General features: G+C 32.7%; 12 protein-coding genes, 1 long non-coding RNA gene and 1 pseudogene across 13 annotated transcripts; 8 read left to right on the top strand and 6 right to left on the bottom strand.

The window, feature by feature from the left end:
* Positions 1-14,003: 14,003 nt before the first annotated feature.
* LOC123924149 (scarecrow-like protein 27) lies at positions 14,004-17,178 on the bottom strand. The gene is made up of 2 exons (XM_045976929.1): positions 16,894-17,178; positions 14,004-16,496 (listed from the first exon to the last, which is right to left on the bottom strand). Exon 2 carries the CDS (start codon positions 16,494-16,496, stop codon positions 14,286-14,288), a length of 2,211 nt encoding a protein of 736 aa, XP_045832885.1. The 5' UTR covers positions 16,894-17,178; the 3' UTR covers positions 14,004-14,285.
* Positions 17,179-40,940: 23,762 nt separating this feature from the next.
* LOC123922083 (F-box/FBD/LRR-repeat protein At2g26030-like) lies at positions 40,941-41,393 on the top strand. Its single transcript, XM_045974825.1, has one exon. It carries the CDS (start codon positions 40,941-40,943, stop codon positions 41,391-41,393), a length of 453 nt encoding a protein of 150 aa, XP_045830781.1.
* A 3,814-nt stretch (positions 41,394-45,207) lies between these two features.
* LOC123924148 (protein ACTIVITY OF BC1 COMPLEX KINASE 3, chloroplastic-like) lies at positions 45,208-50,766 on the top strand. Its single transcript, XM_045976928.1, has 8 exons — positions 45,208-45,780; positions 46,108-46,335; positions 47,208-47,543; positions 47,726-48,281; positions 48,601-48,787; positions 49,369-49,735; positions 49,856-50,048; positions 50,539-50,766. Exons 1-7 carry the CDS (start codon positions 45,442-45,444, stop codon positions 49,973-49,975), a joined length of 2,133 nt encoding a protein of 710 aa, XP_045832884.1. The 5' UTR covers positions 45,208-45,441; the 3' UTR covers positions 49,976-50,048; positions 50,539-50,766.
* Positions 50,767-58,889: 8,123 nt separating this feature from the next.
* LOC123924147 (root meristem growth factor 10) lies at positions 58,890-60,060 on the top strand. Its single transcript, XM_045976927.1, has 2 exons — positions 58,890-59,214; positions 59,693-60,060. Exons 1-2 carry the CDS (start codon positions 59,095-59,097, stop codon positions 59,972-59,974), a joined length of 402 nt encoding a protein of 133 aa, XP_045832883.1. The 5' UTR covers positions 58,890-59,094; the 3' UTR covers positions 59,975-60,060.
* A 3,898-nt stretch (positions 60,061-63,958) lies between these two features.
* On the top strand, positions 63,959-69,537 carry LOC123924145 (spindle and kinetochore-associated protein 1 homolog). Its single transcript, XM_045976926.1, has 9 exons — positions 63,959-65,274; positions 65,367-65,491; positions 66,694-66,815; positions 66,906-66,987; positions 67,550-67,617; positions 68,298-68,403; positions 68,489-68,518; positions 68,649-68,762; positions 69,283-69,537. Exons 1-9 carry the CDS (start codon positions 65,172-65,174, stop codon positions 69,358-69,360), a joined length of 828 nt encoding a protein of 275 aa, XP_045832882.1. The 5' UTR covers positions 63,959-65,171; the 3' UTR covers positions 69,361-69,537.
* A 12-nt stretch (positions 69,538-69,549) lies between these two features.
* LOC123924144 lies at positions 69,550-71,811 on the bottom strand (annotated as a pseudogene).
* On the bottom strand, positions 69,550-74,546 carry LOC123924143 (cytochrome P450 83B1-like). Its single transcript, XM_045976924.1, has 2 exons — positions 73,631-74,546; positions 69,550-72,817 (listed from the first exon to the last, which is right to left on the bottom strand). Exons 1-2 carry the CDS (start codon positions 74,513-74,515, stop codon positions 72,209-72,211), a joined length of 1,494 nt encoding a protein of 497 aa, XP_045832880.1. The 5' UTR covers positions 74,516-74,546; the 3' UTR covers positions 69,550-72,208.
* A 21,000-nt stretch (positions 74,547-95,546) lies between these two features.
* On the bottom strand, positions 95,547-96,630 carry LOC123924146. The gene is made up of 2 exons (XR_006814627.1): positions 96,476-96,630; positions 95,547-96,117 (listed from the first exon to the last, which is right to left on the bottom strand). It is a non-coding gene; the product is annotated as an uncharacterized LOC123924146 (long non-coding RNA).
* A 2,613-nt stretch (positions 96,631-99,243) lies between these two features.
* On the top strand, positions 99,244-103,530 carry LOC123924710 (DNA damage-binding protein 1-like). The gene is made up of 8 exons (XM_045977673.1): positions 99,244-99,298; positions 99,377-99,475; positions 99,672-99,776; positions 100,140-100,322; positions 100,428-100,646; positions 101,269-101,379; positions 101,756-102,049; positions 103,008-103,530. Exons 3-8 carry the CDS (start codon positions 99,684-99,686, stop codon positions 103,161-103,163), a joined length of 1,056 nt encoding a protein of 351 aa, XP_045833629.1. The 5' UTR covers positions 99,244-99,298; positions 99,377-99,475; positions 99,672-99,683; the 3' UTR covers positions 103,164-103,530.
* On the bottom strand, positions 103,310-103,849 carry LOC123922082 (DNA damage-binding protein 1a-like). Its single transcript, XM_045974824.1, has one exon. The coding sequence runs from the start codon at positions 103,847-103,849 to the stop codon at positions 103,310-103,312; it is 540 nt and encodes a 179-aa protein (XP_045830780.1).
* Positions 103,850-104,350: 501 nt separating this feature from the next.
* Positions 104,351-105,263, top strand: LOC123922081 (DNA damage-binding protein 1a-like). The gene is made up of 2 exons (XM_045974823.1): positions 104,351-104,500; positions 104,607-105,263. Exons 1-2 carry the CDS (start codon positions 104,351-104,353, stop codon positions 105,261-105,263), a joined length of 807 nt encoding a protein of 268 aa, XP_045830779.1.
* A 6,569-nt stretch (positions 105,264-111,832) lies between these two features.
* Positions 111,833-112,753, bottom strand: LOC123922080. The gene is made up of 2 exons (XM_045974822.1): positions 112,630-112,753; positions 111,833-112,509 (listed from the first exon to the last, which is right to left on the bottom strand). Exons 1-2 carry the CDS (start codon positions 112,751-112,753, stop codon positions 111,833-111,835), a joined length of 801 nt encoding a protein of 266 aa, XP_045830778.1.
* Positions 112,754-118,031: 5,278 nt separating this feature from the next.
* On the top strand, positions 118,032-122,495 carry LOC123920263 (cytochrome P450 83B1-like). Its single transcript, XM_045972485.1, has 2 exons — positions 118,032-119,043; positions 121,759-122,495. The coding sequence occupies exons 1-2, from the start codon at positions 118,156-118,158 to the stop codon at positions 122,368-122,370; spliced, it is 1,500 nt and encodes a 499-aa protein (XP_045828441.1). The 5' UTR covers positions 118,032-118,155; the 3' UTR covers positions 122,371-122,495.
* A 1,368-nt stretch (positions 122,496-123,863) lies between these two features.
* Positions 123,864-125,853, top strand: LOC123920261 (cytochrome P450 83B1-like). The gene is made up of 2 exons (XM_045972484.1): positions 123,864-124,800; positions 125,196-125,853. The coding sequence occupies exons 1-2, from the start codon at positions 123,910-123,912 to the stop codon at positions 125,802-125,804; spliced, it is 1,500 nt and encodes a 499-aa protein (XP_045828440.1). The 5' UTR covers positions 123,864-123,909; the 3' UTR covers positions 125,805-125,853.
* Positions 125,854-130,653: the final 4,800 nt, after the last annotated feature.

Genomic DNA, 130,653 nt, shown 5'->3' with positions numbered 1-130,653 from the left:
ATCTAAAATATTATAATAACTAAGTATTTATCAAAATTGTAAATATATATATATATATATATATATATATATATATATATATATATATATATATATATATATATATATATATATATATATATTTGAATTTTTTATCACTCATAATAGTCATTATTGAAATTTTTTTACAAAAAAATGTAAAAAAGTTAATATAATACTTATGAAACATTGAACTTGTATTTTTTCTTATGAAATTATCTTTTCGGAAATACAATAATCGACATATAGTTTTTTTATTTATAAAATAATCGTTAATTTATTAATCAATTGATATCTAATGTACGGGTACATTAAAAATTTTCATATTTACCATAGAAGCTCCCTTTATGCCCTTGAATAAAAATTCTGAAACGCATTTTCAGAATGTTAAAATAATATTTTGCACTAGGAAAACTTCAAAAAGGGGGCGGAGAGAATTTTTGTCGGACAAATGAGCCCAAATGCTCTCCGCGACAATATATAAGCAAAAGTCACATTTATAGGTTCATTACATATTTAATATATTTGATTTAATTATAACACAGATACATTAAATATGCAATGAACCTAAAAAGTTAATTTTTGCTTAGACTATTTTATTTTATAACATTTTAAGTCCAAATTCCTTTTTTGACAAAAAAAAAAGTAGTCCAAATTCTTTTCTCACAATTTTCATAAATTTCTTATTGCCCCTTTGGCCCTCTTTTTTTTTCTTTCCGTTTTATGTCATCCAGGAAGTGATTCCTTGCACATATGATGGTTCACATACTTAACTTTAGAAAGCATAGGAGGTAAGGAATCTATCTTCTTCTTCCTCAAGATTTTGAAGACATTAAAGTTGAATCACATCTATAGTACGTGTTAGTGCAAAGACTCTTTCAATGATAATTTGGGACTTGAGAGAAAGTAAGAAAGATTATAAGAAAATAACAAATATACATCAACTAATTGAAAATACAACAACTAATATACATTCATTCAAAAAAACAAAAAAAAAAACTAATATATGGCTATAAGAGTTAACCTGTTGACATTTAGTATGGACTCAAACTAGCCTATGTTGATGATTGAGAGAGTTTCTTTGAAGAGGGTTGTCTATCAAGCTAGATTTTTCAAACGAATTAATTTTGGAGATTTGTTTTATTTTTGGTCATTAAGTAGAGTGTCCGAGGTTCGAACTCCGACTCCTGCACATATAGTGAGATGTCCCTATCAACTGAGTTAAATTCACGGGAACTTTTGAAATTTTTTTTATCGTAACACATAGCACGCATCGGCTAGTACCACCAAAAAACTAACAAAAATAAATAAATGATTATGAGTTCAAATTTGAATAACCACATACAATGTTTAGCTTAACAGTATTACATTTGGGCTAGACCTTAATTATATTACTGTATATACTATTTTTTTTTCATTAATTTTGGTGCATTACATAGGTAAAACTCTACTACTACGAGTGATCTTTAGCTTAAAGGTTAATACTTAATAGCACTTTTATCCACCGTTATTTGGACGAGTTTTGCTTTTTCCTCCTATAACAAGGGACAAAAATGCTATTAACCCTTAGCTTAATTTATTCAAATAAAATATGTATGTATTGATATAATGTAAAGACATGGCAATGACATATTCTTTCTAATTTTTCACAGTTTTTGAACAAAAATATCATTTAAGGTGTAACGTTTATTGTCATTTAAAAATATTAGTTACATTTTTCCTATCAAAATGATAAATATATCTTTTATCTAAAAACATTAAAAGATCTTTTAAAATTTCAATTTTTTCACAATTTTTCCTCTGCGATGAATTTTTCACTAGAGACAGTCCAATATAAATCTCAACCATCCAATATTTTTTGTTGATATGAACAGTACACCATAAAAACGAAATTAGTGGCTATGATGTCACTGGAGAAAAACTACACCGGAGAATATCGGAAAAGGATTTGGTGCTGCAAAATAGCACACAGTAAACACACAGTTTTGATATAAACCATTGGATCAATTTATGATGATGTGACAGTTTCAATCTAAAGACTACAATATCAAACAGCACCAAACTGTGTTATTTTTCACCGCAGGAAATCTAGGTCCGAGAATATCTATACATAGAGTATACATAAGTCATAATATCATATATTATAGGCTTAATTAATAAAATGGTCCCTTAAAGACATTTTTGGTTTCAGATTGATCCCTTAAAGAAAAAAAGGTCCAAATAGGTCCCTTAAAGAAAAAAAAGTTTGAATAGGTCCCTTAAAGACATCTCCGTTATCAGTTTGGTCCCTAAAAAGAGGTCTAAATAGGACCAAACTAATTAACGGAGATGTCTTTAAGGGACCTATTCGGACTTTTTTTTCTTTAAGGGACCTATTTGGACCTTTTTTTCTTTAAGGGACCAATCTGAAACCAAAAATGTCTTTAAGGGACCATTTTACTAATTAAGCCTATATTATAATATGATAAATAAATTGAACATTGTACTGTAATAATACACCCACCCATGTCTTTAAAATCTATAAAAGTATAATGTTTACGTCAGTAGTAGTAGTAGTACTCCAATCATTCACAACCAACTTTTCTTCTTCATTGTACCTCATATGTAATCATGTAGTAAAAGGGAAAGAAAAAATAATTATTAAACACATGCAAACCATAGGGTCAGTTCAATCTTTTTGTCGATTTATTGGAAGCATTTGGATGAAATATCACTTTCCTCCAAACAAATTTATGTAAGATTAAAAAAATGTGTACTTACAAGACAAACTAGGAAGCTTTTCATACTTAAATTGAATAATTTGCTCATTTTACGTCACTTCAAATTTCCTTGCTAGACTAGAATAAATCAAATATTTCTTAGGAGTATAACATACAATAACAAATATAAAAAGGTTTGGTTCAAAAAAATAAATATATAAAATGTCAAAGTAATGATGCAAATAAATAGTCACGTAAATATAATTTAGTTGGGTTTTTTCTGCGCGTCTATCGCACCCATCGTGACAACGATAGCGTGTAATTTCGCTTCACGTGGCCACGATGGATCATATCGTGGTACGATGGAAGATCTTCTCCAGATTTTTTGCTTTCTTCAACTGTCTTTCATCGTGTCACGCTGGATCTCATCGTAGGTACGATGGATTGCATTGTTTATTACGTTTTTGCCCTTTTTTGTTGTTTTTTTTCACTTTTCTTGCTTCTGGGCCAAGTAACTTCACTTTTCCAGGTATTTGCTTGCTTTTGGGCTTCAGTTGCTATTAAAACTACCCTAATTACTACTAAAAATATCATATAATTGACTGTCATCACAGGCCAATTTTCTTTTTGGTACATAGACGAAATGACAAAGTCATTATAAACTCACACACTTAAATGAAAGAGCTGGAGTTCGAATCCCAATAATGGCGTTCGACCTAACAATTTCGGCATTTGGCATTTTTTATCAATTGAAGTTATTGAACTAACCAAAATGTAGTAATCCAGTTGATAAAAAAATGAGAAATATTTACTGTCAAAAAAAAAAAAAAGAGAAATACTGTTTAGACTTATGGACCAAATTTATCGTCAAATGTTTGTGTATATTTTTTGAAGTATATAAATTGTATAAAATAAAAAGTAGTTGATTAAATATACATGTTGTCAAATACATTTTCAATGTTTTTATGTTAAAATAACTTTAATCATGAAATAAGAATATACATTGCATTTGGAATTGTACTTAGACAAGACCCCAATAAACAAAAGTACTACATTGGTTTTCATCTGTCAACATTTCGAACATTAGAAAAAACTTCACCAATCATTACCTAGTTTTATATTTAAGTCAAACCCTTAAATTAAAAAAATGTCCATTATGCATTAATTTTCTTTGGGTGTCTTAATGTAATGTTGACTAAAAGCACATTTGTTTTTGTACCCAAAAAAATAGAGAAATATGGTACCAAAAAAAAACACATTTGTTTTCTTATTTATTTCATCTCCCTTCAATTAAAACACAACAATTTAGGTAAAAAAAAAAAATTAGGAAAAATGCATTGGGAAAAGATATGGATTTATTTATGTCAAACAATCTATGCAGGCACAGCGACAGTAGCCGTAAAATCCAGATCAAACGGTTCAGATTTCAAACTCGATACTTCTGATTATTAAAAATCAAAATCCGTATTAAAATCTAGATTATCTGATCTCAATCTAACGACTACCGACATTATGGCTGTGAATGGATTTAAGATCCAACATTACCTACTAATCATTGCTCTATCAGAGCACACAATCACATCAAACTCAGTTGAATATCTATCAAAAATATCAAAGTTAAACAAGATTTAATACACAAATTTAAATGGCAGAAGATTTTCATGCTACCTACTAAAATCATGATGCCAAATTCAAATACTTACTCAACACAGTGTTATAGTAAGAGTAGCATTAATATATAGTAGAATTTAACTAAACACTTATTCAATAAGTGGTTATCATATAAGAGCTTATGCATTAACCATGTTGGGTTTTTGTGTGATTGGCTACATTTTGCAAAAACATATTTTAGCCAAGTGTTGAGACAAGTGTGCTGACCCCAAGTGTTGTGACAAATGTTGTGACACTTTGGAACAACACCTGACCCTGTTCTGCGCGCGCCAGCTGGATGTTATTATTTTCTACGCAATCTTTTGAAGATTTGATTGAAGAATTGTTTCAAGGTTTCTTACAGAGGAAGGCGCACGTGTTTAATGTGTTTCAGGAGGCAGCCGAAACCCTAGTTATATTTTCTAAAGGAATTATATTTTTGGAAAATATATTTTTGTGTTTCAAAAATAGAACTATTATTTTCAAAAATATATCTTGTGAAGATTGCTGCAGAAAATATAAAAGATTTATTTCAAATAAATCTTTGTGCTTCAAGAAGATTAGAAGATTTAATTTTAAAATATATTTACAACAAATATATTTATGGGAGGAATATTTGATGCAAAGAAAGATTTGGTAAAAATATATATTTTGCATCTAGAAGATTTCTTGGAGCTGAAGCATTGTGAAAAGCCCACGAGGCTGTGCTATATAAAGGGTGCTGCTAACCCTTATTATGTACCGAAACTTGAAGCTAAAATAGAATATCAAAGATGTAGTCTTTTAAGGGTTTCGTGTCTTTAAGCCACTCTCTAGGAGAGTTGGTGTAAAGTGAACCACTCGGGTTGTGAGATGGTCACTATGTCCTCACTCAGAAACCTATAGGTAATGAGTTGAGTATTGTCTTGGAGGAAGCTTTTAAGCAACTCCAAATTGTGAACTTAGTCGTTGGCTAGGTGGTGATGTTATTGAAGTGTGTCTTCATCTTTGTCAAGGAGAGTGTCTCCATTATGTTGTTATTGAAATCCTTACTGGTTGTAAGGTTGAGGGGAGTGAGACGGGGTCTCATATCTAGGAGTTCCTAGGTAGAAGTTGCATTGGGTAGGGATTAAGTGAGGAGTTGTAAACGAGGGAGTTTAGCTCCGAATTAATACTGCTGATAGTGAATTTCCTCCTGGATTGGTATCCCCCAGATTAGGCTGTTAGGCTGAACTGGGTTAACAATTATGTGTGTCGTTTATGCTTTTCAGTATATGTTTTTAATGCTCTGTTTTATTGTTCTTACTACTAAGACAAGTGTTGCGACAAGTGTCGGCACATCGTGGACAACACTTGTCTACTGTGTACCAGAATTTCAATTGGTATCAGAGCAGGCATCCTGTTCTGTATCTGGGTGAGATCCTAGGGAAGATACTTTCTGGTTATGAACAAGTAAGGAATACTGAAAAGTTGTTTGGACTTGAAGAAGTTCATATTTGTTTGAATGGTCCCTAGAAGTGGAGGATGGACTATTCATGGCACGGTGTATAGCTTTGATGTTTGAGCTTCTGTATGGTTTGATTTATCTTCAAACCTATGTTAACCTGTTGCACCTGAAGTGTGGAGTTTGTGCAAAGGTCATTATGGTGTGCCTGAAGTTTGTTGAGGAGTTTTCTGGTTTGAATTCCGCTGCATACATATATGATGGGAAAACTCCTGGTGGTTTTGAGTGTGCTACACTCTGTTCTCCTCTGGTGAGGTTCAACTAACTTGTTGGAGATGCCAACGATACTTGAGGGTGATCTCAAGTCCACTCATAAAGGCACTCATATATGAGTTTGTTGAAGAGAGATCTGAACTAAGTTGTGAGCAATTTATTTTTGCTTCTAACCCTAAAAGCCAACCTCCAGTGGCTTTGATAAAGGATCTCTTGGTGTGTTCCTTGAGAAGGGGACTGATGTCGTCCCAGATGTTGCTACATCTGACCAGCAGTATGTAGAATCTTGTTGGATTTATTTTGACACTAGAAACTTATGGTTGACTTCTTGGGTGAGTTTATTTCTGATCCAAGTAAGTGGTAGTGCAGATGTGTGTTTTGCTTTTCCTGTGTAAGCTTGATAAAGGATCTATTATTATGGTACCTGAGAAGGGGACTGATGTGCTCCCAGATGTTGGTACATCTGACCGGCAGATTATGCAGAATCGTGTTGGATGACAGTTGGGCATGTAAGGTGCTTGGAATTATGCATAGGAGTGCTCAAGTTGTATGGTCAGAAGAAGCTTATCTGCCTATGTGAATCAGAATGTGGAGGTTCTGATCTTTCTTTAATAGTATGCTCTAGCAATGCATGACTATTGATTCCACTAGTAGTGGATGTAAGGGCAGCAAAATATTGTCAGATACTGAGGTCTGATAATTGTCTTTGGTTATCTACTACAAGTCACTCGAGAAAAGGGCTGATAATCAGAATCTTAGTCAAGCTTTTAAGCAAACTAAGAAGTTTTGGAGTTTGTGAGTGACTTCACACCTATTAAGCATGACATCTTGCCTATTCAAAAGGTCATGATACAGAGTGTGGTTCTGCAAGGACAGTGATCAAGATGTGTCCTTGTTAAGTAAAAGGGTTAGAGTGTTTTTCAAACATGTGTGGATGATCTGGTATTAAAGGTTAATCAACTACTGATGGTTGATCCTCTTGTGTCCCCCTGCTGTTGTTAATTGTGACTTTGGTGCTTTCACTAAGGCCACAAATGATTGTGTTGGTGAAACTCTCAAGGAAACTATGCCTGAGACAAATGTTGTACCAAGTGTAGGTACATTTGTGGCACCTGCAACTGCCACATATTTTGATACATCTGCAGCACCTGAAACTATAATAGATCATAATGTTTCAGATATTTCTTACCAGATGAATACTACTAAGAAAGAGAATACTACAAAAGTAATTATGACTGCTCATGCTCTGATTAGTAGAGTGCTAGTCTTTGTCGTGATGTTTGTGGATGTGTTATGCTATGAATCTAGTCATCCCGATCTAATATGTTCTTTTGTGAGAATTTATATCTGTCTGTCAATGTGCTATGTGGGCTCGGTGAACCCAATTACGCTGCATGCCTCTGGTGTGTGTTTTTGTTGAAGTGAAAGAAGGTATGTCTTGTATCTCTCTCTCTCTCCATTGTCTGGTGCACGCTAATCAAGGGAAATATGATTTAAATTCTTCGGCAAATGTTAATTCTGCTGTTGATGCTTCTACTAAGGTCAATAGTTACTGTATTGATGAGTATATCAAGGAAACTGTTCTTGAGACTAATGTTGTGCCAGATGTTTATACATTCGTGGCACCTGATACTGGTGTAGGCAAGAATGATCAAGATAATCCTGACCAGGTGGATACTACTGAGCAAGAAAGAATTCCAGTAGTAGTAAGGACTGATAATAACTCTGGTAATAATGTTATGAGTTATTCTAAATCTGATGAGAGTATTAGGTCTTTGTTTGCTGATAAAGAACTTTCTGTTAACAAAAGTGTGGGTGATGATCCTGATGTTGTCATTGTGAATGATATAGTGGCTGGTAACAAGTCACTAGATAAGACACCTAGTGCTAATGTGGTAGGAAGAATCAGAAGTAGGGCTGGTAAAAATGTGACAACTGTCAATACACTTGTCCAGAAATCTAAATCATGAAAGGTAACAAGATTTGTTGGGAAGAAACCTTTTTATGGTCCACCAAGGACAAAGAGTAATAATGTATCTGTTACTGGGGAGAAGAAAAAGAGTCTAAAAAGAAAGAACCCCCTTCTAGTAAATCAGACTTTGAAAGGGAGACAAGTGTAGCTACATTTGGTGACACATTCAGAAGAAGTGTGAAAGGAATGAAGGTCTGATGAGAACAGTGTCTGATCTAGGTGACTGTTTTGATAAGCTGGTAAGGGGATTTGTAGTGAATGTTGGTGACAACTGTGATGATCCTTTGAGCAAAGAATTCATGAAGGTTTTTGACATGGGTAGATGTGTTGAATTTTCACCTGATGTGATTAATAAGTTTTTGGGCAGGAGTGAAGAACATGAAGCTGAGGTAGAGCTTTCTGACAGTGCTATAGGCTTGAGTAACCTTATCTACACTGTTGGTACCAAGACCAAATGGGATTTTGACTCTTATATTTTTCAAACTACTAAGCATGCTAAGCCTTTGGATGTGAAGATGCCAACAACATTTCCAATGTATTTTGTAGTATTATTCTTGATCAACATCCAAGAATTTTGATCAGCTCTGATGTTGTCTGTAAGAGGGAATCTCCTCTCACATTGCACTATAGACTAGTTGAAGGGACAAATGTCCTACATAATGTTGCAACATCTGGCAAGAAAATTCTAGCTTCATGACAAGAAAAGAGATGATTGCTGATTTGATGAACCTATGCAAGTTGACAACCTTGGTCAAAAGAAGTATGTCTTTGTAGTTGTTGATGATTCCTCCAGATTTACTTGGGTAAATTTTATTTTAATGTCTTCGAAGACCTTTGTCAACGCCTCCAAAGAGAGAATGAGGGTGTAATTGTCAGGATCAGAAGTGACCATCGGAAGGAATTTGAAAATGCTAAATTCTCTAACTTCTGCTCCTCTGAAGGAATTAGTCATGAGTTCTCATCTACCCTCTCTGAGCTTTGGAAGGGGAGAAAACCAAATGTTAATTATTTCTATGTCTTTGGGAGTAAATGCTACATCTTGGCTAATAGAGAACAAAGACGAAAAGATGAATCTCAAAAGTGATGATAGGAATGGTGATCCTTTTGTTGTTGTCAATAAATCTCATACTATGACATGTTTGTATCTTGAACCTATCAAAACCCCTAATGTCGAATCAAATGTTGTTACTCATGTTAAAGGTTTTGTCGGTTCAAATGTTGTGGGTAGTGTTGGAACATCTGTCAGATGTACCTCTGAAACTTTCAATCTAGTATGAATGTTGCTGTTGTTGATGACACTGTTGTTGAAAATGTGCATGTGTCATCTTCCAAGGTTGTTGGTTCTGACACTTTGTCATCCCTCACTAAAGTTGTGGTTGAGTCCCCCAAAGGAACCTCACATAAGTCTAATGTCATATCGGATGTTGAAACATCCTGGACCAACCCGTTAGTGTTGTTGAAACCTGTTCTGCAATCCCCCAAACTTATGCTGATATGGTTCTGAGAGTCCTCAATCTAATGAGGTAGAAGATCAACTAATGGTGGTTTGGAGTATTAAGGTTTTGAATGTGGTAGAAGAAACTAATCTTGATGATCTTCCACTTGACCAAAGTTGTTGCTCAAAGTGTGACTAAAAGAGAACTAGCATGGTACGATTGTTTGGATGTGCATTCTGCTGAGAAGTATTATATGTGTTCAAATGTGTTATGATCAGATGCGATAATGCTCAGATATGTGATGATCAAAGGTGATTACTACTATGGTAAGTGACTATTTCAGACCTGTTTCTGAAACCTCTAGTTTGATGTTCTTATGTGATGACAATATATATATTGTTGAAGATGCTTTTGGTATATGTCTCTTGAGATTGGAATTGAATAATACTCATCTGTGTTGAATAACTTGTCTGTTCTGGTACGAGATGTTGTAACATCTGTCTCAACATCATGTTATCTCAAGTGTTCCAACATTGTGTACAACATCTGCCACCAAAATGCTAGAATGTGGTTGACTATGAGCCAAATATTGAGGATGATGTTCTGGGCATCATTGTCACTTGACAGGAAGAGAGTTGACATCTCTTCTGTCCTCTTAGAGAATGTTTCATTCATTTTGAAGAAAATGTCTAGAAATAGAAATTTGTGTTTTGAAGAAGATAATGTTATGAGAAGCTGGATTTTTTTGTGAGTATGTTTTTAACTATGAAGCAAGCTACAACGTTTATGGTGAAGCTACCAATAACCTTTATGGGTGTAATCTCTAAGAGTATTATGAGACAACTCTTTGAGATTGAAAGATCAGAAGCACTCCAAAGCCAAAAAAAAAAAAAAAAAGGGGAGTGTCTTTGACTTCTGACTATAGATTTCTTTTGTCGGACCACATCTTCCTAACATTGTTTTCTCTGCCGGTACATGTTGGTTCCAAGAACAATGTTTTCTCATGCTCTTGTCATGTTGTGGAAACAAGGGGAAAATGTCTATTTTATGGGTGTTAACTATGGAGTTTGATGTGGTAGATATGATATGGTTCCTCCACTTCTGATATATATCTGATGAACTATGTATCCCATGGGGTTATATTTGGTTGTAGTAGCTCTGTGCACTATGTGGTTGATGTGATGAAGATAGTATAGGTTTATGCCTTGTTACTTATGATCTTCATGCTATACTGTTGGAGTTTGGTCATGGTATTGTGGATGAAAGCGCGCATGTTCTCTTTCCACTACTTTTGTTCTCCGTATCTTTTGTGGGCTAGGCCATGGATTTCTAGCACCTGTATGTGCCTATGGTCTGGAATATCTGCTCTCTGGATATTTCTGTTTTTGCTACTCTGTGTTCTGATATGTATGATGTTTGTCAAAATTATGACTAAAAAGGAGGAGTAGTGTGTGTGTGGACAAATGTGTGGACTGATGTTCTTACATTTGGTGAAGTTGCTGTTCTTATGCTTCTATGCTCGTATTGAGGGGGAGTGTGAGTTATATATATATATGCATGTGTTGAGGGGGAGAAATGCTATTCAGGAGGAGTAGTAGTGTGTAGCTAGCTTGATAATGTGTTCTGCTAGCTTATGCTCTGATAGTGTGTTTAATGGTTGTGGGAGTGTTATGTTCCTAATGTGTGATGTCATGTCTGATGTCTAGACATCCTGATCTGATGTGTGAGAATTTATTTTTCTCAGTATGTGGGAGTTTATTTCTCCCTATGTGGTTCTTTTGTGAGAGTTTAGTTCTCTCTGTTATGTAACTTGCACTTCTGATAATGCACACTGACTTTATTTGTCAGAATTTGTGGCTAAAAAAGGGGGAGTAGTGATCTGTGATATGTAAGATCTATCTGTATGGACAGATGTGCTGACATCTGGTATCTGCGTGATGTGTGGACAGATGTGCTGACATCTGGTGTGTATGTTGTTGCGGTTGACATCTGGTGTGTATGTTGTTGCGGTTCTTTCTGCGATGTGTTAATCTTCTAGGCCTAAGTCTGAGTGGAGTAAATGTTACCTTCAGCTCTGTGTGATGTGTTGCAAGAATTCCAAAAAGCATTTAAATTTGTAGCTAGGGCATGATCATAATCATAGTCATAGAAATATGGATGATTCATCGTGCTTAGTCATAATCATAGAAATATGGATGACTTTTATGCTTAGGATCACAGTCATAGAAATATGGATGATTCATCGTTCTTAGTCATAATCATAGAAATATGGATGACTTTTATGCTTAGGATCACAGTCATAGAAATATGGGTGATTTAGGTCACATTCATAGCAATATGGGTGACTTAGTTAGTTACATTCATAGAAATATGTGTAACTTGTACATGCTTATTTACGAATGCACACATGTGTGTCTACAACAACTATTAAGCGTTAATCACTCTGATTGAATGCTTCTGCTATTACAAGGATGTTGTAGTTCCTATGGTTGATTACATTGTATGCTTGTGCTCTGTCATGCATAAATTCAGGGGGAGTGGTAGTATGAATAAGTGACAAGTGTGATGCCAGATGCTGAGACATCTTGGCTTTATTCTCTGGTGGCTGGGAATTTATTTTTCCTAGTTCTATGTTTGTGGGAATTTATTTTTCCCTGTTGTTATTATGATGAATGGATGCGCTTTAACTATTGGGAGTTTATTTCTCCTACTTCTTAGCATCTACTATGGGAGTTTATTTCTCCCTAGTGTTGTTCCATGAGGCTAGTTGTGTTTTATTCCGCTGTTGCATTGCCTCTGATGCTACTTGACTGTCTGAAAGTAGTTTTTATTATGTGTTACTTTCTTTCCTAGTTGTGTGATCATGTTGACTCGAAGGAAAGGTAATACTGTATCTCTCTATATACTGGTCTAATATTGTTTTAGCCAAAATTTGCCAAAGGGGGAGATTGTTGGGTTTTTGTGTGATTGGCTACATTTTGCAAAAACATATTTTAGCCAAGTGTTGAGACAAGTGTGCTGACCCCAAGTGTTGTGACAAATGTTGTGACACTTTGGAACAACACCTGACCCTGTTCTGCGCGCGCCAGCTGGATGTTATTATTTTCTACGCAATCTTTTGAAGATTTGATTGAAGAATTGTTTCAAGGTTTCTTACAGAGGAAGGCGCACGTGTTTAATGTGTTTCAGGAGGCAGCCGAAACCCTAGTTATATTTTCTAAAGGAATTATATTTTTGGAAAATATATTTTTGTGTTTCAAAAATAGAACTATTATTTTCAAAAATATATCTTGTGAAGATTGCTGCAGAAAATATAAAAGATTTATTTCAAATAAATCTTTGTGCTTCAAGAAGATTAGAAGATTTAATTTTAAAATATATTTACAACAAATATATTTATGGGAGGAATATTTGATGCAAAGAAAGATTTGGTAAAAATATATATTTTGCATCTAGAAGATTTCTTGGAGCTGAAGCATTGTGAAAAGCCCACGAGGCTGTGCTATATAAAGGGTGCTGCTAACCCTTATTATGTACCGAAACTTGAAGCTAAAATAGAATATCAAAGATGTAGTCTTTTAAGGGTTTCGTGTCTTTAAGCCACTCTCTAGGAGAGTTGGTGTAAAGTGAACCACTCGGGTTGTGAGATGGTCACTATGTCCTCACTCAGAAACCTATAGGTAATGAGTTGAGTATTGTCTTGGAGGAAGCTTTTAAGCAACTCCAAATTGTGAACTTAGTCGTTGGCTAGGTGGTGATGTTATTGAAGTGTGTCTTCATCTTTGTCAAGGAGAGTGTCTCCATTATGTTGTTATTGAAATCCTTACTGGTTGTAAGGTTGAGGGGAGTGAGACGGGGTCTCATATCTAGGAGTTCCTAGGTAGAAGTTGCATTGGGTAGGGATTAAGTGAGGAGTTGTAAACGAGGGAGTTTAGCTCCGAATTAATACTGCTGATAGTGAATTTCCTCCTGGATTGGTATCCCCCAGATTAGGCTGTTAGGCTGAACTGGGTTAACAATTATGTGTGTCGTTTATGCTTTTCAGTATATGTTTTTAATGCTCTGTTTTATTGTTCTTACTACTAAGACAAGTGTTGCGACAAGTGTCGGCACATCGTGGACAACACTTGTCTACTGTGTACCAGAATTTCAAACCATTTCAACAATCAAAGAGCAAATGAAGGTAAATTCTGCATAAACTCAAAACAACTCACAACAATAAGCAATATGAAAGCACAAACTAATTTGGATCATCTGCAAAAGGCCTTATGGCCGACTGCAAACTGTTAGATTAAAGAGAGAAACTCGCAATCTTACGTTCTACAGCCAGCTGCATAGAATCCATTTTTGCTAATGGTCACACCAGAAGCTACTACTTCATAAGCTCTTCCAAACACAGCTATCTCATAAGCTCTTCCAAACACTCACTCAAATGCTTAAATATATCATAAGATAAGCTCAAATAAACTCATCCAAACACCCCCTTAAATCAAGAAAGACAAGATTAAACTATAAACATAAAGGAACCATTCTTGCCTGAATTGTTTGTTTCTTATTAAGCAATTCGCATTGTGTTCAAGATAACAAAGAAACGGTTACATAGGCATACATAATTACTACAACTACCGATGTTCAGAGAGACATAGTACTAATAATAGAGTTTTGAAATCATAGATACCAACCCATTTTGTTAACAAAACATTTGGGTATGGATCACATAAATAAGCCTAAAAATTACACAAACAATTACATAAACACTTCAACATAAAGTTACCAATCAATCATCACCTTTAAGCTTATAAATTAGTCATTCTTCAGCATCTCCAAGTTGAAATTGAGATGAGTTCTTTCCTCTGCCAGCATAGAACAAGAGATGAAGGCTTTCTTTCCACTTGAAATCCTCTCACAGGTGCCCTTTGAACCAAACACTCAGCTTGTGCTTCCGTGAAGTTGCTGAATGTGAAAGGAGAGAAACCGGATTGAAGAAACATGTTCCTCCACGGAGGTAATTTCTCGTGCGAACGGTGGTGGTGACCGAGGACGATTTTGTTGATGTTTGGTTGGATGAAATGCCTCTCAATCTTTTGGAGTACGTCGAGGTTCACGTTTACAGCATCAAGTGATTCGAGCAAGGATGAGTAACATTGAAGAACATGAACAACGTTGGTCGGAAGCGGAACATCGAGTCGGTCGCAAATTTTATCCAAAGTGACAACTACTTTGGGCCTTAATTGCTTGACAAAGTGAAGGGCCAAAGGGAAAGATGATGGATAACCTATAAAACTTGAAACAGGGAAGTTCACACCAATCGCCTCGTTACTATCAAAGAAATGAGCTGGTTGAGGAAACGACGGAGAGTTCAAGAATTCCATGTTCAAAATACGGAACTCAAACGGCATGTTGAGGTCTTTCGCATACTGACTCAGATTCTCTTGGGTGAAATTGAGCTCAATCTCATTGCAAGACGAGGGCGATACAACAGCAGTAATCTTAAGTGAAGGTATACCATTACCTCTTAACACAAGCTCTTGCATAAAAGAAGACCATTGTACTCCAAACCCTATATCGAAATCAACAATGTGAATTCGGTCGAACCTTTCCAAGGCTTCAATTAGGACTTGATTACAAGTAAAGTTGGCGAACTGAAGAACAGGCGATATCTCGGAAAAAGACTTGTAAGCTCCGATTTTGAATATGAAACTAATCGGTGAAAAAGCATTGAGATTGTTACCGTTCGAATGAAGCATTAACTGTAAGGCTTCCTTCGCATAGAAAGAAGCCCTTAGAAAAGGCTTACCAATTGGTGAGAGCTGGTGATTGAGCCGCGCCAATATCCCTTGCGCTTGAACCGGATTACCAGCTTCTATCAGCTCAGCAGTTTTGTATAGTTGATCAAATATACTCTGCTGAAGCTGGTTGCTTGCGTCGTCTCCGGCAATAGTAGAACTCACCTTCTGCTGCTTCGTAAACGGAACAACCGATGATTGCTGTTGTTGTTCATGCTGCTGCAGATGTTGATGAGGAAACAATGGAAGCTGTGTTTGTTGCTGATGCCTCCTAGCAAACATTTCTTGGCCAGAATCCAAAAGCGGTAACTTCGGTACAGAATAATTGTTCCCAACAGCGTCGAAAAGCGGTCGTTTCAACTGACTCTGAGAGAAAACCTGTTGCTCTTGCACATGAGGATATGGCAATGGAACAAAGAACGAAGGATTCTCCGAGAATTGAACTTGATTATGGTTCATCATAAAATTAGGGTTAATAACTTGAGGCTTATCATCAACAACACCAAACTCTTGATTCTGTTGCTGCTGAGAACAAAACACACCAGAAGTTGATGACGATGTCAGCATAGGATAGTTACCAAACATAGATTCAGGACCAGATTTAGCATTATGGCTATCTATGTTTTCAGACATGAAAGGAAAAACATTGTAATTCCCTTGTTGAACAGAACCTTCCATGTTGTTATTATTCAAACCTTGTTGATGTTCCAAAACACCAAAACCACCATGAAAATCAACATTCTGAGAACCAGCACCACTATTTTGCAAGATTTTGTTCAATCCAACAGAAGGGTCTTCAACATCTCCCATAATTAACCTTAAAAGTGACTGATCTTGTCCCTCCCAATCCTCCATTCTCATACCATCACATTTTTCACCACTATTCTCCAAACTTTCTTCATTTGAAAGATTAGGAGCAAGATTCTCAGAAACAACTACCATTGAAGTGTTGTTATTGTTTGAACTATTACCATTATTACTACCACTACCAAGAGAAGATGACATTGTTGAAGATGAAATTGGAGGACTAGGGCTTCTTCTTGAATCAAGAACAGAAGTGGGCTCCACATAGCAATAATCTTCTTTAACCAATGTCCAATTTTGTTGATTTTGTTGCTCTTGTGGTTGATTCAAAAGCAATGAAAATGAATCTGAAGCTGAATTTGAAGATGAAGAGAAATAATCTAACACTCCTCCCTTCACTTGAAATTCCTCAAAAGGTAAGGGCATGTCCTTCATCTAAAGAACAACAAAACAAAAGGTACCAATTTGAACAACAAGAACAAAGAACAAAAAATAGTGACCACAAAACCAATAACTCACCTAAAAGACTATAAAGTTTACACCTTTGTTCTCTTCTTACCCTCTCCCCCACAAAACCCACCACCCCAGAAAACAGATTTGATTTCAAACAAATAAAAAAGTGATTTTTATTTTTATTTTTTCACAAATGGGTTTTTCATTTTTTTTTTTTGACAAATCATGAAACTAAGCTTAGAAATTAAGCAAATTTAGATACTTAATGAAAACCCATATGAAAAAAAATGATTTTGAAAATTGTTGAAAAACATAACTAAAAACATATTAAAAAAATAAACAAAAATTAAAAAAGAAGTACAAGTTGAGGTAGCAGCACCTTAAAGTTTGTTGTTTTGTGTGATGTTGTGTGACATGTTGAGATTGTTGTTAATGGAGTTGAAGAAGTGAATAGAGAAAGACATGAATGAATGTGTGTGTGTGAGAGAGAGAGAGAGAGAGAGTTTCTAATGTTGTTGCTGGTTTGTGTTGAACAACAAACACAACACACTTTGTTTGTAGTTTGTGTTTTTGTTAAGATGGATGCGTGCTGCTTCTGCGTATAAAAGTGGTAAAGTGCTTCTCTCTCTCTCTCTCTCTCTCTCTCTCTCTGTTTCTTTCTTCTACTTTGTTTTTTTAATGTTTTTTTTTATTTTGAGTTTAATAATAAAAATGTATTTTTTGTGTAACTTGTCTGCATACGTAGTTTTCCTATCTCTGGTTGGCAGAGTTTGCAGTTTCTCAATTGCGTTTCACCTTTTCAAATGTAGCGCGTGGCTTTCAATTTTTCAATTTATATTACTCCCTCCTTCTCAATATATCAATATATAACGGTTATTTTGACTAAATGTAGTATTCATTCATTTTGTTTTGACCATATTTTCCTAATAGCATATAAATGTAAATATTAGTATATGAGATTTTGTTTGATTATTTTTTATGAGATTTTGTTTGATTATTTTTTATGAGTATTTTCAAAATATCAAATTTTTATAATTTTTACAAATAGACAATTAAAAATATTAGTGATCAAAGTTGTGCATTGACATACGTGTTGTGATCAACTAGGTCTTATATTTTGAGACGGAAGGAGCATGTTATATTGTACTCTCTTTTTTCTCAAAAAAATAAGTATAAATTTAGTTAAATAGAATTGATATATTTAAGTAAACCAAAAAAAACTAGTAGTAAAAAAAATCGATATATTTAATCTAAATTATATACTAGATACATCACATAATTATATATAAAATTGGAGTAGTAGAATTTCAATGAATGACAATGTTTTAAAATTTTGTCAATGAATTCTAAAAAAAATTATTAGTTATTAAAAGAATTTAATTTGAATTTCTAATTAATGTAAAATTATTTTGTACTTATAATCAATAGTACGTATGTTGTCATGTTATTTAGTTTGTTTAACAAAAATATATGAGTTATCTTATTTATAATTAATGTGAGAACTTTTTATTTGATATATTATATATGTATAAGGGTGTTCGCGGTTCGATTTGGATCGGTTATGAGATAAAAAGTCATCCGATCCAAAGAAAAAATAGCATGCGGTTTGGTTTGGTTTTTGGATGACTAAAAATATTATCCAATCCAAATCAGTCCAATTTTATACGGTTTACTTTGGTTCGGTTTTATTCGATTTTAAAATAAACAATACCTAAATACTTGTAATATAAAAAATATATTTTATCTAAAACTAATAGAAAAGAAAATTAAGCAAACAACTATATATATGATACTTGATGGACAGTCCATAAAGCCATGTTTTCTAGATTGCAAGAGAAAATCAAAGAGTATTATGCAAAAGGAAAAGAACTAAATTTAGGATTGTTGTCGTTTTGACATTCCAGTTCATATGCACCATGAGACTATGTATTTTGAGTAACTACAATACATCCAAAATAATTTAAAACCAACACATAATAGGTTAATTTAATATATCATACTAATAAACAGAAAAATAAGTATTAAAATATATGTATGTGGTTTGGTTCGGTTTGGATCGGTTTTAATAAATCAATCCAAAATTCGATCCGATCCAGCGGTTTTTACAAAAGGGCGTCCAAATGCATCCAAACTTATTCGGTTTTGTGTGATTTTCGGTTTTCTTGGATCGGTTTACAGTTTTTAATTGGATTGGTTTGGATTTGAGCACCCCCATATATATATATATATAGGTATAAAATAATTTTACATCGACTGTTTTTAAAAATTAAATTTTTATTGAAAATGTAAACTATTTCAATTTCCCATGTATTACATGCACATATTTCTATAAAAACTTACTACTATTAGTATATTAAATCTTTCAACAATAAGTTTAAATAAATGCTAAAGAGTGCCCCAGGGGCACTTGTTAAGAATTCAAATTTAGAAAATTTTACTTGGAAATAGTGTAGTCAATACAATAAAAGTTTATATTTTGATGTTTTCCATGCACAACTTTTATTTTATTTCTTTTTTTGGTTCCTTAACTAGTGCCCGGGGCACCAGTTAGCAAGACCCTAAGTTTAAACATTCATTTTCTTTTAATAATATAATATTTCCATATATAAATAAATATTATCAACAAACTTTCTGCTTCTTTTAGTTGAGAAAATCGACACAATATATCAATAGAACAATAAGTTTAATGAAATAAAAAAGAGTTGGGAATAATTTATGGTAAATGTAACATGTGCTTTAACCAGAAAAATAAAGTGGCATAAATATTGATTTTACAATTGATAATGAAGTGATTTGAACTCGTCTCTTAAAAATAGTTGTGTATTTAATTATTTAAAATTTATTTTTTCATTGTAAAATTTCTACTTGTTTTTTAACATGTATTTTTAAGATTTGTGTTAGGAAAACTCATACTAACACTTGACAACAAAAAAAAAACTCATACTAACACAAATATATTAGTCAACAAAAATTATATCTTGAAATTACAAACAAAATACTATAAAAAATATATATTAACAAACTAATTAATATATAAACACTAAGAAAAAAAAACTCACCCATGGTATTTAGAAACCAGCAAACGAAGCAAAAATACAGACGACTGAAACAAGAACAATGATGACCTGATAAAAGAATAGGGGGTGGTCCTAGGTACAAAGGTTATCAAAGGGATAAGGGTTTTCTGAGAAGCAGAGTGGAGAAGTTTGTTGCGGAAGAAACAGGAGAGTTGGGGAAATGAAAAAGGAAACGGAAGGATGGGAAAGTTAAAAGAAATAGAGAAAAAAGATAGAAAGGGGAAATTGCATATGACAGAGAGAATGTTGTCTGATCTATTTATAAACAATTTTTTGATAGGATAACCCTTGAAAATTTGAATTTCAAACAAAAAATTGCGCTCAATTACATTTGAGGGATTGTGATTTTGAAATTTGAATTTTAAATTCCCCCCACTCAAATTTCAAAAGTGTTTAATACATGAAAATTTTGAATTTAAAGGAAAATTCCACTCAAATTTTAGTGAAGTTAACCTTGACGTAAGCCTAGGAAATTTCAATTTCAAAAAAGAAAACTCCCACCCAAATTTCTAAGTGGCTAACCTGTCAAAATTAAATAAATATGACTGTTACACTTTTTGTGTGGTTAACCCATGTAAAAAAAGACAATTTATTTGGTGGAATCGGATCATTTGAAAGAAAATAACAAAAAATAAGTTTTTTTTTTCTTCTGCTTATGGTGTAATCTAATTGCAAAAAAATAGTTAATGAACAATTTAAAACTTAAATAGTTCATGAACAATAAAAAATTATCATAATTAATATTAAAAACTTTTAAAAAATAAGACAAATATTTGATTGTAAAATATCCACAAAATATTAGGCTGTAAGATCACAACTTTTCTATCTAATTTTAGGTATTGAAACATTATCTTTTAAAAAAATGCAAGTAATTATGACTATCTTATTTATTGGCTCAATTTATTGATGGTGTCCACCGACAAATTAACTTAAAGTAATTATATTTTATTATTTTATCTATATTAGTGTGTGTTTTCTGTGTCTTTTAATAATCGAGGACTAATTAACTCATAAGACATACAAACCGACATCCAATAAGTTGAAGCTCGAAGTGATCGGAAATGGACCAAAATTTTACACTCTCAGTTCTCAGATAAACCATTTTGAGCACGAATTCGATTGAACCGGGCCAATGATCTACCCTATCTTCTAGTATCAGGTATAAGATAAGGTGGAACACTATAAAAGAATCATGATTTCAAAATATATTTTCCCTATAAATTTACAAATCTAGAGATGATCATGTTTATATTGCAATATTGTGACGTTGTTACAGATTTCGAGAATACTCTTATTTTCTTTACTTTCTCCATCCCAAATTGGATGACACAATTGACTATATTGCACTATTCACATATATTATTTTGATCATATTTTTCTACTAATAAATATTAGCATGTAAGATGTTGTTGGATTTGTCTCGATAACTATTTTCAAAATATCAAATTTTTATAATTTTTACTATAATATAAAGTATTAATCTTCAAAATTATGCATTGACATGCGTAAAACAGTCAACTGTGTCGATCAATTTGGAATGGAGGGAGTATCATTGAAATCACTCCTTCAACTTAGGAATTCGTGATTGGATCGATTGGAACATGGTTCATAAAACAATGTGTTTTGTTCCTTGGGGTGTTAATTTGATGATTTTGAATGATAGGTATCAACTATTTCAAACACCTACAAAACTTGTACACTTAATTTGAGCCAAAGTTCAAAATCAAGCTCATATTATCACCTAGTACAATAATCTCAAAGGTTATACTTGTAGCACCTCCAATATTAGTATGGCAACATCCCTCAATATTACACGGTTCTTATCAACACAATTCCTGGTTTTATTAATAAGCTCGGTCTAGGGTGGGAGACCCCGACCCCGATAGATCGCCTACGTGCAACACTCATTAGAGTTGTTAGATAGTCATAATACTATGTGTCAACTACACCTAATTATCTTTTTAAAAAAATTAAAAAAAATATACACCTAATTATTTTTCATTTGCAATGAATGACAGACACGACCACCGCATTAGACATTCGTATCGAATTGATGTCTATTTCGTCTTTTGCAATCTCACTTTACCATTCTCTGTTTCTTCCTCACAATATCACCACACTTTAGTGCAAATTTCTAATCATATAAATATTAATTTTTTCATTCACCGTTATACTTCGATCTAATCTTCACAAAAGTAATGCCTATATTTGGCACAATTTAGTAAATAATTTTGGCATAATTTAATTTGTATATTGCATTATACATTTGATTGAGTTGTTTAGTAGCTTAAACTTTAGGAGCTTGTTGCTTGCTACATGTTGCAGTTATATTATTCTCTTTTTTTTCTTTTTTTTTTTCTACAATGAATTGATTTTGCTGAAATTCTATTTTTCTAGATTAGTCAAAAGATTTAGTGGGTATTTATTTCACTCTATACTATTTAGGAGTAGTAATAGTAAAGTAATGAAGTTTATGTTAGATGTGATTTCCATAAATGTTGAAGCTTTCATATCCATCGAACCTAATATATTCAAACTTTCATATCCAACAAAGTAGAAAACCGTAAAGTTATGATGATCTTTAACATTCATTGCTATAAATGTTCAAACTTTCATTGTCATCATATATTTTTAAGTTCTGTACTTATAATATTGATAAATATTATTTTAAATGTTTGTTATTAATACAAAGGAGCTCTGTTTAATATTATTATATATTTTATATAATAATATAATAATTAGGCTAAATTGTACTTTTAGTCCTTTAATTTTTACAAGCCACAAAAAAAAAAAATAGATTGGTTCAAGTCTCCAAGCCACATAAGAGTCCAATTGTGGGCTTCTTAACCATTAAAAAAAAATTCTAGTATTAAATGTAATTTTCTATATTTAAAACCTTAATACATGTGTCTTTGGTGTACATGTTAACAATAATGCTAATTAAAATTCTAATTCTAATAAATTTTCTTAGTGTAGATGATTAGCATGGCAACTAACACGTCAAACAACATTATGAGACCATTAACGTTGATTTTTGTGTCGACTTTGGCTTTTACTCTTTGCTTTTGTCGAAATGAATTACTATCATTCAACAAATTTTCAATTTTGTCAATAATAATATTGCAATAATTAAACTAAAATTCCTATTAACAAGTTTAAACTAAACATGGATCTCTCATCTTTGTTTCAAAAAGGGTACTATTTTTTTTCTTAGATAAAATGTAAAGCTGAATAGTCTTTTAGCCTTTGTAATATACAATTGTTTTGCTTTCAATTTTCTTATAAATAATTTGTTGGTTTATAATTCTTAAAAGAAGAGCTTTATTTTTTATTTAGTTACTTAATATTTGATTTGCTTATAGGAACTTATACCTTTTAGAGGATTCCATGGCTCAAGGAAAGTTTGGAAGAGAACGTGGTAGAATTATATAGAATATGTTGCTAGAATACTAGAAGTGCTAGGGGAATATATATAGAACTCGATGAAGAAATTCATGGAGATAGAGTTGAAGAGAAACTTACATATGCATGTACTTTTATGCAGTTGGGGGAATGAAGAGTCTTCGTGGTGGAATAAGCATAGCATGTTGGATGCCACAATCTCTTAGGACATGTTTACTTCTGAGAAACACTTATATAGACACAACTACAAACTATTTCAATTTAGGCACACACATAACCTAAATAAAATTTAAAAATAAAAGAATTAATTGATATTGATTGATGTGACTAAATTATTTATAATTTAATTTTTACATTGATGTGAGTGTGCCTATATATAAAAAATTTCGAGTTGTGCCCATAGTAGAATTGTTCTTACTTCTGCGATGATAATAAATAATTTTATTTAAAAAGAAGTTGATTGTAAATTAATTTATATTTAAATATATTTATATAAATTTAAATATAAAATTTAAAGTTAGAATGAAAGTTTTTGGAGGGAAAAATTATTTTTACTTGAGAGCAATTAAATATAAAAATCAATTTTATATGTTTAAAATTAATTTTAACTACCTCAAACATGGAACTACATTAAGGCTTAATCAATTATAGTTCTACTCCTTTTGTAAAAAGAGCCTAAGCATGCAGTCTCAATTGTTAAAAATATTGAATTTGTTAGTGTTGGATCATGATCGGGTTGATTCGGTCCTCTAATTTATGTGTGTGAGTTTCTAATAGTTTGCAATTTCGTCTATTAAAACTACAAAAAAAAAAATCTAACGGTGTGTTTGGTAGGAGAGAAAAAAAGAAGAGATAAATAAAAACACTGAAACCAATGCATGTGTTAGAAGTCTCACATTGACTAGAGATATGACATATATAACCACCTTTATAAGTGTAGTGCAAACCTCAACTCTCAAGCTAGCTTTTGTGGTTGAGTATAGACCTCTCAAATTCTAATATGGGATCAGAGCATATCCTAGATTCATTTGTTGTTTGTTGTGGAGACCTCCCATATTTGGGCCACCCGTTGTTGTTGATTCCACGTTTCAGTTCTGGACGTGAGGGAGTGTGTTAGAAGTCTCACATATTGGCTAGAGATATCACATAGATAGCCTTTATAAGTGTAGTGCAAACCTCAACTCTCAAGCTAGCTTTTGTGGTTAAATATAGGTTTCTCAAATTCTAATAGCATGTACTTAAACTAATGTTAATCCAAGTACATGCATTGATTTTTGTATTTATATTTCTCTCTTCTCTTTTTCTCTCCTACCAAACAAGACTTAAGCATGTAATTATTCTTCTAGTATTAGTATTAGTGACAAGATTCAAGCATAGTCTCGATATTACATGGAATTATAGTTTTAAAAATGTGATTTACTAGTTTAATTTTCAAACAGTTTTGAAGTTTAACTTCCAAGCTCCGCCATTAACTAGTGTGAAATTGTCGGAGCTTCACCACCAACTACCATAGAACCGTCGAAACTCTACCACCATCAATTATGAAATCTTCGAAACTTCAATGTCGACGGTCCACCATCAACCACCACCGTACCAACAGGGAATTGTCAATGTGCCTATTTAATGGGGTGTACTACACCCTATAGGTACTCACTCACTCTACTCAAACTTACAAAGTCTTGCGTGCAAAATGTAAATTAACATACCGCTAGTTCTATATGAAATGTGACACATTTAATTGAACTTAATTAACTATGGGTCAACTCATTCAACTTGTTAGTACTACTACTACTAACAAGTACTCCATCCGTTCTAAAATATAAGAAAAAATTAGTCAAACAACGTTGATGTATTTAGTCAAAAATTTTAACCAAATACATTAATTTTTTTTGTCCAATTTTCCCTTATATTTTGGGGCTGATTGGATTGTACTGACTAGTCCTACTAGGAGTGAGTAGTGACAGATATATCCATCCACATTCACCTATAACCTAAGGGTAAGGCTTAAACTTGACCGACAAAAAATAATTACTCCATCGACCATCATAACCGTAAAAATAATAAGTTTCATATTTTTTTCTAAATTGAGTATTCTAGTATATCCAACAATGGTAATCTTTAGAGCAATGTAGACTTTAATGGATAATAAATTCTCTCCAATTAAATTCTTTTTTTTTTCTTTCTTTTCTATTTGACCTTATCTCAGTTGGTAAATATATTGCATTATAATATGTGTAGAGGTTAGGATTCTAATTTCAATGATAATGGATATAGTACCATAGTACTCATCATATCTGTATAGTGTAAAAAGTACTGGTACTCGTCTACATGCTCAAGCCCAAAATCAAAAAAATTTAAACAAGTTATTTTTTAAACTAATAAAATGTTTCATAATTCACTACCAAAAAAAAAAAGTTTCATAACTATTTCAATAAAAACTAATACCAAATTCATGAAAAATAAATTATTAGTTTTAAGATACATAGTAGTATTATTTGTTTATATTAAAAAAAGTTATATTAATAATTCTATTATATTCTTCCGACTAATATTATTAGTCTTGATATCCACTTCAGTATTTTATGATTGAATTAAGACTTGTTGGCTGAATACAATCATGATATTGCTGTTTTTACTAATTGTTGGTTGGTGTCTTTTTTTTTTTTTTTTTGGTTTACGGTTGGTTGGTGTCTTGATTCAACTTTGTGTTAGTGCTGGATTCAGTCGCCGTTCAACTTTGGTTTCGGACCCGTGGATTTGCTTGATAGTGTGTGCGATCTATATGAGTTTGCCTCAAGTTTTTAGACCACTTTTGTTTTGTTGTATGTGAATTGTTTGTATATCCATTTGGGACAAATTATATATATGGTTTAACTGAGTTCGATTTTTGTTCCTCTAGTATTTATATTCTCTTTTATTTTTATTTTAATATGTCTAGCTAGGGTGTTGCAGAGGTTTTTCTTTTGCTCCCATTTTCTGAAGAAAAAAAAAAGACCAAGATAATATTAATAAGAAAAATTATAGCTATTTATTTATTTTTATTAACTTCATATTTATAAAAATTACTACTATGTATCTTAGGAATTAATTATAGAGTTTCATAATAGTTAAAATACTTGCTTCAAAAAAAAAAAATTGTTAAAATACTATTCTTATATAATTTCTAAAAATTATATATAAATTTCATAAGTTATTTGTTTTATTTAGTATTATGTTGTAGAACACAATAATATAATTAGCTAATCAGCAATATAATTACATTATTGTAATTAGCAAGGAAGTCAAGGAGCCCAACTAGACAATATTTTCTATAAGAGGTTGGTCTATTTAATTATCACAAGGTAGGTTTCTATATAATAATGTTTTTGTTTCACATGAATTGAAAAGAAACACAATATGTACTAGTTAACATCTGAAAATATAATGTGAATAGAAAAACAAAACCATAACAAGTGAGACATACTTTCTAAACTTTTTCTTTGTTCAGTTATTTTAAGACACTTTTTTGCCACTATCATGTTTCAATTCACTCACCTCACAGCCTTATTTAACGTGTTATCACTTATCATATTCAAAGTTACTCTCTCATCACATAAATATTTTTACCATACCACATTGGAAGTTAAAGAGATTTTGCCTAAAAGTGAAAAGGGCCAAACCAAGGCACAGTCAATTTCCATCATTTTCAATCCATTGTACTTCACCACATGAATAATTGAAGCATGGACATTGAACATGAATATGTTTTATGGTTATGGGTGGGTGGGTAGAACCTACATGTGGTAAAAAAATTAACAACTTTATTACTACTATAATTTTTTGGTCATGGTACTAGTTAAAAAGAATGTATTAAAAAGATATTTTTATACTTGTTGATTATTCAGTATCAAGGACTAAACTAAAATCAAACCTTTTACTCAATGACTAAAATGACTAGAACGAAAATTATGCAAAAATAATGGAAATGTTAAGAATTGAACCAATGGTCTTACTACAAACAATTATCAGATTATACAGCCAAACAATTGTTACAAATCTAATATATGTTATAAACATTAACAATATATAAATACTTATTTTAAGGTTTAAAATTTTGAGGTCTGGTCGTAGTCCACCTTGCACTTGCTATGGGTAATGAATTATAAATTTAATGCTTTAAAATTATATAAAGATGTGATGTCAAATTTTCTTTATATAATTGTTTTTAACCAAATATAAAGATTCTTGAATTTCCTCACAAAAAAAAATGATCCTTGAATTTCAATGCAACGAATTATTTAAGCCAGTAGCTAGTTCGATCATTAATTAATGTTTATGAAACACGATATAAAATATCAATATTTCAAATGGTTTAAATATAATTTTGGTCTCAGAAAATGTGCTTCATTTTGATTTTGGTCTTTGTACATTTTCTTTTTAATTTTAGTTTTTGCAAAATTTCAAAACTTTTAAAATTGTCCTTGAGTTTAATTTTTTTGCTAACATGTCAAATTTATGATGATTTGGCATATGCTAAGTACACTTCATTTGCTTCCATTCACACTTTTTTCTTCAACAAACAATAAGCCCTAATTTTTTCATTTACCCCTTTCTATTCTAAACGGACCAAATTCAATTTTTTTTAATTTTTTTTTTATGACAAAATGAAAATTTAAACATAGATGTTATTAAAATATCTACGTCAGCAAAGGAAATATACTCAACATATGACAAATCATCGAAAATTTGACATGCCTACAAAAAATCTAGTTTAGGATCATTAAAAAAGTTTTGAAATTTTGCAGGAACTAAAATTAAACTTTTTTGCAGGGACCAAAATCAAAATGTGACATATTTTCATCGACCAAAATTATATTTAAACCATGTTAAATAAATCTAAGTTTTTGTTGTACATTAAATTAATCTAAGTTACTCCCTCCATCCAAAAATATAAGACCTCTTTGACCATTGCACGTATGTCAATACATAATTTTGATTATGAATATCTTTAATTGTGTATTAGTAAAAATTATAAAAAAATTATATTTTGAAAATATTCACCGAAACAAATCAAACAAGATCTCACATGATAATATTTGCATTCATATACTTTTAGAAAAATACGGTCAAAAAATATAAATAGTGCATTTAGTCAAACTGGATCTTATAAAGGCGGATTCTAGGTCTCTCACCAGTGCACCACATGTTTTGTGGACTGGATTGAATGTGTACATTATATTATGGTGGATTGTCAGTATTATATTATTTTTGGAAAAAAAATTCTGATTTTTCCGGAAAAAAGTTTTTGATATTTTTTCGTGAAATTTTTTTCATTTTTTTTCGGAAACAAAGTTTCAATTTCATATAAAAACAATTTCGGATTTTTTCGGGAAAAAAGTTTCGAATATTTTCCGGCAATTTTTTTTCGATTTTTTCTGGAAATAGTTATGATGTTTTCCGGAAAAAAGTTCCCGATTTTTTGGGAAAAATAGTTTCGAAATGTTCACTAGAAAAATATTGTTGATACAAAAAAGAGTGAAAAAACATAAAATATTTGAAACTTATTTTACGAATAAAATATTGGAAATTTTCCAGAAAAATATCGGAAACGTTTTTTCCCGAAAATATCCGAAACTTTTTCCCGATTAAAATATCGAAACTTTATTCTCAAAAAAAGAACAGAAACTTTTTTGTTCAGACAAAATCTCTGGAATTGTTTTTATAAAAAATCGAAACTTTTTCCCCCAAAAATCGGGAACTTTTTTTTCGAAAAAAAAAATAGAAAGTTTTTTCCCAAAAAAGATTGAAAACTTTTTTCCTGAAAAATCGAAAACTTTTTTTCAAAAATAATATAATACAGAAATTACACCATAATATTAATGTACACATTCAATTAAGTCCACAAAATATTTGATTAGCTGATGAGAGACCTATCTTAGTCTCTCACCCTTGAATGAGCCTCTTATAAGATGGGAATGAGGTAGTATCTCAAATGATTAATTTCTGACTAGATATTTTGGATAAAATTTTTTTTTTATGAGTGGAACAATAATAGAAACCTATGGTCATGATAGGGAACTTAAAAATACAAATTGAGTATTTTGGTTGTGTAGTAGACAAAACTGAAAATGCTCAGATATCAATGTGGCAGGAAAAAGAACAAGGACAAGCTTATGTTTGATGTGAATTGTTTATAGAAACTAGTATGATTTGGACATGTCAGAGACAAGGCATAGTAATTTATAGTTCCCCCATTTATATGAGGTATTTCATGTAAAAAAAAAAAAAAAACTCCAATATGAATGAACTATGAAGTGTAAAGTTGCTTATAAATTAAAACTCCAAAATTGTTTGCTTGCCTCCCTTTCCTTACTTATTGATTTTTAAATTGATTACTTTGAATTTTCCTTCTCTTTCAATCTCTTATTTTCCTTTCTTTTCTTCTTCTTTGTTTGTTGGCTAATAAAAGGTGTGTGCATGTTCTTTTCTCTCTTCTTAAGACATCTCACACCTCAAGCAATATATTCATGGAAAAGCCTATTCTAGACACATACTTTATAGGATAAAAAGTGAAGAATTATAAGTTTGAATTTTCTTTTATTATCCTTTGATGAGATGACCTTAATAATCTAAAATTTAACCGCGAAGTTAGGAAAGTCTGATCAATAATTATTTCTACCTATAATCGAATTCGAGTTCTTCTAAACAATTCATCTTAAGAAGAATTCATTAATCACTTAAATTCAATCTCTTAATTATAAGTTTGAATCTTTGTTTCAACATAATTTATAGTTTTATTGTCTTCTGCGAACTATTTGAATTGTGCTTATAATATAAATCGATAATTTTTTTAAAAAAAGCTATTTGACATTAGAAAAGATTCACATGCCATTATTTAGTTTTAATTAGAATTCGACATAGAAGGCTGAAGATATGAGAATTACTAAATTCAATTGATTTACTATTTTACACTATATTTAAGAATTTCAGCTTTTAATTGTTGAAAAAATTCTGTTTATTTTTAGAATAAAATGATTAATAATGACTCCATATTTCATCTCTACTGCCAATCTTCGTTTATTTAGCACTGAGATGTCATAGCTAGGGGTGCTCAAATCCAAACCAATCCAAATAAAAACCGAAAATCGATCCAAAAAAACCGAAAACCGGAAAAAACCGAAGTTTTTTGGATGTGTTTGGATGTTCTTTTGTGAAAACCGCTGGATCGGATCGGATTTTGGATTGATTTCTTAAAACCGATCCAAACCGAACCAAACCGCATACATATATTTTAATATTTATTTATCTTTTTGTTAGTATAAATATATATATTTCATTAACTTTTTTTCATTTTAAATTTTGTTAATACTATATGTTAGTTTAATTTAATCTATTTTTTTTTACTTTTTATATGTTTCGAATATAATTGATAATTGTCATTCCAAAATATTAATTTTCAATATATTATATGTTATATTTTACATCAAACTTAATATTTTATGTAAAAAAAAAATCAAACTTAATATTTATTTTGTCAAAAATGTCAAACTATGATTTTGTAGCGTTTTTTATAATATTTATATTTATTAAAAAAAATTACAATTTATAATTTGGATATCCAAAAACCGATCCAAATTAAACCGCATAATATTGGATCGGATTGGATCAGATTTTTTTTATTTGTCATCCAAAACCGAACCAAACCGCAAATGAATTTATTTTTGGATCGGATGAGTTTTTGTCTCAAAATCGATCCAAACCGAACCGCGAGCACCCCTAGTCATAGCTATAATGAAAATATGTTACAATTATTACTGAATAAGGTTAATAATGTGATTTTGTCAAAAAAAAAAAGAAGGTTAATAATGTGATCTTGACAAAAAATAATAATTAATAATGTGATGTGTACCCTAATTTACCCTCATCGTACCACCGTACCATAATATTAAGAGGGAGAGATACTAGATAACTAGAGGAAGTGATTCATGAATATTTTATAGTAGTTTTTTTTTAATGCACTTCATTGTTCTAATTCAACACTTTTTTAAAAAGTTTTAAATGTGTTACATCAATAACTCTATATAATTATATGAAAACGAGTTCCATATTTACCGAAAATTAAGATGAGTCACAAATAAGATAAAATGTTTATGTAGAGCTGATACTTATTAGGTACTCAATTTTTTTGACAAAATTTTAGGTACTCAATTTTGTTTTGCTCCAATGAGAATACTTACTAAATAGCAATGCCCCAATCTTCTGAAATGTAGGATATGCACCTCGACTTGGATTGGATCTTGCGTGGAAAGAAAATATTTGTCATCTTATTGTGGAGAGTGACCCCGAAATTTTGATTGATATGATTATGGATAACTGCAAGTTTAGCGGGGAGATCCCCACTTTGGTTCAACACATTCATAATATGTTTGGCTTATGATTGACATATCTAAATTCGTCACATTTGGAGAGAAGAAAACTGTTGTGCTAATTGACTTGCGAATTTAGTATTTCTTTTAATTCATTAGAATGTATCATTGTGGTTTCTACCAAAAAAAAAAAAGAATGTATCATTGTGGAGTCTCCGTCTATTTTTTTTTTGTCTACAACGAGCTGAAGAACGAACCTAAAACTTATAACATACTACTCAAATCTATCACCACTAGATCAAACTCAGTGACTTTCCAACTAATAAGCTTTGTAATATTTTTTTTGATAATATTTCTGGAACATATATGTCCAGAACCTATTCAGAAATTTTTCAATTATTTATCACTAAACATTTAATTAAGGCTTAATTAGGAAAATGGTCTCTTAAAGATATTTTTGGTTTCACATTGGTCCCTTAAAAAAAAGGTTCGAATAGGTTTCTTAAAGGAAAAAAATGTCTGAATAGATCCTTTAAAAACATCTCCGTTAATCAGTTTGGTCCCTAAGACAAATCCGTTAATCAGTTTGGTCCTATTCAGACCTTTTTTTAGGGACCAAACTGATTAACGGAGATGTCTTTAAGGGACCTATTCAGATTTTTTTTCTTCTTTAAGGGACATATTCGGACATTTTGTTCTTTAAGGAAACAATCTAAAACCAAAAATATCTTTAAGGGACATTTTACTAGTTAAACATTTAATTAAATACTTCACCTTCTTTTTCTTTTGGATTTATCTTTTAAAATAAAGAAAGTGTTTTGAGATTTTTTAAATGAATGAGAAAAAAAAAAAACTGTATATACATTTGGGGCACATGGGAATGTGAAAGTGGGTTTGGATTAGAAAATGGAATAATCGGTGGCTCCGTGACATAGAAACAACCACTTTTATAGTTAATCCTCATTTGTCATGAGATTATCGTCAACATATACAAGACTATACTTGTCGAATTTATAAATGAGATTTGTTAATGTACTTAAGTACACCCACTATTTTTTTTATGAAAGTGTACATTAACAACATATATGATGTCTTCAATTATTTTTTAGTTATCATTTAGTAACATGTATATTTTCTAAAAATAAATAGATGTATTATAACAAATGCATATAGGAGTTGTTAACGTACACTCACTTATTTTATAGAATACTAGCGGGCCAGGCAAGCGTGTTCCGCGTCTGCCTGTGTCTAACTTATGTAAAAAAAATGCTTGATGTTATAATGAGTTTTTTAATAAAAGACTTTTGCTACTAAAAAAAGTGTCTTATGTTACGGTTAGTTTGTTAATAAAAGATTTTTGTTGCTACTAAAAAAAATCAAGGGTATTATTGATATTATTGTTAAGTGTTATTTCAAATGATAGTGAAGGGCAAAATGGACCAAAAAAAAATCCAGCCCAAACTCCCCTATCCCCTTTATATATTGTTATAGATGTATATTAACAACATGCACATTAGAGTATATTTAACTAATTTTTAGTTATAACTTACTAACACACATCTTCTTAAAAATAAGTGGATGTAGGTTAACAAATCCCTTAAAAATATCATGATTTTAATATTTTAACTTAATTTATGATTTACTTATCCAATAATTGTATCTTTGACATAATTGCATTGTCTTGCAATTTTTTATGGGGTTTCCTTTGGTGTTTCCATGTTTTGTTAGCATGTTTAATTTATAATACATACAATATAGATTAGTGCCACAATGGTTTCAAGTTCAACGCACATACAAAGAGTGGTTATTTACACTTTACCCAAATAATATATAATAGACCACACGTCGGTTGATAAGATTAAAATAAGTGGATTTTTTTTTTGTTTTATAATAGTTAGTAGTTAAAACTTAAAAATTTATCTTTTAAGATGAACAAGTGAGAAATTATGAGTTCAAATCTCAGCTCTTATATATATAATATGATGTTCTTATTAATTGTGTTATCAATATATACATTCCAAAAATTAGATGTTTATTTCTTTATTAATTAATAATGTTTATGTTTTTTTTCAGGGTACAAATTAATAATGTTTATGTTTATATGTATCTTTAGGCTCAAGTTGTGCTGATCAAGGATTTCAATAATGATTTGGGAGGTGGTTTAAATTATTGTCATGCGCAAAGTCATAACATGGGCCATAGTTACTCTCTTTTTGCCAAGTTACTCTATATTTTTTTTAGATGTTTTCTCTTCTCACCTTCCGTGAATCTTTTATACCTCTAATATTCTAATTTTGCTCTTAAAGAAAATTTCGGTTCGCAGAAATAGAATTTTTACTAGTACTCCCTCCCTTTCGCTATTTTTTTTAAATTTTGTTTTTAAAAAAACCCCAAATTAGCCCCACTAATTAGGACCAAATTAGCATAAAAAAAGGACCAAATTAGTCCCTGTTTGATTTTTTTTATTACACTTATTTAATTATTATTTTTTTAATCAAACAAACTTAACGCATTTCATTAACTAGTAAATGTTCAATACATAAGAGAATAATCTCAAATCTATGGAAACTAGCCAGAGAATTGACCGCCCGAGCAAGAGTATGAACAACCATATTCGCTTGGCTCCTAACAAACTTCACTTCAAAGTTTATACAAGATAAGATAATTATTTAATTATGTTTATCCTCTCAATTTTTTTTTTTAAAAATGACTCATATTAATCTAATATTTTTAACTTTATATTTTTTGATTTGTAAAAAAAAAAAGTTTATATTTTTTATACTCAACTCTCCGATACAAATCGCCACCATGTAGTAAATACTCACTCCATTCTAAAATATAAACAAAAATTTGAGTGAAAAACCTGGAAGCAGATTTCCTGCTGTAACCCGTTGGATGTCAATCAATGGTCAGAATTATTTTAATGTATATGTAATATAAACCGTTCAATGATAACCCGTTGTATGTGTAATCGCGTGCATTTATTACTGCAGCATATTCAAATCCGAAAAAACTTGACCATTTATTGGATTTGATTAAAGATTTGGAGCAAATACATTAAGTTTTGTTATATTTTGGGACGGAGAGAGTAAGTATGAAATAAAAATGGATAGTAAGTTGAATATGTGAAGGAAGATTTTAAAGTTTGAATTTATCTCTGAATTCTAATGCAGTAAAGTAAGTAAGTAACCTTTGGATGATCGATGAATACGCTTCTTCTCACAAAATTCCATTTTAAAGTTTATCATTTTTCTGAATTCCAATGGCATGCACTAAGCTAAGATCCTTCTTCCATCGATTCCTTCAAAAGAAAACCCAAACCCCAATGACACAAAAATGAAGCTATGTGGTTGTGATTCAACCCATACATAAATCTTTCCTTTGATTGAAGCTCTAGATCTGTGGTTTTGATTGAAGCTCACGTCAGGTTTGTAATCCTTCGTTTCTGTCATGTGAGTGAATGGTACTGGTTTTGTGTTTGGATGTTTCTTTGGTAGTGGCTTGTACTCTTCTTTTTTTAGAGTTTATGCAAATAACTTATGCAATTTTTATATATTATTATAAGTTTGTCAACTTAGTTTATGATAAAATAGCTTATAAAATTACAAATTTCACATGTGTGAACTTATAAAATAGCATTGCATAAGCTGTTTGCATAAACTCTAAAAAAAGTTGGGCCAAACGGACCCTTCGATTTCAATAATATATATATATATATATATATTTGGTTAGAAGTTAGAGTTGTATACTTTTCCTTTCATATTGCATAACCAACCATAGGTAAGAAGGGAAATGATGGATTGGTGCTATTGCGTTTGGTTTTAAAGACAATATAACTCTCTCTATAAGAGTAGTTTGTGAGGATTAGAATATATTATTATGTGAGTGAATGCATGGGTGAAATGATGTCTTTTGCGGTGTTCGAATGGTCTTGATTGAAATATAAGATGCATGTCTAAGTTGTTGAGTTTTATTTTCCTTCTTTGTTATATATATGTCAGTCTGTCACTATAATAAGGTAAATGAGGATTTGGTTATGTGCTCTGGTATGGTTTTCTGCTGAGTATTTTTCACTTCTTTTGTGCCGATCTTTGTTGGTGCTTGTGGCTGGCTCTTCCGTATGTCCATCCATTTCGGGGTGGGTGATAAGCGGAATTCATCTTAAGTTGCGTTCCTTGCAGCTTGAACAATTCGCTCCTGACAATTACAAAGCAGGGAACTTCTGCCTCTGACAAATATCACACACTCTAACAAACGACTGCACCTTATTCTTCATGCCCAACCAATACACGTTTGCAGCCAATCTGGAATCATTGTTGATTCACTCAATATAACTAACCTCCCTTCATAATACAATACGCCCTGTTGGAGAGTAAACCCTGGATGTTTACTAGTATCATTCTGCAACTAACGGATAATCGACAACAACTTAGCATCATGTAAATTCTCTTCATGCACCTTCAGTACATCCTGCCACACTGGAAAAGATACCGCACTGTGCAACTCACTACCTTCCTCAACTCTGGACAAGGCATCGGCCCCCCTGTTCTCTTTCCCCGGTCTGTAGACAATCTCGAAATTGTAACCCAAAAGCTTCTCCGCCCAATTTTGTTGTTCCATAGCCGACAATTCGCTGCTGTAACAACTGCTTTAGGCTCTTTTGATCAGTAGAAACAATGGAACGTCGCCCCAATAAGTATAGTCGCCAATGTTGTATAGCTAACACAACCGCCATCAACTCCTTTTCATATGCGCCCCATTGCGGTCCGCCCCTAGCCGCCTAATTGCGGCATACCTTCATTGTGTTGGGTGTGAAGGGGTGGATGTAGTACCACATTGCCTAGAGATATGGCTTTCGTAGCGTTTATAAATCTTGTCCAGCCCTCACTTTGCAAGCTGGTTTTGTAGGGTTGAGTTAGGCCCAACCCAACCCTAATAGAGGACTATATTTAGATGTCTGTGTAAAACGACTTTACACTGGCAGTGTGTGCCCATGAAACTCTTTCTTTTAGTGCGCAACTTGTTGTGGTAATGGTGGATTACAATGAAGTACGAATCACAAACAGCAATCAAGATGATTTTAATAAATCGCAAAGTCTCTTTTATCATTTTGCCTCAAATATGCTTTAGAATGTTAATTTTGAAAACATTTACAATTTTTTATATTATAAATATAGTATGTTGTTGGTTATATAATTAAGAAAGCATGTTCTTCTTTATCTTTTATATGTGAAACACCATAGTTCATAGTTACCCTTTAATTCCTTGACATGAGGCAATGACACGGATTCAGAAGCTACATGACTGATTTTTTCAGGCTTTGCATTTTCTGATGTAAATTCTGTACGTGCAAGCTCAAGCAAAATTTCTCATCTGATGGAAAATTACTTGCAAGTGGCGGCCATGACAAAAAGGTTAGGGGAAACATTAAGCTTCACACTTTCTTTGTTCAACTAACTTTCTGATAATAGCTGTGATCTTGTGCAATTGTCCTGCTTGAAGGAAATTATAAAAACAAAATTTATTTCTTTATTCTGTTTAGATATGGAATAATGTTTTATTTTCTTCCTGATATTCATGTAATGTAGGCTGCTATATGGTACACGGATTCACTAAAACAAAAATCTGTTCTTGAAGAGCACTCATCTTTGATAACTGATGTCCGTTTCAGTCCAAGCATGCCACTTCTAGCAGCAACATCTTCATTCGACAAAACTGTCAGGGTTTGGGATGTTGACAATGTTAGTAGATTTCTTGTGTTTTTCTTTAATAATATAATACCACCTTAGGGAAATTATTTTAAGTAACTTGACTATGCACATCACAATGGTCAATGGTAACATTTGCCTGGCTTGAAGCATGGCACTCCATAAACTAATACAGATGTGTATCTGTCAATCTTTCATTGAAATTATTTTACTTAGTGAGATAACAAAACTTAATGTTATATAGCATAATGTAGGATAATAATTATCTCCCGCTGAGATTTAAGTTTGAAATTGTTCAAGCGATAGGATTTTAGATGGAGAGTAAAGAGAAATTGTAGTGTCTATTTTTCTCATAAGGAGACAGTTATCGCAGTGTCTATTTTTCTCATTTACAATATTCGAACTCGAGGCTTTGCTGAAGAATAATTAAGTTAATGCCATTTAGACAGAACATGTGTTTTGCATCTTTGGATTTCCAGTATACAAGAATAATTAAGAATAATTAAGTCGCTACCGAGGCCACTTCACAGTCCTTTTCCAGTATACAAGTGCAGAATGCACTAAATGGCTCTGTATTGTATACTAACTGTTTGAGGATTCTTTCATCCCTGGGAATGCCCAACTCAATACTTCAAGAGCATTTTCTAGCAGTGTCTTGTAATACATCATTACTGTTCATATTTTTAATTATCATCCACTTTGTGGGTGATGATTGTTGGCCTATTTCAACTTCTTGCCCGATTAGACCTTGGAGAGAATTCTGGTCATTTTCTTGTACCACGTAATTCTTTGCCAAACCTTTAATAAGTGGACCAGTTTCTTCTTCTAAGATAGCATCCTCTTGGATGTTAATCTTGCATGCTTTTTTGAGAGACCATATCTTATTATCATCTTGATCCGAGGGAATATAGAAAATTTTGTTTACCTCAAGATCAAAGCCCAGTTTCCAAAAATTGTACACCAAATGTCGTTTTGCCGCCATAGATAATTTCGGATTCATGGAAGGAGAAATTTCCACATTTTCTGATGCCTTTTCTAGCCATTCATGAGTTGAACTTTCATCCGGATTACCATGGTTGTTAATCCATCTTACGAGTCTCACAAAATCGCTTGCAGAATACCTTGCAAAATCTGTCATCATTTCTTTCTTCTTTCTTGTTTCTTTTTCTTTTCTTCCAGAAATACAATGATAAGTTGATAACAATGTTAACAAACTAAGAGATTTACATGGATGAATGTTTACTACTGAGCAGTAGTTTATATTAATTTGGCAGGAATTGGGTGGGCCCATTTGGGTTGGGGAATTTTGGTAAATCTTATTGCACCCCGTTTTGTTTTATTTTTTTCATTCCTTTTTTATCAGATTACTTTTAAATTTTCAAGATCATTAATTATTTATTTACATTTACAAACTTACCCTTAATTATAGAACATTTTTTTTAATAATTTGTAATAAATGATACTCCCACCGTAATTTTTATTTGTTGTTTTAGAAAAAAAAAATTGTTTCAAATTATTTATCGTTTTGATAATTTAAGGTTATATTTTGTCTATTATACCCTCCTTCCTAATTTGTTTTTTATTGACTAAATTTTATATAATTTTTTTATTTTTATTGTATCTATTTGTTTTACTAAACTTCTTCATATAATATATTTTTTTTGTTTGGTTCCTTTTTTTTTTGTACATAATATATTAAATTTATTGAAAAGAGAAAGTGTGTGAAAAAAATAGGAATTTATTAAAATTAGGGTATAATAGGAAGATGAGGTGCAAAAATACACTTTCTTAATTTGGTGTTTTTTTTCTTTCTAAAATGACAAATAAAAAGAAACGGGGGAGTATAATGAAAACATTAGTTCTTTCTTGAAGGATAATTTTTTTTTGGTTACTCTTGAAGGATAATTTTGAAACAATACCACTTATTAATAAATATAATATCACAATCAACTTTCTTAATTAATTTCTGTAGTTTTTTCAAAAAAGTCTTATATTAGAAGTAATAGTATTTCAAAACTAATATTCCAAAAACATACTAGGTTTAATTTTAAGCCAGATAGAAACAAATATGTTGAGATATTTATGCCAAATTAAATAATAGAAAAATTGTTTAAAAAAAAAGTTAAATAATAGAAAATAATTTTATTTGAAAGAAAGAAATTTTGGAGATATTTAAGTCAAATTAAATAATAAAAAAAAAAATCTATTTGAAAGATAGAAACAAAATGGCTGAGATATTTATGGAAGGAAAATTTTTAGGTTTACGGTTAAGCAAGCAATGATTCAAGCTTATATAATGAAAGATTAAAGATACCTTGATTATAGATATTAAAACCAACAAATTTAATAGAGATATTTTTTCAATAGAATATAGAATAGAATATAATTAAAACATTGTGCATTAATAGAATATATATTCCAATCGGTAAAAATCTTGGACCTTTTTAGCATGTGATCAGATATCTGATTCCTGACTCATGCGTACCGAAATATTCGATAATATCCGCACTTGAGTTATATCCAAACTTGAGTAGTTGGTGGAAAAAAAACGACTATTATTTATTACTATTCTTTTACTAACAATTACTAACAATAGTCCCACATTTTATAAAAAAAATAAGGGGAGTGTATTGAATTGAGATTTTAAAAGACTATTTTGGCAAAAAAAATCTTGAAGATTTTAAAAGATTTTGTGAGATTATATTGATTTTGTGAGATTTTAAAAAACTTTTTTGAAAGACGTTTTACAATCAAGATTTTAACACAAGAATCTGTGAGATTTTATAATCCTGACTTTTGAGATTTCAAATTATTTTATAGATTTTTATGACTCAATAAATTCGATACAAATTTCTTCTTAAAAAAATAATGAATCAATCAATGATCAATAAAAATGATTCATTTCCTTAAAAAAACCAACAACAAATAAAATTAACGAATAATTCCTTAAGAGAATCAACAACAAATAAAAAGAACGTTGCAAGAGGAAAAACAACTATAGAAGAAAAACAATGAATCACAAAAAAAGTTGCAGAATTATTTATTTATTTTTTGGTTGCAAAAAGTTGCAAAATTATGTTTTATTTTTTTCAAAGTGGCATATATAAATGATTGAAAAGAAGCACACTGTTTGCATTTTATTTTTTGCGTATATATGTGTGATGAATAATTAGTCATTCAAGAAGAAAATATGTTAATCGATTGAAAAGTACATAATATGTGTGTGTGATCAACGATTTGTTATTCAATAAGAAAATATGTTAATCAATTGAAAAGTACATGATATATGTGTGTGATGAACGATTTGTCATTCAAGAAGAAAATATGTTAATTGATTGAAAAGTACATGAGGTTGTAAAAGAAAGAAAGTGAACCCCGGGGGAAAAAGTCTTTAGGAGAAAAGAAAAGTCTTGAAGGTTTAAGTGAAATTGTTAGATGTCAAAAGTATTTATATTTTCAACTAAAAAGTTCATCAAAATCCATTTCAAAGAAGAATCCATCAAAATCTATAGACTTTTGAATACCAATAGACATTTTAAAAGTGGTAAGAAATCTCAATTGAATACCAACGAATTTCATTGCCTTGAAAAAAAATCTTAATTGTCTTGATTGAATACCAGAAGATTTATTTAACTTTTGTAAAAATCATGATTAAATACCACAAGATTTTTTTTATCAAAAAAAAGTATTTTAAAATCCTTTAAAATCTCAATCCAAAACACCCCCTAAAAATAAAAAGATTAATAGTCCCACATCGAAACTTTTGCGAAGTAGGATGAAAATTGTAAACTATATATACTAGTGTTTAATAGTCTCACTCACTCACTCACTCACTCATCACTTTTATCCTTACTAAAATTCCAATTGTTGCTGTGTTGCCATTCACTCACCGTAATGTCGCAGTTGCGCCGCCTTTCAATAGACAGAATCAGTGCTCTACCAGATTCACTTCTTCATCGCATTCTTTCCTTTCTAACGATCAAAGAAGCTGCTGCAACAAGCATCCTCTCAAAGACATGGAACCATCTATGGCTCAGACAACTCATCGTTAATTTCAACGACGAACCCTTGCCAAACAACTCAGTCATTGCCGATTATCGAGATAACAATCTATCCATCCTCCAATTCCACCTCAAATCTCGCAACTTCTCCATCGCCAACACCTTCCACCTTTTTGATATTCTAAATTGCAAAACCCTCGTTGTTCTTAACTTGAACAACATTGTTTTCGATGAAGATATTCCATACGTTGATCTTCCCTCGCTCATACTCATTCGCTTGGAATCTGTCACTTTCACATATTATAGTTATATGATCAAAATTCTATCATGTCCCATTCTCCAGTAGTTGGAAACAAAAGATTTAACCGTAAAGAATATTTATCGTGTGCATCTAGGGGTGTGCATGGTTTAAAAACCACACCACACCAAACCATATTTATGGTTTTGGTTTAGATCCAAAACCATTTTAATGAAAAATTGGTTATTTTGCAAAACTAATTTGATATGGTTTATAATCGGTTCGGAACCAATTTATAACCGGTTTATAATAAAAAATAGGTTACTTATTTATAACTGATTCATCTTAAATTTTATTTTATTTTTTATTTTTTTTTAAAATGCATTATTATAACTTTTAATTCCTATATATTTAAACCTTTTTTTTTTACAATAATTAAGCCAATTTTTTTTTGTTTAATTGATTAAAAGAACATATTTAATAATTATTGTTTATAAAAAAAAACATAATTTTTCTTTAATATTATGAATTATTGGTTTATAATCAATTCATAAAAGTTTTTTGCTAAACCCAAACATATTTCAAACTAAGCCAAAAAAATCAGATTTTTTTAAGCCCAAAATAATTAAAATATAGATTTTTTTAAAGGCTATTTCATAGACTATGAACAAAGACCGAGAATTCTGTTTTATCTATATACACAATATCGACAATAATATAAGAATATATAGAAACAGAAGAATAATGAATAGCTTGAGACGATCCAGGTCCCTTTCGATAGATGTCCAAATCCATACCAAAATCCGACTGATTACAAAACAGCCTATGGCCATCATCATTTCTAGGGAAGGATTCCTGTAAATTAGGAAGATCTTTAGTATGAAAAAAGTGGCAATTGTAGTTCTTCTATTGAAGAGGCCCCCGCTTCCTTTGTTGAAGTATGTACAAATGGTTTGGTTGAGTATTTTCTAAGAATACAAAACCATCAAAAATCTGTTTTTTATAATTACTTTAAAAATAAATAAATTTTGTTAAATAAAAAATAATTAAATATTAAAGGGTGGTTGACGGGGGCCGCCCGCCGGGGCGCCGCCGCCAACCACCGTGCCGACCGCCAGAAGTCCACTGGAGGTCGCCGGAAAATCACCACCAGCCACCGTCCACCGCCGGAGCTCCGCCGCACCGGCCACCGGTGGTCCGGCGTTGACCAATTCCTCCACCACCTTATTAATTATTTATTTATTAAATTATATAATTAATTGAATTTGGAAAATTTGTTTTTTTTTTTAAAAACAAACTATTGGACTTTTTTCTTATTGAGCCTCAATTTAAAAATCAATTTTAAACCAATTATAAAAAATTGGATATGGTTTAGAATTGGTGTGGTTTTTTTTTAAAATGGATTTGATTATTAATTTTGGATATGGTTTGGTTAATGATTTAGTTAAGGTTACTTGGATTTTTTGCACACCCCTATGTGCATCCGGATATTCCAAATACACATGTTACAGGGGGATTATCCAAATTGATAAGAGCTAACATTTCTGGAAAGCATATTATGTATGATTTTCTTAACAATGTGGAGCATCTGCAACTACAAGTGGTATGTATCTATACAGAAAGGTTTAGTTTGTTGTTAGTCTACTTTTTGGTTCATGTGTAATTATTATTTTAGAAGAAATTCACACTTGTGTTCTCTGTTACTCATGTAGATGTTCTCCTATCAAATAGAGAGCATGTTTCACAATTTAACCCATATGGAGATTACATTCGACACCATGCCTTGTGATGGGAACTTCAAGTGGAGATGGCTGATTATTCTGCTTGAAAATTTTCCCAAACTTCAAACTCTTATCATTGATGAGGTTGATATTTAAAACTTCAAACTCTTATCATTGAAGAGTGTGTTATCTTTGTGCCCGATGAATTCAGCCACATGTGAACTTTTACTTATTTGAAATTGATGGAGAATGCCACAATGCCACAATGGTTGATAAGCTTGTCGTGGACATTGTGATATTTAACTCCAATATATACATATGATTGCTTGTCTGTGTACAATAACTTCTCCTTTTGAAAAATTGATCTCTCTTTGATCGTTTGTGAAAGTAAATTAAGAGATTATTATCTGAATCACATATAGGAAGGCAATTAATGTATCTACATAGTATCAGTTTAAATAACTAAATAGGAGTGCCTGATTGAAAATCAAAAGTCATGCTACATAGTATTTCCTCCCAATTTGCCACTTAATGTTTTTTTGTGCCTTCATTGGTCTCACTGTTTAATGGTGCAGTGTGCAAACATGTAAACTAATCCAAGCTGAAAATTGTAGGCATCCTATAAAAATGCAACTAAGGATTAGCCGAGGATGCCTAGTACTCCTTACCAATCCAAGCTGAAAATGTTAGAAAATGAACTCATCAATGTTCATTTAATATGCGGAAGTTGAATCAATGTGATTCGAAATGAAAAAGAATAAACACACTAGTCTTGCAGGTCTTGGAACTACCGGTGTGTGAATTGAAAAAAGTGGGAAAAAGTTCACATTGGAGATAACACACTCTTTAGTAGTGTTTATATATCACAAGGTGACTACTAGGGGAATTGGATTTGGTGCTGTAAAATCATCACACAGTAGCACGCTGTTTTCATTTTAAACTGTCCGATTTGATTTTGATGGTTGAGATTGATTTGATTAGAAAGACTCAGTTTTTAATCTAAGCTGTCAGATCTAAATTTAATGGACGAGATTAAAAACTACGTGAAACCGCGTGCTTTTTGGACTGTAGCAAATCCAGGTCCACTACTAGGGATGTGCCCCAAGGGGTACCATGTTTTGTGAACGGGTGGACCACGCACTACTCTTGTCCATTACACACGCAGACTTGGGTTATTTTTTAGTCACAAAATTGATTAATTATTTATTAGATTTATGTAGCAACCCTTATTCTTCATTTGTCTCACTCCAGAATTCCGTAACAACAACGAATTCTCTCTTCTCTCCCTTTTTCTTTCATCAATTTTTTTCTTTTTTACTTTTATGTGTTTCATTGGTTGTGTACTGATATCGTAGTATCAGTTTAAATTGATATCGTCATATCAATTTCAAGTGGTATTGTTATTCAAGAAAGTGTTTCCTTTCCCGATCTCTACAATGCAGTTGTTGATCAGTACAGTTGAACTGAACTATTTTATCGTGAGGACATTAAAGAAACACATAATACACATATTTGCTGCTAGTAGCAGTTGAGAAATAATACCAATAGTTTGTGAAATAACCAGGTGTATACATGAAGTTAATCAGCAATGATTATAATATTTTACATGAGAGAAACCTAAAGTGACTACCAAGCCACACTTTTATGAGGAAAAGTTTAATTTATAAATATGTAAATAAGTTAGTATTATCCTTCAAGTTAGAAAATTTAATTTAGTTACTTTTAACATAACAAAAATGTTCTACCTATGAGATTACTAGTAACCTTAATGCAGCCTAGAGACTTAATGACTCACCGAGATCATCAAAAGCGGGTCAAGATTGTCAATTTTAAAAACTTAAATTGTTTAAAACACCAAAAACTGGACACATCGATCGAATCATCTTTTATGAATTCATACGAGATATATATTTATTTTCTCTTATTTTTATTAAATCACTATATATTAAGCAGATATCTCATTTTGGTCAAAAAAAAAAAAAAAGTAGATATCTCATTGAAATAAAGATAATTGTTAACTATTATTTCCAAAACACAATATATATTTTTGTTAAAATTTTAAACATTTTGAAGTATTTACAATGTGGACGTTATCCAAATTAGAATTTTTCTTATTTTTAATTGCAAAAGAGTACAATAGAAAATCATTTTGGAAAATGAGTTGGATAAAAACTCAAAATAGGAGGATTGTTTCAACTTTCAAAGAATAAAACAAAACATAGCAATAGAACCATCCACCACATGGAAGTAGAAGTTAGTTGATACATGTAACAACAACAAGATACACTTTCCATTTCCATTCAAAAGTTTCACTTTCAGACATAAACCTAGGACTTTCGATTTCCCTTTTGTCTCACAAAATTTCTGAGTAAACAAGGTTGTCCAAAACACCAATTTTCATTAATTTTTCTTCAAAACTTCAAGATTTGGTAGCCATGGCTACAATTGTAGCTATGGTATCTTGTTCAACTACAAATCAACAACCTTTTTCTTCATGGACTCGTGGTTCAATTCCCATTTCAAATCTCACCTCATCACTCTCTTTCAAATCAAGATTAACCTCATTGAATCCACAATTTCGTGCTGCTTTGGTTGAAGCAAAACCAGCTCCTTTATCAACACAACCTAAAGATGATTCCCTCAAGGCTCTTGCTCTTCCAGTTGATCGTGCTGATGATATTCAAGCTGAGACAAAAGCTTTGGCTCGTGCTGTTAATGCTTCTGTTTATAGTCCCCAACTTGTTGCCTCAAGATATGGTTCTAAACCCTTCAAGGTTTTGTTCTATTTCTTCCAAAGTTTGAATCTTTTTCTCAATATCTTTTGTGGGTTTGCTTTGTTTTTGTGAATTTATTTGACCCTTTTTGTGAATTTCTTTTGTGGGTTTGGGTTGTTTCTGTGAATTGATTTGAACCTATGAAACACGGACACTGATAGGGACACCGGACATGACATGGACACTGACATGTCGACACCGATGATAATTTGAGAAAATGACATAATTTTGGGTGTTTCATGTTGACAACCTTAGTTGTGAATATCTTTTGTGGGTTTGGTTTGTTTTTGTGAATTGATTTGACCCTTTTTTGGTTTTGTTGTGTAGGTTTTGGGAAGGGCATTTAAGATTGTGTCTAATTTAGGTTCATTTTGGTTGAAGCTGTTATGGGAGCAAAGAAATGGAGTTGCTGATAAGAATAAAAGGATTCGCGCTATTGAGCTTAGGACTATATTTACTAAGCTTGGACCAACTTTTGTCAAATTAGGTCAAGGGTTGTCTACTAGGCCTGATATTTGTCCACCTGAGTATCTCGAGGAGCTTTCGGAACTTCAAGTATTGAAATCTTCCCTTTTTGCTTGTTTTGATTTTATTGGTGTGTTCTTTTTAGGTTCTGCTGTAACTGTAATGTATAATTGATTTTGAGGAGGCAAAATTGATACTACTGGATGCGTAGAATTGATTTTGATATGTTTGTATGTTCTTGTGTATAATTGATTCTAACTTGAAGCTAGAATTTGGAGTTTTTGTCTCTACAATTGGTTTTTTAGACTCAAATTTATTGTTCAACCCACTTCTAGCTAGAATCAATTTTACATAATCAATTAATGCAAAATCTGTTTTTGTTACTGCAGAACCAAACACACACTAATTTAGCATTGAGAGAAATTTGATTGGTTTCAATATGCAACATAAGATTACTGAGCTATTGAATATTTCATTTTTAACTTGAACAGAGTTGATGTGATGCATTGAAAATTTATTCATCATGTAGTGCAGTCAATTTTGGGTGTTGTTTGGTTTCATGTTGAATTTGAACATTAAGCAGCTTTTGACTATTTATTCACTGGTTCAGTGACTCCTGTCAATCTGCAGCATAAGATTAAGGACATGTTCACTATTTTCTGCATGTTTTGAATGACGATGAGTTTGACAAAATCACGGTGGCACTGCGATTTTGTTAAAGCTCCAAATTGTAGCTTTTGTCGAAATCGCAGTGGCACGCCATGATTCAACAAAACTCAGCTTTATATTACCAGTAACTGTTGTCAATCGAAGTGTTCGGTCTCTTGTTGGACACGAACAATGCTGGTGCTATCCATTGAAAATTTATTCACCGATGAACTCAACACCTTTATAATATTTCTGCTTTGATTTTTTTTTTTTATGGAACTCGATACTTAATCTGTGTGCTTTACATTTACCAGGATGGTTTACCAACATTTCCTGATGAGGATGCCTTTGAATGCATTGAGAGGGAATTAGGTTTACCTATTGACTCTATTTTCTCCTCAATATCTTCATCGCCGATAGCTGCTGCTAGTTTAGGCCAGGTTTATAAAGCTCAGTTGAAGAAATCAGGCAAAGTTGTTGCGGTCAAGGTGCAACGCCCTGGCATTGAAGAAGCTATAGGATTGGACTTCTACCTCATTAGAGGTTTAGGGTTTCTAGTAAATAAATATGTGGATCGATTCACAACCGATGCTGTTGCACTTATTGATGAGTTTGCATTTAGAGTCTTTCAAGAGCTCAACTATGTGCAGGTTAGTTCTTTTGTCAATCACCGAAATCTTTGTTTTAGTAGCAGCTATGTGTGCATCTGTTATCAATTCTGGTGTCTTAGTTTTCTTTGAGAGAAAATAAAAATAGTTGAGGTTGCGAGATTTTAAATTATATAAGATTTTTCTTTTGGGGATTGAATGTTAATTTTGACAGGTTCCTGCAGGAGGGACAAAATGCAAGGAGGTTCAAAAAATTGTATGCCGACAAGGAAGATATCTTAGTTCCTGATGTTTTCTGGGACTATACAAGTGCGAAGGTGCTAACAATTGAATGGGTTGACGGAGTAAAACTTAACGAGCAAGAAGCAATTGAGAGGCAAGGACTAAACGTCTTGGATCTTGTAAACGCCGGTATACAATGTAGTCTCAGACAACTGCTTGAGTACGGATATTTCCATGCAGATCCTCATCCTGGTAATCTTTTGGCGACACCCGAGGGAAAACTTGCTTTTCTTGATTTTGGAATGATGAGCGAGACTCCAGAAGAAGCAAGATTTGCAATTATTGGTCACGTTGTTCACTTGGTTAACCGAGACTATGAAGCTATGGCTCAAGACTACTATGCTCTTGATTTCTTATCTAGGGATGTTGATGTATCTCCAATTGTACCCGCGCTTCGAAATTTTTTCGATGATGCACTTAATTATACTGTCAGCGAGCTTAACTTCAGGACAATTGTGGATGGTCTTGGAAATGTTTTGTATGAATATCCATTTAATGGTGAGATAATGTTATGTTTTTCGATAACTAATCATTTACCAAATTTTCATTGTCTATATTAGAGGAGTGATGTTGTCTATGAAGCACTGACATAGACACCAGACACGATGCCGACATGGACACTTAGACACTAGTAATAGTTTGAGAAAATAGAAGTGATTATATGTAATCACAAGTGTTAGTGCGGATACGCCTTCAATATATGGTGCGACATAGAATGTAGTTGTGTTGATATTTACTGCGTATTCCTAAGTCCTAACTTTCTTGTAGACTCTGATCGTTTATTTTGTTTATTGTTATTTCCATCTTCTGTGGACAGTTCCAGCATACTATGCATTGATATTAAGGTCTCTCACTGTTTTAGAAGGCTTAGCACTATATGCTGATCCAAATTTTAAGGTGCTTGCTGCATCGTATCCCTACTTCGCTAAAAGGCTCTTAACGGATCCAAATCCATATCTAAGAGATGCTCTTATCGAGTTGCTTTTCAAGGATGGGAAGTTCAGGTCTGATACTATCACCATTTATTGCAGTTTATTTGTGGAAAATTCGATTTTTTTTTTTATAAAAAAAACACTTAGATATTGTCATTCGTCTATTATTGATGTTTTACAAAAATCAGAATCTGAAGAAATCTAAAACTGCTTCAAATGAGAAGCTGTAATAATATTTTTTTGAGTAGCTACTCTTGTGTCAAAATCAAAAATAATATTTTTTGTTTTAAATCTCTAAATTATTGAATATTTAAACCATTATTTTATAATATGTAATAAATGGCCCTTCACCAACGATGGATTGGTACTAATGGTAAGGGATTTGGGCCCCTTAAGCAAACAGTCAAGGGTTTGATCTCTGACTCTTGCATATATGGAAAAATTTCGGTCGGGAGGATAGAATCCACGTTGTGTGCCCCACAGATTCCCTGACGAAAATTAGTCACTGCTAAAGGTCGGTAGAAACTTCGTACCTATAACATGGTAACAAAATTTAAGCAAACGGCCCTACAATCTATCATTGTTTGAACTTGTTGATGTAGAATAGTGTATAATGAGTGCACTTGAATATTCATTGATTTTGTCCATCGCAGGTGGAATAGGCTTGAAAACCTTCTAGTTCAAGGGAAAAAAGATAGAGATTTCTCTGCTAAAGAGGCTTTACAACCTGTCCTAAAGGTATTGTTGAGTCCTGATGGTGAAGTTTTGAGGAATCTAGTTATCAAAGAAGCTATTCGTGTAACTGAAGCTTTTACTCTTGGCACAATTTCCGAAACATACCGGTATGTTCCCGACTTTTTGAGGTCTCTTGTCTTCAATGGCATTGCAAAGGATCCGCTTATGATGTCAGAAACCGAAATGCAAAACATGGTAGAGCTTAGAGATCAAGTGATTAGGATATGGAGAAATCTGCAATCCTCTAATGATTTTGATCCATCAATTTTGCTACCAATACTTCAGGTAAGAATCAGCATTTGTCTAAATAATTGTTGAATCCGATTCAAACTTTTTCAGCCTTGATTTTATTGAAATATGTTTACGCCTGAACTCTAGCAAAAAATGATACTTAAATACGAACAGGTCCTTCAGCAACCTGAAGCTCGTAGACTTGGGGGGCGTGTTGTAGGTGGTGTTACTCAACGACTCGGAGCACGCCTTATTATGCAACTACTTGGAGCATCAACAACAGCTTCTAAGTAGATTGTGTTACAGCAATGGCTAGAAAAGGCATGCATATTTCTATGGAATTTGAATTGCTTTTATGATACTCAAGGTTTGTCAAGATATTATTACTGGTTTCATTATCATATTTTGCAGTGGTACAATACATTCTTATTCGAGTAAATATCAAAATTGAAACTTGAAATTGTAAGGTTTGCCAACCTTAGTTCCCCGCATTATCAATATTTCATAAATATCTCTAAAATTGCAAAATGTTAATCAAGTTCGCCCCCTCTGTCTAGATCTGATATCAACTATCAACTACATTGCTGAAATTATTCACTTAGTTTCAAATTCATCGCCGATATTAGCAACTTAATGTGATTCTAGGCAAGGACAAATTTTGTTAAAGTTTTGTAATTTTATGGATTATTTTAGAATATCAACAATGTGGGACTAGTTTGATTCAACCCTACAATTTTAAGGACTAATATGGGTATTTACTCATTCTTATTCATCGATCGATTGGACCTTGTGTCACACAATGATGTTCTATCATTGGTTTCTGCTAATGTTTTGTTTTGTTTTTCCTGTCATGTCAGGTTATTGTGGTCGGGGATGATAGGAGTTACTTATAAGAGGAAACAAAGTAAGCTGTAATTCTTGAAATATTGTTGTATTTTTTTTTAGTCTTGGATGCTGCATTTTAGACGAAAAACCTGTATATATATGATATCGTTTCGTCGTCATTATTGATTATGTGTCATCACAATAAGCATCAAGAGATCACAATGTAACAATGGCAATTGGTCAATAATTTCCCTTGCACATGTTGCTGTTTCTTATTTACAATTGTAGATATTTTCCCCAAAAATTAAAACTATAGAGCTTTTGAATGAGAAAACACATGCTTTAGGAGCAACCATGATCCAATGCAGGTTTTTGTGTCCAACTTGGGAAGTTTTATACAGGCATAAAGGGAAGTTCATAAATTTATTGTCAATTACATTGTTAATTGAGCTTATGAGCCTTTCATCATTGATTATGTATGATTACAATCCAAATTCTATTTTCACTATACAAATTAAGATGTTTGCTGTCCTTCGAATTTGTGCTGAGCTTAACTCAACTCTTACGAAACTGTTTTGTGTGATAATGATGACCACCCGTCACTTATAAACACTTGTCCATACGTCATACAATGTGGGACTTCTCAAAACCCTTCTCACACTTAGCAGGGTGGCTCAACGGATCTTAAATAGAATATGATACCGTCTTAGAATGTTGGGTTGAGCCTAACTCAACCGGTACATAACCAACTTGTAAGATGACTGGTGACACTTTTTATAAACTTATTTTAGACCTTATCCCTATTCTATATGGGTTGTGCAATGGATTCATCAATTTTCAGGTAATTCTCTGTTGCAACAAGATCCATAGAGTCCATGTCAATGGAAGAGTATGTGTGATATATAATTTTGCTTGATTTTATGAATGTCGATCATGTCTATTTTGTCGAGTTTTATTTCAATTAGATATTTGTGTCTTGTAAATCTTTATTGGCAATATATATGCACGAATGGTGATGGTAATAGAGATTATTACGGTATGACTAAATCATTATTATAAGTAAAATCAGTTACAGTATGACTAACTCATTATTAATATTTAAACCATGGTGATTAAGCCGTTAACTATTGATGTTTGGATTTAAGCCGTTGTTAATGATGTTGTTATAATTGTTACTAATGATGTCGAGTTTATTGATGTTGAGTTTAAGTTGTTACCAACGATGTTACTATATTATATTGGTGTCGAACTATTGATGTTGTTTATTGATGTCGGACTATTGATGTTGTTTATTGATGTCGAACTATTGATGTTGATCCTACCAGATGTAAAACTAGAATTGATGTTGATCCTACAAGATGTAAAACTGGAATTGATGTTGATCTTGGTACCGCATCATGAGAGTCTAGGTCGCATTGCATTCTTAAATGCTCTTATGTGTATAATTGTTAATTGTGCATTGTGTTGTTGTATCCCTCTGATAATGTGTTTATAGTGTGTTTCTTTATATGATTGATGAGGAGTTATCCGCCTACTTTTTTGGAAAATAAATAATTATATATATATATATATATATAATTTAATTTTTTTTTATCGGTGGAGTGTTTTGTTATTGTTTTGTGACATTATTCTTATGGTGATTATGATTCAATCTGGATAAGGAAGTTGACCATTACAATTAACATTTTAGGTACGCAAAAATGAGTTTTTATAACTCATCAAACAAACATCTCCTTCGGTACCTAAAATGTTAAATGTAATGGTCAATTTCCTTATCCAAATTGAATCATACTCACCGTAAGAATAATGTCACAAAACAATAACAAAACACTCCACCAATCAAAAGATTTTTTTAAAAGATATATAATTTTTTATTTTTCAAAAAGTATGCAGATAACTTGTCATCAATCATATAAAGAAACACACTATCAAAACATCATCAAAGCGGTACAACAACACAAAGCACAATTAACAATTATACACATAAGAGCATTTAAGACACTATGTATGCAATGCAACCTAAACTCTCTAGATGCATGTGGTACCAAGATCAACATCAATTCCAGTTTTACATCTTGTAGATCAATAGTTCGGCATTAATAAAACATCAATAGTCTGACATCAATAAACAACATAAATAGTTCGACATCATTACTACACTAATATTACCCCGATACTACACCAATATAATATAGTAATTCAACATATTAATAATAACGAAAAAAGCAACATCGTTGGTAACGATGTAAACTCAACATCAATAAACTCGACATGATTAATACAATTATAACATCATCATTAATAACGGCTTAAATCCAAACATCAATAGTCAATGACTTAATCAAAACGGTTTACTTTTTTTTTTGAAGGAAAAAAATTTATTAGCAAATAAGAAGAAACAATAAGGCTCTTATCTTTTTGTATAAGAGGCCAAATACAAGGGGGTGTAATATTTAACCATTCTCTATTGGGCTCGTGTTCGGCCCATTTTGCTAACTCATAAGCAACTTTGTTTGCAGCCCTAGGAACCCAAACAATATTAGCTTGAGGTTTATCATCGAGGAAGAGTTTGCATTGCCGAATCACACTACCTCATTCCCGTCGAACCTTCGCTTTCTCTTTCACAGCCTTCACTACGATTTGAGAGTCCAGTTCAAAGATTACCTTGTCTTCTCCAAGCTTTTCGACCCAATCCATAGCGTCATTCAAACCCATCGCCTCTCCTGTTACCACATCCGCTACCCCAGTTTACTTAATAACGAGTTAGTCATACTGTAACTGATTGATTTTGCTTATAATAATGATTTAGTCATACCGTAATAATCGATATTACGGTCACCATATATATATTGCCAATAAAGATTTTTTTTACAAGACACAAATATCTAATTGAAATAAAACTTGACAAAATCGACATAGAATCATAAAATCAAGTAAAATATATATCACATCACATATATATAAAATTAAAGCATGCTGAGACAATAGAATCATATTCAATTTTTTTTGACAGGAAACTAATTTCATTAATCTAACCGTGGCAATAAATCAAACCGTGGGCCGTGGCAATATTCAAAATTCATAAAAAGCATTCGGACATGTTTAGTAGCTTCCTGATATATTAAAGAAAGTATATCACATAAACAACATGCATATTAGCCAAATTAAAAACATAATTAATAATGTACCAAAAAAATAAATAAATTAATAGACCAAACGATAATTCAATAAAAGGATATAGTCAGCCCTCTTTTTACTAGGTTCTTTTTAATTAATTTTCTTTCAATAGATGTTCCTAGTTTTATGTAGAGCTGTAAAAAGGGCCTTAAGGGGCCGACCCTTTAAGGGGCGGACCCACTTATTCCTGATTATTAATTTTATTTAAATTTTAAACACAGTTTTTTTAGGGTGCCGATCGTGGACAGTGCTGATTGAAGAAAACGAGAATAAGTTCACGACACTAGAAAAATTGTTTAAAATTTAAATAAAATTAATAATCAGGAATAAGTGGGTCCGCCCCTTAAAGGGCCGGCCCCTTAAGGCCCTTTTTACAGCTCTAGTTTTATGCCTATTAATATTTATTTTACTTTTTCTATAACTTTTTTTAGGAACCAAACTTTCTATAATATTTTTATTGTTTTTTGTTTTGGTTCTATTTTTATGCATAGATTCATATTTTTTTTATTGTTTAGTGAAATTTTTATTTAGATTGTTCTATTTTGTTCATATCTATAATATGTTTTATTCATATGTTTTAGTATATCATCTTTTTATTGCATTTATCTGTTTTAAAAAAAGTTTTAGTGAATTTTTTATGCGTATAGATTTCATGAACCGACCCGCTTAGTCCGACCCGATAAGCAAAAGCCTACATGGCCCAATGGGCCGACCCACTGATTTTCATAGTTTTTTTTTTTTGAAAAAAAAAAATTCTACTAAATTTATAATCTGTTTTGTTTTTATTTTTAAGCATATTATTTTTCAATTTTTTTATATTTTGTTGTCAGTGAAATTACGATGAAGAATACAAAACTTGAAATATGATTATTAATTTTTTTTTTGGTAAATTTGATAGTAATCAATTTTAATATATAAATAATCAATTTTAATATATAATATCAATTTTAATATATAATATAATAATATATTAGAAGTAGATGATGATCATGGCCTTTGCTTAACCATTACATGTCACATAGAGTAACTCTCAACTCCAGTTAGGGATAAAGGATATAATAAATAGAAATTTTCTTTTGGCATTCCTTAAACTTGCGCATTATGTAAAATTTTGAAAATACTTTTATCCCCTAATTAACCGGCGAATAAGTTTCACCATATAAATAGAGGATGAGTAAAAAGTATTCAAATTTAACAATAACAAAGTTTGAAGATTTGATGCTTCCAAAGAATATTTTGATTTTTTTTTTCATTCACTAGTTAAGTAGCGAAGTGTACCTTCATACACAAACATTGTCCTCCTCCACTCTAAACCCTTCCGAAAACCACAATTAATTTTCACAAAAATCACGTTTTCAACACATACCCAAAACATCAAGGAACTCCATAGACATGACATTGAGCTGAAAGCAAAGATGATGTGAATTTAAATTTTTTCTCATTCCTCAAACAAATAACCTAAGGTTGATGAGAAAACATCTAGGATTGACGAGAAGCCGATCAAAGAACATAAGGGCGATGAGACCAAACAAAGAACCCATGATTGTGGAAAGGTGTTGTGGTCCCACGGAAGATCGTCCTAATTTATGTCTTCTGCATAGGGAAAGGTTATTTAGGTATAAAATATATGTTTTTTACATAAAAATATAATTTTTCAACATGCTTATTTATCCGCAACATGCGAGATTAATTTAATGGTGCCAACTACAACTTGAAAATGCAAATGAAAGAACGCTAAAAAAAAACGCTATAGTCACGACGATGAACACTCTACTAAACATTCAATTTTTTTTTTAAAAAAAATATATCGTCCAAAATTGTGAAAAGAATAAAAAGAAAAAAAAATTATAGTCTCCTACCGTCCAAAATTGTGAACACAAAAGTGATTGATGAAGATAGGAGAAAAAGTACCTTTGTAGAGATTTGGCAGCTACACGTGTTTGCATCAGGATGTGCCACGTGTACTATTTGGCCGGTATTGACGGTTGAGACACTTGGTTGTGCCCCTTGATAAAGGAACACTTGGGACATCATCCCATGCATGTATCTTTGTCTGTTGCAATTAACCTGTTTTTCTTCCCTTTGTTCTTGCTGTTTTCAAGCACCATGTGCCTCTACTGCTCCCATTTAATAAAAATTTGAGACGGTAAAAAAAATGCTACGAAATGTTTCGGCACACCATAAAATTTCACATTGTTTGAAAATTGAAATCCAACAAAATACTTTTTACAAAGAATAAAATTGTGAGGCTCAAACATAGTAAAAAATAGTAAATTGTGTTGTCAATGAATTGCGCTTGTGTGTGTGCGTTTTTGTTGTAGTTTGACTGTTTATATTACATGTTAGAGCTGATTCTAAGACTTTCATGGTTTGATTGAGTCAAGTTCCACAATCTTTATACTTCTTTTTCATTTAATCTACAATTTTATTTCTTTCGCTTAAAAAATAATTAAATATTATCATATATGCATCTTAATTTTTTTGTTTTGTTTTTTATAGAAGTTAAAATTGTATTTGAAATAAGTTATCTAAGCACAAGATGTGCCTAGACAATCGAAAAACAAAGGTTTGTAACAAATAAATAAAGATAAATTACAAATCGTCACCGACACTCTAAAGAGATTAGACCACTAGTGATTAAAACCATAATAAAACCCTTCAATTTTGAATTAATCCACCACCAAGGGTGAATCTTCACTCTATTGACAATATATCTTCAACCGCTAATTATAACTAGTTAGAAAAAATCCCACCCCGCCTAAATAAGTAGTGTTTCATTGGCAAACTTATAGTTAATAATATTAGGGCCCGTTTGGTGCACAGGATAAGAGACAAGATATGATAACTGTATCATATCCTGCCACAATCCAGTGTTTGATGATACAGCAGGATATGATAAGTTAATCCTGAAGTTTATCCTATCCTGTCTCTCTAGTTATAATTCTTATCCTGAATTTGAGCTGGGTTACTAGCAGGATAGGATAAGAAGAAAAAAAAATTACTGATTTATTTTATAAAATATATTTTAAAATACATAAAATAAAATTAATAAAATATAAATAATTAATTTTTAAATATATATGTGATTTTCTCACAGGGGTAATTTTGTAATTTATATATTCTAAAAAATCAAAATTTTACTAAAATTACAATATTTTAAAGTAAAATGATTATTAAAAAATTGACAAATAGGGATATTAATTTAAATTTTATAAAAAATTAAATATAATTATTTTGCAATAGTAGTTTTATTATTTACGTATGAGATATATCATATATTTATTTAGCTTATCTAACATGTATATATTATTGAGTTATTTATTTAATCATGATTCATATAAAAAATTAAACTTGATTATTTTCTCATGATTTTTATTTTAAATTATATAAAGTTATTTGATTACTTATTTATATTTTTTATTTATAAAATTCAAAGTATTACAAAATAATTTTTAAAAAATAATAATTGTTTTACAAGAGTAATTTTGTCAATTAAATATGTTATATATCTTATCATATTATTATGAGCAAGTATGTATTAAAAACAAAATATAATAGTTATCATGTTTGTTATCCTGTGTGCACCAAACATAGGATATGATAACTGAGTATAACTGTTATCCTGCTGTTATCTTATCCTATCCTTATCCTGTTTTATATCCTATCCTGTTACTATGCTATCCTGCGCACCAAACGGGCCCTTAGAGTTCAAGTGTGAGTTATCAGAATTACGTTGATTATGAATGAAGTCAATAAAAGATATATAAAATTAAAAATGATCTATTTACTTAGAGTTTTAATTTTTTAGAAGTGGTTTATTTTTAAATTTGTATAATATAGTCGAAACAACTTATAATTTAGATAGCGAAAGTAATAGACTAGAGCTTATTACCCTTGTAGTTATCCTACTTAAAACAAATCAAATCCACTTTATGATTCAATTGCCCACAATTTTATTTATTTCAATTTTCAACCAATAGTACAATATTGACTTCGATCATCGTTCTCTCATGGTGGGTTACAGTTGCAATGTGAAATCATGTTCATGTTAATTAACGTGTCTAAATTAAGATCTCAAAAGTGTTCCAACTTTCAATATTTTGTATATTAATATTTATCCTATAGTTTCCCAAGGAGAGCAAAAATGGAAGGCAAAAAAGCAAGAAACAAGGGACACTAGCAATTCAAAAATATTGATTGAGTTCCTTGAATGTGAAGACAAGGAATGAAAAGTTCCTCGGTTGAACAAATTTTGGGAGGCAATAGCATTCTTGATTTTGGTTAATGTTTCACTTTATATATACCTTCTAATGAATCTAATGCTATTTTTTTAGTATAAGCTTTCTATTTTGGACTCTTAGGTTTGGATTTGTCTACCTTTCAAACTTTGATCATTAAATTAAGATTGGAGTATATTATTGTATTTTATTTGATTTCTAGGAAAGGTTAATGAGTAATTTTGTTTTGGATTTGCATTATTTTATGGTACGTCATGCTAATAAACATCTTAAGGGAATTATGTTAAAATTGAATTTTCTTTTGTCAAATTTTTTATTTTTTTTTATAAAATTGACCGCACAAATTTCAACATATACAATTGATATCTTGAGACACTTGTTAAAATATCAAATTTACCACTTTCATGTCCGATTAATCTAACGATCAATATATATATGTACTAACTGCAATAAAAACTGTTAGACTTAACGAGATAAATTTTCTCTCTAAATCTAATGGTTGCTGCAATTGTTGTATCATAAAGCAGATGTAAGGACCTGACTCTGAATATAAACTTTATGAAGGAGAAAATACAAACTGTGATTTTCTTAGATTTTTCTAAATTACCCTTGAAGAATTGTGAATAGTTTATTCAACAATTAATGAAAATTAGTCACATAAATAAATTTATAAGTAAAAAAAAGTTTGTTTGTAAATACTATATACAAATCTACTCATATGGACATGACTTATTTTTATTGATTCTTAGATAAATATATGTCTCACCTTTTTAATCATACAATTACTTTGCCAATAAAGAAAATACAATATTTTGAGTGCATCGAATCGAAATTCTCCTATATATCTCTTCAAAAGATGTTCTGTTTTTTCTCTTTGCTTCTCTTGGGACCCAATAAACTGACATGTCTTAAGAAAGGGACAAAAGAGAAGAGGCCACACCATATCTTCATTTTCTCCCATAATTACTTCTTCTACACCCCCCCCCCTACAACTCCATGTTCTCCAATTGAATCTCTTATTTTTCCTTAAGCAATTGCATTTAATGCACATTCATTCCCTTGTTACTACAAATATACTTCTTCTTGTGCTGCTACCATATCGTCACTTCATTTTCCTTAACCCACAACAAAAGTTTTATTAGCTCAAAATTTCACAAGCATCTTTGTCTTAAAATGTCATCAAGTGAATACATTCTTCTTTTATTTCTTTTCTTTTCCTTGCATGCATGCAATGCTCGGCAGCATCCGAGTTCTCTAGATAAGATCGAGAAGAAACCTCACTTCTCCCTTAAGGTTTGTCTTCCTAACTAGCATAAATAGATGCATTTCTTAGTTACAAATGAAATTGGTTTTATAAGTACGCGATCGTAGTTATCAGTGACATCAGGGTTTTTGATGTTTTACTTGCATATGCACCTTACATATGCATCTTTAATATTGACAATTGTTTTTTACAATACTAGCTACTAGAAAAAGTTGAAATAGAAATATAAACTTAATGAGTGAAAAACAAAATTCGTCTCTAATTTTGTCTCGTAAGTGTTAGACAACCAAATTTGCTTAAGGGTTTTATTTTTTTCGTCTTTAATTTTTGTCGTTATTAAAAAAAAATCTAGTAGACATTAAAGATCGTGAATATGATTTAAAACCTTATTCATATGTTGATATCAATACATGTTTGTTTTTGAAAAAAATCGATCAAAATTAATTCATATTTAGGGTTTATATATCTATTTTTTTCTCTAATCAAGTTTTCATTTTAATTATGTAGATTGTTGAGAAAAACGGATTTGATTCCTTTCTGAAGAAGGTTAATGAAGGCGATAATAAAATGAAAACTCAAATTGTTGATGATTCAGAGAAGCCGAAACACCGAAGGAGTACCAACCAGAGGATGTTGAAAGGTGTGGGAAAAATTTCAATTGGTTTACAAAGTAAATCACAAGTTTCAGTTTCATCATGGCGTGTGCCACACAAGAAGCATAGTGAGAAGCATCCTGGATTTAATTTGGACTATTCACCACCTAAGACACATCCTCCTTCTCACAACTAAGAATTAATATGTTATGATATGATCCCTAGTTAGTTATAAACTGAATATTTAAAACAATGCATACACAAAGCCTAGCTATGATCTATGGTGTGAAATGTTTAATTAGTTTTGTTAGCATATAGTATGTGACTACAGAAAATGACTGTATGTGTTCTTAATTATATATATAATTAATTAAACATATGTTTTAATCTAGTTAGGTATATATAGTTCTTTTTATTATATTAATTAAGAACTAATCATGTCTTTTTCTTTATTAACATATCAATGTATGCCATTGGTGCTTAATGAAGATCAATATATTATGGTCTATTTTCTCTTCATTTTACGGTTAATATATCTATATTTATATTTATACGCATGAGTGTGGTTAATGAAGTCAACTATAGTGCACTTGTGAAGAAAAGTGATTAATTAGGGCTATGGTATATTATTGACATTGATTTTATAATCATGTCATGTGCATGTCCATTAATGTTTTTGGATATTTCTTCATACAAGTATTTGAATCTTGGATACGTTTTCCTTAGGATCTTAGTCCTCGACATCAAGGCATGGCTAACAATAAACCGGCCAAACAGAGTATACTTAATTTATCAAAATTTAGGGCCGGTTTGAACTTGTCTTATTTTCAAGCTTACGTAAATAAATGAACTTTTATGTTAATTCAAAAAGTTTTACTAAAAAAATTGTATCTTTATAAGCTATTATCTCATAAACTAGCTACTTTGAAAAACTTATAATAATATAATTTTTTTTTTTATTTGTATAAATTGTTTCACATAAATTCAAAAATAAGACAATCAAACGGATCCGATGCATTGGGTGAAACATATAGGGGAAGAAGTATGTTTGATGGTCCCTATTGTGAGGGAGAGGTGATGAATGTAAATTTAGATTATCTTGTTGGAATTACATATTATTGTTAGTGGAAAGGTACGTTACTATTATCATATTATGCATGCACCATTTTGTTTTAAAAGAAAGTAACGAGTATCTAGTGAGAATGGAATCAATTGATAATTATAAGAGACTAAAACATTCAAATAATGATCAAAATCAATGTTAAAGAATTAAAAACGATAACTTTCAATCACATATGCAGTCGGAGTCGACTCAAGCATAAAGTTACTAGAATTGTCGCTTTTAGCTTTCAACAAAAAAGTTTCATATACTAAATAAAAAAAAAAAAAAGAGTTTCATATACAATAAAAAAGGCCCCATATACATGCAAAAAAGTCTAGTAAAATTTGTTTTGGAATCTCACTTACTTTTAAAAATGATTGAACCGATCATGTACGTAATAGTTGAAGTTCAATATTTATTTGGAGAATGTTAACATGTGCATATATGGCACATGTTAAGGTAGTAAAAATAGAAATTATGCCTTAGAATTTGTGCATTTTAACTTTTCAAGCATTAAATGTCTTGTATCAGGAATAATGTTAGCAACACACTTTTTAACAAACACACTTCAACACACTCTTTTTTATTGGTTGAAATTCACATGAGTCCCATAAAAAAATGTGGACCCATATAATTTTTGTGGGACCCATGTGAATTTCAACCAATATAAGAGAGTGTGTTTGTTAAAGAGTGTGTTGCTAGCATTCCTCTTATTTTAGAGTGTAAATGAGCATATAGTAGTTAGATTTGAAAATTGAAATTAAAGTTTATCTTTTCATTTTTTATCCTTATAAAATTTATAATGTTTTTTCGTGAGCTTAGTTCAGTTGGTAGCGACATCACAGTATATGTGCAAGAGTCCGAGTTCGAACCCGATACACTTCACTTATTCACCTTTAAAGTGGATTTTCTAGCCACTAGGCTATTCGGCAAAAAAAATTATAATTTTTTGCTTTTAATATTTATAAAAATATGTATTTATTCATTCAAATTGAAAATACATAGATCATTACAAATTTAAGATTGTTAAAAACTGAAAAAAAAGGTGAATCTACAAACAATCTGACAGCACCTAGGTTAATAGCATACAAAGACATCATGAAAGTGCCTACACATATGACAAAATAAAAGTAACCAAAATATTCATATTCCCGGATCTGCAATGTTGACGTCCAAGTATTCATCGGATCTGTAATGAGTTGAGTAGATATGTCAATTTGAATCAATGAAACACGTACTAAAAGGAAAAACCAACAAACGCCGCACAAGACGACCACGAACACAACGTCGCATAAGACGACCACAAACACAACGCCGCACAAGACGAAAAAAAGAGTAGAAACAAATATATGTGAATGATCACTTATTTAAACGAAAAGGAAAGAATAATTTTTCGCTCTTAATCATAGTAAATATGTTTCATTTAATGACGAACTAATTTAGGAGATCAATCTTGCTATCTATTAGCAGAGAACCCAATTGAAACCAAAAGATTGTATATAAGAGATGTTAATAATAATCTCATCTAATTGGAATTGTGTAAAAAAAAAAACTCATCTAATTGAATTACATGTTGAGGTATAATGGCAAGACATGTTTCGGTATTCCGTACCTAACAAGGGACATAAGATGCAACAATTTCAAGCATGTGTCTCCTATGAAAGCAAATACTACTAATAAGAACGCAACTCAAATGAAACATAAAATCTCAATAAAGGTGAATTGGGATTGTAAAAAGGAAAACTAAACCAGTTTCTTGGAATTAACATTCAAATCTTAACGAATGTGACAAGAACCATATATCAACATTCCCAATATTATATGGAGTTACCACCAGACAACCTTTTTGCGATTGTGTTTGTCTCACTCTCACTATGATATTTGTATTCAATCTCATAATTTTGAATCCCGAAGAGAAAATCTTTAGGAGTATGTTAGAGTTGAATCTTCGCTCCTCAAATGCGGTTGATTGTTCTAAGACTTAATTTGTATTTTAACTCTTAATTAATTTTCAGGTTTTGATTATGCGCCCGTTTGAATTTTGTTTATTTTTAAGCTTATGAAAATAAATAAACTGTTTTCGGCTCTTAGAATTAGGTATTGAGTCTAAATCATTCTTACAAAATCGGCTTGTAAGGTGAGAATTGCCACTTACTTATAAACACTTGTCAACGCCATCTCACACCCTCACGCCCAGCACTATTGAGTTTGATGCGTGGATATAAACGGTGGATGACTCGATAGCGGAAACCTGATAACAGGTGGCCCAACGAATCGGGGAGAGACTCTGATACCATCTTAAAATTTGGTATTGGGTCAAACTCATCCTTACAAAAACGGATTATCGGTTGATTGTTCCGGCAAAGGATAATTGTTTTGCTTTTCATCCCGATAGTTTAGTCTCAACTTGCTCGACTAACAAATTAGCAAACTTGATGTTAGCATGTGGAAGAAGCCATCGACAGGAAGGTTTTAAATGCAACATTGATGTATCATTCAATTCAAATAGCAACAACACTGAAATCGCATATGTATTAGAGATGAAAATGTCCATTTTGTGTTGGCCAATAAAGAATGATTGTCGCCTATATGTGTAGTTTACGTGGGAGAGGCTCTTGGACTATTATCAGCGCTTAATTGGGTCCATGAAAAACATTGGGACCAATTGATTTTGAATTGGACTAAAATTTGGTTGTTGACAATTTTTCTTCTCAAACGTATCATGCTACAAAATTTGGTGATATTCTTCGTCATTGTAGATATATTTATGGCTTAATTAGTCTATTGGTCCCTTAAAGACATTTTAGGTTTTACAATGGTCCCTTAAAGAAAAAAAAGGTCTGGATTGGTCCCTTAAAGAAAAAAAGGCTCGGATTGGTCCTTAAAGACATATATGTTTGCCATATTGGTCATTTCCGTTAAATTTTAACTCCAAATATAACAAAAAATTCCAATGGTTAAAATTTTAAAAATTAATAAGGTTTTTGGTGGACCATTTACACTTAATGACATCCACAATTCAGTCAACTAAAACTAACGTTTTTTGTAAAAAATTGACGGAAAGGACCAATGTGAAACATATGTGTCTTTAAGGGACCAATCCGGACCGTTTTTTCTTTAAGGGACCATTGTGAAACCTAAAATATCATTAATAGACTAATTATAGAGAAAGTGGAGAACGGACCTACCCTTTCATGTAGGGTTGCAATGCTTCTACCAACTATGTAATGAATAATCACATGGTATCAAATCATATATTTCACGAAGAGTTGTATGGTTCCTCCCATCTTGGATTCGTTCAACTATAGGCTACACTATTCAAGCACACTCACCATGTGATTTCCAACCTCAGTTGATCACAATATGGATATTCTAGGATTCTTTAAAATATACTCCCTCCGATTCTATATATAAGAAAAATTTGACTTTTTAAATTCATTGTAGAATTGACGTATCTAGACAATAACATAGTCTAAATACATTAGTTCTATAATGAACTTAAAAAGTGAAATGTTTCATATATAAGACTGAAGGGAGTATATCATATCCAACTAATTAATATTTAATAAATCAACAAAGACCAAAACATAGAAATAAAATTTCTTACACTCTAGTGTCAAGTGTATTAGGAGACAATAAATAAGGTTGCTAATACTTTAGCTAAGACAACCACATCTCTAGCTAGTATTCAACCTATGTATGGTTGAGATGCCTCATTGTATTAAACGCATTTTAAGTAAAAAAAATGTTAACTAGAGTCCGAAACAGATTCTATTTTAGTCTCAACCCAAGTTACTCACGTTTGGTAAGCTCATTAGTGAAACTGGATGACATCGAAGGCGTGGAGAAGATTTTGCAAGAATGGAAATCTGGAAATACAAGATTCTATTTTGAAAAATTATAGAAGAATGAATCACGTTCCATTTTTTATTTTTTTAAATAAGATGACAAAAAATACTGATGTGACAGCTGAGTCATTTAAGTGACTTGTCAGCTTTGACTTAGTCAAAATTGAATTTTTACAAAAAAGATAAAAATAAGGGGCAAAAACTACTATTTTGAAAGATAGAGAGCCAAAATTGCAATTTTTTAAAACATAGTGTGCCAAAAATGCAATTTATCCTAAATTTATCTTAACTAGTATAAACTTTTTGCCTTAAAAAAAAATAAACGCCGGTGTAGCTTGAAACATTGCCGCCGAAACTCACATACTAATTTCAAACGCTTCTCTTTTTCAAAATCTCAAATCAAAATTTCAAAAGTATTCATTCGCAAAAACGAAACTAGAGAAATGAATTCGAATTCGAAGAACGCAGGTTCATCCTTAGATTCCTTAATGTCTTCCTTCAACGCTCGCATTTTACAGCTTCAAGAACTCGTAATCGCGAGAAACAGTGAGTTTTTTTTATTTATTTTCAACCAATTTTCAATTTCCTCAATATATTAACTTAATTTGATGAATTTGTATAATTGTTGTGTTTCTTAGTGTACCCGGCGAGTAGTATTGCAGATCTTTCTGCTGTTGATTCTGCTGTCACTGCTATGGAGATTCAGGTGCAAGCCATTAAGGATCGATTTCGCGATGAAATTGAAGCTATTCCTAAAACAAAGGTACTTTCTTTGATTTAAAATGGTTTTGATTTTGTGAATTAGCTGTTTGTGGAATTAGGTTAACAAATTGAAGAAATTGTAGAATGATTGATGGAATTGAGAATGTTCCATTAATTAGGTCATTCATTCATATGAACTAAACTTGTGAAATTTTTAAAATGATTCATGGAATTGTGAATACTATGTCAATTAGGTCATTTATTCATTGGTAATTTAAAACAAAATTGATTTTTTTAGTCAAATGTTAGTGGTTAAATTGTTAGGGAGGGAGGGTGAGAGGGAGAGAGAGTGAGAGTGAGAGAGAGAGAGAGAGAGAGAGAGAGAGAGAAGTTGTTAATAGCAGGGTGTAGCCCTATAGACCTCCTACATATTACTCCTTTAGCATCCCAACTCATATCGCTTTGTTTTAGCCAGAGATCAAACTCGGATGCTCATGATTGTTTTCGATCTTAACTAAAACTGATTAGTCATTAACTACTTAAGTGTAACCAATTGGTTGATAATTTTTTATTTGAAGAATTATTGTAAAAGATTCAACTTCAACAATTTCAAGACCAAAATAGTGGTTAACTCACTTTATAAAATATGTTTACTCAAATGCACCATAAGATCCTTTGTGGGAAATGAGTGGAGATTGGGATGGAGAAATTTGATGCAAAGATGAAAGATCCACACCCAATTGTAGATGTGAGTCTTGAGTAAAATTAGCCCTGTAGCTTGTGAAAGAAAAAGTAAACGATTTCTTTTAAAGATTTTTCCCTCCTTTAGGATTTTTTGGCAGTTTGGAAGAGAAAAGGTGGAGAATCTCCCACCTTATTTGGGAGAATACTTTTGAGAAAGAGGGGAGTAGAATGTTCCTAATATTGTTTTAGTTTTATGAGTGTTATGAAAAGAGAAAAAGGATATTGAGAATTTGCCCAAGTCCTCAATAATCTTCCTCCAGTATATTTTTTGAAATCCCACATATTGGTGGATTTTAGTTTTACAGAGAAAAATAAACCTCCATTGCAAAGTGGAAGACTATTGTATCTTCTCCTTCGCTTTCTTTCGAAGCCCTCCCTTCCTTCTCTAACATTCAAACAAAGCCTCAATAGATTAATTTGTTTTTTACTGTTTGCAAGATGAAGGGGAAAATTTGGATGATTGGTGTAGTAAATTGTTAATTGATTACGATTGAATTTAGTTTTCTGATCTTGCTGCAGAAACTTATCAATGCATGCCTGCAGCAGCAAAAGAAACTGCAAAATATGTCTCTTCACATTCCCTCTCAAATGGCTGATAGAATGACACTGTCAAATTCGGAAACTACTCAAACTAGTAGATCGTAACTACATTTTCTTTAATCCTGTTTGTGCTTTGGTTTTAATGAGTGTGTTGAGTGATATCATGTTGGTGAATTGCTGTTGTTCCTCAGGTTGTTTGCTGAATTTTCTCAACAAGACTCTGGATCATTTGAGGCTTTGAAACATGATGTGGAGCCTGCCGCATTGCCTAAGGTAATCTAAATATGTTTTTGTTCAATTGTTGTTTTGTTCCACTGTTACACACCTAACATGATCTCTGCCCCTCTAGTTGCGAGACTCAAAGCCTGGGTACCTAATGAAGCACCGACAATAGACACGGCACTGTCACATAGACATAAGTAATAATTTAAGAATATAAATGTGATTGAATGTAACCACATTTGCAATATCAGACTCCAAATAAACATTCAATCTGAAGTGTTTGTGCTACATATTTAAAAGTTTGCATGATCGCTATAATTTTTTTTGAAATATGTTGATACTTTCTTGCTTTAAATTACTGGATTAGGTTCACCTATACTTTCTATTATAATCCTCCCATTCCTTCCCAAACATTAACATTTAATCATCACAAGTGGTTATACTTTAGAAATTATAACTATTCTATTGCCTTGCATTGAATGTTTCTATCTTTCATTTCTCTTCAATCTATAACCCTCTTGAGATTCTTTTACCCTGGTCTCAATGAAGCTTAGCAATTTTCTTACTTTTAGTAGATGTATTGTCACGATGTTTCTTCTGTTTTCATTTTTAGGAGAAAAAAGGTCGTGCTCCTCCACCAACGTGGTTTGTCACTGGAAGTGAACTAGATTCATTGTCTTCGTAAGTAACTGAATACTTTTTGATTGGTTAGACAGTCTTCCGCTAGATCATATTCAAATGCATTATAAAACACATTCATATCATCAGCAACACATCAATAAATTTGTTTAAAGGAAAGTGTGCTAAGCCTAAGGGTATTTTTTAATAGTCTATAGTAAAAGTAGTAAGTTTTTATGGAATGCTGTGCATTCAATGTATTTGAAATTGAAATACTTAATTCTTTTTATAAATAAAATAAATAATTTCTTTATTTGGAATCCTTGAACATTGCCCTTAGGACAATTGTTAGCATGACCCTAGTTTAAAAGATGCCTTTTCATTGTAATGCCCTTGTAGCTCTGGTTCCTTTAATTTTTCTAGCAATTTTGACTCAAATTAGTACATGTTGTAGAAATCCAAATTTTTTGCAAGCAGGTGGTGTATCATTTAAAATGTTTGAAGAAATGTTGACTCGATCATTAAGACATTGACAGGACAGTAACCATAACTTCCATATTTTGCCAACTTTTTTGTGTGTATTTGTGTTTCCTATTATTTTAAGTTATTAGGCTTCTTTGGTTCTGAAATTCTTTTTTTTTTTTGGGTACAATTTGGTTCTGAAATTCTTCTCTACATTACAGATGCATTATATACTTCACTACTATCTGCTTAACACAATAACGCAAGGCTTGATATTACAGATATATGAGGGGTAGGCTTACACTAGAGAAGGTGAATGCAGTAATCACAGATATGGCCTCTTATGCGGAAGCAAATGCTCAACTTCTCACAGCCCCTAAAAAGAGGGTACAAGTAAACAAATTTCTTCATAATTGTACATTACATTGGTTACAGTTTGCCCTTGACAATTTTTTTTTGCTTGTCCATGTAGTTGGCAGAAAATCTTTGGGAAAAAGCTCTGGTGAGTGAGATCTCTATTTTCACTTCAACAAATGTTTTCTCAAAAAATTGAATTGAATTGATTTGTTGCTCTACTTAAACATCGGTTTATGCGAAAAGAAAGGTTGTCAATAGTTATTTTCAAAATGTAGGAAATAAGAGATATTGGAGCAACGGAAGGGGTTAAAGGAAAACACTTTTTTCTTGAAGCTGATATAAAAGGCCCAGCACTTAAACTTGACAACACTGGAAAGGCAATATTGACAGTGAGTATTCTTCTTACAAACATGCTATTTTGGCGAAGCCAAACTTGCTCTTCAATTAGTTGTCACAAGTATATATGCTCATGTATGTATCTATACTGGATGGCCAAGCACATTACATTTTCCATGTCACCTAAACTTTCCCACATTGTATGAGATAAGACATAAAAATGTATTTATAAGAACCCACTTAGGTTGGTGCATTGGTATTGGCTTGGGACCTGAGAGTATGCTCCTCTTGAGGTCTGATGTTCGATTCTCTCTGATGCTAATTTGAGTGGGCTAATTTAACTTATTCAAAAAAAAAAGTGGAGGCTCCCTTTCTTGCCAAGTCTCTACAGTAAAGATAATAATAGAAAATATCGGACAAACCACATTCTAACTTTGTCCGATATGAGATAAATATCGGACAAACCATATTCTAACTTTGTGAATTCAGGCAATCAAAATATGTATTTTTTTTTATCTTGGTTACATCTATTTGAAGAAATTTCATGAGTATGTCCTCTTTGCCGTCCTGCAGGTTCTTCGACATCTTGGTCGCATTAGCGAGACTCGTGTTGGACATCATCGTGTTTTCATTTTACATAAGCCTCACTAGGAAAAGTTAGTCTTGACCGTATTACTATGCATTACTGTTTGTATGTTCAAGATTTGTGTGCGTGGAAGTATGTTTTCACTTCAGTGCGAGAAAATGTATTTATATGTATGCACAAAATCACTCTATCCTCTTCCTCTTTCAAGTTTCAATAATATAAGATCTTGATTTACTTGGTAATTAAAAACAATCTCTACAAATACGATAATCTTTTACATTAATTGGTAAATATTTGCACACTTACATTGTCCTAAATCACAAATTGGTAGAAGCAAAAGCAATTTATTCTAGATTTTCCCTTCCATATTCAAAGAGTAACACACACATACACACAAAGCCAAATAATTATACATAACGTTTTTTTTTTGGTTCCACATAACGTATTAAACAAGAAGCCAAAATAATTACCATAAAGAGACGCATCTATATATGAATATTTGCAACAAGACAAAGAGGATTCTTCTTGTGTTGAGTGATCCCAGGCAACGTTTCAGTATCAATATCTTCCTTTACTAATCCATGTGGTAATTTCCAATTAAAAGAATTGAGAAGATTTGCAAGGATAAGTTCCAATGACGCAACTGCCATAGACATGCCAGGGCAAATTCTATGACCACCTCCAAAGGGTATTAGTTCAAAATCTTGTCCAATAAAATTTATAGAACTTTCTAAAAATCTTTCTGGATAAAATTCTTCTGGATTTTTCCAAAAATTATGGTCTCTTGGAATAGCCCAAGCATTCACATAAACTATTGTCTTGGCTGGAATCATATATTAATACGAGAACCTATATTTTTTTTTTATAATTTTTACGGAAATCTATATTTTTGTTTATATATTTCTACTCATATATTAATTCAAGTGTCTATTTTGTGTGATATATATGAACAAGTTTAATAATATTATATATTAATACAAGTGTTCATATATTTGCTACTATTATAAATAAATATTATCCCAACAAAGTTTAATACTATTCATATATGAACAAAGATTTTTTTTTAAGACTATTCATATATATATATATATATATGAACACGGTGTTCACCGATAAATATACAATTATGACTGGCGTCAGTGGCATTTAGCATACACAAAAAATAAAACTTGGGTATCATACAAAAATGTCATTTTCACCATTAATTCAGTGGTCAAGATTGAAGATGGGTTACCTCCTTAGTGGGTTTTTGAGATATTTTGTGAATAATTGCGATGCCATTCACCAATTGTATGTGAATGTATTTATGGATTTATGCGACACGAATTTTTAAGAATTACTCTATTCGGTCTTAAATATAAGAAAAAATCAAAATATATTTAGCTCAAATTTAGACTAAACACATTTTGATTTTTGCTTATATTTAAGACCGGATGAAATATGTGTCATGAATTTATTTTTTACGAAAAAAATAAAATTGTTTACTCATTTTGGGATGGCAAAAGACACATGTTAACGTCACCCATAAAAATATTATCTCATTTGTGTACATACATTAGAAAAACGGCTTGGATGTGTATAAGAAATTCACCAAAAATAAATAAAATATAAAAATAGAGAAAATTGAATTAAAATAACATACCACTAGGACTATTGCTTTGATGTGATCAAAAGTGAAATCAAAAGGAAATGAATGCTTTTTCTTCAATTGGAGTAAGATATCAACTATATCTTCTTCATCATCTGCAATTTGTTGTCTATTTGGATCCAAATGTTCATCAATAATCTCTTGAGAAAACTCATCAAATTCCTTGAAAATTCTATCAACACGACCATGCAATCCTCTTAGTTTATCGATCCAACCCGTGAATGGAATATAATCAGAAAAAAAGAATTCTGCAAACAAAGCTTGGAACTCATGCAACATTTCATGAAACCTACTTCTCTCATTTCCATCATTCTCATATCTTTTCCCAAAAGCAATCCTACATATTAAAGTACTTGAGAGTGAATATAATAACTCACTCAAATTTGTAACATTTGACGAAGTAGCATGCCTTGAAATTTTTTCAATAATTTTCTTCACCTCAAATTTTCTTATAGAAGAATAATATGACACACGTTGGGAACTAAATATACGAATAGCGCAAATTTTTCTCATTTCTCTCCAAAATTCACCATATGGAGAAAATGCAATATCTGACCCATTATAAGATAATTTTTGTTGACCGTATAATATTGGTCTATTAGAAAAGACAAGATCATTGTTTTTCAATACTTCTTTTGCAATTTCAGCTGAAGAAACAACAATAGCTTTTCTATAACCAAGTTGAAGTGAAAAAAGAGGACCATATATTTTTGAGAATTGAGAGAATTGAAGATTTGAAATATCTAGTTGATGAAGATTCCCTATTATGGGAAGGCCTTTAGGACCTATGTGTTCTATGTTTGTGGAAGAAAATAAACATAAGCAAAGGAAGAATTATGAACAGAACAAGTAGAAATAGTGGTGACATTGTTACAATTAATATTTTATTCGAAAGAGAAAGAATGATAACATTGTTACAATATTGTATCTCTCTGTCTCAAGAAAAAATAAATTATTGTATCTCTCTTATATATACGTCCATTCCATATGTAAAGAACTAGATGACACGTACATATTTAATTATATTTTTGTCTCATTAAAAATTGCATATTTTTCTTGACCAAATTTTTGTTACATATTTTTGTGTTACAAAATTATTTTGCATATTTTCTTACCTAAATTAAAACACATTGATAGAAGCAAAAGTAATTTATAGTACTAGATTTTCCCCCAAATTCAAAGAGTAACACACAAAGCCTAATAATAATTAAACATAACCTATTAAACAAGAAGCCAACATATATAATTACTATAAAGAGAAACATCTATATATGAATATTAGCAACAAGACAAAGAGGATTCTTCTTGTGTTGAGTGATCCCAGGCAGCATTTCTGTATCAATATCTTCCTTTACTAATCCACGTGGCAATGTCCAATCAAAAGAATAGAGAAGATTTGCAAGGATAAGTTCCAATGATGCAACTGCCATAAACATGCCAGGGCAAATTCTACGACCAGCTCCAAAGGGTATTAGTTCAAAATCTTGTCCAATAAAATTTATAGAATTTTCTAAAAATCTTTCAGGATAAAATTCTTCTGGATTTTTCCAAATATTATGGTCTCTCTGAATAGCCCAAGCATTCACATAAACTATTGTCTTAGCTGGAATGTCGTAGCCACTTATAATACATTTTTCCCTTGATTCTCTTGGCACAAGAAGTGGGGCTGGTAGGTGCAATCTTAGTATCTCTTTAATTAGTGCCTTGAAATAAGGAAAATTTTGAATATCATTTTCATCTAAAAATTCTTTTTTAACTCTCGTGTTTCTAATTTCTTCTTGTACTTTCCTCAGTACTCTTGGATTTTTTATTAACATAGTCATAGCCCAAACTGTTGTGGCTGATGTGGTATCTGTTGCGGCTACAAGCATATCCTGTAAAATTATAATAAAAAATTATAAGAAATTACATATAGTGATCACACATAATTGAAACTCTTAAAAAAATTGCAACTATTTATTACAAAGAGCTAAATAATAATAATAATAATAATAATAATAATAATAATAATAATAATAATAATAATAATAATAATAATAATAATAATAATAATTTTTTAATAAGAAAAGTAGTACATAGATATAGATGGAAGGATAAATTATAACCTTCCATTGCTTCACGTAATTTTTCTTTGACCCGTACATAGATATAATCACTGATCGGACTGCATGACATTAACCTATTTATATAATTTTTTTTAAAAGATATTTATGACTTCAATTTCATAAATAATTTAATAAAAATCAAACTCAAATCGTATAAAAGAATCATCCTCAAAAGATTTCAAGACATATATATTGTAGGCGATAGCCTCAGATTATGCTTCATCTTGTTACAATTATTGGTATTTTTTTAGGGTACAATTATTGGTATGTTTCTTAATAATTTAAAGTAATAAAACTAAAAATGTTAATGTAATACAATGTTAATGTAGATGAATTGTTTTCAAGCATTATGATTCGGTCCGATTTTTAAAACTATACATAAAAGTTCTTATTTGTTATTTCTCTCGCAATTAGAAGAGAGAATTGGACTGTCCACATGAGGTACTTGACAAAAAAATTGAGACAAATTTTTTTTTTTGGGTAAGGAAAGTGAGACAAATATTTGAGAGTGTATAAGGAATATATATTCACCAAAAATAAATAAAATGTTATAAAAGAGAAAATTAAATTAAAATAACATACCACGAGGATGCCTTTGATGTGATCAAAAGTGAAATCAAAAGAAAATGAATGCTTTTTCTTCAATTGGAGTAAGACATCAACAATATCTTCTTCCTCATCTACAACATATTCTCTATTTGGATCCAAATGTTCATCAATAATCTCTTGATAAAACTCATCAAACTCCTTGAAATTTCTATCAAGACGACCATGCAATCCTTTAAGTTTATCAATCCAACCCGTGAATGGAATATAATCAGAAAAAAAGAATTCTGCAAACAAAGCTTGGAACTCATGCAACATTTCATGAAACCTACTTTTCTCATTTCCATCATTCTCATAGCTTTTCCCAAAAGCAATTCTACATATTATAGTACTTGATAGTGAAATCAATAATTCACTCAAATTTGTAACACTTGAAGAATTTGCATGCCTTGAAATTTTTTGAATCATTTTCTTCACCTCAAATTTTCTTATAGTAGAATAATATGACACACGTTTGGAACTAAATATATGAACAACACAAATTTTTCTTATTTCTCTCCAAAAATCACCATATTCAGAAAATACAATTTCTGACCCATTATAAGTCAATTTTTGTTGACCATATAATTTAGGCCTATTAGAAAACACATGATCATTATTTTTCAATACTTCTTTTGCAATTTCAGCTGAAGAAACAACAATAGCTTTTCTATAACCAAGTTGAAGTGAAAAAAGAGGACCATATATTTTTGAGAATTGTGAAAATTGATTATAAAGATTGGAAATATCTAGTTGATGAAGATTTCCTATTATGGGAAGGCCTTTAGGACCAGGTGGATAATTTGTCCTATGTTTGTTGAAGAACATAAGCAAAGGAAGAATTATGAACAGAACAATTAGAAGTAGAGGTAGTGACAACATTGTTACAATTAATGTTTTATTTGAAAGACAAAGAATGATAACATTGTTAGTTACAATATTGTATCTATCTATCTATTATATATATGTGAAGAACTAGGCGGTACCGTGTTTGACACAAAAACATATTTAAGGATTAATTATAACAAGTACTATTTTAGTGTTACAAAAGTATTTTGCCGTATTACTCAGCCGGCTTTAATATTTAAGTATTTTCTCTTTGTCTTATTTCATAAAAAAATGGATGATTTTGTACTTTTACTTTTCTTTCTTAATTTAGAATCACATTGTGATTTTGTCTTCTCAATATAACGCTGTCAATTTGTTTTCTAATTGTTTTAATCTAAATAAGTGGCTTTGCACATTGTGATTTTAAGGATTAATTATAACAAGTACGTATTTTAGTGTTACAAAAGTATTTTGCCGTCACCTTTTTTCTTGTTCTTAGTTTATCAAAGAGGGATGATTTCAGGTCAAATCTTGACCTAAAATCACCCCTCCAAATTGTTTTTTCTTTCTCGTTATTAAATAAGTGTGATTTTTCACATATTTGTTTGGTTTTGTGTTATTTGTTATCCCGTCCTTGTGCGGTGTATTCTGTTGTGCCGTCTCTGTGCGGTGTATTTTGTTTTCCAGTCTTTGTGCGGTGTTCATTTGTTTCAGGTTGAAGGATTATATCCGATCAAGTACAAATCTATCCAATGTCGACTTTTGTGTCATCAACGCTGCAGATCTGGAGGCATGGACATTCCAGACACTTCAATATATAGTCATATATGTAGCCTTATGTAATTTGCCGTTTTATGCTATTAACATGGATGTTGTGAGTTTGTTTGCAGATTCATCCTTTTTGTTTTTAGCAAATTTGAATTTGTATTACATCTATGTACTCTATCAGTTTGAATGAATGAATATCCTTTATTTTTAGTAAAAAAAAAAAGAAAGTATTTTGCCGTATTACTCGGCCGGCCTTAATTTTTAAGTATTTTCTCTTTGTCTTATTTCATAAAAAAATGGATGATTTTGGACTTTTACTTTTCTTTCTTAATTTAGAATCACATTGTGATTTTGTCTTCTCAGTATAACGCTGTCCATTTGTTTTTTAATTGTTTTAATCTAAACTAGCAGGACACCCGTGCGTCCGCACGGGAGTCGCGGCGTTGCCGCTCCTCACTTGGTAAGATGAAAGGATATAATATTTGGTAAAAAAAATAGAAAAAGAACAATGGTAAAACCATCACAAAAAAACTTTAGGTCTCCGTATTAATTTAGGAATATAAATATAGATAATGTAAGTAAAAACATAGGTGTTGAAAAATCACAAAAAAAACTTATGTCCATGTATTAATATATGAGTATAAATATAGTCCCTAAAAATTATTAAAAAATAGGCAATCATATTAAAATGTTAGTGAAAATATAGGATAGGTGATCGCCACAGTCATCAAAATAATTAGGTCATCGTATTAAATATGAGTATAACCAGAAAAATTGTAAAAAAAATAGACAACTTAATTTTTATTTTATTTTTGTTTCAAACAACTTAATTAATATATAATTAAAAGTATAAGTCCCGTAGAAACCACACAAACAAAAAAGTTTCCATATTAATATATGAGTTTAAATATAGGTCCCGCAGATATTATAAAAGAATGGGCAAACTTATTAATATGAGTAAAACACATAGGTCCCCATGTACCAAAAAAAAAAACACATAGGTCCCCAGAAATCACACAAAAGATTAGGATCTCGTATTAATATATAATTATAAATATAGGTCTAAAAAAAATAGTAAAAAATTGAAAACTTCACTTGATAACATAAAATAGTAATTTATTGGGAAGTAAATTAAAAGATTAAAAAAATAGAAAGATATAATATTTGGTAAAAAAATAGAAAAAGAACAATGGTAAAACTATCACAAAAAAACCTTATATCTCCGTATTAATATTTGAATATAAATGATAATGTAGAAATTATGGAAAAATAGGTTACCTTATTAATATATTAGTAAAAACACAGGCCTTGTAAAAACCACCAAAAAATTAGGTCTCTGTATTAAATATATGAGTATAAATATATCCTTTTAAAATTATTAAAAATAGGTAACCTTGTTAATATGTTAGTGAAAATATAGGTCTCACAAAAATCATCAAAATAATTAGGTCACCGTATTAAATATGAGTATAACCCGTAAAATTGTAAAACAAAATAGGCAACTTAATTAATATATAAATAAAAGTATAAGCCCCGTATAAATCACAAAAAAAAGGTTTCCATATTAATATATGAGTATTTTATAGGTTTCGTATATGTTATAAAAGAACAGACAAACGTATTAATCGTATTAATATGAGTAAAAAACATAGCTCCCGCATAAACCACATAGAAGATCAGGTTATCGTATATTAATATATGAGTATAAATTTAAGTTCACAAAAAATAGTTAAAAACTGTAAATTTTATTAATAAGAGTAAAAACATAGGCCCTGCGTACGTGTATGATATAAACTGTTGTTTTTTGTTTGGCACACCTTGTGTCAATCAGGACTCATTATTAATAATAAAATTCATTTTAGTTTGTTCAAAAAAAAAACACAGGCACCGCAGAAATCACACAAAAGATTATATCATTCTGTTAATGCATGAGTATAAATATATGTCAAGAATGAGCAACCTTATTAATATAGTAATAAAAAAAATATGGCTCGTAAAAATGAACAAAATAATTAGGTCCTTGTATTAATATTTGATCTAGTATAACCCGTAAAATTATAAAAAAAATAAACAACTTTATTAATATATGATTAAAATTATAAGTCTCGTACAAATAAAAAAAAAGGTTATCTTATTAATTGATGAGTATAAATATATATAGTCCTACATAAATTATTAAAGAACATGAAATCTTATTAATAAGAGGAAAAACATATGCCAATTTTTTTTTTCATAGCCGCCCCACAACAACAACATAGTAAACTCTACTTTTTGCTTTTTATTCTTGTTCATCTTTCAATGAGGGGTGATTTTGGATCAATTTTGATCTAAAATCACCCCTTTTTGATTGTTTTATATTTTTTTTTATTTAAATAAGTGATTTTTCACACATTCTTATGTTTCATTTGAGTTTTCTTTTGTTGTTCTTGTCTGATGTTGTTTTAATCCCGTCTTAGTGCAGAGTTTTTTAGTCTTGAGTTCGCGTCTTGGTACGGTGTCCGGTTTAATTCCGTTGTAGTACAATGTTTGTTTTGTTCAGATTGCAAATTTGCTCCGATTCAGATTCAGTGCAGATTCACACGTACTCTACTTACTTGAATAAATGAATATTGTTTGTTGTTAGTCTAAAAAAAAAGAAAAACATAGGTCCCGTAGAATTCATACGAAAGATTATGTCCCCATATTAATATATGACTATAACTTGTAAAATTATAAAAAAAAAATAAACAACTTTACTAATATATGAGTAAAAATATAAGACCCGTAGATATATCCAAAAAAATTAGGTTCCCGTATTAATTTGAATATAACCCGTAAAATTATTTAAAAAAAATAGGCAACATAATATTTTAGTCCTTTTTTTTCTCCAATAATTTTCTTCCGCATAGAAAAATCTCATAAGAATGAAAGTCATATCTTTCTTGTGTGATTTGTTTATGGTTTTGTTTCTCTGACTCTTTGTAAACTTTTGTAGTCTACCTCGGTACGTCTTGTGTTGGGGAGGTTTTCTATGTTAATATATCTCATTTTGGTTTGTTAAAAAAAATATTAGTCCTTATATCAAAAACAAAAAATCTTTAAAAAAAAAAAAACTTCTAAAAAATGTCATTTATTTTTCAACTATTTTCAACTTTGTATTTAATTTTTACTGTTTTTTTTTTTTTAAACTAAATGTATCATTCACGCGCAACTATAGAGAATAATCCTCTTGAGGTAACTGACATTTTTTATTAAACACTTCCCCTTTCTTCTTTTAACTTAACTCATGTTGATTATATGTTGGTTCCAAAAATATAACAAATTAATTCATATGGCTTAGTGGTAAATCTAATAAGAATTGTAAGTAAAAGATTAAGGGTTCGATTCCTACTAAGAAATTTTTTAGCATTTTTCTACTAACGTTTTTTAATAAAGACACAAAATAACCTTGAATTGATTATGTGTCAAAAAATGAAAAAGGGGTAAATTAGGAATTTCATAGGTACTTTCTTTTCTTATATAGTAGATAAGTGGCTTTGCACATTGTGATTTTATCGTTTCAGTATAACGCTGTTTGATATTTCATCTTCGTACAATGTTCGTTTGATTGTCCATCTTTGTGCGGTGTTTGTTGTCTTTCCCGTCTTGTTGCGGTATTCGTTTGATTCAGATTGAGAAATTGATTTCAGTCAACCTGTGATTCATACAGTGATTAAGTTTGTCAACGATGTAAATTTGAATGCAAAGATATTCTAATCTCTTTGATTTTATCATATTATTTGTAGATATTAGTAAATACATTTTATACTATTAACTTAAATATCGTGAGTTTGTTTACAAATTTATCATTTTTATGTTTAACGGTTTAAATTTATACTTGAATACTGAATCAATTAAATGAATGATTTTTTTTTTTTTAATGTTAGGAAAAAGAAATATTATTTTGAAAACCGTTTTTTTTTTATAATATTTTGAAAACCACCGTTTTAGCTCCTACCGAAATAAAAAGAGTACCGTAAAAAAAAAGACTAAAAAGTCATTCTATTTATTTTGAGTGTCACGGAAGTATTCCTAACAATCACAAACTCACAACCCAAAATGATTTTTGGAGCAGGATTTAATGCTATAAAAAGAAACACAGTTTTGACCAGTTTTAGATCAGGATCATCTGATCTAAAACGTGCGCTTAAATCATTTATAACAATTTTATAACTGCATCAATCTAAACCATGCGATCTCTAATCAATGACTATAATTTGAAGTTGCGTGAAACTACGTGCTGTAATTACAGCAGGCAATCCAAGTCCATGATTTTTGTTTGAGTTCCGAGAGGCAAAAGTCAAGAAGAGTTCCATCTCAACCGTGACCCACCAATAGTACACAAATTCATTCTTTCATTTTCTTGTATATCTTTCTAAGGAACCAGATTTTGAAAAGAAGTTTACATAAAAATTAGAGTAAACAGTCAATTTAGTCTTTAAACTATTATGACCTCACCAATTTAGTCGTTAAACTATTAAAAACTAGTAAATAGTCCATAAACTATAATCACATCTGATGACAAATCGTCACACTCTCTATTCCATGCCTATTTTAGCAACATTAGATACATTTTAGTAGGTTTTTAGCAATAAATATGAGAGAAATCTAACCATTAGCTTGATTACTTGATTTGCAAGAAAACAGGAAAAACTGCAGGAAATAAAGGATTTTCACTACGCTGGGGGCGTAGCCCATCACGCGCCGCGTGATGGAGCTCACAGGGAGCCAGGATTTTTACTCTGATCACGCGCGGCGTGAAGCTTGACCACGCGCGGCGTGAAGCTTGGTGCAGGAACTGGATTGCTCTCTGACTTGCCCACGCGCGGCGTGATACCTGACCACGCGCGGCGTGAAGTCTTGATTGAAGATAAAGATTGCCTCTGACTTGATCACGCGCCGCGTGATTCTGTTACCACGCGCGGCGCAGTTGATGGATTTGCAACCACGCGCGGCGTGATGGATCTGGCGCGCGGCGTGGTTGCCCTCTGTATATATATTTTCTGCATAATTCTGTTTTCGGTTGGAAAATTCTGCGAAATTGGACTACATTCTGATCTTGGAACTTGAAGATCGTGATTCACACTCCAGCGGAGAGCTCCAAGCGCATCAGATCATGGATTCACAAGCCGTGGCGATGAAGCGAGGAAGCGTACGAAGAACGATGAGGAGCTAAACTCCCTCGGAGGTAGAATCTAGGTAGTTTAGGATGTAGTTCATCTGAATGTAACCTGCAATTGTGTAAGATCATACTCTCTTTATAGTATTCATTCAATTCAAGTCTGTTTCTAATGCTTTACAATCCTTCATTAGTGTTGTGATGATTTTGAGTTAAGTCACGTGCGAGAGTATTGATTTAATGTCTGAACTGAATTGAATTGAGCGCTCGAGTGTCTCCGGTCGAGAGATTGAGGCATAGAGTGTAGCAAACGATTGACGTGCGTTAATATCATTCGTTGTAGGTAGCTTCCGCCCGAGAGATCGGGGGAGTATCGACAACGAATAGAGTGGATTTTGACAAGAGATTGCGATTCACTATTTTGTCGATCTAGTTGTGAATACTTGAGTAGTTCTTATGCATTGTAGGTTGCATGCGGTTAGCTATAGCCTAGATGATTCCGATGATTCTACCTCACTTTTCCATATTATCAAGCACATTTTCTAGCAATTCATTACCCAACATACCCCCAATTCATGTGTATTTTTTGTATAATGTCTATGAACACCGTTCGACTAGTTTGATCACACAATCCCTGTGGATCGATATTTTATTACTACGTGATTTTCGTACACTTGCGAAATTTATCATCAAGTTTTTGGCGCCGTTGCCGGGGATTGTGATTGATTCAACTAGGCAATAGTGTTCAGATTTTCTGTGTTTGTTTGACTATTTTCTGTTTTATATTTTCTCCCGGAGCGTTCTACTTGTGTGTTTCATTGTGCATGCGGAGAACAGGTCCTCAAGAGCTGCAATTTGATCCGGAGATTGAAAAGACAGCTCGCGCAATTCGAAAGGCAACAAGGGAAGCTCAAGCTTTAAGGGGAACAGCTTTGCTAAGGGATACACCGGACTGTCAAGGACAGAATTCAGCAACAATGGAGGAAGAACAGGTTCCACCGGTTCCTCAACCGCCAAGGCGTACCCTTGGTGATTATGGAAGAAGAGACAATGACGCGTTGGCAAACCAAGGCTTTCAGCCGGCGAATCCTGTCTCATTCGACATCAAGAACACGGTTCTTTCCGCCTTAAAAGAAAATCCGTATTCAGGTTCGGAAGCTCAATGTCCGAATTTACACTTGTCTCACTTCTATGAAGCATGCGACTATACCGATCCACCGGGGGTGAGCGAATCGGACAAAAGACTGAGGTTATTCAAGCATTCTCTCACCGGCCGTGCTAAAGATTGGTTAGACACGATACCCGCCGGAACTATTGAGACTTGGAGACAGCTGGAGCGGAAGTTCTTAGATCGTTACTTTCCTATTCATAAGTTTCTAGAAAGAAGGGCTGAAATTAGCAACTTCGAACAAGCGGATGGTGAAACGTTGTATGATGCTTGGGAGAGGTTCAAAGTCTGTCTTAAAAGGTGCCCGAATCACGGTTTCGATGGCCACAATCAGATGCAAATGTTCACCCAAGGGTTGAGGGCTCAAACGCGAATGATACTTGACGCATCAGCCGGTGGTTCGTTGAAGAACCGTGACGAAACTGAAGCAAGAGAATTGGTGGAAAGCATGGCTCAAAACGAGTATAGAGCTACTAATGATAGAGGAGCCAAAAAGAAAGGCGGAGTGTTGGAATTGGATACTCAAACAGCTCTATTGGCGCAGCAAAAGCTCATGACTAGCCAAATGGAAGCAATGATGAAGCTGCTGTCCAATCCACAAGTTCAATCTTCTCCAATAGGTAAAATTGACAATGTGCGCTGTGATTTTTGTTTGCAGGACCACCCTAATGGCGGATGCTTCCCGGAGGGTTCAGAGGAGGCTCGCTACTTGGCCAATTTTCGGAAGCCGTACAACAATAATAACAACGGTTCCGGGTGGGGGAATGGTATGCAAAGTCAAGGTGCACAGCAACAGCAGCAAAGGCCTCCATCAAGGATGGAAGAGACTCTAAATCAGTTCATGCTCATGACCCAAAGCAACTTTGAAGCGATGAAATCGAGTCAAGCAACCTCTAACAAGAATCATGAAGCTTCGATAAAGAATCTTGAGGTGCAAATGGGTCAGCTGTCAAGACAGTTTTCTATGTTGCAAAACCAAGGAGGTTTCGGTGGAAACACTCATGATAATCCGAAAAATGAAACTTGCAATGGAATCACTTTGAGGAGTAGAGAGATCCCGGAAAGGCCAGTTGTGGAGAAACCCTTGAAAAAGAAGGTCATTGAGGGAGAAGTTGAAAATGAGCAAGAGGTCGTAGTTGAAAATGAGAGATATGAGGGTGAAGTAGAAAAGGAAACTATACTTAAGGAAGTTGAGATTAGTGAGGATGAGAAAGAAGAAGTTGAAAAACAGAGGGAGATAAAAGAAAAAGAGAGTAAGAAGGTTGAGAAAGGTAAGGGAGTTGATGAATCACCATATGCTAGGATGCCTTTTCCTAGGAGAAAGAAAGTGAAGAATCTTGAGCGGGAGAAGGAGTTCAAGAAGTTCATGAAGGTGTTGAACAAGCTTGAGATGGCTATACCGTTAGTTGAGGCTTTGGAGCAAATGCCGAGTTATGCTAAGTTTTTGAAGGAGCTGCTCACAAAGAAAAGGAAACCATTGGATGATGAAATGGTGAGTATGACGGAGGAATGCAGCGCCCTCATTCAACGGAAGCTACCTCAGAAAAAGAAAGATCCGGGGAGCTTTACAATTCCTTGTTCTATTGGGGATCTTACTATTGGAAAGGCTTTGTGTGACTTGGGTGCTAGTGTAAACTTAATGCCGTTATCAATGATGAAGAAGATACCGGGAGCGGTAGCAAAGCCGACAAAGATGAGTCTCTCTTTGGCGGATAGATCCATCGTGTATCCGGAAGGTATCTTACATGATGTTTTGGTGCGAGTCGGCGGATTTGTGTTTCCAGCTGACTTTGTTGTCTTAGACATGGAAGAAGACAAGAATTGGGAACCCTTGCTGTTAGGAAGACCATTCTTAGCTACCGGACGCGCCCTTATCGATGTGGAGTTGGGAGAGCTAATGTTCCGGACTGACGGTGAACAAATCCTCTTTAATGTGTTTGAAGCTATGAAACAACACGACGATGACACTCAATGTTTCAGAATTGAAGTGGTTGATGAGGTCATTGAAGATATCTTTAAGGTTCAACACTCCTCCTCCACTCTTGAAAAAGTGTTAGTTAACTCATTGGATAATGTGGAAGAGGAAGGGGAGCGAGAAATTGAGTTGTGTCTTAGCAATTTGAATGCTAGTCGGATAGATGAAAGTCCTAAGTTTGAAAGCCTCCTTGAAGTGAGGAACAAGGATCAAATGGAAGAAGAAAGGAAAGTTCCCGAACTGAAACAACTCCCTTCACATCTGAAGTATGTGTTCTTAAGTGATGATGCTTCATTTCCAGCCATCATTAGCAGCAAACTCACTCATTTGGAAGAAGAGAAACTGTTGAGAGTTTTGAAGTCCAACAAAGCCGCAATGGGATGGACTATCTCCGATCTGAAAGGAATAAGTCCCACTTTTTGCATGCATAAAATCAAGTTGGAAGCGGAGTTTAAACCAGTGGTGCAACCGCAACGAAGACTCAATCCTACCATGAAGGAGGTTGTGAAGAAAGAGGTGCTGAAACTATTGGAGGCCGGCATGATATACCCTATCTCTGATAGTGCTTGGGTATCTCCGGTGCATGTGGTGCCGAAAAAGGGGGGGATGACGGTGGTGAAAAACGATAAGAATGAGTTTATTCCATCTCGGACTGTTACGGGATGGCGTATGTGCATTGACTACCGTCGACTCAACACCGCTACTAGGAAGGATCACTTTCCCTTGCCATTCATGGATCAGATGTTGGAACGGTTAGCGGGGCAAGAGTTCTACTGTTTTCTTGATGGCTACTCAGGTTACAATCAGATCACCGTCGATCCGGAAGATCAAGAGAAAACGGCATTTACTTGTCCCTTTGGGGTGTTTGCATATCGAAGAATGCCATTTGGATTATGTAATGCCCCAGCAACGTTTCAAAGATGTATGCTAGCCATCTTCGCCGATATGATGGAGGACACAATGGAGGTATTTATGGATGACTTTTCGGTTTTCGGTAAGTCTTTCGATTTTTGCCTTTCTAATTTGAATGATGTGCTGAAAAGGTGTATAAGTACCAATTTGGTTTTAAATTGGGAAAAATGTCACTTCATGGTAAGAGAAGGGATTGTTCTCGGTCACAAAATCTCCTCCAAAGGGATCGAAGTAGACCAAGCCAAGATTGAGGTAATCAAAGAGCTACCTCCACCGTTAAATGTAAAGGGAGTAAGGAGTTTTCTCGGACATGCCGGGTTCTACCGGCGGTTCATTAAGGATTTTTCAAAAATTGCAAAACCCTTATCATCCTTACTAGTCAAAGATACGGTGTTTCTTTTTGATGAGGCTTGTGTGACTGCGTTTAATTGTCTTAAAACTAAGTTGGTGACTGCCCCCGTGATCGTTGCGCCACAATGGGATCTCCCATTTGAATTGATGTGCGATGCAAGTGATTACGCGGTTGGTGCAGTCCTAGGCCAACACCATAACAAACTTTTCCATGTGATATACTACTCTAGCAAGGTCCTTAATGAGAATCAAATTAACTACACCACAACAGAGAAGGAATTGCTAGCGGTGGTATTCGCTTTGGAAAAGTTTCGTTCCTATCTAATTGGGTCAAAAGTGATTGTTTTTACAGATCATTCAGCTTTGAAGTATTTGTTAACAAAGGGCGATTCCAAGCCGCGGTTGTTGCGATGGATGTTGCTTTTACAGGAGTTCGATTTGGAGATTCGAGACAAGAAGGGGGTGGAGAATGTGGTGGCTGACCACCTCTCAAGGCTAAGCAATCCGGATATTACTAATAAGGAAGAAGCTATTAAGTGTGAATTCCCGGATGAAAAATTGCTTGCCGTATCTGAATTTCCATGGTTCGGTGACATTGCCAACCTCAAAGCTAGTGGGTTCATTCCGGAAGAAATGACGGCACAACAAAAGAAGAAGCTCTTCGCGGATTCGCGACATTATTTCTGGGATGATCCATTTTTGTTCAAGATGAGTAATGATGGCATGATTCGTCGATGTGTGGCCGATAGTGAGATCCGAGGTATTATGTGGCATTGTCATAACTCGCCTTGTGGCGGGCATCATAGTGGCCCACGAACAGCTGCGAAGGTTTTACAGTGTGGTTTCTTTTGGCCAACGATATTTCAAGATTGTATGGAGTTTGTAAAAGCTTGCGATGCATGTCAACGATCGGGGGGTGTTTCGAAAAGAGATGAGATGCCGCAGCATGGCCTAACTGAAGTCGAACCATTTGATGTATGGGGGATAGATTTCATGGGACCATTTCCTTCGTCCCAATCTAATGTGCACATTTTGGTTTGTGTGGATTATGTTACAAAGTGGGTCGAAGCTACAGCCTGCCAAGCTAATGATTCAGCCACTGTGGTGCGGTTTCTCAAGAAGAACATATTTACAAGATTCGGGGTGCCGAGGATCTTAATCAGCGATGGTGGGAAGCACTTCATTAATCAGCATCTTGAAAATTTGTTGAGGAAGTATAATGTTAAGCACAAGGTTGCTACTCCCTATCATCCTCAAACTTCCGGACAAGTTGAAGTGTCCAATCGCCAATTGAAACAGATTCTTGAAAAGACGGTTTCCTCCTCTAGGAAGGATTGGTCACTCAAACTCGACGACGCGTTATGGGCATACCGTACCGCGTTTAAAACCCACCTCGGTTTTTCCCCGTATCAGTTGGTTTATGGAAAAGCATGTCATTTACCCGTGGAGCTTGAGCATAAGGCATACTGGGCTGTTAAGCAACTAAACATGGATGCCACGCTCGCCGGTAGAGCTCGGTTGTTGAAGCTCAACGAGTTAGAGGAATGGCGTGAAAGGGCATATGAAAATGCAGTGCTATACAAGGCAAGGACTAAACGATATCATGATGCGCAATTAGTTCCGAAAAAGTTTCACGAAGGACAGTTGGTGCTTCTATTTAACTCTCGATTCAAGTTATTCCCCGGTAAACTCAAGTCCAAGTGGTCTGGTCCTTTTGTAGTTAAGGAGGTGTTTCCACATGGGGCTGTGGAAATCTTCAAATCGGGGGAGGAGAATCAGAGTTTTAAGGTGAATGGTCAAAGATTGAAAGTTTACCGGGGTGGAGAGCTCGTTCGGCACAACGTGGCTCTTTTCTTCCAAGACCCTTAGGGGCATGGAACGTCAAGCATCGGGACGTTAAACAAGCGCTGGTTGGGAGGCAACCCAACGGTTTCTAATGATTAGTTGTTTTGTTTTGCAATATGTAGGTAGGTACGCAGTTTTTAGCAGAAAACAGAGCAGAAACAGAGCACTGACGAAGTGTACTACGCTGGGGGCGTGGTGAAGTCACGCGCGGCGTCGTGTAAGTAAAGGAAAGAGGTGCCATTGGAGTAGAGATCACGCGCGGCGTGAAGGCCTCCTACGCGCGGCGTGATGATGGAAGTGGATAAGTGAGCTCTCTGACTAGTGATCACGCGCGGCATGGTATCTTTCACGCGCCGCGTAACCAAGGCAGAGAGGAAAGTGGTTTTGCAAAAGTCATCACGCGCCGCGTAAAGGGAACCACGCGCGGCGTGATCAAGTCAACTTAACCGTTTGAATTTGGTCAACATGACCGTTGGATTTTGGGGCCAGAGAGAAATTTTGAAATAGATCACGCGCGGCGTGGAGTAAGTCACGCGCGGCGTGATCAGGTGACTCTGTTCTGATTATTTAAACTCTCAAGTTCTAGCTAAAAGACTCACCATTCATCAAGGTTCAGATTCATCTGCTTGGTTTTAGGCTTCAGATCTATCAATTTCACTTAAGTCCTTAATTGCGATGTGAAGCCTAAAATCAGTGCAAGTGAATCCAGTAACTTTCATTTCATTAATTCAATCTCATGAGGGTTCTTGCAGGTATTAAGGTATACAGTCTGGTGTTTGGTTTTAGGCCTCGGATTCACTCATCTATCTCGGTATTTCATGACGTACTGCTGCTGCTGCTACTACTACCACTCTATCTCTATCTTTACTTCATTGTCTTTTATTGGTTTGGTTTGTAATAATATTTGATGTTGCTTGGATATTGGCTGGATACTTTTATTTTGTACTTGAATTTGAATCTTCTTTGTTTAATTGTGGAATGATTTTTACCTCTAGAGTTTGTTTCAACATTTTGGCATGTTCTTTCTAGTCACTTGAGTATCAATTACTTGATTTTCTCCGTGTGTGATATGTGAAACTTGCAGTGCAATAGCTTGTTGCACTCATGTGATCAAGAGGCAAAGGAAAGGAACGCACACTTTTTGACCGGTTCTTTGGTTCGACCCAACCGAGAGGTATTGAGCCAAACACTTCTCATTCTTTCTATGTGTGATATCCACTCTTGTATTGTCTCTCGATTTTGCTTGTCATCTTTGTATTTGATTGGTACTTTTGTAGCACACACGAGGCATGTTTCTTGGTACCTTTGAGCCTTTCTATCCACCCTTACTTATACTTATCCTTTGCTTAACCAATTTGAGCTGAAAAAGAATATGTGATTTTTGCAAAACCCTAAGAAATTTTTGATGAAAAAAAGGAATGACTTTCTTGGAGGTTAGGCACCTAATTAGTGGTTGATGCACAATGCTCACCACTAAGTTTGGGGTTGCTCTTTGGAATTAGCAACAAATGAAGTTTGGGGTGAGGGTACTAGAGAACTTATGAAAGTTTTGATTTGTAAAATTGAGAAAAAATATTTCAAAAGTTACAAGGCTTTATGTGATTGATATGAATAAAAAAAAAAAAAAAAAAAAAAAAAATTGAAAATGAAGAAAGATGAAAAAAATAGAAAAGAAGTACAAAAAGAAGTGATAGCCTTGAATTCAAAGAATTGCAAAACTTTGTTTGATGTTGTGAAAAAAGTTCTCTAGTCCACTATATTTCAAAAGGAGTTTGGTTTATGAAAATGTTCTTTGACTAATAGGGGGATCTAACTCCAAGTTTTTCTACTACTTATCCCAAAATGTCACCATCCACCCTAGCCAAGCCACGTTATAACCCTAAAAGACCTCTAATGTGTGTGCACAAAGTGAACCGAATGAATTCTTAGATTACTTGCAAAATCATTGTTGACTTGCATTGATGTGTTGATTTGAGTGAATTACCAAAAACTGAAGAGTGCATGTGAGTAGTGTGTTGAAATCATAGAGCTTTGGTCGAAAAGTGTGAACTACTTGAAAAAGTCTTGCGGGAACGGTTGTGCAATTGAGCATTGTTTGCAGGTGGATCATTGATCATCAGGTGAGTCTCACGTATGTATGATTCGAGTGAATTTAAGGAAAATGCCAAGGTCTTGACACAAAAGCTTGAGGTAAAAGCTGTTTCCTTGAGGACAAGGAAAGGTTTAAGTTTGGGGTTGTGATGACAAATCGTCACACTCTCTATTCCATGCCTATTTTAGCAACATTAGATACATTTTAGTAGGTTTTTAGCAATAAATATGAGAGAAATCTAACCATTAGCTTGATTACTTGATTTGCAAGAAAACAGGAAAAACTGCAGGAAATAAAGGATTTTCACTACGCTGGGGGCGTAGCCCATCACGCGCCGCGTGATGGAGCTCACAGGGAGCCAGGATTTTTACTCTGATCACGCGCGGCGTGAAGCTTGACCACGCGCGGCGTGAAGCTTGGTGCAGGAACTGGATTGCTCTCTGACTTGCCCACGCGCGGCGTGATACCTGACCACGCGCGGCGTGAAGTCTTGATTGAAGATAAAGATTGCCTCTGACTTGATCACGCGCCGCGTGATTCTGTTACCACGCGCGGCGCAGTTGATGGATTTGCAACCACGCGCGGCGTGATGGATCTGGCGCGCGGCGTGGTTGCCCTCTGTATATATATTTTCTGCATAATTCTGTTTTCGGTTGGAAAATTCTGCGAAATTGGACTACATTCTGATCTTGGAACTTGAAGATCGTGATTCACACTCCAGCGGAGAGCTCCAAGCGCATCAGATCATGGATTCACAAGCCGTGGCGATGAAGCGAGGAAGCGTACGAAGAACGATGAGGAGCTAAACTCCCTCGGAGGTAGAATCTAGGTAGTTTAGGATGTAGTTCATCTGAATGTAACCTGCAATTGTGTAAGATCATACTCTCTTTATAGTATTCATTCAATTCAAGTCTGTTTCTAATGCTTTACAATCCTTCATTAGTGTTGTGATGATTTTGAGTTAAGTCACGTGCGAGAGTATTGATTTAATGTCTGAACTGAATTGAATTGAGCGCTCGAGTGTCTCCGGTCGAGAGATTGAGGCATAGAGTGTAGCAAACGATTGACGTGCGTTAATATCATTCGTTGTAGGTAGCTTCCGCCCGAGAGATCGGGGGAGTATCGACAACGAATAGAGTGGATTTTGACAAGAGATTGCGATTCACTATTTTGTCGATCTAGTTGTGAATACTTGAGTAGTTCTTATGCATTGTAGGTTGCATGCGGTTAGCTATAGCCTAGATGATTCCGATGATTCTACCTCACTTTTCCATATTATCAAGCACATTTTCTAGCAATTCATTACCCAACATACCCCCAATTCATGTGTATTTTTTGTATAATGTCTATGAACACCGTTCGACTAGTTTGATCACACAATCCCTGTGGATCGATATTTTATTACTACGTGATTTTCGTACACTTGCGAAATTTATCATCAACATCCATCAATTTAGTCCTTCCGAATGACAATCACCCTCCAAAATCCTAAAATATATGCTTTGATAGAACCCTCCATACTCACCGCAAACCATCCGACTCATTGCCAACCACTCGCTCTCCGGCAACCATTTTGCTCGTACTAAAACCTCTCGCCGCTGCTAAAAACCAGGTTTCTTTTCCAATTTTTTGTTACAATAAGGTACTTTATTAGTTTAAATAAGCTTATTTTATTGTTCTCAGAAACATAGTTAAATTTTCTTAGCAGTTGTGTTGGTATTGTTTTGTTGTTTTATAGAGATGATTTGTGTAGATCATTACCCATCCCAATAGACTGGTATGGTGTAATCACGTATGGATGTGTTTATTTTTGTAAATATTTAGAGATTATTTCGTAGTTTTTATAATAGTTAGGGATTATTTTGTTATTTTTCAAGATAGATTAGAGACTAATTTAAAGTATTTTAATAGTTTAGGAACTACTAAGAGTCACTTAACAAAAAAAATGAATTGAAGGACCAAATTATTGGATGTGAATCGTATAATGAGAAATTCTTGTATGGACACTAGTCTAATATCTCACTCTTATACACAATCAATTAAAATATTACACCTCAATAAAATCTATCTAAAATCAAATTTTACACTCATTATTATTGAAGATATTTTTCTCCCTTCTCTCTCCACCTTGTTTCCTCATAAACTAAAAGAATCTGTGAATCAATCACCACCTTTGTATTATATCACATCCAAAAAATGAATGACCATCAAAATGGATATGAGATCAAATAAATAATCTTTCTCAATTTATATCCCCAAACAGATTAAATGAGAAGAATAATTAAGAGTATATAAAAGAGGCAGAGGAAATATGGGGCCTGTGGACAATGGTCTTTCCCTATGTATCCTTCACTAAAGTTTTAAATTGTTGTTGTGATCACGAATACGGTAATGGTTATGGTTGTTGTGTTTTGCTAGCATTGCAGTTGCTGCAATGCTGCTGTTGCGGTGTTAAATCATTTTAAAATTTCACAAAGTATATAAAATAATACCATTATGTCACTACATTATTTACATACTATTGCATAGTTTTAATTTATTCCATAATCACTAATTCAAATATGCTTAAAATACACGGTTGAAAGATTGTTAAAATTAAGATTTTCCATTAAACCTTTAGAACCCTCCATTTGATCAAGATTAAGCAAAATTGGTGTCTTTCCTAGAAGAATGTGGGTAGAGGATCCAAATTGAGAGAATCATTAATAAATACTTCTTCCGTGACAATATATAAGCAAAAGTCACATTTCTAAGTTCATTGCATATTTAATGTATTTGGTCTATATTATAGGATATATACATTAAATGTGCAATGAATCTAAAAAATTAATTTTTGCTTATATATTGTCACGGAGGGTGTAAGAGAGATGATCTTAACTTTAATTTTATTCTAATTTTTAATCTGTTTTAATTGGTTGAATGTAAAAGTGAAGTGTTGAGTGGGTATTCATGCAAGAATTCTCAAGTATAGTTTAGAGACGTTTTAGTTAATTTTAATAGTTTAGGAAACATATTGGTAAGAGAGTACTGATAGTTTAGGAATTTAAATTGATTGTTTATTCAAAAATTTATTAATTTAATATGAGCTTATCCAGCCATCTTGAACCCTTTGATCATACCACAATATACTCCCTTCGGTTCTAATAAGAAGAAATTCACTTTTTAGATACGTTAAAAGACCGATGTATACAATACACCTAAAAAATAAATTTCTTCTATTATTAGAGATCGAAGAGAGTATTTGTAGGGCGATCAAAGTTGTTTAATGTGGCTAAAAAATGTCATTTTAATTAAAATAATATTTTTTTTAGCAAACAATCAATTTAACATAGACTATTATTCTCTCACATCTTCTATGTTTTGTTATGCATTCGTGTTTAATTTTGTCATCATAATCAACAATCATGCATTTCGTATTATCATCTCTTCTCGTAGAAAATATCAGCTAAACAGTTTTTTATATATATTTATCTCAAAAAATTGAATTTTAAGATTTTAGTCAATGCTTTTAACTTCTTTTTTAACGTATCTACGTACCGACATTGAGCTATTTCTATATCTACGTACCGACATACATTTGGAAATATAAGCGGATCAGAAAAAAATGGATAAACCAAAACCAAATTATAAATTAATTGATCTATTTTGGTTCAAATAAGAAAATCGAACAAAACCGAAAAAAATCGGACTAGTTTGGTTTGATTGTTGGATTTTAATTTCGAAAATTGATGAACCGATAAATTGAACCGAAGTACCTTTTACTAATACCTTTTATATATATATATATATATATATATATATATATATATATATATATATATATATATATATATATATATATATATATATATATATATTAGCGGGTCAGGCAAGCGCGTTCCGCGCCTGCTTGTGTCTAACTTATGTAAAAAATAAAAGACATGTTTTATGTTATGATGAGTTTGTTAATAAAAGAGTTTTACAGCTAAAAAAATGCCTTATTTGTTGGTGAGTTTGTTAATAAAAGATTTTTGTTGCTACTAAAAAAATCAAAGGAATTGTTGGTATTATGAAAAGTTCACACTAAAACACATGTATCCTCTTTATATATAGTATTGATAAATGTTAGATGAAAAAAAAAATGTTAGATGAAATAATATGGTTTAGATGAAAACAGCTAAAAATGAGAAGCTATTAAGAGTAAACATAAAGTAAATTCAACTTTTCTATAAAATCTCTAAAAACTAATCTCTAAATTATTTTAGATCAAAATCACTTTTTTTTTAATCTGTAACAAACGGATCGTATGTTTTTTTTGTCAAGTAGCCTAATATATAAAAATTTACTCATTGAAATGAATAACGGGAGATTTCAGATTCAAACTTTGGTTAGCCCTTGCATATATATTCAAATCAAGATTTTTTTCCCAAAATATACCCCTACCCCCCCTCTTATTTCCCGTAATACCCCCCTCTCAAAATTATTTCCCGTAATACACCTCTTAGGAGACCAAATCTGACGACGCAGCAGGGGGGAAGGGTAGTGACTTTTGAAATGTCGCCATTGCCTTTGGGTAGCGACATTCAGAATGTCGTCATTTACCAAGGCTAATTTTTTTTGTCTTTTTCCTGTCGGGTCTGCATGCGCATGAGAGGAAGAGAATAACCGGGATAGTAAGCATTTTCTAAATTTTCATTGAAACGTTGAGTTCCCGGTGATTCAAATGGTTGGTCGTCGAAAATGAAAATTCTCTTTATGGATTAAAGCAGGCTCCAAGAGCCTGGTATAGCAAATTTGAGGCCTATTTAAACAAAGAAGGATTTGTCAAATGTGCTCATGAGCACACCTTATTTGTAAAGAAAGAAGCAGATGAGAGGATCATCATTGTAAGCTTGTATGTTGATGATCTCATCTTTACAGGCAATGACCAAAAGATGTTTGATAAATTCAAAGCATCCATGGAAAGGAATTTTGCTATGACTGATTTAGGAAGAATGAGATACTTCCTTGGAATTGAAGTAAAACAGACAAAGGAAGGTATCTTCATGTTTCAACAAAAATATGCTTGTGAAATCTTAAAAAGGTTCAATATGGAAAATTGCAATAGTGTCTGCAACCCTATTGTGCCTGGAAGCAAATTGAAGAAAGATGAAGATGGAATAACTTGTGATTCAAGTAGCTATAAACAGATGGTAGGTTGCCTAATGTATCTTCTTGCTACTAGACCTGATTTAGCATTCTCAGTGTGCTTGGTAGCTAGATTTATGGAGAGGCCTACAGAATTACATGTTGCATCGGTGAAAAGAATCCTTAGATATGTGAAAGGGACTGTGAGCTATGGACTGTGGTTTGAAAAGGGAAAGAATGATGAGCTTACTGGTTGGTCAGATTCAGATTATGCAGGTGATCTAGATGACAGGAAAAGCACATCAGGGTATGTTTTCATGATTGGCTCAAAGGCAGTGTCATGGTCTTCAAAGAAACAACCAATTATCACCCTCTCCACCACTGAAGCTGATTTCATAGCAGCAGCTAATTGTGCCTGTCAAGCTATTTGGTTGGCCAAAATGCTTGATCATGTCAGCTGCAGAAAGGAAGAATGCACCACTCTCTATTGTGATAACAACTCCACCATTAAACTGCCAAAGAATCTAGTAATGCATGGAAGAAGCAAACATATAGATGTTAGATTTCATTTCCTCAGAGATCTGACTAGGGATGGGAAAATTCAGTTGCTCCATTGCTCATCCTCTAAGCAAATTGCAGACACCATGACTAAAGCATTGACCCTAGAGAACTTTTGCAGATTTAGAGACTTGCTTGGAATGTGTCAATTTGAAGATGTAAACTGAATATGTGATAGAATTCAGTTTAGGAGAGGCTATGTTAGATAAAGTGTCAAGCTTTGTATGTGTAATGCCATAGCTAGGCCTAGAGCTTGTGGATTTGGTGCTTGTATAAGTTACTTAAGGCCCAAGTAATATAGTTAGTTAGTTAGTTTTGGTTGTTGTAACTAACTTGTGAGCTTGTACATTGGCTATATAAGGCCTTGCCATTCACTAATGAGATTAGAGGTTCCATTTGCCTTAACATATATATATGGCCAATTCTAACATGGAAGACTTCATCAAGTCTTTCATGGTGCACAAGTTGCACAAATTATTATAATGAATATGAATTTTACAAAATCGACCGTTGGATTGAAAGTTTATATCGTATAGATCATCCATAATATTTTTAAAAAAAATCGAAAATTATTTGATATGTTATTGAGACCCATAAAAATTAACGGTTTTCAATCCAACGGTTGATTTTGAAAAATTCGTATTCGTTATAACAATATGGGCAACTTGTGCACCATGGAAGACTTGGTAAAGTCTTCCATGTTAGCCAAAGTCTATATATATATATATATATATATATATATATATATATATATATATATATATGAACACGTTGTTCACCGATAAATATACAATCATTGGCATTTAGCATACACAAAAAATAAAACTTGGGTATCATACAAAAATGTCATTTTCACCATTAATTCAGTGGTCAAGATTGAAGATGGGTTACCTCCTTAGTGGGTTTTTGAGATATTTTGTGAATAATTGCGATGCCATTCACCAATTGTATGTGAATGTATTTATTGGATTTATGCGACACGAATTTTTAAGAATTACTCTATTCGGTCTTAAATATAAGTAAAAGTCAAAATATATTTGGCTCAAATTTAGACTAAATACGTTTTAATTTTTGCTTATATTTAAGACCGGATAAAATATGTGTCAAGAATTTATTTTTTACAAAAAAAAATAAAATTGTTTACTCATTTTGTGATGGCAAAAAAACACATGTTAGCATCACCCATAAAAATATTATCTCATTTGTCTACGTACATTAGAAAAACGGCTTGTATGTGTATAAGAAATTCACCAAAAATAAATAAAATATAAAAATAGAGAAAATTGAATTAAAATAACATACCACTAGGACTATTGCTTTGATGTGATCAAAAGTGAAATCAAAAGAAAATGAATGCTTTTTCTTCAATTGGAGTAAGATATCAACAATATCTTCTTCATCATCTGCAATTTGTTGTCTATTTGGATCCAAATGTTCATCAATATCTCTTGAGAAAACTCATCAAATTCCTTGAAAATTCTATCAACACGACCATGCAATCCTCTTAGTTTATCGATCCAACCCGTGAATGGAATATAATCAGAAAAAAGAATTCTGCAAACAAAGCTTGGAACTCATGCAACATTTCATGAAACCTACTTCTCTCATTTCCATCATTCTCATAGCTTTTCCCAAAAGCAATCCTACATATTAAAGTACTTGATAGTGAAATCAATAATTCACTCAAATTTGTAACACTCGAAGAAGTAGCATGCCTTGAAATTTTTTCAATAATTTTCTTCACCTCTATTAGAATTTGAGAGGCTTATACTCAACCACAAAAGCTAGCTTAAGAGTTGAGGTTTGCACTACACTTATAAAGGCTATCTTTACCATATCTCTAGCCAATGTGGGACTTCTAACACACCCCCTCACGTCCAGGATTGAACAAGCTGGAACGTGGGATCAACAACAACGGGTGGCCCAAATATGGGAGGTCTCCACAACAAACAACAAATGGATCTAGGATAGGCTCTGATACCATATTAGAATTTGAGAGGCCTATACTCAACCACAAAAGCTAGCTTAAGAGTTGAGGTTTGCACTACACTTATAAAGGCTATCTTTACCATATCTCTAGCCAATGTGGGACTTCTAACAACCTCAAATTTTCTTATAGAAGAATAATATGACACACGTTGGGAACTAAATATACGAATAGCACAAATTTTTCTCATTTCTCTCTAAAATTCACCATATGGAGAAAACGCAATATCTGACCCATTATAAGATAATTTTTGTTGACCGTATAATATTGGTCTATTAATCAGTCCTCTAAAAATGTCTCTTAGTAGTTATCAACTGAGCTACTGTAGCGAATATTTAATAAAACTTACTGTATTAAGTTTCTTTGACAAATTTTATTTAATACTAATAAAAAGAAACTAACTTAAACATTTACTTGGTGACTTTTTTGTGATAGTTTACCGACGAAGTCTAATCTAGTTCTCTTTGTGGTTGTCTTCGAAATGGTTTTATTTTATGCTATATAAAGTGTGGAGTTTTAGATGATCTTAATAAAAAAATTTGAATTTGTGCTTTTTTGATCGGTTTGTTGTGATATTTTTCTTTCATTTGTTTTTTGCATTTAATAATTATTGGGTTTTAAGCACACCTTATATGTCTAATATATGTTTCTTTTGCTTCTTAAAAAATTGAAAAAATTTCCATATTCAAAAAGCTTGAACTTCTTAAAAAAATTCAGAAAAAATTCGATAAACAGAAACCAAATTTTTTTTCAAGACAAAAAAAATCAGTAAATAAAAACCAAATTTTTTATTAAAAGGCAAAAAAGGAAATCCAAAAGATAAAAATAACATGGAAGGTCCGAAAAGAAGCTATTGATACCTATTCTCTCTAGTCTAGGGCCAAAAACAAATTAGCAAAATGAAGGCCCGGCTTATCAAAGAAAAATAAAAGGCCCAATCCAATACCTACTTTCAATAGTTCTAATTTGTTTCAAACTTTGAAAGTTTCTTTTTGATGTATTATGAATTTCTAGGGTTTTAGCGCGTCCTATTTTTACTTATCCGTTGTTTAAATAGTGGAGGATATAAAATAAGAAATTTATAAAAAATACCGTTTGATATTTTAAATAACAGATGCTATTTAAGAAATAAGAAATGATATTTAAGAAACCCATGAGACGCTATAAGAAATTTTCTTAAACTTTTGGTAGACACCAGTAGCAGCACCATCATTTCACTCTTTTCTCCAATGTCTTCTTCAATATTTAATATCACTATTTTTCATAGAAAATAATAATCCAATATGACTATTTTCTTTCATTATTCAATAAGAATTTTCTTTATAGTGGGCACACGTTTTCATCTTCTTCATCATTTAATATCATGGTTTTTTCTCCATCTTTTCCATCTTCTTCTCCATTGTTGCGATTGCGATAAATTTGAATTTAAACGAAGGTATTACACAATAAGTAGTATGTTAGTATGCGTGTCAGAATTATACCTCCTCTACATATTCAATAAGCAAAAAAATACATTTTATGGATAATTCTAAATCTCACGAAAGAGTCAACAAACGAAAGACGTCTTACTTATTCATATCCGCGTGTATCCGCCCCAATTTGACGGAAAAACCAGAGTTGATTGGATTTGAATTTTCTCCGATTTCAAAAGACGAGGTTGGGGTGGATCATGAGAATATTGATAATCGTCCCATACCCGCTCCAGTTATATTATAATTATATTTTACATCTTTTAAATTTAAATTTTTTAAACAAACTCTTAAGTTACATAAATATGTTTATTTTTATTTTTAAGCCGAGTATTTAAACAAAGTTATTTTCCTCTATTTTTTCGTTATTTAAAAAAGTTATATTGGTGAAAAGTATAATTTTGAGTTCTTAACTTTTTTTTTTTATAATAAAAAATGACCAAAATACAATCCAAGCTTACGTGGTATAGAGAGAAATCGGAATACCCGAACTCTGTCAGATATGAGTTAGGTTATATTTTTTATCCCGTTTAGAATTGGAACGAATACGAAGATACTTGAACTTTATGGTTTTGAATTTAGGGAGAGAAAAACCAGTTCTTATCCTGCCCCATTGCCATTGCCATGTCTTGAATTTTAAAGTAGAATATTTAATTAGAGAGAACGAGACATATAAAACTATTTTACACCATTATTTAATATAAAAAATGCATTCCGTCAAATTTCCTCAATACACTCCACTTTAATAATTTGATGCAGAGGAATAATTAAGTTCTATTGGACGTGTAAAAATATTTTTAACTACAATACTGCCCCACTTAACTCCACTTTCTTTATATGAAAAAAAGGTTGGAGCATTCTTATATTTTTTACTCCTTACATTAAACTCAATAAATAAAGACCGAAGACAATTACTAAAGCGGCCATTCAAATTCAAGAAACGAAACGTTGAAACCCTAACGCAATTGAGAATGAAACGACGGTGCTTCATCATCATCGCGACCTGAGCTCCTTCGCCACCCGTCGCTCTCAACACCCATTGCCGGCCATCACTCAGTCAAGACAGTCTCCGCGAAATCTTCTTTCTTCTCTTCAATTCAGTCGCTCTCTGGTACGAATTTTCTCGTTCCCTTTTCGTTTACACATTCATCGTTTTATACCACTGGAGGAACAGCCACTGAAGATCTGTTACCAGAAGATCTCAATGACGTTTGGGATTATTACCTCTAGACTGTGTGATGATCGGTCAGAATCTCATTTTGTGAAGATTTTGGAGAATCAAACTTTTAAGATCTTGTTCTTGTTCGCCTTAGAAAAATGTCGGTGTATACTGAAGGTGTATACCATAGGCAGGTGAAGGGACCGGGATCAACAAATGCGCTGTATACTGAAGGTTGACTCGAGACAAAGGAGAAGAAAATATAGTATACTGCAGTGCTAATGATCTTCAAACTATCTCATTTGAACATGTAATTTTCTGTCTCAATTACCTTTAAATTACACAAAAACCTAAATTTTTTCTAATTATAATTTATGTTGCATTTCAGTCATCAATCACTAAAGCCTATGGAAGAGATTCTTGCGGTCTTAACTATTTGCTTGGTGTAGCCCTTCGTTTACTTTCTATAACCTATCATGAAAATAAGTATGTGATCACACTTTTGTTTGCTTCCTTTTTTTATCAATAATAATAACATTTGTTTCTACAGATAAATTGATTTTGGAAATAACGATTTGTTTTTCCATAAAGGGAACAAAATGCTGATCAGTATTTATTATTATCATTATTATTTTTTATATCTATAATTTTTATTTTGAATTTGTACTTTTTAGGGTTGGACCGTTGGACTCAAAATGAACAATATTGGGAAGACTTCTATTCCATCTACAATTTCATTTCTTAATGATGAAACTGTTTATATCGGTTCAAGCTACGGAGATTCTCAGGTGCGGTAATAATTATTATCTTTAATATTTTTTCTAGTCCATATTCAAATAAAATTAAGTGGTTTCTAAATTATGCATCTTCTTATGGGTGAAATTGCTAGTATTCTATAAATCTAATTTTCCTAGCACTAGTAATATGTGCCTTCAATTCAGAAAAAGAATAAGGATAGTGAAATTGTGCTAAGTTATGGTTTGGAGAGCTGTATCCCCTCTTCTTATCTTGGTTGCCAAAATAAAATGTTCTCAATAAAGGTCTTTTATTTTATAAATGTTCCCCACTTTTGTGGCATATTCATGTCTAAATTAGTCTTATTTCCGCATTTAGAGATTGGGGACTAACTGTTTCTGATGGTTGAAATACAGCTTATAAAGCTGAAACGACAGACAGTGGAAATTTTGGATAGTCATGCCAATTTGGGGCCAATTCTCGATTTTTGTAGGTTAGGCCTTGAAAGGCAAGGTCTAGGCGAGATTGTAACCTGTTCTGGAGCTTACAAGGACGGTTCTCTTTGTGTTCTTTGTTACGCATTAGGGATCAATGAAAAGGTCAGCCCCTCTCCACTCTGCAACCCAAGACACAAAAGTGTCAAATAAAAATAAATCCACGTGCTTTGCAAAATATTAATTTTCTAAAGCATTTATGTGAAATAGGTTGATATTGACATCGATTGTATTAAGAGAATATGGTCTCTGAAATCCTCTATAGACGATCCCTTTGACACTTTTCTGGTCTTGACTAATGCACATGCGACACTTGTCCTCACAACAACGGATTCTAAGGATAATTTTGTGGAAGCTGAGATTGCGGGATTTTGTTCTGACAAAGAATCACTATTTTGCCATGATGCAATTTACAACCAAGTTGTACAAGTACGTTCTGACCTTATTTTCCTCTTTTATTGTTGATTACGGTGATACCTCCATCTCTGACTACAATTAAGCAAACTAAAGGTTGTGTTAAAGAAGGTAGAAATTGTAACCGAGTTGTTTTGGCATTTGCATTATTCAATTAAGTTTAATTTTAGATTGTCAATTTATTGTATTTTTATACAGGATCCCATTACGCGGCTTTTCAAAAATGTTTTTCATCTAACCAAACTTCACCAACAATTCACAAGAAATATACATGCCACCTTGCATTAAAAGGGCATTTGCTTTCTTTTCCATGAAGATTTATGGCTTTCTTAATCTTCTGACATTTAAACAGTATTCAAAATAATGTGGAGCGATGATACTTGAAATATAGGTTCTGAATGCTTGAAAGACTAACCATCATCCTTATGTATTTATAACAAAAAATTACATTCAGATTATAATTAGGATTTGATGATTATAAGGATCATACAAGAGCCTAACCTATCTAATTAATTCTGAATGCGCTCGAGTGAAGTCCTTGATGTTGATGCTAATAACATTATAGTAACCTTTCAGTTTGCTGTATTTTTTGTCGCATTATAGTAATCTTTCATTGGCTGATAAACAACAATAACAGGTTACTTCTGAGTCTGTAAGATTGGTGAGCTCCACAATTAAAGAACTCATATGTGAATGTCGTGCACCACGGGACAGTTCATATACTGTTGCTACTGGTAATGCTGCTCAGGTTTGATTCTTAAGCTTCATCACGTAAACTTCAAGTGATATTTTTGTTGGATCAAGCTGATATGATTATTTATTTAGCTTTACTTTTGCCTTCTGCCAAATTTTTATTTTCATGGAGTTGTCATATCTGATATGCAATGAGATTGAATAGCTTTTTTGCCTTATACTTTTTACTATCCTTTTCATTTTCTGTCTTCTCTAATTTGAGGTATTTGTTATTGTGCCTCCTGCCTAATAGAGTTTCAATAGTTGGATTTTCACACAAACTATGGTTGCTGAAAAGTAGTCAATAATCATTAGACGTGATTTATGAAACTACTATTATTTGTACTAATCATCCTCATACTTATCGTCATCATTGCTACACTTGGATACAGATTTTGTTGTCTTGTATGTACGGCTTGGTTTATATGGAAATTGAAGATGGTAAACTTTTGATAAAAAAGGAAACCAGACTGGACAGTCATGTCTCATGCCTAGGCATAAATTCCATTGGCAGAAACCCTAATCACAGTAATCTAGCAGCAATTGGGTTCTGGGCAGATCAGGATCATTATCCGAATGTGGCAATATATTCTCTTCCGGACCTTGATAAAAAGCAAAAGGTGCAGGTTGGTTCAGCACCAGAAGCAACGCCTCGATCTGTTCTTTTTTGGGCTTTTGAAGAAGAGGTAGGCTTTCCTTGAGCTAGCTTATATGTTTTTGTTTAAAAAATTCTGCTTCTACTTGGTTATTTTTTGAGTCTGAGATTGGAGAGCTCTACTCTATTTTGTGGTGGGTGGTATACTGTATCAGAAATATTAATATCTGTTAGAATTAGTCACATTAGTCCATGTTAATAGGGATAGATTACTAATTCAAATCCTTGAGCATTCATTAAATTTATTGTAAATACATTATAAAAACCGTAAGCCGTGCTCTGTTTTAGACATGAAGAAAACAATACTATTCTGAAGTTCTATACAGTATTAGTAGTGCTTCAATCCTACGATTGTGCACAGTGCAAATTTCATTGACTAGCTTCCATTCCAGTCAGTGACTAAGGGCTTTGATTGTAGATCTTACTGACTGCACCTATGTTTTTTGTAATTCTGGCCATTCAATCTGTGAATAGGAAGAAAGTGCCCTTCAACCGAGATGTTGGCCGAATCTTCTGGTTTGCTTTCTTCCATGGGTGGTGGAGCTAGGTTTAGAGATGATTCAGAGGTTAAATATAAAATACAAGGGGCTGAATCTGTACAATGATTTGGCCTATTAGTCATGGCAATAATTCCCTATAAATGCTGTTACATAAATAAGGCAAATAATTCTATTTATGGAATCTCCAACAATCTCTCTTAGTCTTAGTTGTTCAGGATAGCATAGATTGCTCACATCCTTGAGCATTCATTGTATTTATTGTGATTGTGAATATATATTTTATAATTACAGTACGGCACTCTGCATTAGACACAAATCAATACTATTATGAATTTCTAGAATACCTTTTCTTTTCTTTTCCCGATAGATAATGCTACAGTAGTTTTTCTTAGCAATTAAGTTGATATTGTTGCTATGCTTTCATGCTCTTTATATTAGTTATAATAAATTACAAATACAGACTTAAAGTTTAAATTTTTTGTTCTGCAGATTTCTTACTTGTTATGCGGCCTGGAGAATGGCCATTTGGTTTACTTTTGGTTGGACGCATTTGGCAGCTTAACAGATAGTGAAACAGTCTATCTTGGGACAGGTCTCCCATTGCTTTGCGCTCTTTTTCATACAACAACACATCACATGTCTTAGCCGTGTCTCTTGATAGAACAATTCTGATAAATAGAAGCAGAGAAGACTTTCTTTTTAGCTACATAAAAATGAAGGAGTTGTTGTAGGGTCAAACACCCACACATCGTCTCAAAAAACACAGTAAAGAAGCAAAACAATCTCCATATTCAGTGCAACACGGTGGTCAACTTGAGTACTTGTTCATATAAGTCTGCAGAACAATCCACACCCACACGGCCAGCAATCTCATTCCTCTTACTCTCCTCAAGACCAAGAAACAGCTCCATGATATCCCCATCCAGAAAGTATCTGGTCCGTGTCCCCGGTTGGCGGTTAACTTGTCTCCATTCCTTGTAAGATAGCCCTACAACATCGTTATCGGTCGCCTTCGTCACTTCTTCTTCAACCCGCTCCCGTGGAAGTGGAGCAATCACACCAATCATACCATTAAAGGTGCCAAATGTTATAGTTGGTGGAACATTGACCGCATAAGAACGAATCATGGGCGGAGCAACATACCCGTGTTGAAACTTGCTTATAAACTCCCCAGTATAATACTCGCTCCTGACTTCGAGATTAGATGCTCTTTCTATATCTTGAATGAGGACGAGTTTGAAATCGGCCGTCCCAACAAGGTAAAATTTATTGTATAATTTACGTTGAAAATCACCGTAAGAATTCTCTTTGAGCAACTCAAAGGTAGCCATCTAATGTGCAGCGGGCTTCTTATTCTTCTTACTACATCTTTTGAATCTTCTAATATTCGAAGCTTCACCTTGAATTTCCTAATGATAAAGACAGAAAATTTATTACTACACGTCTTCTTTTACAAATGAAACAAATGTTAAAATTGAAAGCTAGTAAAAATTACAGAATCTTACACTATACAAAAATAATGATAGTGAATCCATCACATCCCAACCAATACGTTGTTTCCTCTGGATTGCACACATAACGGTAAAATGACGGAATCATCTCCACATTCGCTTTGTAACGCAAACGCACGCCTGTCTTTGAAAAAAACCCACTTATACAGCTGAATACTTCCACCAACAGTAGCAAGCATTTCCCATTCATGAATTGATTTAAGGAATTAACAGCTCCTTTAGTTTCAGTCTCTGACACAAGCTGAAACCCACCACCACCTCTGGAAACTGCTTGTGTCAGAGACTGAAACTAAATGAGCTGTTAATTCCTTAAATCAATTCATGAATGGGAAACTGCTTGCTACTGTTGGTGGAAGTATTCAGCTGTATAAGTGGGTTTTTTTCAAAGACAGGCGTGCGTTTGCGTTACAAAGCGAATGTGGAGATGATTCCGTCATTTTACCGTTATGTGTGCAGTCCAGAGGAAACAACGTATTGGTTGAGATGTGATGGATTCACTATCATTATTTTTGTATAGTGTAAGATTCTGTAATTTTTACTTAGCTTTCAATTTTAACATTTGTTTCATTTGTAAAAGAAGACGTGGAGTAATAAATTTTCTGTCTTTATCATTAGGAGATTCAAGGTGAAGCTTCGAAGATTCAAAAGATGTAGTAAGAAGAATAAGAAGCCCGCTGCACATTGGATGGCTACCTTTGAGTTGCTCAAAGAGAATTCTTACGGTGATTTTCGACGTAAATTATACAATAAATTTTATCTCGTTGGGACAACCGATTTCAAACTCGTCCTCATTCAAGATATAGAAAGAGCATCTAATCTCGAAGTCAGAAGCGAGTATTATACTGGGGAGTTTATAAGCAAGTTTCAACACGGGTATGTTGCTCCGCCTATGGTTCGTTCTTATGCGGTCAATGTTCCACCAACTATAACATTTGGCACCTTTAATGGTGTGATTGCTCCACTTCCACGGGAGAAGTTTGAGCTACTCAAGCGGGTTGAAGAAGAAGTGACGTTGGCGACCGATAACGATGTTGTAGGGCTATCTTACGAGGAATGGAGACAAGTTAACCGCCATCCAGGGACACGGACCAGATACTTTCTGGATGGGGATATCATGGAGCTGTTTCTCGGTCTTGAGGAGAGTAAGAGGAATGAGATTGCTGGCCGTGTGGGTGTGGATGTTTCTGCAGACTTATATGAACAAGTACTCAAGTTGACCACCGTGTTGCACTGATTATGGAGATTGTTTTGCTTCTTTACTGTGTTTTTTGAGACGATGTGTGGGTGTTTGACCCTACAACACTTTCTTCTTTTTTGTCCTGGTTGTGAAGGAATGTTATATGAAAAATTAACAACAACCTAAGTCCAACAAATATGCACGATAATATGAATTTTTGTCCCTTAATAGTTAATTCCACTTGCTTGTGATGTAAAGATATGTTTGTTATACTATTTGCATATTGTTTAACTGCAGACTGTTTGCGTCTGGGAAGGTATTGATTAAGTGATTCGTCTAATTGATATGTATTGTGTCAGTGTTAAGCCGTAGAAAGTTGGTACATCACATTATGATTCTTACCTATTTTTTTATTTATTTTTACCACCGGTTTAATCTGATTCTTATCATGGTTTTTTCTCCATCTTTTCCATCTTCTTCTCCATTGTTGCGATTGCGATAGATTTGAATTTGAACGAAAGTATTACACAATAAGTAGTATGTTAGTATGCGTGTCAGAATTATACCTCCTCTACGTATTCAATAAGCAAAAAATAAAATAAAATACATTTTATGAATAATTCCTATGGGCCCAAATTGATTAAATGAGAAGAATAATTAAGAGTATATAAAAGAGGCAGAGGAAATAGGGGCCTGTGGACAATGGTCTTTCCCTATGTATCCTCGACTAAAGTTTTAAATTGATGTTGTGGTCACGGATACGGTAATGGTTGCGGTTGTTGTGTTTTGGTAGCATTGCAGTTGCTGTAATGCTGCTGTTGTGGTGTAAAATCATTTTGAAATTTCACAAAGAATATAAAATAACATCATTATGTCACTACACTATTTACATACTATTACACATTTTTAGTTTATTCCATAATCACTAATTCAAATATGCTTAAAATACACTATTGAAAGATTATTAAAATTAAGATTTTCTATTAAACCTTTAGAACCCTCCATTTGATCAAGATTAAGCAAAATTGGTGTCTTTCCTAGAAGAATGTGGGTAGAGGATCCAAATTGAGAGAATCATTAATAAATACTCTCTCCGTGACAATATATATAAGCAAAAGTCACATTTCTAAGTTCATTGCATATTTAATGTATTTGGTCTATATTATAGAATATATACATTAAATATGCAATGAATATAAAAAATTAATTTTTGCTTATATATTGTCACAGAGGGTGTAAGAGAGATGATCTTAACTTTAATTTTATTCTAATTTTTAATCAGATGTAGTGTTTTAATTGGTTGCGTGTAAAAGTGAAGTGTTGAGTGGGTATTCATGCAAGAATTCTCAAGTATAGTTTAGAGACGTTTTAGTTACTTTTAATAGTTTAGGGAATATATTGGTAAGAGTGTACTGATAGTTTAGTAATTTAAATTGATTGTTTATTCAAAAATTTATTAATTTAATATGAGCTTATCCAGCCATCTTGAACCCCTTTGATCATACCACAATATACTCCTTTCAATTCTAATAAGAAGAAATTCACTTTTTAGATACGTTAAAAAACTGATGTATACAATACACCTAAAAAATAAATTTCTTCTATTATTAGAGATCGAAGAGAGTATTGTAGTGCGATAGAGCCGGGTATACGGACCAAGGTTCGCGGGCCGACTCGTTTAACCCGCAGTCCGCACGGACTTAAGACCAATTTTTTTTTACCCGTTTACTATTTTTGCCCGTGTGGGTTGGACCGTTAAAACCGCGGGTTATGCGGGTTAAATTCGCGGGTTCGCGGGTTAGCCCGTGGCCCGCCTTCTTTTTTATATAATTAATTACAAAATTTATCAGATATAAATAACTTGGTCCATGTCCAAATTCAACTTTTTTAACCAAAAAACAAAAGAACTTAGTCTAAACCCTAATTATAAAAAGTAACAACACACTCCAATTTTAATCAAGTAGACAATAACACAAAACATCAGGATTCAGACATGTTCTTCTACTTATAATCTTTTGTTCTTTTTCACTATCTTTTACTTTGTCTTAGCTGTATATACATTTGCTAGTATTTAAAAAGATACATGTCCAAATGGGTAGTTATTTTTCTTGGGGGTATTTTCCGCTATTATGTTTGGAATAATATGGTTACCTTGATGTGATTTAGTTAAGTTGAATCTGTTAATCTTTTTATGTTTTTTTGGGTATATGTAGAAAGTTTTTCTCACTAAAATGGACGGTACAAAAATGACGATAAGAATCAGTTGAATTTGATTTTAGTTGTATTACTTACAAAGATAAGATAGATAAACTCAATGATATCGCAAACTTTATTTATTTTTATTTGTTAGTTATGATTTATATGTTATAACATAAAATTATTAATAATAATATATTTTTTTAAGCTTTCATTATATCAATATTTTACTAATTTAGTTTATTTTTTGAAAAAAATGATTTTTTTATTTTTTTTTGGTAATAGTCCGCGGGTTAACCGTTTAACCCGCGGGCTTATGCGGACCGGACTCGGGCTTAATATTATAACTCGTTTATATTTGCCGACGGGCTTGTTCGCCCCGTTTAATATGCGGGTTTATGCGGGGCGGGTTAAACGGGGCGGACTAGCCCGCATACCCAGCTCTATAGTGCGATCAAAGTTGTTTAATGTGGCTAAAAAATGTCATTTTAATTAAAATAAGGGTCATGTTAACTTGTGCTCTAAGGGCACATGTTAAGCTACCTAAAAATAGAAATATATAGTATTTAATGATACAAAGAATTTAATACTTAGAAAATTGAATACAACACAAGTTCAATAAATATTTTCCACATTTATCTTCTTAACATGTGCCTTAAGGGCACGAGTTAACATTCTCCTTAAAATAATATTTTTTTTAGTAAACAGTCAATTTAACATAGACTATTATTCTCTCACCAACATCTCCTATGTTTTGTTATGCATTCGTGTTTAATTTTGTCATCATAATCAACAATCATGCATTTCGTATTATCATCTCTTCTCGTAGAAACTATCAGCTAAACAGTTTTTTATATTTATCTCAAAAATTTGAATTTTAAGATTTTAGTCAATGTTTTTAACTTCTTTTTTTTAAAAAAAAAATAAAAATTAGTCGGGACAAGTTAGCCTATAAAATTAAGGGGTATGTTTATGTAGTCGAATTGATTACGTCATTGCTTTTTTATTAGACGTAAAAAATTGACACTTTATCACTGCCAAACTAAAAAAAGGAAGAATTGACTTATTTTTTTTATGAGAAAGGAAAAAATGAATTTGGTTTCTTTTATCTGTACCTACCCCCATTGAGCTATTTCTATATCTACGTACCTACATACATTTGGAAATATAAGCGGATCAGAAAAAAAAATGGATAAACCAAAACCAAAATAGAAATTAATTGATCTATTTTGGTTCAAATTAGAAAATCGAACTAGTTTGGTTTGATTGTTCGATTTTAATGTTAGATGAAATAAAAAATGTTAGATGAAATAATATGGTTTAAATTTTTTTTATCAAGTAATTGAAATAATGTTAATTTATTTTTTTTTTTTTTGATAAGTAATGTTAATTTATTTGGTTTTGTATGTAAAGAACAAATGACCAACTCAACAACTTCATTATTCACATACACCTTGCTTATATAGATGCAAGCATTACAAGAGAGATGAGCCTAAAAACACAAATGTATTGGGCTAAACTAACAAGGCGCAATAACAAAAACTACACAACAAACTCTCCCCTAATTGAACAATCCTAAAAGTTCAATTAAGGTAACTTGGCAAACACGCTAACAAGCAAACAAAAAAAATAAAGTAAAACAAGGTGAGGATGCAGCAAAGCTTCCTTGACTCAGCATCAAAGTATAAGAAACAGGCCAAACTTTAATCATTTCATCATCATGCCTAGACCACTTCTAGTCATTATATCTGCCAATTAATCCTGTGATTTGCAATGCTTGAGGTCAACTGTTCCTTCCTTTGCAAGATATCTCAATAAGTGAAATTTCACATCAATATGCTTACAACGACCGTGCATAATGGGATTCTTAGATAGCTTGACAGAGGAACTGTTATCACAGTAAATTTGAGTGCACACCTTTTGATCATTCAGCAAGTAGCTTAGTATATTTCTTAGCCAGATAGCTTGGCAGACACATGCAGCTGCTGCAACATACTCTGCCTCTGTGGTAGACAAGGTGACAATGAATACAAAGCCTGTAGTGCTTTTTCTATCATTCAAATCTCCTACATAATCAGAGTCTGACCATCCAACTAATTAAAAAGGTTTCTCTGTATCACATTTGTACATGATTTCATTTGTAAGTGTACCCTTCAAGTACCTCAATATTCTTTTAACAGCTGCAAGGTGCATGTTTGTAGGCCTTTCCATGTATCCAGCAATAAGACACACTGAATAAGCTAGGTCATGCCTTGTAGCTAATAGGTACATTAAGCTTCCAACTATATCTGCTTATACTCTCTTGCATCAGTAGCTTCACTACTTTCATCTTTATCAAGCTTACAACGAGGTATAATGGGGCTACACACACTATTACATTTTTCCATTCCAAACCTGCTCAATTCTCAGTTGCATATTTTTGTTGACTGATGTATATACTTTCTTCTGACTGGATTACTTCCACTCCAAGGAAATATTTCATTTTCTCCAAATCAGTCATTGAATTTTTTTTTTTTTGCATTGAAGATTTAAACTCATCCATCATAAGCAAATCATTTCCAGTGTATATGAGATCATCAACATACAAACTAACTATCAGGATCTTACCATTGGCCTTGTGTTTCACAAACAATGTATGTTCTGAAGGGCATTTTTCAAATTTCTCAGTGTTGAAGTAGGTTTCAATTTTGCTATACCAGGCCCTTGGTGCTTGCTTTAAGCCATACAGTGCTTTCATAAGTTTGTATACTCTATTCTTTTCTTTCTGATAACCTGGTGGCTGTTCAATATAGATATCTTCACTTAATTTTGCAGCAATAGCTAGTATTGATCTAATTGTATCCCATCTTGCAACAGGAGCAAAGACCTCATCATAGTCAATACCATGCTTCTGATTGTACCCCTTTGCTACAAGTTTTGCCTTGTGCTTGTCAACTTCTCCTTTCTCATTGTATTTTGTCTTATAAATCCATTTCACACCAATCACATTTGCTTCTTCAGGCAGAGTAGTGAGTTTCCAAGTATTATTCTTTTCTATGGATTTTATTTTCTAATTCATAGCTTCTATCCATACCTTTGATTTGATTGCTTCATTGAATGTTGTTGGATCTTCAGTATGTACATAGACTGCAAGATTATGCAATTCATCAATTTGATCAAGTTCATTTCCTGTAACAAAATCATTGAAACTCTAAGGTGGTCTTCTAGCTCTTGGAGGCAAATTCATTTGATCAACATTAATTTGAATTTCACCACTTTCATCACTTGAAGTATTTATGTCTTCTTCTACTTGAGTCTCATTGTTATTCATATTCTCATGAATATTATCATCTGTAATGGCAAGAGCTGATGTATCATTTTCTTCCACACTGAGAATATCATTGTCACTTAATTGTCCTTCTTTCTTATCTGAATTCTTATTCCAATTTCAACCTTTACTTTCTTCAAAAACAAAATCTCTACTGATGACTATCTTTTTCCTTTCAGGGTCATATAGTTTGTAAGTTTTCGACTCTTCACTTAGTCCAAGATGAACACATTTCACACTCTTATTATCCAACTTGCTTCTTTGGCTGTCAAGTATGTGAGCAAAATCTATGCATCCAAAAACTCTAAAATGATGCACAGAGGGTTTGATTCTCCAAGCCTCTTCTAGTGTGATGTATTTGACAGATAGTGTGGGGCTTCTATTCTTCACATAAGTGGCCCACTTCAATGCTTATGGCCAAAATACCTTTGGTACACCTTTTTCAACTAGCATACTCCTTACCATATTCATTAATGTTATATTCTTCCTTTCTGAAACACCATTCTGCTGAGGGGTGTATGCAGTGGTCAATTGTCTCTTAATTTTATGATAGGATTTTGGATTGATAGGTCCACATATATCAGAGTGAACAAGTTCAAGCTTCAAGCTAGCTCTCCACATGGCCTGTTTAGGAATGACATCTTTGTGTTGCTTGCCTATTAAGCAATCTGAACAGTTTTCATCTAGCTCCTTCAGTGCCGGTAGGCCTTTCACCATGTCCTTTTCAACCAAGATATTCATTCCTTTGATGCTTAAGTGACCATATCTGTTATTCCAAAGTTGAGAATTGACATTTTTTTGAAGCTTGTAGACATCTGGGAGCAATCACTTCTGCCTTTACAACATACATTCTATTTGTTGACATATAAGTAGCAAAAAGCAATCCCTTCTCTTCATGATAAACTTTGCATGTGTCATTTTTGAAGACAATTATTGCATTCTTCTGCTGAATTTGTCCAATGCTAAGGAGATTGGTTTTTAAATCAGATATGAAGTACACATCAGTGAAAATGTGAACTCTTCCATTGATACAGAGTTTCACATTTCCTTTTCCCATAACATTCATCCTAGAGTCATCACCCAACTTCACAGAATCTCTATAATTTTCATCAAAATCATAGAATCAATCTCTATTTCCTGCCATATGGTTACTGCAGGCAGAGTCCAAAAACCAATTTTCACTTTTTGCATCATCATTAGTTTTGGCCATAAGGAGCATTTCTTCTTCATCATCAAATTCAGCATAGTTCACATTTTCACTCAAATTGGGACAATCACTTTGATAGTGTCTCAATTTGTGACCCTTGAAGCACTCAACATTCTCTTTGCTTTGTCTTCCCCTACCACGACCTCTAGAGGAATTAGAATTTCTTCCCCTTCCTCTGCCTCTGCCACCATTAGTGACTTTGATAGCTTGCTCATCTTGCTTGATTTGTTGACCTTTCATGCGTTGTTCATGCACTATCATGCTACTTTGCAGCTCATCAATGGAGAGTGTGGTAACATCACTTGATAATTCAATAGAACATACTACATGGTTGAACTTTGCAGTCATTGATCTAAGAATTTTTTCAACTACAGTGGTTTGTTCCACTCTTTCACCACAAGAAGTCACCTTGTTGGTGATTATCATGGTTCTTGCAAAATATTCTTCTATTGATTCACTCTCCCCCATTTCAAGAACCTCAAACTCTTTGCGTAAGGCTTGAAGTTGTGCACGTTTCACCTTTGTGGAACCTTGATATTTAAATTTCATAGCATTCCAAATATCACGTGCAGTTTCACGATTAAGAATTGTTTCTAAGATGGATCGATCGATAGATTGAAACAAGTAATTCTTTACTTTCAAGTCTGTAAGCTTACTTTCATTTGCGATCAGTTGTTACTCCGCTGTGGCATTTTCAGGCGCCACCGTCACACCATTCTCTATCAAGCTCCAATATTCTTTTGATCGGAGCAAATTCTCCATCAACATCGCCCAATGATCATAATAACCGTCAAATTTTGGAATTGAAGGTTTCAAGAAGTCTGAGTTTTCTGCCATGGTGAAGAAATTGCAATTGGTTCACAAGGAGAGAAACTGAGGAGGGAGAAAGCTAAAGAAGATGATCGGAAAAGAAATCTTTGGAACGGTTATGGTGGTTGCAACCACCGTAACTAACTGTTTCTTGCAAGAAACGAAAAACAGGTGATTGATTAAAGGCTCTATGATACCACTTGTAAAGAACAAATGGCCAACTCAACAACTTCATTATTCGCATATACCTTGCTTATATAGGTGCAAGCATTACAAGAGAGATGAGCCTAAAAACACAAATGTATTGGGCTAAACTAACAAGACCTAATACCAAAAACTACACAACATTGTATTATAAAATATTGTCTACTAAAATAAATAAATATAATTATGTTAGTTTAATTGATTTTGAGTATGTTGTATAAATTTATTTAATTTGAAATTGTTTAAAAAATAGAGAGCATATAATAGTTTGTATGAAAAAAATGATAGTTTGAGAAATTGGTAGAAAAGATACACCGAAAAATACGATAATTGGGAATACACTTAATGAAAGTACTATTTAAAAGAAAAAAAAATTATAAAGCGATCAACCAAATCGAAACAGTTGATGTGAATTTTTAGTTAAAAACAAATTTGTATGTTCCGTTAAGGTGCTATGTTAATAGTGAATTTTATCTTAAATAATTATAGTTAAAATTCTCTGTTAAAAACTTCATTTTGTTGTTAAAAACTTTTTATTTGTTTGTTCTTGTTAAAATTTCATTTTAAGGTTATGTTTAAGTGTTATGTTTAAGTGTTCTTATCAAAATCTAAGACTCCATCACAATGATTTAAGGTTAAATTAGTTAAATGGTCCTTTAAAGATATTTTAGGTTTTACAATGATTCCTTAAAGAAAAAACGGTCCGTTTTGGTCCCTTAAAGATATATCCGTTAGTCACAATAGTCCTCTCCGCTAATTTGTTTCTATATAAAACGTTTGATCATTTTGTTAAAAATGCAACGGTAGGATTTGCATGTCTACTGAATGTAATGTTGAACCATCATCAAGTAAATATTTCTCTTGTTCTTGTTTTTCATCTTCTCTCTTTTGTTCTTCATCTTCATCACCAAATTCATCAAACAAACCAAAAACTAAATCTCCAAATTAAAAACCGAAACCCAAAATTGCTGGAAACTCAAAATACAGAGAAATTAAAAATCGAAACTTAAAATTGCCAATTGCTGGAAACAAACCGAAACTAAATCCCCATCTACATCGCCAATTGCTGGAAACTCAAAATTTAGAGGGTAATTACTCGCTGAAGACACATCTTCTTGAGATTGTGGTTGTTCCTCTAGTTTTGGTTCTTGTTATTGTTGTTCTTCCGGTTGTTGTCATGGGAATTTTTCTCTTTGGGAACCTAATTTGAGGGACCATATTTATCTCGAATTTGGTCAGTGAAACTTGGTCTGAAGTTGGTATTAAAAAATCCAAATCTGATTTGGTATCAAACTTTAATTTTGTTGTAAATCTAAAAATATTGAAGTTGAAAATCTTAATTTTTGTGTGTTTATTTAATGAATTTTATGAACATGATGATGAAGATGAAGAACAAGGTGAAGAAGAAGATGCAGAAAGAGAGAAAAAATTATTTGATAATGGTGTATGGTTAGATATAGTGTACCTTCTAAATTCAATGGTTATTTTTATTTCAACAAGATCGAATGGTTTAAATTAAAGATTTATTGAGATTTATGGTGGACCACATGTAATGTTAGTCCACCTAATACATTTGGTGTTAAAAATTAACGGAGAGGACTATTGTGACTAACATAGATATCTTTAAGGGACCAAAACGAACATTTTTTTCTTTAAGGTACCATTGTAAAACCTAAATTGTCTTTAAGGGACCATTTAACTAATTAAACTATGATTTAAAAAATAAACCGAAGTCGTTTTGGATGTTTTGGATTTGGCAAAATAAAAAAGTTAAGCATTAAATCAGTTGGTTTGCCTAAACCGCCGTTTTGCCGGTTTTTCTTTTTCAGTTTTGGCCGGTTCATATATACAGATTCTTTATATGCCCGGTCCAACAATCAAACAAAAATAAATTTAAAATTATGTACTAATATACTCTAGAAATTAGGCCGTTTGTTATAGCTTATTTTAGAAAAAAAATTATTATTTTTATAAAAATAATCACTTTTAAATATTTTGTATTTGTTTGTTATAGATTTTTAAAATAATCAGAAGCTAAAAATAATCAGAAAACAGCTAAAAATGAGAAGCTACTAAGAGTAAACATAGAGTAAATTCAACTTTTCTATAAAATCTCTAAAAACTAATCTCTAAATTATTTTAGATCAAAATCACTATTTTTTTAATCTGTAACAAACAGACCGTATGTTTTTTTTGTAAAGTAGCCTAATATATAAAAATTTACTCATTGAAATGAATAACGGGAGATTTCATATTCAAACTTTGGTTAGCCCTTGCATATATTCAAACTTTGGTTAGCCCTTGCATATATATTCAAATAAACTGATTTATATTCACGAAGATTACTCCTATCTAATTATAAGCTCTCAAATCTAATTTAAGTACGTGACTTTGTATATTGATGTGTCTGCCTTTAAGTTACTATTTTTTTTCCTTAGAAGGTAATTTACTGAAATTAAACACACATATAATTGTGTTACCACATATTTGAATCCGGGTCATAACGTCTAGCCTAACAATTTCGACATTTTTACCAATTAAACTAGGACTTATGGGACTAGCTTTAAATTACTACTCCCTCCGGCCTTATTTATAAGCAAAAGTCAACAAAAGAATTTGACCTTAAATATAAGCAAAAATTACCAAAATCAACCTTATTTAATGCTATTATTACTAAAACACCCTTATTAATTGTTCTACTTCTTTGACATGATTGCATAGTTTCAATTTAATTTAATCTATTGTAAGGGGTAATTTAGTAAAAATCACAAGTTTTTTAATATTTATAAATATAGCAGGTGGGAGTATATTCCAAGATAATAAATTAATAAATCTGCTAATAAGTGTATTTCATGGTCGGTGCGGTGCCCAATCACCGTTTCTACTTTCTACACATTGCTCAAGCTTACTAGGATATTTTAGTATTTTATTTTCATGAATATACAAATATAACTTCTTTTTTTTTTTTTTTAACAATGCAGATATTTTATCTTGACGTTTGATCTAATAAAAAAATTGAAGTAGTAAAAAAAATAATATTAGTTGTACTCTTTTTGATTTCAAAATTGTTCTTGAGACGAGAAAAAATTTAGGGTCAAAGAGCCGTTAAAAAACTGAAATTTTTGTCCCGCATTGAATAGCGTTACAATTTTTTGTGCTCCATAAAAATTGTATAAAATACTAAAATAACATCTTATCTATCAAACATTGAATAAGATAATTTTTTTGCTTAATTAGTAAAATAGTCCCTTAAATATATTTTTGATTTCACATTGGTCTCTTAAAGAAAAAAAAGTCCGAATAGGTCCCTTAAAGAAAAAAAAAGTCCGAATAGGTCCCTTAAAGATATATCTGTTAATCAGTTTGGTCCTTTCCGTCCATTTTTTCGAGGACAAAACTGATTAACGAAGATGTCTTTAAGGGAGCAAACTGATTAACAGAGATGTATTTAAGGGACCTATTCGGACATTTTTTCTTTAAGGGACCAATGTGAAACCTAAAATGTCTTTATGGGACCATTTTACTAATTAAGCCTAATTTTTTTCAATAATTTAAAGAGTCAAGGAAAAAAAAGAAAAATTTGAATTGAGTAATTTTTAAACTTTTTAGGAGTTGACTGAATTTCAATATCATATTACTATATTTACATCCTTAAAGAGTACCCAGGACACTGTTTAACATTTTCCTAATTTAAATTCTATTCTATTCACTATTTTTTTTCTTTCAAAAACTGAAATTCTAACACACATTTTTTTTCTATCCTGTCTCCAGCACACCAAATGGGCCCTAAAGCAGGGGCGGATCCAGTGTTACATGAGGGTGTGCACCTGCACACCCTGAACTTTTAAAAATTCCACATAGTATCTTATTTATTTTAATTTTGCACTCTCTGAATTTTAAATTTTGCACCAAACACCCCAGTTTCTTCTTATCTGATGGTGCATTATGCGAACGCGTGGTAGTGTATCATGGGGACGCGGAGTATTTAATATTAATTTATTACTCCAACTTGTTGGAAATATTACTCCAACTTGTTGGAAATACTGCCATAATTATTGCTTTCTGTCTTTTCATTTAGTTATTATTTAATAGGAATCGAGCACAGTTCTTGCAAGTCCCCAAATTTGAACTTTGCCATCGAGCTACGGTAGTATATAGATAATTTGTTTGCATATTAAATACATATATGTAATATTTCAATATATGTAATTATTAATTTAATAGAATATATATTATAGCAATAATATTTAATTGAAGGAAAAAATTTGCACCCCCTGACCTAGGGTCCTGGATCCGCCACTGCCCTAAAGGTAAATAAGTGGAATGTTTCGGATTCCAATCCGAGCACATATATATATAGTTCGATATTTCTACCAACTGTGTTAAGCTCATGAGAAAAACAAATCTTTAATTACATATAGTATAAAAAATGAAAAGCGGTCTATTATGCTTACTTTTTATTTTACTGTTCTATTATGCTTACTTTAATTCGAAGTCGGCGCCACGCAGTTGTTCATCACATGGAACACCAATTAATTAATATATTAATGTTAAGTTATGCCATTAAGGACCACATGTTAAGAACCCAAATATAAAAATTATTTCTTGAAATTTGTATTCTCTCCGTCCCGAATTATAAGAGAAAATAAAAAAATCACACTTATTAAAAAAAGTAAAACATGAAAATTTGAAATATGTTTTTGTGGGTTTTCCTTGGAATAAGTTGCATAGAAAGATGTAAAAATAATTTTTATTGGTTGTTGTTTATTGAGAAAAGGGTAGAGAGAGAAAATTAAATGCAATTTGCATTTAATTTTATGAGAATAAGGGAAAAACATTCTTGAAAATGACTTTCTCCCTTATAATTTGGGACAAAAAAAAAGAGCTTTTTTCCCTTATAATTTGGGACGGAGGGAGTACATTTTTATGCATTAAATTTTTTACATTATTAAATACAGTATTTTTTTTTTGGTACATTAAATACAATATTTTTATGTTGGGATACTTTATCATGTACCTTTAGGTCACATGTTAACCTAACTTATAATATATAGCGACGACAAATTTGAAAGTTTTAATTATTCACAACAATCAAGTTGTTATTACTATTTGAAGAAAAGTTGAGTTTTAACTATTCACAACAACCAAGTTGTTATTATTAATGTGAAGGTTGAGTTTTACATCTAAACCATTCTCTTCCTCTTCATAGTCTATGAAAGGTTACAATGTTGTCACTACTATTCCTATTTGTTCTTTGCCTAATTCTTCCATTGTTGGTGTTCTTCCAAAAACATAGTACCATTACACATAATCCACCTGGTCCTAAAGGCCTTCCCATAATAGGGAATCTTCATCAACTAGATATTTTAAATCTTTATCTTCAATTTTCTCAATTCTCAAAAATATATGGTCCACTATTTTCACTTCAACTTGGTTTTAGAAAAGCTATTGTTGTTTCTTCAGCTGAAATTGCAAAAGAAGTATTGAAAACCAATGATCATGTGTTTTCTAATAGGCCTAAGTTATATGGCCAACAAAAATTAACTTATAATGGGTCAGAAATTGTATTTTGTCATCAATATGGTGATTTTTGGAGAGAAATGAGAAAAATTTGTGTTGTTCATATATTTAGTTCCAAACGTGTGTCATATTATTCTTCTATAAGAAAATTTGAGGTGAAGAAAATTATTGAAAAAATTTCAAGGCATGCTACTTCTTCAAGTGTTACAAATTTGAGTGAGTTATTGATTTCACTCTCAAGTACTATAATATGTAGAATTGTTTTTGGGAAAAGCTATGAGAATGATGAAAATGAGAAAAGTAGGTTTCATGAAATGTTGCATGAGTTTCAAGCTTTGTTGGCAGAAGTCTTCGTATCCGATTATATTCCATTTATGAGTTGGATTGATAAACTCAGAGGATTGCATGGTCGTCTTGATAAAAATTTCAAGGAGTTTGATGAGTTTTTTCAAGAAATTATTGATGAACATTTGGATCCCAATAGAGAACATGGTGCAGATGAAGAGGTTATGGTTGATGTCTTGCTCCAATTGAAGAATCAACATTTGTCATCAATTGATCTCACTTTTGATCATATCAAAGGCGTCCTCGTGGTATGAATCATACATGTTTTAATTCATTTTTCTCTTTTACTTTTTTGGTGATTTCCTTTCTTTAAGTATATACACTTTTAATTATATAGTATATACACGTTTTCAAAATATCTAGCACATATACAGGACAAATTATCACCGATAAAAAATTTTAAAAAATTATCATATGTGATACAAGTTCTAAATAATAAAAATTTCAAAAAAAACTATTTCACACGAGATAAATTATAACTGACATAAATTTCAAAATAACTAGCATATACGATACAAATTATCACGGATAAAATTTAAAAAAAAAATAAAAACACTAGGTCATTTGTTGTAAAGCATAATCTCGATGGTTCTAGTAACTCTTTCAAGAAATCCTATTGAAATGCACTTACAAATTGCCCAACAATGAGATCGTAACGCTACGAGCGAGAGTTGAACTCATGTTCTTATGGAGTATGAATCAACTCCTTATCAACAGATTTTGTAGGTCTGCATCATCATCATTATTGTTGTTGTCGTCGTCTATTATCCATTTTTGGTAAAGAAACAACACTTACCGATATCAATATCTTTAGTTACATATACTACAATTTGAACACTATTGTTGAACGAGTGAATATGGCAAAAGGCTAGGCAATTTCCCACTACAATTTAATCCCATCATACAATTTAATCCCACTATCGTTGAACACAAATAATTGACAGGTTGGTCCTCCAATAATATGTCGGGTATTCCTAGGCAGCATATCTATCTATCTAGTCTAGTTGTAAAAGAAAAGCATGATCATCAAAGAAAAAAACCTATCTACCAAGCATATATACAGGTTAACGTATTTTACAATATTGGAAAAAATTTACTTGAGAAAGAAATCTATCTTATTGACTTTAAGATTTTTGACAGAAATTAATCACTACTTACTAATTTTCCCTTTGCAATTTTTTATGCATATATTAAGAAAAGTTGGTAGTATAATAAATATGTATTTTTTGAGTATTATAATTACTATATTGTCCTTTATGAAACGATATCTTTGTAGTTAACTTTACGTATTCCAATGCAAAATAGGGTTATGTTTGGAAAAATAATAATAAATGTGTCTAACGAATTGAAAAATAACTTATATTTAGGAAAACATTTTATCTTTAAAATGGTACTTATAATTAGGGAGGTAGGGAGTAGATTGTTGTAACGAAGATTGAGGCCAATAGAATCATGGAAAGACATTTCCATGTTGGCCTAATTTGTTTACTCCCTCCGGTCATTTTTATAAGGAACACTTTGGAGAAAAAATTTAGTCATTTTTATAAGAAATTTTGACCAATTTTCAAATGTCTTAGATGTTTAATTTCATTTATGTCCTTATTTAATATGAGAGAAAATATTAAAAATAAGTAAATTAATTGAAAATCACTATGTACAATGTATTTTTTTGATATGTGTAATTTTTATAAGAGTATTAAATGAAAATCACTATCTACAATGTATTTTTTTGATATGTGTAATTTTTTCAAAATATTTTTTATAAAAAGGATCAGAGCAGTAGAACTTAGTACTAGTAAAGAATAATTCCTAGCAATGACAAAGGAAACAACTGCAATTTATGGAACTAAAATTCTACACATTATGTAGTAAATATTTCAATTTGCCCCATAGAATCTAATATACAATCCTTTCTAGATAAGGATAAGGATTTTGTAGGACCATATACGTGTGGTGTTCAGCCAAAGGCAAATGCTTCTTGCAATTGCTTAATTAGTCACATGTTTTCGATTCATTTATGTAATTTTCTTCATATACAGCATGCTGTACTAAGTCTTGCATGTGGTACTGACATGTTTGAAATAGATACAAATAAGTTCACACATCTTTATTGTTCTATAAATAAAGGCTCTAGTAGAATGCCAACGAAACACATGCATGCAAAACAATCCTCACTCATTGTGTATCCAGGAAATTAAAGGATGTGGGGCAGTATATATATGTGTGAGGATTATTTTTGATATGTGTATTATTTTCAAAACAATACTATTTCCGTCCTTAAATAAAAGACATCTTAGAGGAAAATACGGAGATTAAGAAAGTGAATTGCGATATTAAATTTGTTGACGATTGCTATCTTAATGCCCTAAATGTTTAGGTAACAATTTTAGGGCTTTTAGCCAAGTTTTTTTTATGAGATTAAATGATATAAGCAGACAGAGTAAAAAAATGTTACACAAACAACAAATAATGTTTTATCTTTCTGTCACATCACCCCACTCATGTATGATTATTTTGAAACTACTTATATGACATGGAAGAGCGGTAATTTCTCATTGGATGTCCGTGTAAACTTTCATTATACTGACTGCTTACCATCTTTAAACTCTTTTTTTTTATTTGTCGTGGAAAGTGAAAAAAGTTGTAGTGTGGTGCTAATAATATGCATTCCCAAAGTATGAACTAGAACATTTGGTCTATGGACATATTTCTTTGATGTTGACTAGGATCCATGTTGTTGAGACTTTAGTGTAAGTTCATACAGAACCATATAAAAAATGTTAGATGTGTGCCGAAAAAGTTGCAATATCCAAATTTAATCTACAATGTTATTACTTTTGTTGAATCAAATAAGTTCAATTATGTTGTCATTGGTATGTTAATTTTGTATAAACATATTTATGATTCTATAATTTGCTACAAAATTTATCTTCAATACATATTTTAAATATTGCGTTTTACAGGATATGCTTGTAGCTGCGATAGATACCACATCAGCCACATTAGTTTGGGCTATGACTGCCCTAATACGAAACCCAAGAGTAATGAAGAAAGTACAAGAGGAAATTAGAAACTTGGGAGGTAAAAAGGATTTCTTAGATGAAAATGAAATTCAAAATTTTCCTTACATGAACGCCGTGATAAAAGAGACACTGAGATTTTACCTACCAGCTCCACTACTTGTGCCAAGAGAATCAAGGGAACAATGCACTATAAGTGGTTACAACATTCCAGCCAACACAATAGTTTATGTGAATGCTTGGGCTATTCAGAGAGATCCAAATATTTGGAAAAACCCGGAAGAGTTTTATCCAGAGAGATTTTTAGAGAGTTCTATAAATTTTTTGGGGCAAGATTTTGAACTAATTCCCTTTGGCGCGGGTCGTAGGATTTGCCCAGGTATGTCTTTGGGAGTTGCATCATTAGAAATTATCCTTGCTAATCTTCTCTTTTCCTTTGATTGGGAATTGCCAAATGGGTTGGTAATTGAAGATATTGATGATGAAATGTTGCCTGGGATCACTCAACACAAGAAGAACCCTCTTTGCCTTGTTGCCAAGATCCCTTCGGTATAGATGCATCCCTATGTAGCAACTCTTGGTTTGTTTCTTGCATTATATGCCTCTTTGTTGGGACAATGTTATGAAAAATATGAAAACAATTATGTTTACAGTGAGTAAATTAACGATTACCAAGTTAATGTTGGAACTTAATTAAATGATGAACACACACATATATAATTGAGAGAAAGAATGAAGAGAGAGTGAAAACAATTACGAAAAAATATCAACACTCTTACTTCTATTGGTGATATGTCAATTTATTTATACACTTTACACACATTATGGACTTAGGCTAACATATACTATTTAGGCCCAATAACATCATCATACAATCCATAAGACCATAACTAATCATTCAACTAATCCTAGCAACTTGTGATTAACACAACACAGCTAATTAATTCATATCCTTTATTATTTAGAAGAACGATGATTGATTGAACTTTTCACTCCGACCCCCACATTTCTTTTATATTCACTGAAGCCAAATGATGAAAGTTTTAAGTTTTTGCTGATATATTAGACCATTTCGGTAACTGCGAACCGAACATTAGCGTTTTCGGTACACAGAAACCGAACGTCAGCTTGTTCGGTACATGCGAACTGAAACGTCCTAGATTTCGGTACGTTGTTACCGAAAATTTCATTGGGTCGCTGGAATTAGGCCATTTTCGGCAGAAGTTTACCGAAATAATTATTTCGGTACATGCGAACCGAAATGTTCCAGATTTCGATAAGTGGTTACCAAAGTTTATCAACATGTCAAATTTCTTCGGTTCGTATAAACCGCAGTACCCTCTAAGGACAAAAACGGAAATTCAGGGAGTAGAAAAGAAATAAGGGGGGTCGGGAAAGAAAAGGTCTAATTGATTTATCGTTCTATTTCTGATATGTCACTTATTTATACACTTTACACATATTATGAACTTGGGCTAAAATATACACTATTCATGCCCAATACAAATTATATAATCCATAAATGATCATTCAACCAATCCTAACAACTTGTGATTAACACAATACATGGTGCAATACAATTAATTAATCAACCCCTTCACTAATTAAATGCAATACACGTAATGTATTTTTTTCAAGTATAAATTGTATCATAGAGGTGCGGTGTGTGTGATTTAGGTGGGGTGTAGGTAAGTGTGATTAGCCATTGTTTTTGTAGCCATGGTGTACACGTATATTTTTTTCTTTTGTGACTAAAAAGCATCGATGTAGACGCATATATTGTATTGTCTTTTATTGCCATGTCTTATATATGCCACATACATTAATATTATCTTTGGCTTTTTATAAAAAGAAAATAAGTCTTTTTATTTTATTTATAATAAGTCTAGATATTTTTCAAATACATTTGTAAGCACAAATAATAGTATGCTATATCATCTAGACGATCTTATCCGAAGGTTAAAATATTTGAGTGGACTCTAACATCCAAAATAACAAAAAGAAATAAATGAGGCCTAAAAACTAATTATATATATACGTGTATATATTATTTTATTCTAAGATGAAGTTACAACTAAAGCATTTTTTTCCTCTATGACAATGTTGTCACTACTAATCCTAGTTTTGTGCATAATTTTTTCATTACTTTTGGTCTTCATGAAACATAGAAGAACCAATATTAATGCACCTTATCCACCTGGTCCTAGAGGCTTACCCATAATAGGGAATCTTCATCAACTAGACAATTCTATTCTTTATCTTCAATTTTCAAAACTTTCAAAAATCTATGGACCATTATTTTCACTTCAACTTGGTTTTAGAAAAGCTATTGTTGTTTCTTCAGCTAAAATTGCCAAAGAAATATTTAAAAACAATGATCATGCATTTGCTAATAGACCAATCTTATATGGCCAACATAAATTATCTTATAATGGGTTAGATATTGTATTTTCTCATTATAGTGATTTTTGGAGAGATATGAGAAAAACTTGTGTTATTCATATATTTAGCAATAAGCGTATTTCATCTTATTCCTCTATAAGAAAGTTTGAGGTGAAGAAAATGATCAAAAAAATTTCTAATCATGCTTCTTCTTCTGTTGTTACAAATTTGAGTGAATTATTTAGTTCTCTCACAAGTACAATAATTTGTAGGATTGCTTTTGGGATGAGGTATGAGGATGAAGGAGTAGATAGTAGTAAATTCCATGGAATGTTGCATGAGTTTGAGGCGATGTTAACGGCTTTCTTTGTTTCTGATTATATTCCGTTCATGGGTTGGATTGATAAACTTAGAGGATTGCATAGTCGTCTTGATAGAATTTTCAAGGAGTTTGATGAGTTTTACCAAGAGGTTATTGATGAACATTTGGATCCAAATAGACAACAAATAGATGAAGTTATTGTTGATGTCTTACTCCAATTGAAGAAACAAAATTTGTTTTCAATTGATCTTACTTTTGATCACATCAAAGCCGTCCTCATGGTATGTGTTTTCATTCAATTCTCAACTTCAATTTTTGTTTTTGGTTAACTTTTTAAATCCACTTTTACCAATTCTTTTTTTAAAATTGTGGATTTAGTTACCCCGCGAACGTTTGTACTATAGTCAAATGGGACTTATAAAATTGTAGATTTAGTTACTCTGCGAATTATTTGTGAGAGATTAAAATTTTTTACAAGCCCCATTTTAATCTCTCACAAATAATTTAATGTTGCAATAACACTATTTTGTGACAAATTGATTTACAAATAAGCTGAACCCTCTTTAATAATTAAGATTCAAATTTTGGTGTCAAAGTTGGTCATGTCAAAATTAAGAATTTTACAAAATTTATTTTCAAATAGTACATAACTAACTAATTTTTCTAATGTATATAGGATATACTTGTAGCTGCAACAGATACTACATCAGCCACATTAGTTTGGACAATGACTGCACTAATAAAAAATCCTAAAGTAATGAAAAAGGTACAACAAGAAATTAGAAGTTCAAGAGTTAAAAAAGATTTTCTAGATGAAGAAGATATACAAAATTTCTCTTACTTAAAAGCCGTCATAAAAGAAACGTTGAGATTGTACCTACCAAACACATTGCTTGTGCCAAGGGAAACAAGGGAGAATTGTACTATAGGTGGCTACCAAATTCCAGCAAAAACAATAGTATATGTGAATGCATGGGCTATACATAGAGACTCTGATGTTTGGAAAAATCCAGAAGAGTTTTATCCAGAGAGATTTTTGAAAAGTTCTATAAATTTTTTGGGACAAGATTTTGAATTGATTCCTTTTGGAGCTGGTCGTAGAATATGCCCAGGTATTTCTATGGCAGTTGCATCATTGGAACTTATCCTTGCTAATCTTCTCTATTCGTTTGATTGGGAATTGCCACATGGATTGGTAAAGGAAGATATTGATTTTGAAATGTTGCCAGGAATTGCTCAACATAAGAAGAATCATCTTTGTCTTTCGGCAAAGATCCTTATGTAGATACAATTTATTAATTTGTAGCTCTTTGTTGGATTTCTCGTGATGCATATATACATTGAGGAGTGCTAACAACACACTCTAACACACTCTCTTCTATTGATTAAAATTTATATGGGTCCCATAAAAGTTATATGGATCCACATTTTTTTATGGGACCCATGTGAATTTCAACCAATAAAAGAGAGTGTGTTGGAGTGTGTTTGTTAAAGAGTGTGTTGCTAGCATTATTCTATATACATTACCCCCTAGAAGAATTGTGAATATTTATTCAAGAACCAATAAGAACAAACTATAAACTATACGTAGATTTGCATGTATCATCCTCTTTGTTGGATTTCTCGTGATGCATATATACATTACCCCCTAGAAGAATTGTGAATATTTATTCAAGAACCAATAAGAACAAACTATAAACTATACGTAGATTTGCATGTATCATCCTCTTTGTTGGATTTCTCGTGATGCATATATACATTACCCCTAGAAGAATTGTGAATATTTATTCAAGAACCAATAAGAACAAACTATACGTAGATTTGCATGTATCATCCGTCTTTTTCCTTCGATTTGGGAGGTACTTGATGAAGTATCAAAGTAAGTATATAATTATCGTATCCACAGGGATTGTTCCGAATCAAATACGAGTAAATTGGATCATATAAAAGTAATTTGCTATAAAATAAATAGGGGGAAGTGTTCAGATTTCAGACTTGAGAAAGTAAATGACAAGAAAATAAGGTTTTCTTTCAAGATGCGAAGGCGATTGGATCTTTTCGGTTCATCTGGTCACTATTGTCTCGGATATCTCATGCGTATTAACAAATTACAAACTTAGTTCCATGATTCGATTAAAATAAATAACTATGTCCAATGTCTTGGTACATAGTCCTCTCAATTGATTATCAATCCCTAATGTCTTAGGATGACCTATAATCAATTGAGGTTTGTTTCTCTTTAATCCTTGAATTCACAATTAACAAACCTATATGTCTAAAGAATAAGTTAATTGTACAATTATCTCTAGGTCAATCAATTCGTTTCTAATGTCTTAGTAAACAAACAATTATAATCATCAAACAATTCGCGACGTTGTATAAAGCATTAAGAACAAGAGATAAAAGAATGAAACTAACTTCGTAATTATATTAAAACATCATATGAAATTCATGGTTCAAGACAATAATAACTAGAATCCCCTAGGATCCAATCATAGAGTTTAGTTACTCATAATCATAGAAATAACAATAATTAGAGTGAAAGAATTCATTACAATGAAGAACAATGAAGAAATTCGTGCTCTGATCTTGATCTCAAAAGTGCCTCTGTCGCCGTCAAAACTGTCCAACCCTAATTCTGAACAGAAAAAGTATATATATAGTGTAATCTGCGTACCGGCGCCCCGCGCCAGCCCGTCTGCGCGCCGCGCAGACTGACAGAATCCTCAGGCAATTCTAGCATCGTTTCTGCGCGGCGCGCCAGCTTGGCAGAATCTACAGACACTTCTAGCAGCTTCTGGGCGCGGCGCGTGATGCTTCCTTGGTCTAGGCGCAGTACACTTCTATTCCTTCACTTTTTGGCCTCAAATCCTTGTGTTCCGAGCATTCTTGTCATGATTCTTTTCCTCTTTATTCTTGCATAAAAACATACTAAATGCTATCTAGAAATGCCCTAAAATGTGGTTAAAACATAGTAATGACGTGAAGTCATCACAACCCCAAACTTGAACTTTTCCTTGTCCTCAAGGAATACCTTCATCCATCGGAAAACCTGGCACTATCTTTACAGCTTAATTCAAATACATCAGAATCAGTCAAGTCAATCATACACCTGCAACATTTCAAAGATCATCCCTATTATCAATATACTCGCACACAAATGAACATTGGAAAAATCAAGAACTTCTCACAAATATTGACCAAACAATAATCACTTCACTCCCTCACATTCTCTCCTGTTTGCATTGTTAAATTCACTCAATCAACACATACATAGCCATTCTACCATATGCTTGCAAACATTCTAACAATCGATCGACATGCATAAAAATTCACACCTTTAGAGGACTTGAGGGTTATAACGGGGCTTAGGTTTTTAGGGTGGATATTTTTTTTGGATGGTAAGCAGAAAAACTTGGAGTTTTAAGGATCACCTATTCACATGATTGGATATTTATTCAAACATCTTCCCCAAAAATCAAGAATTGTTATACTAGAGAACCTTTTTCATTTCTTCTTTTTTTTTTGAAGAGATTCATTTACATTCTCTCTTGGTGTCATTTTTTTTTCTTTCTTTTTTTTTTTTTTTTTTCACTATATTTTCAAAATATTTTTCTTTTTGGTTCTCTAGTACCCCACCCCAAACTTCATCAGTTGCTAATACCAAAAGCAACCCCAAACTTAATGATGAGCAATGTGCTCGAGTCATAAGTTATGATCTAACTCCAAGAAAATCATCTTTTTTTTTTTTTATAGTTTCAAAACTTGGGTTGTCAAACAAACAAAATTTTTCATTCGGCTCAAATGGGGTTAACGAAAGATATAACATTTTTAAAGGTGGCTTCAACAAGGCTCAAGGTACCAAACAACGTGCCTCGGTGTGTAATTCAGAGCAATCAATCAATTAAGAGAACAAAAGCAAGTTCTAGAGAATTAGCTAAGTTGTGGAATCTCTCATAACACGAAAAAGTTATGTGTTTGGGCTCGAAAACTCACGGCTAGGCCGGATTATCGAGTGGTCAATGTTTGAGAAACTTCCTCAATTTTTCTAATTATCATAAAATATAACAAGCAATTAACACAGAGACTCACAAATCATATCGCATGGATGGTAACACAGATGATCCTTAATGACATTTAAACAAAACTATTCTGAAGTGCACAAGTTTTCAAACAGACACAAGCATTCATAAAAGACAAAAACAAATTCAAGTTGAAGGGATTAAGTAGTACCATAGAGTCAATGCGGATGGGACGATCCGCTCCCATCACGTCGATCTCCGAGGCCCAGGTCCGCCTCATCAAACATACTTCTCTCCTGATATGCAGCACGACAGAATTCACAGGCCTTTCTGGCCATCTCTGGGCGCGCCGCGCCGGTTCTCTGCGCCGGAGCGTGTCAAGTCAGTGTTTACAGGCCTTTCTAGGCCTCTCCTGGCGCCTGGGCGTGTCAAGTCAGTGTTTACAGGCCTTTCTAGGCCTCTCCTGGCGCCTGGGCGTGCCTGTCTCTTTGACTCCACTTCCGCACTTGCTTAACCTGCAACCACAACTAAGGCATAACACGAATAGACATTAGTAACAATTAAAAACCTTGGGTTGACTCCCAAGCAGCGCTCGTTTAACGTCCATAGCTTCGACGGTCCATTACTTCAAATTAGGGAGGATATTTCAGACTTGTTTCACCCCAACTCCTCTTTTGCTCTTTCTTCAACCGAGAATTATTCAGATCAACAAGCAATGATTTCACTATTGTCGGACGGCGAATGAACTTTATCTGCTTATTCCTCCCTTTCTTTCTTTTCTTCTTTCGTGCTCCTTTTGGACCTTCCTTAGAATCATCCACACTCTTTTTCCTAAAACTCATCATGACGGTTTCAACTAGCTTCGTCACTTCTTTCTTTACTAAACATTCCAAATGAGGGATAACAATTTTACAAGCACCCACACCCGGATTGACTTCTTCCTCCTTATACACCTTGTGCAACCAAAAGGCAGGGATTATACCATTTAAATTCCAAGCCGAAGTGTCATAATCCTTCTCCAATTCTTTAACAAGGTCATCTTCTTCCAAAGGAGTAAGCAAGCTACTAAGTATGACCGGTTGCTTTGAATCTTCTCTCAAGAATACATACTTCCAATTAGGAGGAAGTTCTTGCAACCCCGGAGGACTTGGCTCAAACTCTTCCTCCACTAGCAATGTCTCATCCACTTTTAGCGTTTCCGCTACTTGGCACTCATCCAATTGTTGAAGAAAAAGTTCAATTTCATGATCCCATTCTTCTTCTCTCACATCCTTTGCCACATCCTCTAACACATCCACCTTGAAACATTCGGGTACCACTCCACAAAACTTTGTTGCTTCAAACACCTTGAAGCATACTTGTTCATTGTCTAGACGAAACATGAGCTCACCCATCTCAACGTCAATTAGCGCCCTTCCGGTGGCTAAGAATGGTCTTCCCAACAAGAGAGGAACTTCAGCGTCCTCCTCCATATCTAGAATCACGAAATCAGCCGGGAATACAAATTCAGCACATCTTACCAAAACATCTTGTAAAATTCCATGTGGGTAGGTAATTGACCGGTCGGCAAGAGATAATTGCATCTTTGTCGGTTTAGCCACGGCACCCGGGATGCGCTTCATCATAGACAAGGGCATCAAATTGATGCTTGCACCCAAGTCACATAAAGCTCTCCTAACATGTAAGTTTCCAATAGAGCATGGAATGGTGAAACTTCCCGGATCCTTCTTCTTTTGTGGAAGCTTCTTTTGAATTATTGCACTACACTCTTCGGTCATGTCTACCGTCTCGTCATCAAGAGGTTTTCGCTTCTTTGTCAAAAGCTCCTTCATAAATTTCGCATATATGGGCATTTGTTCCAAAGCCTCTGCAAAAGGAATATTCGCTTGGAGACTATGAAGCATTTTCATGAAATTTTTGAAGTGTTGGTGCTCTTTCTCCGTAGCCTTCTTCTTTCGCGGATACGGCAACTTGGCATGGACTGAAGTGTTTTCCCCTTTGTTGCTATCCTTCTTTTCTAAGCTTTGATCTTTCTTCAAAGTGTGGTTCTTTTCAACTAACTTCTCATCACTCTCTTTTTGAATTTTTTTCTCTCTCTCATTTTCGACTACT

The sequence above is a fragment of the Trifolium pratense genome, linkage group LG4 (assembly GCF_020283565.1).
Source record: "Trifolium pratense cultivar HEN17-A07 linkage group LG4, ARS_RC_1.1, whole genome shotgun sequence".
In the NCBI taxonomy this organism is placed as follows: domain Eukaryota; kingdom Viridiplantae; phylum Streptophyta; class Magnoliopsida; order Fabales; family Fabaceae; genus Trifolium; species Trifolium pratense.
This window is presented reverse-complemented; position numbering and strand designations above follow the sequence as displayed.

What these genes read in the sequence shown, in the direction of transcription:
- LOC123924149 (XM_045976929.1), bottom strand. Translation starts at nt 16,496, where the DNA reads ATGAAGGACATGCCCTTACCTTTTGAGGAATTTCAAGTGAAGGGAGGA.
- LOC123924147 (XM_045976927.1), top strand. Translation starts at nt 59,095, where the DNA reads ATGTCATCAAGTGAATACATTCTTCTTTTATTTCTTTTCTTTTCCTTG. An exon ending in AACCTCACTTCTCCCTTAAG is followed by an intron (nt 59,215 to 59,692) that starts GTTTGTCTTCCT and finishes TTAATTATGTAG; the next exon opens with ATTGTTGAGAAAAACGGATT.
- LOC123920261 (XM_045972484.1), top strand. Translation starts at nt 123,910, where the DNA reads ATGACAATGTTGTCACTACTAATCCTAGTTTTGTGCATAATTTTTTCA. An exon ending in ACATCAAAGCCGTCCTCATG is followed by an intron (nt 124,801 to 125,195) that starts GTATGTGTTTTC and finishes TAATGTATATAG; the next exon opens with GATATACTTGTAGCTGCAAC.
- LOC123924145 (XM_045976926.1), top strand. Translation starts at nt 65,172, where the DNA reads ATGAATTCGAATTCGAAGAACGCAGGTTCATCCTTAGATTCCTTAATG. An exon ending in TCACAGCCCCTAAAAAGAGG is followed by an intron (nt 68,404 to 68,488) that starts GTACAAGTAAAC and finishes TTGTCCATGTAG; the next exon opens with TTGGCAGAAAATCTTTGGGA. An exon ending in ATCTTTGGGAAAAAGCTCTG is followed by an intron (nt 68,519 to 68,648) that starts GTGAGTGAGATC and finishes TTCAAAATGTAG; the next exon opens with GAAATAAGAGATATTGGAGC.
- LOC123922081 (XM_045974823.1), top strand. Translation starts at nt 104,351, where the DNA reads ATGAATGGGAAACTGCTTGCTACTGTTGGTGGAAGTATTCAGCTGTAT. An exon ending in TGCAGTCCAGAGGAAACAAC is followed by an intron (nt 104,501 to 104,606) that starts GTATTGGTTGAG and finishes CATTTGTAAAAG; the next exon opens with AAGACGTGGAGTAATAAATT.
- LOC123924710 (XM_045977673.1), top strand. Translation starts at nt 99,684, where the DNA reads ATGAACAATATTGGGAAGACTTCTATTCCATCTACAATTTCATTTCTT. An exon ending in TTTACAACCAAGTTGTACAA is followed by an intron (nt 100,647 to 101,268) that starts GTACGTTCTGAC and finishes CAACAATAACAG; the next exon opens with GTTACTTCTGAGTCTGTAAG. An exon ending in TTTGGGCTTTTGAAGAAGAG is followed by an intron (nt 102,050 to 103,007) that starts GTAGGCTTTCCT and finishes TTTGTTCTGCAG; the next exon opens with ATTTCTTACTTGTTATGCGG.
- LOC123924143 (XM_045976924.1), bottom strand. Translation starts at nt 74,515, where the DNA reads ATGTTGTCACTACCTCTACTTCTAATTGTTCTGTTCATAATTCTTCCT. An exon ending in ACATCAAAGGCATCCTCGTG is followed by an intron (nt 72,818 to 73,630) that starts GTATGTTATTTT and finishes ATAATTTTACAG; the next exon opens with GATATGCTTGTAGCCGCAAC.
- LOC123922080 (XM_045974822.1), bottom strand. Translation starts at nt 112,753, where the DNA reads ATGGCAGAAAACTCAGACTTCTTGAAACCTTCAATTCCAAAATTTGAC. An exon ending in TTGGAGCTTGATAGAGAATG is followed by an intron (nt 112,510 to 112,629) that starts GTGTGACGGTGG and finishes GATCCATCTTAG; the next exon opens with AAACAATTCTTAATCGTGAA.
- LOC123920263 (XM_045972485.1), top strand. Translation starts at nt 118,156, where the DNA reads ATGTTGTCACTACTATTCCTATTTGTTCTTTGCCTAATTCTTCCATTG. An exon ending in ATATCAAAGGCGTCCTCGTG is followed by an intron (nt 119,044 to 121,758) that starts GTATGAATCATA and finishes TGCGTTTTACAG; the next exon opens with GATATGCTTGTAGCTGCGAT.
- LOC123924148 (XM_045976928.1), top strand. Translation starts at nt 45,442, where the DNA reads ATGGCTACAATTGTAGCTATGGTATCTTGTTCAACTACAAATCAACAA. An exon ending in TTCAAGGATGGGAAGTTCAG is followed by an intron (nt 48,788 to 49,368) that starts GTCTGATACTAT and finishes TGTCCATCGCAG; the next exon opens with GTGGAATAGGCTTGAAAACC. An exon ending in TTTTGCTACCAATACTTCAG is followed by an intron (nt 49,736 to 49,855) that starts GTAAGAATCAGC and finishes AAATACGAACAG; the next exon opens with GTCCTTCAGCAACCTGAAGC.
- LOC123922083 (XM_045974825.1), top strand. Translation starts at nt 40,941, where the DNA reads ATGTCGCAGTTGCGCCGCCTTTCAATAGACAGAATCAGTGCTCTACCA.
- LOC123922082 (XM_045974824.1), bottom strand. Translation starts at nt 103,849, where the DNA reads ATGGCTACCTTTGAGTTGCTCAAAGAGAATTCTTACGGTGATTTTCAA.